Genomic DNA, 126,898 nt, shown 5'->3' on the forward strand with positions numbered 1-126,898 from the left:
TCTGTAGTAGGAATCATTGAAAACTGTGGTTTTGCTGCAGCTCTATTTCCTGTTTGTTGTGTAACCTAGGACAAGCAGACTCACCCTTCCTGGATTCTGAAGCGTCCTCTGTAAAATGAGAGATTTGGACTCAAGCAAGTTCTTCTCAAACTTTCATGTGCATGTGAATTTCCTGGGGATGTTGTGAAAACAGTTTCTGATTCACTAGGTCTGGGGTGGGGCCCGAGACTCTGCATTTCTTTTTTTTTTTTTAATTTATGGCTGTGTTGGGTCTTCGTTTCTGTGCGAGGGCTTTCTCTAGTTGCGGCGAGCGGGGGCCACTCTTCATCGCGGTGCGCGGGCCTCTCATTATCGCGGCCTCTCTTGTTGCGGAGCACAGGCTCCAGACGCGCAGGCTCAGTAGTTGTGGCTCACGGGCCCAGTTGCTCCGCGGCATGTGGGATCTTCCCAGACCAGGGCTCGAACCCGTGTCCCCTGCATTGGCAGGCAGATTCTCAACCACTGCGCCACCGGGGAAGCCCCTAAAAAAAATTTTTTTTTAAATTTTTTGGCCGCTGCACAGCATTTGGGATCTTAGTTCCTCGACCAGGGATTGAGCCCGCGCCCCCTGCAGTGGAAGCGTGGAGTCTTAACCACTGGACCTCCAGGGAGGTCCCCTCCACATTTCTAACAAGCTCCCATCCTCATGGTCCATGACGACACTTTAAGTAGATCAACCTCCAAGGTGCCACTAGGCTATAAGCTTGCCAAATAAAGAAAAGCATTATGTCAACAATTGAGAACAATAAAGATATATTTTTTAAAAAAATGTTTCACATTTCTGTTTATAAAGGTAATCCATCTGATCAAAAATTTTAAAAAATTACCCGACATATAAAGTACAAGGGCTGAAAATCATCCAGAGTGAAACACCACTTGAAGTGGTGTGCTTTCTTTTTACTTGGTTACAAAGAATGCGAGGGCTAAGTCTCAGTAATCTTTTGTATGACCTTGTCTTTTAAAATCAGATAGTGAAGCTGGAACCTTTTTCCATTTGTCGCCCATCAGTCGGGCATTAATTGATTTGAATTCAGTTCCTCCTGTTGGGGTAGATTTCCTCCTGCATTATGTGATTTCCAGTTGCTCAGTGCCTGGATGCAAGAGGAGGGAATGAATGACTTTCCAGGGTCATCTCTGCCAGGCTGAATGAACCTGGAGTGGTCTAGAAGAAAAAGGAGCTGAGTGAACACTGAGAACAATTTGTAAGAGGTTTAAAGAAAAATTCTGAGTTAAGATGTGTTGAGAGCTGATCAACGGACATTAATGTTTGGGGAATGACTTATTGTAATCATTATTGATCAAGGAGGAATCTTGCCTAATTCCTCTGTGTTTTCCCCAATGACAGGTAATGTTAGAGCTATTTGAAAGTACTTAGAATGATTGCAGTAATAACAATATAGCCATAAGAGATTATTGGTCATTAAAAACATATATGTGACACATTTGTAAGGCTCTATTAGAAATGATTGAAATATACAACTATTAAATATAAGATTAAACACTCCAAATATCAAATTGAATTTATTATTTACACTTTTTCTTTGTCACCTCAAAGCAGTAACAATTCCTAATTTAGCATACAGTGAGGTTATTATAATTACAAGTCTGTGATATGTTTATATTTTATAACTTGAGGAAAATTTCAAACTGTGTATATAGATTTATATCGATGTATCTATATTCATGTTCATAAAATAAGCCAAATGAAAAGAAAGCAAAACTATTGTCATTGTGTAGCTAACAATGTGTTAAGAGAAAAGGTTGTTGGAAATAATGTCCTTAATAACTCAACCATCTAGCATGACAGCGAAATACATAGTATGTAAGTTAACATTTTAGATAAATGATACTCATCATTCTAAGTACCAGAATTTAGGTTAAAAGAAACTTTTTTGAAACACATAGAATTTTACCTTTAATAGAGGGTTCTGAAAATATTTCAGTCTTTGGGATTGAACATGTTATAATCTCTATCGATTATTCTTTGCTTCTGTCCTAAATCACCTAAGACTTTAGAAACCTTGAGTCTTTTGTTTTTAAATCATGGTCATTTTCTTTTATACAAGTTACAAATAGTCATTGTAGAAAAAATATCAAAATGCAATAAAATATAAAAAAGCAAACAAAAATCATCCCCAATGTCACTGTTGAGAAAAAACCATTAGCAGACCTAGCCCCAGCCAGGGCTCAATCCCTGGGGGGCGCTGAGGAGCAGCAGGAGGGGGGAGGGAAGGGAGTCAAGGGATGGACATCTTGTCATTTTTTTCTTTTTTTTTTCTTTGAATAAATGTCACTTTTTTTTTTTTTTTTTTAAATTCCAGGAGGAAATACCGATAGTTCAACATTAGTGTGTTTTTTTTTTTTATAGCTACTTTATTTATTTCTTTCTTTTTTAAATTTTTTTTTTTTTTTTTTGGCTGTGTTGGGTCTTCGGTTCGTGCGAGGGCTTTCTCTAGTTACGGCAAGTGGGGGCCACTCTTCATCGCGGTGCAGGGACCGCTCTTCATCGCGGTGCGCGGGCCTTTCACCATCGCGGCCCCTCCCGTTGCGGGGCACAGGCTCCAGACGCGCAGGCTCAGTAGTTGTGGCTCACGGGCCCAGCTGGTCCGTGGCATGTGGGATCTTCCCAGACCAGGGCTCGAACCCGTGTCCCCTGCATTAGCAGGCAGACTCTCAACCACTGCGCCACCAGGGAAGCCCTAAATGTCACTTTTTGAGGCAAAAGAAGGAACCGTGAACATTTCAGACACCCTTTTCTTTGGGGTAGGCGCCGTCTCTTCTCCCAAAAACACTAATCCATTTCCCTAACCTAGTCAACCTCCAAACCCCAGAGGCTCTCCCCACCCCACCTGAATTCCTCTGAAAATGATTCAGTGGGGGCTACAATGTCACTCCACCTCATTTGCTGGACCAAATCTGGAGGGAGAACCCCCAAGTTAGGTGGCCCAGGGGGTTGTCCCCAGGTGGGGGGAGTAGGGGAGAGAAAATGGTAGCCATTTTTACATTATTTTGTATAGTATTTATTGATTCAGGAAACAAAGACAAAATTCTGAATAAAATGACTTGGAAACTGAAAAAAAAAAAAAACCACTAGCAGTTTAGTGACCTTTTTGCACACTGTGTGAGTTTCCTAGGACACAAGTCATTGGACTTTGGGCCCATCCTAGTCCAACACAAACACGTTGTAACTAGTCATATCTGCAAAGACGCTGTTTCCAAATAAGGTCACATTCTGAGGTTCTGCGTGGAGGTGAATTTGAGGGGGACACCATTCAACCTACTACACACCTAATATAATATATATAACTATAACAAAAGGTTCATGTTTTATAGATAACTTAGTTCCCTTTTCATTTAATATATCGTCAAGTTTCCCTATGTCTTTCAAATTCAGCATTTTAATTTTTATAGAGTGTCCTGTCATTTGAATATCACATCGTCTACCTAACTTGTTACTTCAGACATTTAGACGGTTTCCAGCCTTCACTATTATGAACAGCTCTGATGAATCTATAGATGCCCGAGTCTTTGAGGTTATCTCTGCTTATTTCTTTGGTATAATTTCTTGTGAGGTGAATTATTGGATAAAGAGTATGAACATTTGAAAAGCTTGTGATATACCTTGTTTAATTAAATTCCAGAAAGAAGGCACCAATTCACTGTCACCAGGGAGAGGAGCCAGCCCATCGTACAGCATCCGCTTCATAGTGTACATTATAGTTTTCTGCATGTTTGACAAGCAGACAGGCAAGGAAAGGACATCTCTTCCTTTCTACTTTTATTTTCTGTGAGGTTGCATCCTTTTTGTTGTTGTTATTTAATGGCTATTTGCGTATCCTTTTTATGAGTTACCAGTTTACGCCTCTTAGCTCCAACTATCAGCATCTATTTCTTGCTGTCTCACTGGTGAATATGCTGATCATTCTCATCCCTTTTATAGTTTGCTGTGAATTAAGAAACTATGTAGAGGGGCTTCCCTGGTGGCACAGTGGTTAAGAATCCGCCTGCCAATGCAGGGGACACGGGTTCGAGCCCTGGTCTGGGAAGATCCCACATGCTGCAGAGTAACTAAGCCCTTGAGCCACAACTACTGAGCCTGAGCTCTAGAGCCTGCGAGCCACAACTACTGAGCCCATGCGCCACAACTACTGAAGCCCGTGCGCCTAGAGCCTGTGCTCTACAACAAGAGAAGCCACCGCAATGAGAAGCCCACACACCGCAAGGAAGAGTAGCCCCTGCTCGCTGCAAGTAGAGAAAGCCCGCGCACAGCAACGAAGACCCAATGCAGACAAAAATAAATAAATAAATAAATTAATTAATTAAATTTATTTAAAAAAAAGGAAAGAAAGAAACTATGTAGACATACACCCCTACTTCCCTTTTCCCATTCTTTGGATCATCTCTGAACCTTGTACAGACTTCAATTACTGCCTTCATATCTTAATTGCTTACAGGCCTCTTTCTTTCCTAAGACTCTGAGGCCCTTGGGGCAAGGTCCATGTCTTACTTGTGTTTTTGTATCTTCAGCAATCAGCACAGATACTCAATACCTATTTGTTGAACTGAATTGTTAGATTTTGATCTGGAAATTTTCTCAGTTCCTTGTTTAGATAGAAATAACTAAATCAGGATATCTAAAATAAGGAGAGATTCTAAATGGGACTGAGTAAAGTGCATAGGGTTTAATTCTCGAAGGTTGTATTTCCACTTTAAATTTTTAGAAGTAGTGTTTTTTCCTCCCATATTTCTCAGCTATATTTCTAAGGTAATTGAGACTGTGAGTAACATCATCTAAATAGGCAAAGTGTTACTGTAGCAAAAATAAGCATAATAATAACAATAATCTTAAAAGGGAACCCTCTTGCACTGTTGGTGGGAATGTAAATTGATACAGCCATTATGAAGAACAGTATGGAGGTTCCTTAAAAAACTAAAAATAGAATTATCATATGACCCAGCAATCCCACTCCTGGGCATATACCCAGAGAAAACCATAATTCAAAAAGACACACACACCCCAATGTTCATTGCAGCACTATTTACAATAGCCAGGTCATGGAAGCAACCTAAATGCCCACTGACAGACGAATGGATAAAGAAGCTGTGGTACACATATACAATGGAATATTACTCAGCCATAAAAAGGAACGAAATTGGGTCATTTGTAGAGACGTGGATGGACCTAGAGACTGTCATACAGAGTGAGGTAAGTCAGAAAGAGAAAAACAAATACATATATTAACACATATATGTGGAATCTAGAAAAATGGTACAGATGAACTGCTTTGCAAGGCAGAAATAGAGACACAGATGTAGAGAACAAACATATGGACACCAAGGGGGGAAAGCCAGGTGGGGAGTGGGGTGGAGGTGGGATGAATTGGGAGATTGGGATTGACATGTATACACTGATGTGTATAAAATGGATAACTAATAAGAACCTGCTGTATAAAAAAATAAATAAAATAAAATTCAAAAATTCAAAAAAAAAGAACCTGATGTATAAAAAAATTAAATTAAATTAAATTTAAAAAATAATAATGATAATTTTAATGGAATAGACATATAATAGTATTATGATCAGAATAAGACTTGCAATTGTCAAAAATTTTTATTTCATATTGTTTCTGTTGAAATCAGTGGCTCTACTTATAGTAAGTGTAGCACAAATTTATGCAATTTGTAGATTTTGAAATTAATCCCCATTCAAAATTCAAATATGAAAAAGCATCAGTCTAACTCTACTTTAGAAGTGCTTTGAAAAACTGGAAACAAATGAATTTTAAAACATAATTTGAAAAGTTATGAGAACTCTTAAAAATTGCATTGGCTGCAAGAACTTCTTACAAACATCTTTTATAAACATGTTTACATGGTCAAATTTATTTTCCCATGAATATTAAAATAAACCATTGCCACAAATGGGTTTTCTGTTCTGGTCCTTTTTTATGCCTTAGATGTCTTTTAACTCCATTCATGCTTTTCCCTCTCTCCATCACAGACTATCAAAACGCCGCACACCCTATAGGACCCAGTCCAAACCATGTTTGCTGAATTCAGAATGCCTTTTTTTCGTTCATCATAACCAAAAAGAGCTCTTTCCATCCTCTCTATTTTCTCATGGCACGCTGTTTTTAGCACTTTTGTAGCTCTTAGTAATTCTGCAATACGGTCTAGTTATTTGTGAACATTTTATTTTTTTCCCTGTGGATTGTAAACATCTAAAGAACGGCGGTGAACACAGGAATCATATGTTAGTACTCAAATATTATTTGTGGCAATGGCTCTAATAAAGAACATTTGAAGGGCATACATCTTAACTGTTTGGAGGTTGAAAGTGGTTTTTAGAAATGTTGGAGACCTGGCATTTCTGGAGGTTCAACAGCCCGCCCTCTTTTAAAATTATGAGGACTCTATTTTATTATAAAGATCTGCCCAGACCCTCTCTAACACTGCGCGTGAATGCCACGTGCATGTGCTTGCGTGCGTGCGCGCGCGCGCGCACGGGGAATCAACCCTGGTAGCTGCTTTGCTGGGAGAAAATCCATCGACCTCCAAGCCTCTGTTTCCCAGTTCTTAACATCTCAGATCGCTGGAATTTTCAGTAGTATTTTGTCGAAGGTGCTTTGGGGCTCTTCCGAGTGGAATGCAATCTCCTTTCCGCACCGCCTACCAGTGAGAGGTGAGGGGGGATTGCAGAGTGCGGGTATTTTACCAAACAAAATATGAGCCAGTTTAGGGCAATTTCCAGGTCTCAGCACAGAAGGGGCTGGATCTGTCCGAGCTGAGGTTGGAGGAGCCATGTCGGCATAGGGATGCAACAGGATTCGGGAGGCGCGGCCGAAAAAGAAAGGCCACCTAGCGGGCTTTGTTTCCGATTCTGGCAGGTTCTCCGGCCAGAGATTTCAAACGTGAAGCCAGCCGAAGCACTTCCTTACACTAATTGGAAGGGGAGGGGGAGGGACTCATGTTACACCAGCTCGTATCTCCCTCCCCATAACTGCTAAATTGTAGCTTTAAAAGGAAGTGACATGGGGTGGGGAGAGACGTCAGCTGAGGACCACTTTTTTTTTTTTTTTTTCCGAAGAGTCCACCCCATGGGTGGAGTCTCGCTTTTTCTTTCCAGTGTTGGCTGACTTACAGCTCCTATAAACTAGTGGCAATTTCTGCACCCCAGCCTGCTCCCTTTCAGTTTCTGATTTCTAAGTCCATGTGTCCAGGGCTGCCAGAAAGGAGGTATGTGCCGTTCGTGCTATTTCCAGGCGACTTCACCTCTGGGCGTGGCGGATGTTTGCGCCCCTCTCTCTATCACCCTTATTCTCTCCTGGGCTGGATTTCATTAAAACCTCTGCAAGGGGTAGGTAAGAAAGAGGAGGCGAGGAAGGCGGAGAAGGAAGTGAGGCGACAGTGGGAACGTGGAGGGGCAGCCCTGGAAGGCAGCGGGGGCTTTGCTGCCGCACAGGGACCGTTTCTTTGTGCTCAGCTGGGGGAACGTGCCTGTCCGCGCTGTGATTTCGAGCTGCCGCGCTGGGGTTCATTTCCCCCTGCCCAGTCCCACCCCCCCCCCGACCCCCCGCCTCGGGTGAAAGAATTTTCTCTGCAACAGACGAAGCCGGGGAGAAGGTTCCTGTTACCGATCGGTCTCTTTTGTGTCATGCAACATGTTCTTCCGTCTCTGCCGTTTCTATGGCAACCACAAAAATACTACCCCAAGTGCAGCCCCGATATCCATTGCTTTATTTGTGATTGCTGCGCGTCGGCTGCTTTCCGCGCTGGTTCTCGCCCAGGCTGTTCAGAGGCAACCTGGCTTCGCGGCTACCCCTCCTCACCCCCGCTTTGGTTTTTCCCTATCACCGGAGGGCTGGGGGAGGGGAGTTGTCAAGGAAACGGGCATTTGTAATTACCTCTTTATTTACTGAATTTTCAGCCTATGACTTTCCTCATCATCTCTGGGAATTAGAAAAAGGAATGATTTGATGTTAATGTAAGTCTTCAGTTTCTGGTCTTTTTTGAAAACCTAAACTGTTCTCAAGACGTGATATTAATCCTGTGATCAAACTAAGTGGCGGGGAGGGGCGGGGAAGAGCACTTCTTTAGAGGAGGTGAGATCCTTGGAAAAAGTTGTAGAGGGTGTTTGAGAATTCACACTGACGTTATTGTCTGCCCAGGTCTGCCTAAAAGTCTGAATGTTTCAAAGAGGGGTCTTTGCTGTAGTCTGAACTTACTTAGCACACAATCCAAGTTCAACAAGTGTAAATGAGTAACAAATGGTAACTACCAGCAGGACTCTCGGTTTTTCGGGCATCTTCCTAATACGGATCAGCTGTCCACTCTCCTTAAGGTGAGGGTCCATAGACCTTCTCTTTTTTAAAACTGGGAAGAGATTAACCCAGCTGTGATTGTTAGTCAAGCATCCTCAGTTGGGGAAAAAAAAAAAAAAAGATATCATGAGATAAGGAAGAAAGTGTGTATCTGCAGTGTGTATGTGTATCTGATGTGTGTGTATGTGTGTGTGATGTGTGGTGTGTGTGTGTGTAGTTGGGCAGGGAAACTACTGAATCTTCTAAGTACCCTCTATGGAGAGAAAAAGAGTTGATTTTCAGGAAAAATATAAAACATGAGAGAAAAAAAGTATCATCTACATAGTATTATTAAGCAAAGTTAAATGTAATTAAAATCAAGTGACACATCTGTTGAACAGACATAGTCCAAATGGGCTTATTAGCAGGTAGGAGTCAAATTGATGCTTTTATTCAGTGCATCTGAGGAGATGTGTGACAACAGACACCATTCTTCTAATGGGCATCCTGAATTACCAAATTAGGCTTTATAGGACGGATCGATAGTAATCTCACCCTTGATTCTTAAAATTTTCTGTAGTTTTGGATAAAGATTTGTGAAGGTGGCTTAGCCTTCACAATGCCTTTCCACTATGAAGCCAAAAGCATCACTTAGAAACCTCAGAGTAACCCCTCCACAGGGAAGCAGGAAGAAGGGGTGGTTTAATGAGGTTCTGCTTGCCAAGATCCTTATCTCAACATGCTGTTGTCTATGACTTATAAAACTTTTTATAGTGCAAGAGGTCTTAAGTATTTCAGATACAAAAGTTATCTAAAAAGGGGGCTAAATAGCATGGCACAAAACTAATGGGAGGTAAGTAAAGACAAGAGAACTAGTTAAAAAGTTATAAAACACAGAAAAGTGTCATTAAAAAATATGACTATTGTTTTGGAAAGCACATGTTAGTACATATAAACAGTTGTAGGTTTATAGGTTTGCGATGTTTGCAAAGTGTGGAGACTAGTCAGACTAAGTTACTGTTTTTCCAGCCTGAGATGGTCCTCAAGGATGTAGACTTGACTACATGACCCATCTGCGGAGCAGATGGGAAGTGTGTAAGTCAAGTGTGTGGTGCGAGTACTCTTGAGTTTCCACATCTAGGAGTTTCACAGCAAAAAGCCTTGTAAGATGGAGTTCAAAGGAAAAGTAGCAAGAATTGTTTGGAATTTCAGCCAAAAAAAGGGAAATCACTGTCCTATGATCGGACCCTTAGTAGAAGTTAAAAACATAATTAACAGTCTTGATCCGGGGAGGGTCAGTGGAGCTATAGATGCAAAGCAAATTCTGGGTCCAGTGAAAGAGGCTGGATGGAGGTGATGCTGAGGAAATAACTGGTGAAGCTGGAGTCAGTCACCATCGTGTTGGGATTTCATGGCTCTGAACTGTGTGCTGTCAAGTTTGTGAAGAAAACAGAAGTGGTGGTCTGTGTTTGCAAGTTTAAAATCCTCCAAACAGGGGTGACAAAGTGTGTAGATGGGCACAGAGCTGGAGAGAAGGAGGCAAGGCAAGAGGGAAATGAGAAGCGAGATGCTGTGAGTCTGGGAAGAAGTAGAGGATGGTGACATTGAAGGTTTGAAGGGGAGGGGACAGACGATTCAAGGGGAAGAGGCAAAGGTGTCTCAGGTAACAGGGACAGATGGTGAGAGATGGGTCCTGGTTCATGGTTCTTGTCCAAAGCAGGAAGAAGTCCATCTTTAGTATGGAAATAGCCCAGGAGCAGTCTGTGCTGGTGGAAAGAACTAGTAGGGATTCAGGGACAGAATTTTGTTTAACCCAGAACGAGACTGGTAGAAAAGAAGGACTATGTAAGTAGGAGGCAGAATCCTTCGTAATTCAGTTGTTCCTGAGTTGAAGCTCTAAAAACTGCAATCAGACTTAAATCAGACTTTAAACAAGTCAGAAATTTGGAAGCGGGAACTCCGCATGCACCCACAACGTCATTCTAATAATACCGACCATTGCTGTTGCTTTAAATTGTGGGGTGCTCAGATGAGCATTTGGCAGACTTACTATATTTTGTGCAATCTGCTGTATTCTGAAAAGGAGGTCTAGTGGGTATGGGAAGACACTGTGTTCACAGTTCTGAAAGGTTTTTGATGCCTAAACGTTCATATGTAATCACTCCGGGCTTAAAAACTATCTCACATCACCCAGAACCTGGGCAACTCTAATTCAATAATCTTTGTCCCAGGACAGAATCCATTTGGAAAGTTTTGGAACTCGGAAATTTGGCTTCATGTATGGACCAGGGAGAATCACTGCTAAGGTTCTGGGAAAGAGGAAGCTTAAATCATGAACTTGTTCTTTTAACAGTATTTCTTGTGCGTTTATTATGTGCCGAGTGCCGTGGACACACTGTGAGCAAAACCGCATACAGTGTAAATAGCTAGTTTTCAAATATCCGAAGGGTTTTTAAGGGAGATACTGTGACTGGCTGATCTCCATTCTCTTCTAATGACTGAATAAGAGGAAATATTTTAAAACAAGAGCAATTTTTGGTGAACGTTATCATGGAACAATCTATCTAACCTGTCTTTCTTTATTTTTCAAGACTTGTTCTGCAAAGATTTTCTACTTGTGTTTGTTTTTGTTCCTCCAGTCTGGTTTGCTTTACTTCTTCCTTTCATCTTTAGTCCTACCTTTCAGTCACCATTCATTCATTCATTCATATATCATCCATCCACCCATTTACTCATTCACTCAACAAATGATATCAGTATCATGTGTCAGTTACTATATATTATGGATATAGCAATAAATGGGAAACTATTTCTTCCCTAAAAAAGCTCAGGAACTATTAGAGAGACAGATGTAGAAACAGCCCCTTAAACCAGGGCATATTGTTCTTTTTTCTTTTTTTAAATTAAACTATAGTTGATTTACAATATTGTGTTAGTTTCAGGTGTACAGCTTCAGATTCTTTTCCATTATAGGTTATACAAGGTATTGAACATAGTTCCATGTACTATGCAGGAAATCCTTGTTTATCTGTTTTATATATAGTTGTGTGTATCTATTAATCCCGTGTTTAAAATTTTTTCCTCCCCCTCCCCTTTCCCTTTTGGTAACCATAAATTTGTTTTCTATGTCTGTGAATCTGTTTCTGTTTTGTAAATAAGTTAATTTTTATTATTTTTTTAGATTCCACAAATCAGTGATGTCATATAATGCTTGTCTTTCTCTGCCTGACTTACTTCACTTAGTATGATAATCTCTAGGTCCGTCTGTTTTGCTGCAGATGGCAATATTTCACTCTTTTGAATGGCTGAGTAATATTCCACTGTGTAATATACAGGGGTAATTGTCTTTGATTGAAGCATCTGTTGGCTAACGGCACCAGATGCTTCTTTCATTGAACCATTTTATACATAGATTGTTCTGGGCAGAGAGGGAGAGAGTGCTTAGCAGTTGACTGTTCATCTTATAACTTTCTTGTCTCGTCCTTCATTGGTTGAGCTTATGTTTGATGTCAGTAAACATTTGTTGATTAACGATATGGAAGAAGTGAGGTTTTGACCCTGGGCACACAGAGGCACAGAGGGCAGAAGGTTTGTAAATTCTCTTCCTGGAAAATACAAACTGAGTGAGATAATCTCTCAAAGTTCCCTCAGAGTGAGTTACCTGTAGACTCCGTGGGACTATAGGTCCCTCCAGATGGACTCAAAATATAACATTTTAAAAAGGCAGACTCCCAACTGCATCCAAATTATATGCCCATTGGTTTACTAGATAATCCTCTTGCCATTAGATTTCCCATAAGATGTTGCAAGTCTATGTCTTGTTCGACAAAAGCAAGTGGGTTTCAACACTTTAAATCTAAATACCCCAAATAAATAATGTTAAAACCTTGTTGCAACACTTCCTGTTTGTATTTCCTGCTGTCATGCAGCTCCTCTCAGCAGGACTGTCTGACCACACGTGATTTCTACCTTCAGCAGGAAATTATATGGGCAACCTAACCAAGTTCATCCGGAATGCCCCGCCTCCGGTGCCCCCCTGACCTTCAGAGAAAAAACGTTTAGCAAATTCCCCCTCTTCTTTGTTTTTTTTTTTTTTTTTAAACATCTTTATTGAAGTATAATTGCTTTACAATGGTGTGTTAGTTTCTGCTTTATAACAAAGTGAATCAGTTATACATATACATATGTTCCCATATCTCTTCCCTCTTGCATCTCCCTCCCTCCCACCCTCCCTATCCCACCCCTCTAGGTGGTCACAAAGCACTGAGCTGATCTCCCTGTGCTATGCGGCTGCTTCCCACTAGCTATCTATTTTACGTTTGGTAGTGTATATATGTCCATGACACTCTCTTACCCTGTCACATCTCACCCCTCCCCCTCCCCATAGCCTCAAGTCCATTCTCTAGTAGGTCTGTGTCTTTATTCCCGTCTTGCCACTAGGTTCTTCATGACCTTTTTTTTTTTTCCCCTTAGATTCTATATATATGTGTTAGCATACGGTATTTGTTTTTCTCTTTCTGACTTACTTCACTCTGTATGACAGACTCTAGGTCCATCCACCTCACTACAAATAACTCAGTTTCTTTTCTTTTTATGGCTGAGTAATATTCCATTGTATATGTGTGCCACATCTTCTTTATCCATTCATCCGATGATGGACACTTAGGTTGCTTCCATGTCCTGGCTATTGTAAATAGAGCTGCAATGAACATTTTGGTACATGACTCTTTTTGAATTATGGTTTTCTCAGGGTATATGCCCAGTAGTGGGATTGCTGGGTCGTATGGTAGTGTTATTTTGATTGTGGATGAGATCAGCTTCTCCCTTCAGCAGGAAGTTGTTTCAATCTCTCCCCTCTGACCTTGGGTCACACATGATGGCTATTTCATGGTCATTTCTATGTAGGATCCAACAAGAGAAGAGGCACATTGTGTACTTCATGGTAGTTTGAAACCGGACACTGAAATTCCTGCAGGAGATTATTCCTCAGCCTGGGGAATGACAGGTAACTTGTAGAAGCCATCAGGGACGCTGAGGTGACTGGCCAACCTGTAGGATATGTATGAGAATGATAGCAGCCCACCTGTGCTGAGGGCACCCTATGGGCAAGTCTATTACACAGACCTCACATTTATTCATTCCCTTTATCCTCATAACAAACGAGCAGGTTAAAACTGTTATCAATTTGCATTTTAGATAGAGAAAGTAAAGTTGAGAGAGAGTAAGTTACTCCCCTAATACCATAATAAGTAACAGAGCTGAGATTGGACCCAAGACCATGGTACCCCACCGCTGACCCCCTATTTCCGTGGTATCGTATTTATGCATCTATGCCCTGGCCAGCCCAGTGCCTGGGACATAGACACACAGTATTTCTACAGTTGTGAGCAGCTCTCTACCGTATGGACCTTCCCTTGCATGCCTTCCATCCTACATTTTAGGAGCTTCAGAAATTTTGGAAGAGAGAGTAGTATTTTAGAACTTGGGCGGTGGGGCGGGGGTGGGGGGAACTAATAGCCATACTTCTAAGACAAACTACTGTAATAGTTTTCAGGGGGCTTTATTATTTTGTTGTGGTTTAGCCAGAAAGGTGATACGGTGGGGGAAGGGAACAGGTCCTGTGATTCAAACATCTGAGTGACAGTGCAATTCATACATCAAATTAAATATGAACTTTTAGCAAAACCAATTTATAACCAAGGATTGAACTTTGCCGAGAAGTTGCTCTTAAGGATATCTGCTATCGCTGCTCTCAGTGGTTCCCAAGGCCATGGGTAGATGGAGTCAGCGTTTCTTGTCTGTTGTTGATTGTTAACAGATCAATTAGCAAGTTTAAAGGCAGAGTGTTATCTGAAAAGATACCACCAGTGCTTATCTTAGACAGACTTTGAAATGAGAATGGGAGAAATGCATTGAGTGAAGTTTGGTCTTTTTCCCATCTCTGTCAGCTCCCTCCTGAGCTGTCACCTCTCTGCGGGCAGAGGTTAACCCAGGCTGATGAAATTTTAAAGAGTCTGTCCATACCTAGCACTTCTTCCCAGGATGCTGCAGCCGTCAACACACAATCAATGCCATCATCTGAAACCTCCCCTTTCCTCTCTCCTTTGCTGTGGGGAAGGGTAGGTTGAAAGGAGACGTGGTGGGTAGCTTCCTTCCCAAATGTGTGTCACCCTTTGGGCCTGTCTCCCGAACCTCTGGCCTCTGCTGTCTTGACATTCTTCCTCTATCTCGTTCATTCTTCCTAAAAGTCACTCTTTCCAGATGCTATTACATTATAGACAATTCTTTACAGTTGTAGCCTCATGACTGCACTGGGGGCTTCTCATGAAAGTTTCTAGCACAGAGCAGCACGCCTGGCACTGAATGGGTGCTGTAGCCTAGACAAAAAAAAAAGTGGGCACAAGAGATCCAGGGTCAGATATGCCTGATCTGATGCCTTCCAGCCAGGTCCTCCCAGGTTGACATTCCTTTAGGGCAAGTTTTTTTTTTTTTGAATTTTATTTTTTTATACAGCAGGTTCTTATTAGTCATCAGTTTTATACACATCAGTGTATACATGTCAATCCCAATCTCCCAATTCATCCCACCCCACCCCACCCCACCCCCTGGCCCCCCGTAGGGCAAGTTCTTAATCTCAACACTGTTGACATTTTGGGCCAGATAAGTCTTTGTTGTGGGGCCGTCCTGTGCGTTCCTGGCCTCCATCGTCTACATGCCACCACCAGCCCAATTGTGACAGCCAAAAATGCCCCAGACTCTGCCAGATGTCCCCTGGAAGGGTGAAGTCACCTGCACTTGAGAACCACTGCTTTAGGGAATTGCCACGTCTGAGCTCACATGGTCGGCTCTCCCATCCAAGCAAACGCGTCCCTCAGGATTAACCTGTACTCCCCAGGTTTACAGACATGAGTCCAAACCAAAGGTGCAATTCATTCACTGAAATTAATAAATAGACAGGAATTGGAAAATAATAATAAAATAACTGAAAGGCAGACCTGAAACTGGAATGTATTCAAAGTTTAGTGCCCTTTCTCTGGCAAACCTGCTGCAGTCACCTTGTAACCCGAGGCTGCAGGGAGGGAGCTGGGCGGGGCTGGGTGGGCGGACAGTATCTCAGAACTCTGTTTAGGGAGACCCTGCCCATGGGCCTGGCCGGGCACGATGGATTAACATATCTATAGAAAGATTGGGAGCTGCTCGGCATAACTGACGTCACCTTTGCTGGGATTTGCTGATTTACCCCATTTCCTGGGTCTACACAGGGAACCACGTGCCCCATGCCCAGGTCTCACTAGTAATGGCTTGTCTCGGAGCACAGACCTCCAGCTGTGGTGGGTGTTTCCAGCCTCTCCCTCCTTCTGGTCTCTGGTCTCCAGCGCTTCCCACTGGGTTGGAGGCCAGCTTCCCTGTTCGTCCTGGACCCCCCTGCTTCAGGTAAGGCCCGCTCCCCAGCCCCATGCCTGGGGCTCACGTGGTGTTTAGGCTCTGCCCTGTCCCTTCTTTTTGTCTGCCCTTCTCCCTCCTCCCTTCCAGGACCTGAAAGATGGGAGTGAGTGGGGTGAGTCTGTTATTCCCACGCCCCACACAATTCCAGAATCTTCTTACAGCGTTTCTGAATCCTTGTGCCCAGCCTGTTATTGGCTGGGCACTGAGGGTACACGGATGAGCCAGACAGGGTCACTGCCTGGAGGACAGGCCAGAAACCTAAGTGGATCATTTTAACACACTGGTGGGAGAGTGCAGAGTGCTGCGGGAGCATAGAAAGGGGAGCCCCTGATCCCCCATCCAGTCTGGGGCTTCAGAAACGCTTCCTAGAAGTGGGGTGCTAATGCTGGGGTGCTCTGTTTACAGAGGGGCAGGATGTGAGTCAGGAAGTGATCAGAGACGAGAGTGTGCCCGGTGGTGAAGGGGCCTGGACGGCAGGGACAGTGAGGTGGGGGACACCCCGTTCCTTGGACCCTGTGAACTGATCTGGCTGGCATCGTAGGCAGGGAGAGCCCCGTCAGGCTGGTGCCTTGGTCCAGGAGACCAAGGTGGAGGTCAGGCCTGGGAGGACGTTGCAGAAAGAGCCGGGCTGAGAACTCCGGGAGATGGAGCCCCAGGATTTTGTAACGGGTTGTACAGAGGGCCGCTTGGATGCTCTGGGATAGTAAATACAGAAAGAAACCTTTCCTGTAATAGTCTTCCCAAAGGGTCACCTCTATTATGCTTTGTAATGTAGTCATTTATGCACTTTAATAATATCAACCCCCCTTATTCAGCATTTACTACTGTGTTGTGTGCTCTGCCTGGCCGATCCCATTTTGTCCTTATCCAGCCTTGTGGGTTGTGAATTCTTTTCTCTAGTCTGACTTGAAACTGAGGCATAGAGTGGTTAGCTAGCTTTCCTGAGTCACAGAGCTAGCAATACCTGTGGGTGGAGCAAAGACTGTGACTTTTGATCAAAGAAAGAATTATAAAAGCATCTTATTTACTTGTATGATGTATTCTTTCCCACAATTTCCCTGGATCTTCTTTTAGGGGGAAAGGATTTCCATAGCTTCAAAATGTGCAGAAATTCGTCTTAACCTCCCAAATCATGCAGAAGTTTAAGAAGTTACTTAAGACCAAACAATATAATGAAAGTTTCATGGTGTCTCTAAAATCCTCATTTGACCTCCATTCCTAGAGGAATAATAGAGTTAACATTTAAGGGAAACAGAGAGAGAGGACCACAGAGATATTTTAGGTGTGCCTGATTATTTTAATTATTTATGTTGGTTCCAATTTTAGCCAGATTGGCACTTCCTCCTTTCTCCCACTGGTTCTGTCTTCTGAAACGGCTGAACTGTGATTTGTCTTTAAGACAGTCTGGTTTAAAAAGCTTCCCTCTGGCCTGACTCCCCAGAGAAGACGTACCTTCTGTGCTTTGCAAGGCTGGGAGCTCGCTGTGTCCTGTGGGTGCGGGGCGGGCCCTGAGCTGCAATTTCCTAATGAGCACGTGACATGACCTTGCCTGCTTCTCTGGGCAGGGAGAGGATTCTCCTGGCGGTCAAGGTGTCCTGCCCTTGTCAAAGGCCACAGGAACGTTTCATTAATGAGAGTCCGGAGACTCCCAGGCCCCCTTCTCTAGCCGCTCTCTGCTGGGCCTAGTAGACTGGCAGCCTTTAGGACCACAGCGAGCAGCGTGGCATGAGGGGGAGCAGGGTTGTGCCACGGAGCCTGGCTTCGGCCCCAGCTGTGGCCACCTGCTTACTCTCTGCGGGACCCTGGGCTCCTTGAAACCAGGGCCTGTCTTAGTCTGTGCTGCCCCCTGGCACTGGCAAGTGGCCTGGTACATCCTGGGTCCTCGTTTCCCGATCCCACTAAGGAGGAGTCCAGGGTGGATGGAAATTCTTCAGCCACCTCATCCTGGGGCCATCTGGGGCATGTGCCAGCTGCAGGGTAAACTGGGCCCAGCTCACTCAAGCATCAGTTTTGCCAGAAGATCCAAGGGAAGAGAATTTTTAAAAAGAAAACAAGCATGGACAGGCCATGACATAACGCAAAATTTACATGAACTTTTAAGACAATACAGCAGACTTTTCAGGCCGGGTTGTTTGGATGGCTTTAGGCCATAGCTCCAGACCCTTCACAGTTGGTTTCCTCTGCTGAAGGGAATATTTCTTTTTTTTTTTTTTTATTTTTGGCTGTGTTGGGTCTTCGTTTCTGTGCGAGGGCTTTCTCTAGTTGAGGCAAACGGGGGCCACTCTTCATCGCAGTGCGTGGGCCTCTCACTATCGCGGCCTCTCTTGTTGCAGAGCACAGGCTCCAGACGCGCAGGCTCAGTAGTTGTGGCTCACGGGCCTAGTTGCTCCGCAGCATGTGGGATCTTCCCAGACCAGGGCTCGAACCCGTGTCCCCTGCATTGGCAGGCAGATTCTCAACCACTGCGCCACCAGGGAACATCCCTGAAGGGAATATTTCTGTGGACATTTTTGAGAAGAAAACACTGAGCTGGATAATCTCTAGCTGACTGTGGGAAGGAACAGTCCTTTCCCTTCCCCTGCTTCCTACTCTCTCCAGTGGTGAGTCTTGGAGATGGGATGGGATGGGGCTGGGCCTGAGTAATCCCTGAGAATTCACCCACCTTGACTGTTTTCTTCTCTGTGTCTATCTGCTCCTGAAGGTCTAACTGATGGAAGGTTGCTTGGATCTTGCCCTTTTCGTCTCTGGTCACCCACCTTTTGTGCCCTCCCTCCCTTGATAATGGAGTAATAGCTTCTCTGGATGAGCCCACCCCTTGTTCTTTTCTTTCTGATCTCTTCCTCTCCCAATACCTTGACTATCTCTTGGACAAGGAGTCAACTCTTATTGCTGGCTGATATCTGTTATCTTATCGTCTTGGGGTGAGTTATCTCCCTGTTCTCATAAAACCTTCCTGCATGGGGTTATCTTTTGAAATCTGACCGAAATAGTCAGGCAGGTGAAATTTGCCAATTCAGATACTAGCAAGCTATCATAAAGGTACCCCTCACTCGAAGGGTCTCACATTCTCCAGAATAACCTCACCCAAACCTCCTGCGTGAAATGAAAAGCTTGGATAGAGCTCGTTGTAAGAGATGGAAAGAGAGCCCAATACCTAACTACCCCAATAAACCACTTTTTTTTTTTCCTTTACAGTAAGACGTTGGAGGAAAAAAAATCTGAGCTATGGACTTTGCCCAGGCACAAGCAAACCAAGTGTTTTTTTTAATGTATTAGAGAATAATAAGGAAGAAGGGTGGGCCTCTTTTGTGTGTGTGTGTGTGTGTGTGTACATGCTCTTTTTAAAATCATGTTATTAAGTGCATATATGAAGTGTCACTTGACCCAACATTTCATAATAATCTTTTTTTTTACTTTTTGGCCACGCCCCTCGGCATGTGGGATCTTAGTTCCCCAGCCAGGGATTGAATCCGTGCTCCCTGCATTGGAAGTGTGGAGTCTTAACCACTGGACTGCCAGGGAAGTCCCCATAGTAATCATTTGAAAATGGAAATAGTGCTGTCAGATTATCAAGGTGCTATGGGGTCTGTGCATTAGAAGTACTACCATCTATTCCAGGGAAATTCACATTAGAATATTTGTGTGACACAGGTGATGGGATTGGCATTCTGGGGGGAAAGTGGAGAATAGGTACTCTCTGACCACAGGGAGTTTATCTAATTCAGATTAAACCAAAAGTCTGCTGAAACATATCCCATTTAAGAGATGGTAACATATCCAGCCATGTGGAACGCAGCCCCAGATCTGAAGTATAAAGTGAGAAACATTATTGTCAAAAGCCTGTGTACTTCATTAGGCTTAATCTGATTTTTCCGGAAACCTACTTAGCACGCAAAACACTGAAATGACTGGCTTAACAAGCTTGGTTCTCTGTTTTCCTGGGTAAATGGTAGAAAAGCAGCAATTGATGGCAGGGCAGGAAAAGAAACAATGGGGAACTAAAAAGATGACTACTGGTTGAGACTCACTGATGAACAGCAGAGCCATGGTCCTGAGCTGCCCGTGTTGTCCCCAGTGGACTTCATTTCCTAAGGCAGGAGAGTCCAGGTGACACTGGAAAGATTGTCACCAAAACAAAAGTTCTGTCAGTTTTACCTTTTGGCAACTTTAGTTACACAGCTTAGCTTTCCAGAAAGTTCCTTCATTCAGAACATGTCTCTGGCTGACCCAGGTGAGGGAGGAGATTGCTGTAGTGGGGGTCACGGTGGCCTGAAGCCTGCTCCCGGCTTGGCCCTCGTTTCAGAAGCTGCGCTCTGAGCTGGCCTTCCAAGCACGAAGTGGAGTCTTTGGCATTAAAACAGAAGCAGGAGGGGATTTAATCAAAGACAGGAGGAGTGAGCCGACGTGGAGCTGCTGATGGAGGCCTTGGTGACCTGTGCAAACACTTGGTCTTTAATGCAGAGTCAGGGGACCAGCCACGGCTCCTGTGAAGGGAGGAAGCGGCTGCTGGGGCGAAGGGGCCGCGTCTCACTCCCTGAGTCCAGGGCTCGGTGGCAGCGTCTCGGCTGCGGGCTCAGCCTGCCTCTTCGTTAGAGTCACCTGCCTTGGACCGGCTGGTCGAGTCACTGGTTCCTCGTTTTTGCTTTTAAGTTTTCTAGGTGTTTCCAATGGGCTGGGAGAACTTGGACCACTGATGGAAGGAGGGTGACTAGTAGGAAAGTGATGGGACAAAAGGAAAGCCAGAGCCATGACAAAGGCGGTGGTGATGGTGATGATGACGGTGATGGTGACGATGATGGTGACGGTGATGGTGATGATGATGGTGATGGTGACGATGATGGTGATGATGGTGGTGGTGACAATGATGGTGATGACGGTGATGACGATGATGGTGACGGTGATGGTGACAGTGATGGTGATGATGACAGTGATGACGATGATGGTGACGATGATGGTGGTGATGATGGTGACGGTGATGGTGATGATGACGGTGATGATAACGGTGATGGTGATGATGATGGTGATGATGGTGATGACGGTGATGGTGATGATGGTGATGGTGACGATGATGGTGACGGTGACGATGATGGTGATGGTGACGATGATGGTGATGTTGACAGTGATGGTGATGATGATGATGGTGACGATGATGGTGACGGTGATGATGATGGTGATGGTGACGATGATGGTGATGTTGACAGTGATGGTGATGATGGTGATGGTGACGATGATGGTGATGGTGACGATGATGATGATGGTGACAATGACGGTGATGATGGTGATGGGGATGGTGAAGATGATGCCACATTTAAGATTACCATGTACCAGGCAGGGCTCTAGAAACAACTATCCTCACCACAACCCCATGAAGTAGGAACTATTACTGTCTCCAGTTTACAAGTGAAGGAACTGAGGTTAAGTAATTTGCCCAGGGTCAAGTAGCTGATAAAGGCAAACCAGCTCTTGGCTCCTGAGCCCCTGCTCAGGCGTGAAGGTTGCTACCTTTACACTATGGAGCCCTTCAGATACTCAGCATTCAAGGTCCCCTATTATAAGAAGGCAGCAAGAAGCCACAGGCCTCCTTCATAACTAAAGACAAAGACATAAAGAGGATAAAACCAGTGGCAGGGAAACCCCTTCTCTGATTTTGTTTTATTTTTCCCGACATTCTTGGATTTTACTTTAATGAAGTGGTGGAGTGTTAGGGTAGAAAGAGTCTGGAAGTTTCTGTCATCTCTGACCAACATATATTTCTAGAAAAGAGGTAGCGTTAATTAAATTACTGAGTTTTCCCACATCAAATACAGCTTGGAACATTACATTATTAGCTGGATTTAGGGAGAGTAAAATATCCCACCTGCCTGTTTGCTTTGTTTATGATGATGCCCTGATCTGGGCACAGGACAGCAGCCACGTTCCACAGACATGGTCGTCAAGTCACTAATACACCACAAGCGGGGCATTTCTCCGCAACATGTGCTGGACGTGACTGACTGTTCAAGTCGTTCATATTATGAATATTTATTAACTGCCTGTCGTGGCCAGGTCCCTGCTGGACTCTGGATACCAAATGAGAAACACTCTAGTGCCTAAGGAGTTCAGGCTTGTGGGAAGGCAGACGTACACAGGAAGGGAAGCATCATTTACGGATGTTATGTGGCCTTGGTACTGTGCTGAGCCTTTCACATCATTAGCCCAGGCAGTAAGTAGTCACTACTGCACGTGGTTAAGTTCTGTAATGGTGAACGTAGCAGTGAGGATAGAAGGGGCTGTGACAAGGCTGGGAAGGGTGCATCTAACTGCTCCGGAGGAGGCCGCAGGATGGTACAGGCGAGGGCAGCTTTGTTGGTTGGTTGGTTTTGGGCCGCGCCGCGTGCCATGTGGGATCTTAGCTCCCCGACCAGGGATCGAACCCACACCCCCTGCATTGGAAGCGCAAAGTCTTAACCACTGGACCGCCAGGGAAGCCCAGCTAGGGCAGGTTTTGAAGGATGAGCACACATTGGGCAAGTCAGCGATGGGAGGGAGGGGGAGGGGGAGAGGAGGGCATCAGGCAGATGGGACAGAAGACATAGGGGCTCAGAAGCATGAACGTGAACTCTGTTCAGAAGATTCCAAGAGCTGGGGGTGGTGCCCTCCTGCCCGAAGCCTGTCCTGACCTCACCAGGTACCTTCACCTCGCTTTTTATTCTGAAGGCATGCTGTGTCTTCCAGGAGAGTAGCTCCTAGCCTTCGGCCTTACAATTTAAATTTTCTTATATCATCTGTCCCACAGCATAGAAATCTCCTGAGGCCATTCGGTGTCTCCACTCCCCAGGATGGTGGCTCAGTAAAAATTTGTTCAAGGGGTGAAAGGCCTCCTCTGAGAAGGGGGCTAAGAGAAGTAGACGCCTAGGTGGGAGTGGCTGCCGTCCGCAAGGCTTAGTGCTTTGAGGTACGTCCCTGTGCTTCTTGTTTCTTTTCTTTCTTTCTTTCTATTTATTTATTTATTTGTGGCTGCATTGGGTCTTCGTTGCTGCGCACGGGCTTTCTCTAGTTGCGGCGAGCGGGGGCTACTCTTGGTTGCGGTGCGCGGGCTTCTCATTGCGGTGGCTTCTCTTGTTGCGGAGCACGGGCTCTAGGCGCATGAGCTTCGGTAGTTGCAGCACGTGGGCTCAGTAGCTGTGGCGTGCGGGCTTCAGTAGTTGGGGCTCACGGGCTCTAGAGCGCAGGCTCAGTAGTTGTGGTGCACGGGCTTAGTTGCTCCGCGGCATGCGGGATATTCCTGGACCAGGGCTCGAACCCATGTCCCCAGCGTTGGCAGGCGGATTCTTAACCCCTGTGCTTCCAGGGAAGTCCCTGTCACCGTGTTTCATGGGTTGGTAGTGTGTTCCATTGTTTTGCTGAGCTGTGATCCATTGTATGGATAAACCACGTCTTATTTACTTGCTTAACTGGTAATGGACATTTGGATGGTTTTCAGCTTCCATGTGAATTTAAATTTACTACTTTTATTCCTGATCCAAAGCACAGATTAGAAATAAGTCCCATTTGCCTTGTCACTTTATCCCTATCCCAGCATCCCATTTGGGGGACACGAATTTCCATCGCAAGAGTTTAGAGGAAAACTGGGGCAGCTGCCCCGACCCCTCCCTGGCCACAGGGGCTCAGTGACACTAGTGCAGCGAATGTTCTGAATTTGATGCAGGAGGTTGATCAAATTCACCACTCTGACTTTGGGAAAAGAGAAAGTCTTCTGGAGCTAAAATTGGAGGCCAGGGACATAAATTATTGATTTCTGTCTTCTTGCTTCGTTTGCCTTCCACCATCCAGAAAATGTGAAGACTTCGATGTTGACAGACTGATGGATCCATTTCTTTTCCTTCAATTACTTATCTCCCCACTGATTTCATTAACCCACTTTTGGCAATTCTCCAGACTTCATTCACGAACTCTTTCCGTAATGTCTGCTGTGGTGGTCGGGGGGGGGGGGGGGCGTGCTAGCTCCTGGGGGGACCGTGTGAGCCCCCAGACACCACACCTGCCTCATGGAGCTCTGCTCCAGGGAAGCTTTGTCAGCGTCTGCTCTGCTTGGCATTAAAGGGCAGCTGATCTTATAGCTCTAAGTAGCATTTCTTCCACATATTTGAGCCTTGAAATTTCATCCGAATTTAATCATGGTGAGCCTGCTATAGCAAATACGGTCTACTTCCAACTTGAGTGGGTTTGACCAGAAGCAGAGTATTCAGTCTCAGGTATTCAGAGCAGCCTTGCACGAAGGGGAAAACACCTTTGATCCACTGAAGCTTTCCTCTGGATCTTAAGCCAAAGCCTAGATTGTGGCAATAGCTGCTGTTGGCATGAGTGTCTGGGGGTGAGTTCCCTCTCCTCTTTGAGGCTGCCTGGAAAACTCAGAGGTGGTGAAAATCCTTCCAGCCTTTCCCACAGGCTATACTCAGGATCAGAGGTGAGGTCCCCTCCTACCTTATTTGTGGCCCAGCCTCACAGAAGTCATGCCAGTGTCAGAAGACCCGCTCTACACCCCGACAGCGCTCAGGCTGGCACCAACGTTGCATCAGCAGACCTGGGCCCCGACATCTTGCTCTGTTCCCTGGGTGAGGGGAGAGCCCCTTTTTCCTGCAGGCTGGAACTCCCCTCGGCCTCATTCACTCCTTCATTCAAACAGTGCCAGGACATGTGCGGTTCTATCACATGTGGACTGAGAGGTGACTCTGCTTAGGTTTTGTCTTCTGTAGGGCCAGGAGTTTGCTTTGTGTTTTTAAACAACTATGAGACACAATTCACATGCCATAAAGTTCACCCATTTTAAGTGTACAATCAGTGGCTTGTAATATATTGTAATATACGCAGCGTTGTGCAACCATCACCACCACTATCTACTTTTGGAACATTTTCATCACCTCAGAAAGAAACCCCTTACCCATGGGCATTTCCCATCCCCCCTGCCCTCTGGCCCTGGGCAATCACTAGGCTACTTTTTGTCTCTAGATTTGCCTATTTTGGTCATTTTGTATAAACAGAATCATACAATGTGTGGTCTTCTTTAACTGGTTGCTTTCACTTAGTGTAATGTTTTTGAAGTTCATCCATGTTGTAGCATGTATCAGTAATTCATTCTTTTTTGTGGCTGAATAATATTCCACTGTGGGGCTATCCATGGGTCAGTTTTTTGTTTATCCATGTGTCAGTTGATAGACTTTGGGGCTGTTTCCATCTTTTAGCTATTATGAATAATACTGCTGTAAACGTTCATGTATAGGGTTTTGTGAGGACTTATTGTTTTTATTTCTTTTGGGTAGACACCTACGAGTGTTCATTTCCGGGTCATACATATGACAGATCTGTTTAATATCTGAGGAACTAGAGCTAGGTGTTTTTCATTCACTTCTTTCTCCAAGTCTCCTTTGAGGCTAAGGAAGCATAATACTTTGCATAAATGTCTCAGATTTTCAAATCCAATACCTTTTGGTATTCAGACCGATATCAAAATGTCGTTATAGAATTAATGCAGGAGAAGTTGATCTGTGAGATACCACAGGAAAGGAATGAAGAAGTGACTGTCAGAAGGGTTGTTGGTTCAACTCATATAGCGGCGATTTTATTGGGTTTTATCAGGGAACCAAGGCTATGTCCCTTTCAACCTAGAGTATTCTTGGACTGGAAATGCTGTGCTGGTTAGCTGGCTCTGTACCGCCCGTGGAACAGTACAAATGGTTTGCTGCGTGTGTGCAGCAGTTTGTGCTTTTTCTTAACAGTTTCGGGCACTAGCTTTTTTGAGTCCAGGCGTTGTATTTCCAGAGCTCTCCACTCTGCCAGGATTTGCTTTCTTAGAAACCAGGAAGGAAGTCGTGTGAAGAGCGTTATCTGAAACCAAAAAGCACTTGCTTTTAGTACTGAATCCATTTTTTTTTGTTCTGTCATTTGAGTCTGTATTTACTCATCTCTAAGAATTAAATTACCGTTAGAATGAAGCTTAGATCAAGGACTAAGGAGTAAATCTCCCGGCGGTAAACCATTGGCTAACAAATACTTCTTTCCTTGGGAAGGAACAGTTGAAATGGTACCCGAGGTTTTGTAAGAACGTACTTTTTCCCATATTCCTCAATACTTAGTTATTTCTCACTGTGTACAGAGCAGGGACAGAGATGTAAAGAACATAATCGCGAAAAAAGATAACCAGTGGATTATATATTTATAAGTCACTTTAAAATTTTTTGGTATTTCAAGTCAGTTGTCTTATTTTTCACCCTCAGTAGTTTTGTGAGGTAGGCTGATGGAAATAATAAAGAGGAAACTGAGACTCAGAGAAGGTACGGGACCAGTTTAGTGACCAAACTAAACAAGTCATAGAACTTCCCTAAGCCTCCATTTCCTTATCTGTAACATGGGTACACTAATAAATCAGAGAGCACTATCAAGCAATATATGTTAACATACACAAGTAATCTGAAAAATATAGTGTAAAAATTTGAGCTTTTTTTTTTTTAACTTAAACATATTACCAGAGTGGTAAATACTCTTGGTTGAATAATTAGAATATACAGGGAAGCATAAAGAAGAAAAGTATTATTGCCCATTATCTCTCTAACCCAGGGGTCCCCAACCCCCCCTGGGCCACGGACCAGTATTGGTCATGGCCTGTTAGGAACCGGGCCGCACAGCAGGAGGCAAGTGGCGGGCAAACGAAGCTTCATCTGTATTTACAGCCGCTGCCCATCGCTCACATTACCACCTGAGCTCCATCTCCTGTCACCACTATAGTGAGTTGTATAATTATTTCATCATATATTACAATACAGTAAATACAATATTTCTGTTATACAATATAATAGTAGAAATTACAATAAATGTAATGTGCTTGAATCATCCCGAAACCATCCCCCCCCCCCCCAAGTCCATGGAAAAATCGTCTTCCACGAAACCAGTGTCTGGCGCCAAAAGAGCTGGGGACCCGCTCGCTGCTCCAACCCCAGATGCCTTCCGAGCGTGTGAAAGTTTGAAAAGAGATTTGTTACTACCTAGTGAAGCTGGAGGATGTCACGTCAGAATGATGCAGCAATTCCAGTCCTCATTAGTGCACTATCTGTAATAGAGGAAAAAAGTGGAAGTACTCTAAATGTCCATCAGTGTGGTAATAGATTAATTTCTGGTGTGGTGTGGCCATACAAAAGAATACTCTTCCAAAATTAAAACGACTAGACTAGATGCATAAAATTTCAAAAATTTAGTGTTGAGTGTAGAAAGGAAATCCCAAAAGGATTCGAATATTATTTACACACATCTTTACAACATAAAAAGCATATGTTGTTTGTGAATACATATACAGTAAAAGAAAAAAAACATTGAAGGAAACACACCCATTTCAAGCTCAAATAGCAAAAGTGGCTTCAATATCTACATATTTTATTTCCTAATAAAATGAAGTAAATGTGACTAGATATCAATGTGGTAAAATGTTTTGTGTGTTTTAAATATTTTTGATATTAAAAAAAAAGTTTGACTTACCAACCAACTACTTCCTAAGCATAGAGATGCACTGGGTTTTTTTTTTTTTTTTTTTTTTTTGGCTTTAAGATTTGGCTCATCTGGTGCATGTTTTTGTTGACTTTGTATATTGTAAACCTCTTTTTGTCACTAAATATATTTCCTCATTGTTCTTCCTGGCTCTCCCAAGACTTTCTGTTCCAATTTAATTATTTTCTCAGAGAAATTTTTAGAAAAAGTAAATGCTGGGACTTCCTGTTAATATCTTATAATTATTTTTTACTTATTCATTTGTAATTGTTCATAATTATTTCTAGTTTGTTTATGATATATTTGTTCTCTGACACTGGAGGAGCTCATAACCTAAAAGCAGAGGCAAAATTAAAGTCTGGTTTAGTCAACACACAAAGAATCCATTAGGAGTTAGGAACTCCTCAAAGTTTGGGAATTCACATTGTAGCTTTTATATACTATTACGAAAAATACCAATTAAACAAGTGTCTGGCTTGGAAAGGATTCTCTCGTCCCTGTTTCCAGACCTCAGGCATTGGTTGCTGTTCACAACTCCCTTCATTTTCCCCGTGCCCTGGGCCTCCATTCATTTTCCCCGTGCCCTGGGCCTCCCTTCATTTTCCCCGTGCCCTGGGCCTCCGTTCATTTTCCCCGTGCCCTGGGCCTCCCTTCATTTTCCCTGTGTCCTAGGCCTCCCTTCAGTGTGTCTGTGTCTCAGGCCTCCCCTCAGTGTCCCTGTGTTCTAGGCTGTTGGTCCCTCAGCAGAAAGTGGTCCAGGGGCCTCGTGAGGCTTTGGCATCCTCTCTGTTCCTGCAGAATTCTTGTTCTGGGTTCTTGAGATGCACTGTTGAAGAAGACAGCCTAAAATTCCCTGCCTTGCTATGGCTTCCATTCCCTAATCACACATTGGTAAGGAATCCCTTTTAAAAACATGAGGTACTTTTCCTGTCTGCTTTTCTTTTTTCTCCTGCAGAAACCCTCCCATAGGTAGATTGGTACAACATCAGAGAATCCTTCTGGTCTTTGAATGGGAAAAATAAGGCCCAGCAAGTGGCTTCTGCGTCCACCTTGGTTTCCCTCATTCCCATCTGAGATTATGTTGGCTCGAATGTAGTTCTAAGGTACAGCTTCCTGATTTCCTGCGGATCTTTAACCAGTGATTGGGGAAGGCTGTAATGCACAGTAATATTTTACTCCCTCTAAGAGAGTAAATGTCAGGTGGGCGGGAACACAAGGGACAAGGGGAAGAAAGAATGCTCAGAGCTTTGTCCCTCCCGTCGGAGGGATCAAGCTGGTCGCTGACTCTGTAGGTACCAGTTTTTCATCTGTTAAATGAGTGGTTAGTGTATTGATCTCTACAGTTCATTTCTTCTCTGTTTATTGGTATTTAATGTATGATTATAGTATGAATTAATGGAGGGGGGAAAGATCTTCCAATAAACGCCTTGGATACAGCTCGTTAAATATTTGGAAATAAACCCATTTAGATTCTCGTGGAGCACCATAGCCAAAAAATAAATGTCAGATCTAAGAGTTAAAAATATATAAAATTGGCTTCTCTGGTGGCACAGTGGTTGAGAATCTGCCTGCCAATGCAGGGGACACGGGTTCGAGCCCTGGTTTGGGAGGATCCCACATGCCGCGGAGCAACTAGGCCCGTGAGCCACAACTACTGAGCCTGCGCGTCTGGAGCCTGTGCTCCCAACAAGAGAGGCTGCGATAGTGAGAGGCCCACGCACCGCAATGAAGAGTGGCCCCCGCTTGCCGCAACTAGAGAAAGCCCTCGCACAGAAACGAAGACTCAACACAGCCAAAAATAAATAAATAAATAAATTAATTAAAAAATATATATATACAAAATTAATCATGGAAAAAGGAGATGAAATAAGTGAATGTGTACCAGTTTTCTGCAGGACAAGAATTAAGGGTAGAAGGAAGGCCTTTCTAAGCCTAAACTTTCTGAAAGAAATCGCAGCTTTTACTCCATAATAATTTAAGGCTTTAATGAGCTAAAAATACTGAAAAAATTGGTCACTCTAAATGGAATAGTTAAGATGTTATTCTATTTAATATATGAAGAGCTCGTGCAAATCAATATACAAGAGATAAGCGAGCAGTAGATAAAATAGACAAGTTGTGACAGAAAGCAGTTTAATAAATGTTAAAAAAAATCCACGGCACTTATAACCCCCAAAATGCAGGTTAAAACAGAGGCACAACTTTTACTGTATGAAATGTTAATCGGATTTTTGTTGCTTTTAGATGAGAATTCTTATCGCCGACAAACGTGGTAGAATGTGTGTTTTTGTAAATTGCTGGTAAGAACATAAATAGCTATAAACTTTTTGGAAATCAATTTGGCAAAAGTCACTAGATGCCTTAAAATGTTTGTTCCTTGAACCCAGAAATCCTGCATGTGGGAATTTATTCTAAAGAAATTACCCAAAATTAAGGGGGAAAAAAGGGCTTTATACCCTGAATTGTTAATTGTTGCATTACTTATTATTATTTTTTAAAAATAAATTTATTTATTTATTTATTTATTTATTTATGGCTGTGTTGGGTTTTTGTTGCTGCGCACGGGCTTTCTCTAGTTGTGGTGAGCAGGGGCCACTCTATGTTGCAGTGTGCGGGCTTCTCATTGCGGTGGCTTCTCTTGTGGCATAGCACGGGCTCTAGGCTTGTGGGCTCAGTAGTTGTGGCGTGCGGGCTCAGTAGTTGTGGCTTGCGGGCTCTAGAGCGCAGGCTCAGTAGTTGTGGTGCATGCGCTTAGTTGCTCTGCGACATACGGGATCTTCCCAGACCTGGGATCGAACCCATGTACCCTGCATTGGTAGGTGGATTCTTAACTACTGAGCCACCAGGGAAGTTCCTTGCGTTACTTGTTATTAAAAAGACAAAAGAAGCCTAAATAATACAACGATGAGGCAATAAGATAACAATTATGATATGTCCAGTGTAACTACTAGAGTATTTATATTGGGATAAGGACATTGAAAATGATCTCACTAAAGGTTAAGAAAAGGTCATGTAAAATTGATTTAACAGAAGATCGCAACTATATTTGAAAACGAAAAGCCTCTGCAATGGTTATTTTATTTATTTATTTATTTATTTATTTATTTATTGGCTGTGTTGGGTCTTCGTTGCTGCACGTGGGCTTTCTCTAGTTGCAGCGAGCGGGGGCTACTCTTCATTGCGGTGCCCGGGCTTCTCATTGCGGTGGCTTCTCTTGTTGAAGAGCATGGGCGCTAGGCACACGGTAGTCGTGGCTCACAGGCTTAGTTGCTCCGCGGCATGTGGGATCTTCCCGGACCAGGGCTCGAACCCGTGTCCCCTGCATTGGCAGGCGGATTCTTAACCACTGCGCCACCAGGGAAGTCCCTGCAATGGTTTTATCTAGCAAAGAAAAAAAAAAAAGCCAGTGCCTTCACTGAAAACTAGAAGAAAATAAACCAAAGTGTCAGTGGCCGTATAGGTGGTAAAATTTCTACATTTTAGACTACAAAATTTTTATAATGAATGTGAATTACTGTTATAATGGGGGAAGTTACCTTTAAAAAAATTCATGACTTTGGTTCACTAAATGACTTACTCTATGAGAGTAATTTCCTTTACTTTTACCAGATTTTATTTGAATAGAAGATTCTTTGTTTAAAGAAAAGTCAACTCTGTTCCCCAACCAACATCTGAACTCCCCTACGGGGGTTTAAGTAGGTAATTTGCTTTCATTTTAGTTATTTTCATGTCAGTTTGATATATTGCCTCATGCAATTTCATGAGGTAGAAGAGGATTCTCTGCTTGGTTACAGGATATAACGGTTTAGAAAGAAATCGTGTGGGTTTATCTGCATGGCTTCTGTAGGGAGAGTAAGTTGTTGGATCATCTGCTCTGTCCTTATTATAATGGGAAAGAAACCTAGGACTTTCTCAGTTCATGTTATCCCTTTGTACATTGGTTTTGACAATTCAGGGTTATTGGTATGGAGACTAAATTAGGTCATCTAGAAATTTGGATTCAATCAACATGTACTGAGCATCTATTTATTCTGTAAGAAGTGGAAGGGGTTGGGGGTTCATCCCGGGCCTGGAAATAATCACTCAGTAAATGCTTTAGTTTATTGGGCATGATACTCACCCACAAAAAACACAGAGAGGGGCTCTGTAAGAATCCCCTGTGCTTACTTTCAGAAGTCTAAAGCAATGGTATAAATAGAGCTGTAACAATAAATATGAATCAGTGAATTTTTGACTTCATGGATGAATGGGTAGCTTTGTGGACAGACGACCTAATGAATGAATAAAGTTGTCAGTGGATTAATGAATGTTTGCATGAATCCCAGAATACCTGTTCCAGATTCTACTTAACAGAAATTGGAAGGAACATCACTGCTTTCACCAAGCATCCTCTATTCCTGAGCTTTGTGACTCAGGAAAGTAGAAAAAGAAAAGGAGAGAGAGAGAAGGCCCTGTTTTGTGTTTTATCACTGCTGTTCTTAATGAAACTTTTCGAGGAATAACCAGTCCATAATGACCCCAAAAGCATCGTTCATAGCTGAGTACTTCAATATTCTGTGATCGTATTTCAGATCTATCTAGAAACAAGGATACTGTAAGTCAACTTATTTTGGGCGCTCACAGCCAGCAATTCTGTCTTCAATAAATGATTCATGTCAGGAAAGCATTTAAGTGCATTTGTTTTCTAATAAGTCTCTCTTTGGGTCCATTATGCATGAATCAAGTCGGGGCATTGGCATCCCTTTATGAAAATCAAGGAAATGAAAGATTTGAAATCTAGTCTTATCGATCTTCCGCTGTCCCCTACCCTCCTTACCAGAACATGAGGTTGGGCAACAGCAGGGTCTCCAAGAACTCAAGGGTCAAAGGCACTTAACGAGCAGTGAGGACAATGGAGAGGGACCCACCGGAGAGAAAAGAGCCTGGTTACTGGTGTCTGTGATGCAGAAGAAAAAGAAAGATCACTTGCTGGAGCTTCCCTGGTGGCGCAGTGGTTGAGAATCTGCCTGCTAATGCAGGGGACATGGGTTCGAGCCCTGGTCTGGGAAGATCCCACATGCCGCGGAGCATTTTTTTTTTTTTTTAAGGTAGAAAACTTTATTTATGTTTCCAGTAGAGAGCAAAACAACAAATAAAACCATAACTCTGTAAACAAAAGAGTGGTTGCTGATAAATCAAGAGCTACAGCAGCATCTCCTTTTAATAAATTAAATGGTTGAGAACAGTGCTTTAAAAAAAAGTTGCACAAGTTTCCCTTAAATCTATCCTCCTTAATATTTCACTTCTATTTAACACAAGCTGGGACATAAAAATTCTGTTGGAGATACTAGAGAAATGTGAGAAAATAATGCTGAATTCAGATTATACATGATGAAAAGAAAAATAAACCAGACAAAAAAGAAGCACATAAAATGCTTACAGTGTAATTGCTACTTTAATACCCACAAAAATGGATTTTTAACATGTTTAGGAAGAAAGAGGATTGGTGGGATCTCTGGGGACACAAGCCTGCGCACCACAACTACTGAGCCTGCGCTCTAGAGCCCGCGAGCCACAACTACTGAGCTTGTGCTCTAGAGCCTGCGAGCCACAACTACTGAAGCCCGCACACCTAGAGCCCATGCTCCACAACAAGAGAAGCCACCGCAATGAGAAGCCCGGACACCGCAGTGAAGAGTAGCCCCTGCTCGCCACAACTACAGAAAGCCCGTGCACAGCAACAAAGACCCAACGCAGCCAAAAATAAATTTAAAAAAAAAAAAAAAAAGATCACTTGCTGTCCCCGCCCAAATTAGCTCCTCTGAGCAGACCCTCAGGGAACCACCCCACCTACAGTGAACTCTTGATCATGACAGAGCCAGCAGGGTGCTTCCTCCAAACCCTACTCCCTGGTAAGTACCCCAGGGTACTAAGGCCATGTTAGTTTCCATGAATCAGAAGCATTCTAGTTGAGGACATCTGGACAAGTGGCCCCGTTTTCCATTTTCTGAGCCATAGAATTGAGAGTGGTTACAGGTGCCTAAGCGTCCGCCCAGCAGAGCCTTTGTACATTCTTTTCTTACCTCACTGACCTCTCCCACCACCCTTGTGGGGTCGGTGTATCTGGCAGAGCCTCCCACTGACAGATGAGGAAGCTGAGATTTCTAGAGGCCACGTAACCAGGGTGATACGGACACACAGATAGATGATCAATAGTCAAACCCAGCCCCCAACTCAATACTGGGGCCTCCGCTTCTGCATCTATTTCTTCAACCACTAGTAGAGTCACGATTTCTGGGTTCCCAAGGAGGGCCGTAGTCCAGTTGACAGGTCCCAGTGCAAAATCAGTTCCCAGTCCTAATGCCTCCTGACTTGTATTTGCACCAGGTAGCTGCTATGTAGAGCTTCCCACATCCACGTGGATTTGTGACATGCTCTTCAAGCTTCGGTTACTGTCACTTCACATCTGCTTTCTGAGATGGCCTGTCTCTGATGCTTGGAGACCCCCCAAGAGCTGGCAGTTTGGCCATTCGTCCAAGGCTGGTGACCTCTGCTGGTTACGTGCCCTGCTCACGTGGCCACGGGCAGTGTGTCGTCCTCCGCACAATGGTGAGAGTCATCACTCCGGATGGAGCTGGCGACCCAGACAGACTAGGTGGGCTAGGCCGGAAGGAGTGGAGAGATTTGGGCGATCTTCTCAACTTTACTGGAAAACGATGCCGGAGGATGTGCTTGGCTGATTCTGTTCGGTGGTATCCCCACGGTGTCCTGGCTTGGCCATTCACAGACCACGTGCAGTTGTTTGTCCCTAGAGGAGCCTGCTTAAAGGTTACAGCTCCTCAATACTGAAGTGGTTAGGGTTGTACCCCTTCCCCCAATGGGTACTGAAAATGAAAATATTGAATTATAAAATAAGGAAATTTCCAACAATGTTTTGAATTTTGCCATAAGTCTTAATTTGAAAGGCTTTTTATTATTATTGGTTTTCGGTTTATTTTGAAATATTAAAGAGCAGCTTTTATGAAAAAAAATTAGGTGCTGTGATTTGCTGGGGACCCAAGCACATGTCTGTCTGCACTGGTAACCGGCCCCGGCTTCACACTACTCAGAAGTCTGCCCACCCCATTCTGCTCCCTTGGTGATGCAGACACACCTTTTATCTGCTCATCCTTTACATATAACATCTGGAGAGAATTGTGTCCTCAGCCCCTTATTGTAAGGCTCTGTGAGGTCAGGGAAATACTGGTATATTCACAGGGCACCAAAGTGGTGAGGGTCTGGGTCTTGTCAATACCAGTTTTTATTTCTCCTCCATGAAGTCAGAACAAGGTTCATATTTATTGTATTATGTTCAGCTCTTTTCTTTTTTTAAAATTTATTTTGTTGAAGTATAGTTGATCTACAATGAAGTGTTAATTTCTGCTGTACGGCAGCAAAGTGATCCAGTTATACATATACATACATTCTTTTTCATATTCTTTTCCATTATGGTTTATCACAGGATATTGAATAGAGTTCCCTGTGCTATACAGTAGGACCTTGTTGTTTATCCATTCTATATATAATAGTTGTCATCTGCTAACCCCGAACTCCCAATCCATCCCTCCCCTACCTACCACCCTCCTTGGCAACCGCAAGTCTGTTCTCTACGTCTGTGAGTCTGTTTCTGTTTCATAGATAAGTTCATTTGTGTCATATTTTAGATTCCATATGTAAATGATATCATTTGGTATTTGTCTTTCTCTTTCTGACTGACTGCGCTTAGTATGATCATCTCTAGGTCCATCCATGTTGCTGCAAATGGCATGATTTCATTCCTTTTTATGGCTGAATAGTATTCCATTGTATATATGTACCACATCTTCTTTGTTCATTCATCTGTCGATGGACATTTAGGTAGTTTCCATGTCTTGGCTATCGTAAATAGCGCTGCTGTGAACATAGGGGTGCATGTATATTTTCAAATTATAGTTTTCTCCGAATATACGCCCAGGAGTGGGATTGCAGGATCATATGGCAACTCTATTTTTAGTGTTTTGAGGCACCTCCATACTGTTTTCTTCCACTCATTTCTTTAATATAATTTATATGGGAACTAACAGGTATTACCCGTCATTATAAAGAGGGCCTCAGAACAGATGACTGTGAACTGTCTTGCTTTAGGTTGGGAATGGAGACATAATCCCTTCATTAAAGCTTGTGACTGGACTTCGGGGCGGTCTTACAAGTCACTTTTGGCTCAGAGGCATTCTGGATTGTGCGGATGTCCGAAAAAACATGTTCCAATGAGGAAAATCTTATGAAAACAAACAAAAGAAATGGACCATGAGAGCCACAGGCGGAAAGTTTAGTAAAAAAAAGATGGTAGCTGGTTTGGGGGCGGGGCACGTGGGAGAAGCAGCTGCAGGAGGGGCATGCCACAGGCAGTCTGGGAGCCCCGGTGGACACTGGTACCCAGGACTGCCCTCCTGAGGCCCGAGCTGGCTGCTGCATCTAATCAGCACAACACCCCTGGGGACCGGCGTATTACCTCCATTAAACAGACGCAGAAACTGAGGCTCAGAGAAGACAAGTTCCTTGCCCAGGGTCACACAGTAGGTAGATGGGCTTGACACCAGTGGCCACCTGCCGAGGTTCCCCTTAGGTGGCGTGCCTTGGCCACGCGGCTTTGTCACGGCCCACGTGGGAAGGAGAGAGGTGGGCAGTGTGAAGAGACCGCTGTCCTGACCATGTTGCCTTGGTGACGGTAGGACTGGAGTAGGAGGTGGTTTCTATACTGAATAAAGCTCTCTTTTTTGTTGCGAGTGCCAGCTGGTGAGGCACGTGCCTCACGCCTGCTCCTGGAGGCCCTGAGCTGGTCGCAGGCCATCTCCCTGCTTGGATGGGAGGGGAGGGGAGGGGAGGGGAGGCGAGAGCAGCCCCTTCCTCTTCCTCAGCCTCCATATATTTTCAGCCTTCACAGGTGTGTGACTGAGTTGATGGCCATGCCACGTGGCAGCAATAATGGTGTGAGGATCATAACAATCTCCATGCAACCTCCATCAGTCTTCCATTTTTGAAAAGGTTTCAAGATTAATTGGAATAGACTCATTTAAAGCAGAAATGTGTCTGCTTCCCCACTTGGAAGATTAATTTTCCTTATTTCATTTCAGTTTTGGGTTTCATGATTTCATGATATTCGAGTTTTATCAGGACTTCATAAATTTTTTTGGAAACTTCCAGAGATCGAGCATAATTTAAAAATATATTTTCCACTGAGTATCTTATAAAATAGTTCACACACTCTTGGTTGTTGGAAATGCAGCTAGGCACCAGCTCGCTCCGACTGCACCAACTCTGTGAGGTCAGAGCCCTCCGATCCCAGGGACCGTGGGAGAGCCGGATTGGGGTTTGGGGATGGCAGACCTTCTACCTGGAAGGAGGGCATGACTGGGTCTCTGCAGGACTGACTGGTGGGGCAGTGGCTCAAAAACTCACGATCACCCCAACAGTCAGACAGAGAACCATGAGGTGAAATATGGAACCAAGTTCATGAAATAAGGCCATGTTCCTGTGGAGTCTAGCTGCCTTGGGCTTCCTGTCTTAAAAGCAGCCTAACCTGAGCTTAGTTTACTCTCTATTTGACTTTTGCATGTTCCCTGGTCTCACTAAACCTCAGTTTCCTCATCTGTAAAATGGGGATAACAATACCTTCCATAGTAGGTTTTTGTGACAGTTAATGAGACAGTGTGCATGTAAAACATTCAGTGGACTTATTCTGCTGCACTGGGTACCATTCAGAAGACCTGATGTTTAACTCTAGATATTTTAATCTTGTAGCTGTCAGAGCTACAAAAGGCCTTAGAGAATACCTCATTTAATTTCCTTTATCTTTGTTTTTTCTTATGACAGAAAAAGTTACCTGGGTTATCCATCTGGGTTTACCTGATCCTGGTTTCCTTGGATTAGATTTAAAACTCTTTAGAATTTCTTTTTCTTTATAAGCTGCTCAGAAGCAACTGTTAAACATAAACTTAGAAACCTCAGTTTTCTATAGACTTATATTTTTATTATCCTAAAATTAGATTTTGGAGAGAGACTGAGTGAGGGTTATTTATTATCGGATGTAATGAAATAGTTGAGTATGATTTATGACTTCTTTGGAGTTTTCGGTTTAATGGACTTCATGTATGGTACAGGGGTATTAGACAAAGGACTGTTCCATCAAATTTTAAAATAAGCTAACTTTATAGAGGCTTCTGCCAACCCATTAGACAATAATGATTTTTTAATTGAGGAATATTTTAGTAAGAGATGGTCCCAGAGACAGTTAAATTCAGTCTAGAACACTTTCTCTCATGTTTTGTTTTGGGCCTTGGGCCAGTGTAACTCCCGGGAATCCAAAACTAAATTTATCCATGTTGCTCAGGAGGAAGTGCTAAGTGGCTGCCTCGGGCTGCCACAAGTTTGTCGCTGCCCTCTTGGAGATTTTTGCTAAATTTATTTAACCTAAAGTAGAATTCGAGATCTGAAAGTTGGGCCACCGGAACACCCCGCCACTCATTTCACCTGGGACGGCATCCGCACCCCTTTCCTTCAAGGCACCTTTGTGCCTGGGCATTCTCTGCCTTACAGACCAAAAGCATTGGTCCAGAAACAAAGTCCACCAGCCAGCCCTACTTGAGTTGTGCGCCCACGCACATAAAGATAACTACTGGTAGTGTTTTTTAGAGTTGTGATTATTCCCTCTATATATAATTCGGTGACCTTTATCTCCCAATATCATAACGAAAATGTTTCCATCTTACTACAAACCTATTATAGCGATACTTTCTTCATTTGATTTTGTGGGTTTCGCATAATTCACTTGATGGTTTCCTCATGTCAGAAAGGTAAGTGGTTTCTAATTTTGGGTGCTTATAAATAATACTGGTTGAATATCTTGGTGCAGAGAGAATTTTCTAAAAGCTAGTTTTATCCTTGAGAGAGATGGTCAGAGGTTGGCCTACAAAATCAAGTGGTGTGAAGATGTTGAGGTCTTCCTGTGTATGCCACGTTGCTTTCTAAAAAGATTGTGTGGTTGCTCTCACTGTGAGAATGGGTCCGTTTTACCCCAGCTCTTTAAAAATGGCGTATTATCAGTTTTAGTTTGCAATATAAAAAGTAGTATTGTTTCAGTTAGCATTTGTTAGATATCTTTTCTGTTTTGTGAACACTATTCTGGTGTTTGGGATTCAAAGAGCCTAAATAATGGGTTGTATAGATTTCAGTGATGGTTCTAAATTGATCATGGGCATTATCTTAGCAATTCCACTTGGAGTGATTTCTTTGGAAGGAAGCTTTGGCTTCTTCTAAAACCTTGACCTGGAAAAAAACAAACCAAAAAAACCCCCACCAAAATCTTTAAAAACAAGCTAGTGAAAGAGTTCATCCCATTTCAGGTTTAGTCTCTTCCTGAGTGTGTCTGAAGTTCATGCTTATTTAATAGTTGCAGAATATTGACTAGGGCAGAAGACCGAAGTCTTAACTCAGGTCCTCCCGTTTGTTCTCTAATTTGATGCTTTACGTTGAAGCTGCATCTTTAGAGAACGATGCACCTTGAATTCTCTCGTGGGGGGATTCTGAGCTGCTTTTATTTGTTTATGTTTCCGCTGACGGCGGCCGGGTGGCGTATGATGCCATCTGCGTTCCCACCCCTCACCCTGCAAGAGTCCCAGGGAGCAAAGCTCCACCGGTGTGTGCACGCCAGCTTCTCTGCATCTGCCCAGTTTCAGGGTAGAAATCTGCATGGGAAACACAAGGCTAATGAAAGCATCCTGCTGGCTGGCACTTTCCCTTATTCCGAAGTCCACTTTGTCATCTCCATGCTTTGCCAAGGCTATTACCTAGTTAAAAGGGTACCATCCATGTGAATTTTGGTGAACACATCACTTCCCATTTCAGAGTCACTAGCAATAAAGGACAGATTAGAATGGAAACAAATGGGGGAGGAAATGTTTTAACACACTTCAAGGTAAATTAAAGAAAACATCAGGATCTATCAATAGATAGGGAGTGAGAAGGAAAACTGATTTATATCTCACTGGCTTTCCCAGGGATGCCAAAGTAATACATCTTAGCTGCTCCTTCTTTGCTTCTTTCTTTTCTTGAAATGAGAGAAAAATTCTCCCATTATTGTGTGCTCCCTGTGTTCCAGGCATTATGTTAAGTGTTTCAGATGCTTTATTATATGTGAGCCTTGCAGCAACCTTGTGTTGGCAGTCTTGTTCTGGTTTTGCAGAGGAGGAAGCTGGGGGCTGTGGAAGTTCAGTACCGGATGGAGCTAGGCAGTGGCCGAGCCTGGATTTCTAGCCAGAACTGCCTGATTCGAATGTTCCTGCAATGACCCTTACCCTCTAGCATCTGGCCTGTATCACCCTCACCATCAGCTGTGCTTGGATTCAAGGTGGTCTCAGGTTGCCTTCACGTTCCAGAATTTCTCTTGTCTGTTGCTGATGGGCTGGATTTCCACCTTTCCGCTCACCTGACAGGGCAAGCCCACCCCGTGGTCCTTCCTCATCAAGCTTGCAAGCAGCCTGCGGGGACCACCTTCATCATCCCGTGTGCTCCATCCTCTGACCACATCTAGCCAATGGCAGGGATGCTGGGAAACCCATCCATCCAGCTCTGTGCCCAGAAAGGGAGAGGATCTCATTCTCATTATAGAAAAGAACAATAAAACACGGGGAAGAAAAAAGAAACCACCTGTAATCCTTCCACCAAAAATTAGAGGAAAAGGCAAGAATTTTAAAATGTTTTCTCTCTACCTGTTTTTATCACTGGTCAGATCTTTACACCATCTTTCCTCAGTATGGTACCAAATTGGCAGATCACCACATTAGAGAGAAAGCTTGCCTTTAGTCAAGAAGGGTAGGATGGTCCCCCCAAACTTCTATCTGGAATAAACTTAAGACATGCAACACATATTCACCCACTAGACACCCCCCTAAAAAATTTAGCCTTGTCTCTCTTTTAATAATCAGTTAAATTGTTTAATAAACTCACAGCACTTCTTACCCTATTCTTCATCATGCATTTCCTTTGCTATTCTTGTGGGTTTTGCTCTTGAATATAAATTTGAGAATCAACTAAAGTTTTGCAAAAAACAATAGCCTCCTTGGAATTTTGATTGCAATCTATTAGCCCTTTTGTAGATAAAGAATCTGAGATTCAGAAAAGTTAATTTACGTGAGGATACACGACCAGTAAGAGGTATAAGAGAGCTTCAAACCCGGACAGTTGAACTCCAAGCCCACACCAGTTTAGGAAGGGGATCTGGGGCAGAACCCAGCCAGCCGAGGCCCGCCTGTCTGTGACCCGCCTTGTGACTCCTAAACGTCACCAGTGTTGTGTTAGACCCCTGGTTCATGCAGTACTAGCGAGGGTTTTACTAAAGGGCATGCTGGTCCCTGGACTTATACAAGGAAAAAAAGAAAATCTTACTTTTTCTTCATCATGCCCTACTTCTGACAGGAAACCGAGGAAGGCAGCATTCAATCCCCTGCGTTTCCAGTATCAGCTGACTTCCATTTCTTAGTGTTAAATCAGCAAAGCAAAGGATTTGTCAAATACTTTCCAAACACTAGGTCCCAGAAACCTAGTGAAGAATCACACTTCTCCTGGCCCAGATTGTCTGGAAGCTTTTAGAGGCTAATCCAAGGACAAATGAATACAACACGTGAATATTCCACCTCAAACTATAGCTGCTGCTGAATCGTCACCGACGTACGTCACTTCTATTCATGTAGCTCCTGAAAGTCAAGTGCGTGGAGGTGAGCTGCCAGCTTAATGTCTGTGCCTTCGAGAGAGACTGGGTGTGTTGAAACTAAGTGAAGAGTCTGACAACTTGGAGGTGTCCCAGGGCAGTGCTTTCTGAAAAAGATTGAAGAAGGGCTGCTTCAGCCCCTGCAGCGTCCTGGCTTTGTGCCAGAGAGTTCGGACGTCAGACTGAATCTTTTTAAGCACTTTTTAAATAAATAATTAATTAATTATGGCTGCGTTGGGTCTTCGTTGCTGCGCGCGGGCTTTCTCTAGTTGTGGCGAGCGGGGGCTACTCTTCGTTGCGGTACACGGGCTTCTCATTGCCGTGGCTTCTGTTGTTGCGGAGCATGGGCTGTAGGCGAGTGGCCTTCAGTAGTTGTGGCACGCGGGCTTTAGTAGTTGTGGCGCACGGGCTTAGTTGCTCCGTGGCATGTGGGATCTTCCCGGACCAGGGCTCGAACCTGTGTCCCCTGCATTGGCAGGCAGATTCTTAACCACTGCGCCACCGGGGAAGCCCCGTCAGACTGAATTTTAAGGTCAGTTACTGACGGTGGCAGCCTCAGGCAAATCGCCCAACCTATGGGGCATCTCAGTTTCTTACTCCGAAAAATGGGATAATAATAATACTCATGGGATTCACCTGAGGCTTAAAATGAGATCATATATGTGATACTGTCGTACAGATTTTTTTGGGGGGAGTGTTATCCATAAAGGTTGTAATGACGTCTAGGATCTCTTCACTATTACTGTTAGAAAGTTCGTCCTGCCGTTTGAGCTGTCCCTGAGGTCATTTGCAATGACGTTCTGCTTCTGGAAGAAGCTAGGCTGCTATACATCATGCTGTCAGCCTTATTTTTTCTCCAGCAGAGTATTTGAACCTCCTGCCTTCAGGCTGTTCCTCAAAGGCTTAATTTGCCAAACTGGACAGTTATTTCATTATTCCATTCTGGGGTTGGAGACTGATGACAGGGCCATGAGTTTGGCTGCTGTGCATGTTTTGAGTTTCTGTTCAATTTTAGAACTCTTAAGCGTGCGCGCGCGTGTGTGTGTGTGTGTGTGTCTGTGTGTGTCAGGACTGTGGTGGGGTGTTCCTCTTGCCTTCATAGTTGGTTATTTGTGTTTACTGATATCTCAAAGTTCATCCCTTGTTTCCCTTCATTAAATCATTCCACAAACATATATATATTTTTAATTAAGTTCCAACTCTGTGCCAGTGACTGCTTCAAGGCTTGGGGAGACAGGGATGATCTTCAGGACAGTCGTGTGCCCCGGAGAAGTGACAGTCCAGTGTGGGAAGGCGAACAGGCGAACCAGTAACACAGTAACGGCAGAGAGTGCCGCCTGGGCGCCCCCCTCCAAACACCACCCCAGGGGTGGCCCCCAGCCTCCCCCGGGCAGGCATGCATTCGGGGAGGTCTTGCCAGAAGAAGTGCCGTTTGGGCCAAGATCTGGAGATGATGAGTGGAGGGAGGTGTGGAGGGGTCGCTGGGGGCAGTAGGCCGGCAGGAGGGAAGGTCCAGAGATGCGGACTCTGGCCACCAGCCTCTCCTCAGCGGTGAGGCCTGTGGAACCCTGACCAAGGTGCTTAACCTCTGTGGGCCTCATTCCCGCCTCTGTAATAACAGTGCCCGCCTCGCAGGCATTAGGGCAGTTAAAGGAACTATTCTTTTTTTTTTTTTTTAATTTTTATTTATTTATTTAATTTTGGCTGCGTTGGGTCTTAGTTGCAGCACGCGGGATCTTTCGTTGTGGCGTGTGGGCTTCTTGCTAATTGTGGTAGCAGGTTTTCTTTCTCTAGTTGTGGCGCACAGGCTCCAGGGTGCCTGGGCCCTGTAGTTGTGGCGTGCAGGTTCCAGAGCACTTGGGCTCTGTAGTTGCATCACGCAGGCTCTCTAGTTGAGGCGCGTAAGCTTAGTAGTTGTGGCATGCAGGCTTAGTTGCCCCACGGCATGTGGGATCTTAGTTCCCTGATCAGGGATCAAACCCGCGACCCCTGGATTGTAAGGTGGATTCTTTACCACTGGACTACCAGGGAAGTCCCAGGAACTATTCTTTTCAAAGGACTGAGACTGTGCTGGACCTTAAGGAAGCGCTATATAAATGCTTGCTGGAGTTCCCTGGCGGTCCAGTGGTTAGGACTCTGCGCTGAGGGCCTGGCTTCAGTCCCTGCTCGCGGAGCTAAGATCCCACAAGCTGTGTGGCTTGACCAAAAAAAAAAAAAAAAAGTTTTTGAAATAAAAATAAATCAACGAATGTACAACGTGTTTAAATTTTTTAATTTTTGGCCACTTGGCTTGTGGGGACCTTAGTTTCCTGACCAGGGATCAAACTCGTGCCCCTTGCAGTGAAAGCTTGGAGTCCTAACCACTGGACCACCAGGGAATTCCTTGCAGAATGTGTTTAATCTCGAGAGTATATTTTTCTCCTAAGAGTGTTTTTCCCCGGCCTATAAGAGCAGATAATATTTTTTCTCACATTTGACATGGGTGTGTCTTTCAGGCGTATTCCTGAGTGCCGGCCTTCCTCCCCTCTGGACATAGTCTGCGGCGGGTGTTTGTTGTTTGGTGGAGGAGCTCCCACCCAGCATGGACCTCATCGCGCTGCTGAAGTCTCAGTTCCTGTGCCATCTCATCTTCTGTTACGTATTTATCGCCTCGGGGCTCATCATCAACACCATTCAGCTCTTCACTCTCCTCCTCTGGCCAATTAACAAGCAACTCTTCCGGAAGATCAACTGCCGGCTCTCCTACTGCATCTCCAGCCGTAAGCGACTTTCTCCTGTTTCTCTATTTGCTTCTTCACTGCCAGTGTGTGTGTGTGTCACAATTAGGACTTCTTACATGGGTTCACTAAGGCTTTTAGTGTATGCTAAGATTCTTTGGTTTGTTTCTGTTTGTTGTAGGTTTGAAATGTCTATTTTGTCCTCACTCTTAAAGAATTATTTTTTGAATGAGTAGTGCCAATAGCACAAAATTCAACAGGCACAGAGGGGTATCCTGTGAAAAGCAAATAAGCATTCTGTTTCTGTTTCTTTAGTTTTCCTCCTCGGAAACAACCAGCATTAGTGATTTCTTAGGTATCCTTATAGAAGTAGCATATATATACACACATATATAGAAAGACATATACACACATACAAAGACATATGTATGTATGGCTCTTATGTTTGTACATGTATGTAGGTAAGTCTGTATATGTATAGATACATAAGACATATACATATTTTTAAAAACTAAATGGTGATATAATATATTGTTGTCTTCCTTGCTTCTTTTCTTTAAATTTTTGAGATAATTGATGCACATGCAATTGTAAGAAATAATACAGAGAGATCCCATATACCCTTCAGCCAGTTTTCCCCAGCAGTGACCTCTTGCATGACTACAGTGTTATACCCCAATAAGAAAACTGACATTGACACAATCCACCAACCTTTTTCAGATTTCTCCAGTTTTATATACATTCATTTGTGTGTGTGTGTCTGTGTGTGTGTGTGATTATACTAGACTATTTTAAACATGACTAATTCAACTGGCCTGAATTTCGAAAATGAAAAGGATACAAGATGAATCTGAGTATTGGGATGTCTAGAGATGAGTTTGGTATTGATTGACCAGAAATCTGTACCTATTCTCAACAGCACAGAATGCAGTGTACGTCATTACCAATTACATATAGGAGTGTGAATATATTTTTTAAAATGAGCTCTTTCAAATTAAGCAATTTAAAAATCTCAGCTACCTTAGATTATGCCAAGAGTCCAAAATTATGGATATCTTTTTGAAACCCTTAAAATGAAGCGATCAGATTTAAATTTGAATTAAAATAATACAAGCTGCATACAGTTATCCAAATGGATTACTACTGATTCAGTGAGTTGTTTTTGAAACTTCAAAGTACGATCTTGTGAGGAACAAATGATAAAAACATGCTTATTCGTAATTTCTATCACCAGCTCAGAACTGGCAGATATGTCTGATACTATTTCTGATGTGGTTTGTGTGCTAGACCTGCTATGTCTTGGATTGTAGTGTTTTACATAAATGTCTTGAGAATGTTCATAAGATCATAAAGTCACAGTTACATAAAATGTATCTTTAATCCATGTATCTATGGCCTATTGGGTGCAGCCACTCGTTCAACGCAATCGTGGGTAATGCAAATTTCCTTGTCATACATTTTACCATAACATTGTTTCTAGTATTTAGACATCTTCCATGGTATAGAAAAGGAAACAATCTTTCAGCGCAGGGCAGAAGCAGTAGGAGATGGCCAGAACCTAGATTGTAGCTGTTCGAGGAGAAAAGAGTTTGCATAATCAAGAGAAGGAGATAATAGCCTGAGATTTACTTTATAATTTTAAGTGTCTTTTTACACTTAAGTGTCTATTTAAAGAAAACTTTAATTTAACAAAGCAATGCTGATTGCACTTTTCATCAAAACCTGCACTTGTATGATTTGTACACACCTATGGAGATTCCCAAATCTGTCAGTTTGCAATCTGAAAGCATGTGTATTTGCCCTGTCGTAACCCCTATTTAAATCTCAGACAGGTGGTTAAGCACTGACTTTCTCATTTGGAGTCCAGAAATAAGAGACAGGATTTGGGACGAGAGTTCCTAAGAGTACTCTCTTTCGCTTTTGGTAGATGGTGACGACATACCAAGGTTACAGCAAGGCCAAGTCAATATTCTTCTAAGGGCACCGTAGCCTATGTGCCTCTGGTGGAAATTAAGATGGGGAACAGATTCAGAGAGCAAGGTGGATTTTTCAACATGACAAATTAATTAAATTATTTAGAATGATTCCAAGTGAAACATAACCATCCAAGCCACTGGCATTTCCCCACCCAGGGTGAAATGGAGGGCAGGCAGTCAAATTTCACAAAAGATTCAGAAGCACATCTATCCAGGCACATTCTATCTCGGGACGTCCCACAGTGCCGTGTGCTACTGCCCCAGACGAAAGCTTTCAGGGGCTTGGGCTGAGCAGAAGCAGAAGCGACCTGAAGAGGGAAGGGAGGGCTTCTCTCTGGAGGAGAAGGGGAAGGCAGTGCGTCCTGGGTTTGGCTGTGGCGCTCACTGTGTTGAGGAAAGCTCCCCCATGCCTTCCCCGGCTTCTCCGTTTCTGGTATCCCAGCATGTGTTAGATACAAAGCTGTTCTCCTCTCTCTCTCTTTGAACTTGTCCTCTGTAGTTAATAGATTTCCTTATACCCTGAGTGTTTCACAGCAACAACCAAAGACATGTAAGAGACAATGATCAACTAACTGAGCTGTTGATCATCAGAGGCTGCAGTGCGTGGGCTACTGAACAGCTTGGAATAAGAGATGGTCAGACCCCTTCTGTTTGGTTTCACTCTCTTCCTCTTCCCTCTGAGTTAAGATAAAAACTCCTCATGGGGTTTAATGAATCACTCTAAAGCTTAGAAAATCAGTAGCATTCACCATTTGCAGCTGATTTTTAAGAAAAAAATTGTTTCCTAGGGACTTGGATCCCCTCCATCACCTGCTTACTTTTTACTAATAGAGCTGTGTCGTCACCCTTTTTAAAAAAATGTTAAGAGCTTGCTGTTGCACCAGGTGAGTCCAAAGTAGTCACCAGCCCTGGTGTGTAAAAGGCCACTTGGATGTAAATGACAAATAGAGACGGTTTCCAGCATGACACACACAGCAGAGAATCTTAGTCTGGCGGCCAGGACCGCCATCAGGAATAACAATTTGAAAGTTTATTCGATCTAGGTGGCTGACTTTGGGAGGGTTGTTTTATTTCCTTTTCGCCTAGCTTTGTAGGCCCAGGAGGCTAAGACAGGCTGGCTTAGCATGCTGAATGAGGAAGGGGGGATGGAGCGAGCTTTTGCAAGGTGAGGAGAAGGAAGAAAGTTACGAGAAGCTGAGTAGAATTGTATTACCCTTCCCTCGCGCAGGATGTGTCCTTTAATCTCTTGGGAAAGGTGGCCAAGACCAGCTGCCTTGTTTTCCTTCCCCTCTGACACTGTGGGTTTTAAAAAGCAGAGAAGAATTCGGAGAATCTATTAATGGCAGAGTTTTTTTAAAAGGAGAGGGGGTGGGGAGGACTACACTGACCTTAATGTTCTGTGGAGGACGGGTGACACAGAACCGCAGGGAGACACCACTCCCAATCCACCCACCAGCCCTGGTGCCTTGCTTCCAAATTCCGTGCTATTGCTAACCAGCTCCATGCATTAAGCCTGCCACTTACTTTTTCTGAACCGTGATGCTCATGGATTCTATGGCCGTCCAATCCACAGGTCCACTAGGTGCCTCTAATGGGCAAGGCCGTGTGGTGGCGAGGAGGGGTCAGATTCTGGAGTGCTGAGACGCAACATAGGACATCCTGCCCTCCTGTTTACAGGCTGTCCCCTTGGACAAGCCGCGCAAACCCTCTGAGTTCGGCATAGAGTAGCGGGACGGGTCACCACGACCGGTTGAAAAAGCAGGATGAGATGCTGTGTAGAGAAGCGCCTTGTGAAGAGCTGTTGAAAGCACGTCAGATTTAGGATGAAAACGGGAATTTGTGTCTGTGGAGGGAAGGAGCATTGCGGGGGGTTGGGGGAAGGGATGGGAGGTGGGGGACAGGCAAGGGTATCTTCTCATTATGGCAGTTCACCTGGTTAGGTAACTTTAAAAATGAACTACATTTGAATAAAGGAGAGGGAGTGGAATTGACCAAGATTCCAATATTTTTCTAATAAAGACTTTAGTTCTTTTTGGTTCTGCCCTTGGGAGATATTTACTTCTCTTTTCAGCACCTCTCTTCCGTGTCCCCCCACCCTGACTTGAAGGTTATTGGCTACTTTATTTGTAGTAGGTAGTGGTGGAGCACGAACGGAGAAGCAAGCTCTAGTTCACCACCTATAATACCGCCCACGGGTCCTCCCTTGAAACAGATGTCAATTTTCCTGCTGTGACAATAACGGACCCCAGGATGTAGAAGTCCCTTCCGAGTTGTGCCAAGGGCGCGCTCAGTAGCGTGACTGACAGACGCCCTCCCCGGAGCCCCAGTGGGAACCGGACTTCACTGAAGATGCTTCCTCGTCCCTTTTGTCCTTGGGGCACCGCCCTGCTCCCCGCAACTGCGAGCACACCATCGATCTGATTCTCCTGGGCTACAGGCTGGTCCCTGGGGCCGTTTGGCCAGGTATGCTTTAATACAAGGCCATCTCCCATGGTGTGAATTTGGCTGTTCTTGGGCATTTCTTCCTTTTGTCTCACTCGAAATTGAAGAACGCTTCTCCTACCGTAGCCCCTCCTGAAGCAGGATGAGAATTGTTTTTTAAAGGTCCTGATATGAGTTCCCGATTCTCGGCACGTATTAGTTTCCTTTCTTTGAGATTAGCTGGTGCGGGTGTGGCAGGGGAGACTGCAGCTGTTGCGAGGCAGTAGGACAGGGGCCAGGAGCCCTGGATGGGAGACAGAGAGCGGGAGGGGCGAGGTGGGCATCAGGTGTCCTCAGTGCCTCCCCGCCCAGAGTTGGTCCCCGGTCAGTCCCCCTGAAGAGAAGGACAGCACTGGAGCAGCTGAAGTGGAAGTGGAGATGGAAGGCGGCCCCTCCCCGGGGAGGGTGGAGGGAACTCCAGATGAGCGAACACCCCCCAGGAGCCCCCCAGGATCTGTTCCTGGACTTCCTCCGTGGGCTGCTTTCCAGACGGAAGTTGTTATTGATCCATCTGGCGGGGGATTTCTCAGAGGCACATGGCTCCCCCGGGAGCAGGCCCTGGGGAAGCAATCCTCCCCTTTTACCCAGAGGATCCACATAGCTATGGGTCCTGGCCGGGGTTGGGGGGACAGGGGGAGGGGGGTGTCTAAGAGAAGGGAGGAAGGATTGGTGTTCCTGAGGTTTCTGTTTCTGAGCAGGACCAGGAGAAGCGGGGAATAGACACACATCACTGTGTGTGTCATGAGGCGAGGGCCACAGCTGCGTGTGCCCCATGCCAGGAAAATACAAGGCCAGTCTAGGGCGTCTTTGGTAAGAAAGCGATCCATCAAGGAGGGGGTCGCTGTGGCATTTTCCGGCGTGACCTTGGGAGAAATAATACAAGCTGTTCGCTTGGCGGCTGGCTGATCCGTGTCTCTTCCCAGCTTGATTAATGGCACGGCTGCTTTTTCTTATTTTAGTCCAAGCTGACTTTTCACTCTTTTCTGTTACGAGCAGGTTTGACTCCTTCACTCGTCACAACAGTTATCACCCCCAAGATGTCAGAAAAGGTCGTTGTTAGATTGTCCCCAGGCCCCTGGCCCTGACCCTTCCCAGTGCTGTCTTTGATCCCGCTGAAGTGTGGACCTCCTGGTACCTTTGCTGGGGAATCGCGACCCAGGACCTGGGTATTCTCTCTGAAGGTCTGCAGATTCACCCTTATCAGTACCAGGTGGGGATCACCTCCCAGAGGGAGTGCAGGTAACTGGCTGTCAGTTGACCAAAGCAGAAACCCCGGGACTTCCCTGGTGGCGCAGTGGTTAAGAATCCGCCTGCCGATGCAGGGGACACGGGTTCAAGCCCTGGTCCAGGAAGATCCCACATGCCACGGAGCAACTAAGCCTATGTGCGACAACTACTGAGCCTGCGCTCTAGAGCTCGCGAGCCACAGCTGCTGACCCTGTGAGCCACAACTACTGAGCCCATGAGCCACAACTACTGAGCCCGTGTGCCACAACTACTGAGCCCGTGCGCCACAACTACTGAGCTCGTGCGCCACAACTATTGAAGCCCACGTGCCTAGAGCCCGTGATCCCCAACAAGAGAAGCCACTGCAATGAGAAGCCTGCGCACCGCAACGAAGAGTAGCCCCCACTCACCGCAACTAGAGAAAAACCCGTGCGCAGCAACGAAGACCCAACACAGCCCAAAATAAATAAATAAATAATATATATATATATATATATATATATATATATATATATATATATATAAAAATAAGCAGAAACCCCTAACGTTGGCACCGTCACCTTCACTGTATTATGTAAACAGAAGGCAGCTTTGCTGAGTAGGGTCAGATTGAAAGGGATTGAAAAGACTGTTTTGTTTTGTTTTTTTTAATTTCTATTTATTTATTTTGGCTGTGTTGGGTCTTCGTTTCTGTGTGAGGGCTTTCTCCAGTTGCGGCAAGCGGAGGCCACTCTTCATCGCGGTGCGCGGGCCTCTCACTATCGCGGCCTCTCTTGTTGCGGAGCACAGGCTCCAGACGCGCAGGCTCAGTAGTTGTGGTACACAGGCCTAGTTGCTCTGCGGCATGTGGGATCTTCCCAGACCAGGGCCCGAACCCGTGTCCCCTGCACTGGCAGGCAGATTCTCAACCACTGCGCCACCAGGGAAGCCCTGAAGAGACTCTTGATAAGTCCCTCGGTGCTGCCCCAGGGCTCCTTTTTCCTGTGGGTTAATATTCTGACCCAAAGGCAATGCCTTACCCCCTGGACAGAGCATGGGGCACCCAAATTTCTCTACTGGGACAACCTTTTCCTCTTCTCACTCTGTCCCCTGCTGGTACCCTTTCCTTCTCCTGACGTGTGTTGGTCCCCACACCCTCACAGCTCTTAATGAGCAAGCTCCGCTTCACCTGGAGCTACAACTCTGATGGCGTGACCTGGGAGGTTCTGCAGCTTCCACAGGTGATGTTCAGTTGATGCTCTCAGGGGCTGGTGAAGAGTGCAGGCGTGTACCTCCCTGTAGACCCCAGGTGACCACAGCGGACTCCGTAACTGGCTCCATGAGATGAGAAGGCCACATTGCATCAAGCAACAGAGATCGTGCTCTGAGTAGTGTTTTGGTGATCTATTCAACAAGTATCGAGCACCTGCTGTGTGCCGGGCACTGTGTTTGGTTCTGGGGACGTAGTGGTGAGAAAGGCAGCTACGGCCCTGCCCCCAGGGAGCTTGCAGTCTTGTTGCCTGAAGGTCTCATAACAATCTGCAAGAGCATCTTGAATGAGTCATTGTGAACAGACCCAAACCATCCCGTTTGTCCCACGTTTGGGCAAAATGGACCTTGTTTCATTTTGTCCTCACTTAGTGAGGCCTTTTGGGTAGCACAAAAAGCAGCCAACCACCCAAACGAAGAAAAAGCCATACCTGCTTAGCAACTCAGCATTCCAAAAGGAAGTAGCAGAAGCAATGCAGAAACTGACTTAGGATAGATCTTATTTACAGTTTGTTACAGAGTCAAAAAACTTGAATGTCTGAATTTAGATGTACCGAAATGAGAGGAGAAAAAGAAGAGATTCATAGCATGTACAAGCTGAGTGGAGTCAGGCTTCTCAAATCTGTCTCCCCTCACCCATTTCTTCTCCTGATAAATACGCTTTCTTTCTTTTTTTAAAATTTGTTTTATTGAATTATAGTTGATTTATAGTGTGTTAGTTTCTGCTGTACAGCAAAGTGATTCAGTTATACATATGCATTCTTTTTCATATTCTTTTCCATTATGGTTTATTACAGGACATTGTATATAGTTCCCGGTGCTAGGCAGTGGGACCTTGTTGTTTATCCATTCTATATATAATAGTTTGCATCTGAATTCTGCCCCTTTTATCCTGTAGACTTTTAGCCAGCCAATACTTAGTGAGCATTTACCCTTCCGGGAACTGTTTTGAGTACTAGACACAGAGAGGTTAAGTGACTTGCCCAGGGTCACACAAGAAGCAGAGGAGCCAAGACTGGGGCCATCTGAGTGCAGAGCTTCTCTCTGCAGCACTGCCCAGCAGTGGTTGAGGCACCAGGCTCCTGAGCTGAGGCCACATGTCCACTGGCAGTTGTAGTAGGTGACATTCCACAGGGCTACAGGGAAAGGAAAGGAGACTGTATATTCACAATACGCAGCTATTTTCATTTCTGATCATTGTAATCACTGTAGTGTGTGGTGTTCACTGCCATCATGCTAAACCTTTTGTGTCCTCACCTTGTTTAAACAGGCAGTCCCCCGTTTTGTGGATCAGTTATCTGAGGCTCAGAGAGGTTGGATGACTTGTCTAAGGTCACACAGTAAGAAGGAGAGCTGAGATCCCTAAATCCATTTTTCTACCACACTTTGAAACGAACAAAATAGAATGCGATTAAGAGTTTTTATTTTAACACCTATGGCTGATGTGGAGCAGACATCTGCTAGGATCAACCCTGAGCCTGTTCCTTCACTGTCTCAGCCCCAGGTGACCATGCAGGATGACTGTCACTGCTCAGCGCTTCTTTAACAAGCGCGCATTTGAGTTCACCCGGGGGCTGGACACTGGGCCGGCACCTGGAGCTCAGAGGTGAAGGGGACGCGGCAGCTGTCCTCGGAGAGGTCCAGTCTAGTGGGGAAGGCATGTGACACAAACCACTGTAGAGCAGCCAGACAAAAGCCAGGCTAGAGGTACGCAGGGAATGTGGAGAGAGACGGTCCATCCTGGGGAGGGGTGGAGCCTTGTTCCGCTGAAGCAAGAAGGGGGAAAGGTGGTCTGGTCTGAGGGAAAAGCATGTTCTAGCATCACCCAGAGGCTACACTGGTTTATTCAGGCAGCCAGGCATCAAAAGGAGAGGGACCTACCACATGTTGTCATGATCTTGCTGAGTCAGGAGGCTGAAGTTCAGATGTCCTCCACACCGGGCCTGGAGGATGGGGAGGAGAGTGGCCCCAGCCCGGCTCACAGCCACGGGCACTGTCCATGGATGGACCCCGTGTATTCATCCTCGGGAATTCCAAACACCGTAGCCATCAGTTTACTTCAAGATTTATTTTTGTCTTGCCCTGAGCAGCTCTTTTTGAAATGTGCCTTTAGAAACCGTTAATTTGTTTTTTGAAAAGATCTGTTCACACATGATCTTTTATAGGAAGATACCCAGCTGGGTCATTATTTCCTTGAAACATGTTATACCCTAAGTATAATATTAAGTAAAAATAGCATGATGCAAAACTGTACAATATAATACCAATTTTATAAATATAGACTGGAAATGGATTTATCAGAGTGCTATTTTTAGGAATTATAATTAGAGATGATGATGATGATGATTTTTTTTGCCGCGAGGCTTGCAGAATCTTAGTTCCCCCACCAGGGATTGATCCCGGGCCCCCAGCGGTGAAAGCGCAGAATCCTAACCACTGGACCACCAGGGAATTCCCTAGAGATGATTTTTTTAATTGCCTTTATATTTTCTGAGTGTCTTATATGTCATACGATAAGCATATATTCCACAAACTGAAAATAAAAACCCAAGACAAAATAAAAACCCAAACACCACAAAGAAGGGAAGGGATTAGAAAAGGGAGTATAAAGTGGGCCCTTTGCACATTTTGTGTGTGTGTGTGAAAGTCTCCTCCAGGCTGGGTGGGGTGGCCATTCCGGGACCAGGGGCGATAGGATGCTCAGGCCTTGCCTTGCAGGGCCTGTGTAGGGCGTATTCAACTCTCATCACCGGTGCCTCAGTGACCGAGGACAAAGGCGGTGAGAGGAAGTTGCCCCAGAGCTGCATCCTCGGGGTTCTGGGTTGAATCGTGTCCCCGTCCCCAGAAGATGTTGAAGCCCTCACCCCGTGCCTGTCACCAGGGCTTTATTTAGAAACAGAGTCTTTGCTGATCATCAAATTAAGATGAGGTCATGTGGGTGGCCCCGATCCATGGTGACTGTGTCTTTGTAAGAGGGGGGAACGTGGACACAGAGGCAGCAGACACAGAGGAAGACGATGTGAAGACACTGAGACCAGAAACCAGGGGGGAGGCCAGAGCGGATTCTCCTGCAGCCTCAGAGGCAAGCAGCCCTGCCCACACCGTGATCTCGGGTTCTGGCCTCCAGAACCCTGAGACGTAGTTCCCTTCATAAGCCCCCAGTTTGGGGTACTTTGTTACAGCAGCTCCAGAAAACCAATGCACTCTGCGTTCTAAGTCTTTTTTCTCCCACCATGCCTGTGAAGTGCAGAGCGAAGGCCGCTGTGTGGCACTGACACGAGTGATGCTCTGTTTATTTCTCCCTTCTCCCTCCTCCCCCCTCGCCTGGCTTCTGCTCCCCTTCCCCCCATTGTTTTACTGGCAATACAGGGAATGAGAGATTATACAGACTGAAGACCTTTCTTTTTATTTATGGACCAAGCCACAGAATCCCTCTTTCCTGCTTCTTAAAGTCAGGGATCTCCAATGAGTGAAGTGGGGCTGGTGACACTGGACGTGGAGGAAGGTGGCCAAGTGTAGAAGCCTCACCTGGAGGCAGCAGTCCCACTGGTCCAGCCAGTGACCAGCACGTGTGTGTCCAGGCTGGCCCGTGGGGCGGATCTTCTGATGAATGGAGACGAAGGCTTGTAGGTTTCTTTCATCCTGGTTTCCTTGTATCTTCAACTGGCCTTTATTTTTCTCTCTCTGAGTACTCTCTCTCTAAGTCCAGAACTGCTTTGGCTAATCACCAAAGCAGTCTGCCTAGGAAAACTGGAATGAAACTGTCCTTCGAACCTGAAAGAAGTTCTCCGAGGTGAATGAATGGGGTAAGGGAATTGCCTGCCTATAATGCAATGCTCAGGTCTGTCTTAGTAACAACCTCTCCTGGCCATAAAAGGGGCACAAATCTTTTCTTCCTCTCCTTGCTTTGCGTAAAGAAGTAACAGGAATGAAGTCATCTGGCCCAGGCAGTCTGCTCCGTTGGCCCGCGCACACCTGGATCTTTCATTCTGAAGGATCCCGGAAGCCGTCTCCCCAGCTCCCTTCAGATCCCAAGTCTTTTCTTCCGGATCAGTGTTACACTCTGGCTCAGTTCTTAATGGACCGATTTTGTTTAGAATTGGGTGTTTACTTTGCTGACCTTTTCCACGCAAAGCTTGTTACAAAATTAGCCTTTTGTGTCAACACCCTTTTGTTTATATAGGGGAAAAAAATATTGGCATTGAGAGCTGATGATTACATCAGTGTGTTATTAGCTCAATTCATCAATAAATATCACAGCTATGTAGTTGATATGCCTGGCGATTGGAAGCATGGTAAATATACAAATGGCCTCATTTTATGCAACTGATTCTGTGAAAGGAGAGTGATAGGTGAGGATACTGGATTTCTTTAGTTTTAAAAACGAGTAATATGACTATGCTATAGCATGCCTTGTTTATTTTGAGTAACAATCCATTTCTGCTTACAGAAATGGATCTTAAATATATGTGTGTGTGTATACATGTAAATATATATGTTTTACTCATGGTACAGGATATATATGTGATTCTTCCTAAGAAAAAGTGATCTTGTATTTTAAATAGAGAGCTTAATCACTCAATTTCAAATAGATGTATTAAGACGTATTAAAGAAACAGCAGATTTAGGAATACAAATGTGATACTGAGTTGTGTGAGCAGATGCTTACCTTAGAGCAAGGTGTCTTCGCTGTTGATGTGGTTTATAAATAAATTAATTCTCAGCCAAGGTGCCCATTTGTTTTTGCAGGCATTAAATTGCACTTGTGACTTAGGTTACAGCTTTCAAATTAGGTTATAAGTTTGACTTTGGTGTCTTGTAACTTCATGAGACAGCTGGGTGAGATCTTCAAAGTGGGCTGGGTATTCCCTAGGAGGAAAACAAGATGAGCCATTAGGATATAAAAAGAAAACCTTAGAGCTTCCAATTTATGTTTCTTTATCATATATATAGATAAGATTTTAAAATTGTATATATTTTATAAATTATATAAAACAAAAATTTATTGTGTATAAAATTTGCATATGCTAATTGTGCATATTTTTAAAAAATTTAAACAGTCAAAATCATTTGAAGACCACTGCCTTAGCCTATGGGTTTGGGTGTCAGCATACTGGAGATAGAATTTAAATAGCACAGTTAGAAGCAAGGGGGAAACAGCCTTCATGGAAATAAGCTCCAAAGCAAAGGGAATACTAATAGCCAAAAGAATTTCCATATTTTCCTCTATTTCAGTGTATCTTGGGTCCAGATGGGATTGGAGGCTTTTCAAACATTTTCGAGCATCCCTTCTCTGGTCCTATCCCAGTTCTCCAGAAAGGAGGGCAGATATTAGATTAAAAGTCTTGCCCACTTCCACATTTTGTTTTGAAGAAAAAAATCCTAGAAATGCATTGGTGTTCTATCACAATATTTTAAAATATATCCTGTCCCACTCTCCCATCTCAGAATACCTGGCTACCTCCTGTGGAAAGCACTGTGCAGAGTAGGTCTTCTCGGACATTCTTAGGCTCCCTGGTGGTTCCCATGTAGCTTTTCTGGAGGTTTGATATGAGCATCCTGTGTCTAGGGCCATGGAGGCATAACCCGCTCAGGCGTCCCCTAACAGAAATGCACTGGCCTAGCCACTTTGGTGACTGGGGCTTCATTTTTTCATTTGTAAAAGGAGGGAAATAAATTTTAATGTGCTATAAAAATCTAAGGTGAAGGTATTCCTGCCCTAATCCCCACTTAGTCAGCCAGGAGTGGGACGGCTGGGATTGAGCGTGCTTTCGACGGAGCTCTGATACCCGGAATGCGTCAGGAGGATGCGCTTGGGATGCGGGACGATCGTGGGAGGAGACACTGGGGGCTGCGGGGAGACGGGCCTGAGAGGCCGCGTGGCTGTCGGTGCTTGAAGAGGGCCCAGGTGTATCTCATAACCTGTGAAGGTAGGGGTTGAGCATCTGGGGAAGGTGACCAGAAACATGTGCAAAGACCGCTAATGACAGGAACCATCCAGGAACAGAGCAGGGGTATCGGGAAGCTGGGAGTCCCTCCTGCGAACTCGGTGGAGACTGGGACTGACGTTCAGTGGGGGGAAGGCGCTCAGACCGCTGACCTGCAGGGGGAGCTGCTCAGAGGACCTCTAGGATCCCTTCCAGCCTTAGGACTCGGGTTGGGAACAGTCACATGGTAGGTAGGGTGCAGGGGGCCTGCCACAGTCTGGGTGCCGATGGGAGTGTGGCCACGGCTTCCTGATGAGGCCACCCTCAGAGTTTCAAAAAGAATATGAGGATTTGTCTCAGAAAAAATGAGCATAGAGTAGGTAAAGCGCTGACCGAGGTGCAGGTGTGCTTAGGCAGGGCTGGAAGGGGAGGCTGGCGTGGCATCACTCAGACGTGGGGGACAGCATAACACACTGTGTTTAAAACGACAGAATTAAAAACTTTCAGCAATAAGAATGTTCTGAACTGGCCAGAAGGTTAGGAACATGAGTTAGAAACGAGGCCTGCTTTGGCGACCACTTTACCTGATACGTGTCCGTAGAGCAGGGGCTGGGCACAGGGGTGTGGGAGGCGAGGGCACAGCACGTTGGTGAAGCTCTTCCCCATCTGCCTCTTCCTCCTGTGTGGCCCCCGTTGGCCCCAGCTGGTCTGGAGGGTGACCGGCCTTCCCGGTTTGCCTCCCGCTGACAAAATTGGGACGCCCCAGGCAGACTGACAGGTCGGTCACCTTACTGGTCCAAGTGCAGGTGCCCAGACCTAGACCGTCCCCAGAACTAGTCACCCAGCTCATGTTCATTTCCTGCTCCTTGTGGGGGATCTTATGCCATGGGCAACACGTATTATGGCGCTGTACACTCCCAGGCATTAGTTTTATACTTAACCTGCCTTTTATCCTAAGAATTCACCACTTTGTGTTTTAGAGGGAGCTTTTTTGGCAGACACTCTAATGGGACGTTTAGGTGGAATGTTCTCTGGGCAAACACTGCAGCCATTCATCCTGTGTTGTGTAAATACAATGTGTGTGTGTGTGTGTGTGTGTGTGTGTGTGTGTGTGTGTGTTTAGCTCGTAGTCTTTCTCAGGGAAGAAAGGAGCTGCATCAATTCAGCAATAATGAAAAAAAGTGAGGTTCGTTTGGAGGGCTCACCTGTCTGCTGACATTGCGTTTGGGGTCATGTTCACGCTGTTCACGCTCATTTTGGCTACTGCCTGACTGGACAGGACATGTGAAAGGAGAGACTCTCTTTCTTGTCATTTACATCAAAGTAATGCGTGTATGATGCTTATGATTATTTTCTTGGCGTTAAAGGAGGGGTGACCACATTCAGGGAGTAAAGTGACACCCTCTACAGAAGGCCCCTGGCAGGTGTACTTTACTAAAGGACGTGAGGTCTGACTTGATGAAGCCCCATCCAGTCCGGTCACAAAACTGCCTTCGCTGCTTGTAGAGCCCGTGCCTGCTCCTTCCCCTCCAAGCCTGGGAAGGTGGGTCCCCCTCTCCCCATGCTTCCTGGCTCTTCCCTCCCTGCTGACAGGAGTGAGGTAGGGTTGGGGGTCAGCCCGTGAGCCAGCCGCCCGCACTGTCCCCGCACAGAGCAAGAGCCCCATCGAATGCCCGAGCGAGGTGACCGCTCGGGGCCTGAACTGAGCCGTCGTGCCACACCAACTGTCCAACTTGACCCTGGCGAGAAGTTTATGGAACCTGCAGGACGTGGTTGATTGGAAGACCCAGATGGACGTATTGCATTTTTCTGTTTCTAAGTCATAATTAAGTAGAGTCCAAACCTGTTTATTGAGTACTAACCTAGATTCAGCCATGAAACCGAATTAACACACTTAGGGGAGACACAAGACTGTAGCTCATTCCTAAGTAATATGGTAGAGACCCAAGGACTGCAGGCTATCAGAGGGGAAAGAAGAGTTTACAGGGGCTGGACCAGCCAGGGAGGCTTCAAAAAGGGGGTGTCATCAGCTAGACCTCAGAGCACAGAAGTCCTTGCGTGAAGGGTGAGAGTGGGCGCAGGGGGGACATCCGCCAGAGCTCTCGGTGCTGTGGTGCTGGGCACGTATCAGGGCCTCATTAGCTCGCGGTGCCAGCCACAGGGAGGGTGATGAGCGCCGGGGTCTCCGCTGGACGCAGGAGCTGGCGCGCCGTGACGCCCCCTCCCCCGCTTAGCGTCTCTATGCTGGTGGCCTGGTTCTTCACTCCCGCTGGTGGGTGTTCTGCACAAAGCACAGCTGCCTGCAGCTTTGAGCTCTCCTTCCCGTCACTTCTGCCACCAAGGAGGATGGGGGCTTCCCCCCCCCCCCCCCGCCGGCTCCAGCACCTGGCCCAGTCTGAGTCATGATGCTATTGCTACAGCTGGTAGTGTCACCAGAGCCAGCTTCTAGAATGTCAGGACTTCTCCAAGTCAGTTATTAAACACCATGAGAAACTCACAATAAACTATCTTATGAAACAAAGGCAATAGGTGCTCAACACTGGCTTTTCTCTCTCCCTAGTTGGTTTACCACATTTGACTCTTACTCTGGAGGTTACGTCGATTGTGTGTGTGCAGTAGAAATGCTGCACAGCTCCGCAGTCAGTGATCACGAATTGGCAGCCTGACATCAACCTGGTGAGAGTATTTACACCATGGAAATTGGCAAAGCTGTGAATCAGGGCTAGGATTTTCCAGCACACCACTTGGTTCTTCAGCATGAGTGTGTCTCTCACACAGTATGGGTAAAAAATTACATTCTAAACCCATAATAAACGTTTGAACCTCAAACGTTCTAGTCTTTATATCTGGGAGCCAAGCACACACATGATTCCTGAGACACTTGCCAGAGCTAAGAGGCCCACTCACTGGAACCATCAGTAAAATGACTAACCACCCCCCCCCCCAAAAAAATGTTCCCAAGGTTCCCACTGGTGGCTCGAGCTCTGAAAGTCCCAATATACAGTCACCAATCCACTAGAACGTCTCCTTTTTAGGTATATGTGCCCACTCCTTTGTTATTAATACAGCATTACCACTCAATGTGCACCTCAAATTGGATGGAGCAGAAAAAAGTGAGTTAATCTATGTCTACAGGTAAAACTTTTCTACATGCATCCTTCTGAGAAGGGCCGCCAACCTTTCTCTGCCCCTAGAGACGGATGGCTGTTCTGTGTTCTGGTTCAGACCCACTTTCTCCTCTCTTGCTCCATGGCCTGTTGACGGGGATTACAGAAAACTAACGAGAAATGACATTCAGCCAAAGCCACATTCGTGAGGCTGCCGAGAGCTCGCTTCCTCCAGATCTGACAAGGCTCCTTCAGAGTCTGACAGAGGTGACCGGGAGGCATTTGGACCCAAAGACACGTTGGTGCTGCCTCTGTTTGAGAAAGAGTCCTGACCCCACGTTGGGGGTGTGGGCTGAGGTGGGAATAAATTAACAGTTGCCGGGAGCCGGGCCACGCTGTCAGGGCTCTGGGGGGAAAGCTGTGAGGAGGAGGAGGGGCACCCAGTGCCCAGTCTCTCCTGCCCTGGGGCAGACAGCTCTCCAGCTGCCTTCCTGCAGCCTTGGGCTCGGTTTCATCCGTGCAGTGCAGTGGCTTTCACCCCACCCTTCCCTCCCTGTGCTGCACGGGGGAAAGCTCCAAAAATGCTCAGGCAGCGTCTGGTCCCCCAGCTCTCTTTGAGGAAAGCATTCCTCCGTGATTCCATCCTGAGTTCACCTCCCCCCTGACCTTCTAGAGCGGGCTGGTTTGGATCTTCTCCTCCACCTGCTGAAAGCGCTGTTCTCACGTTGTGCTTTCCTCGCCTTCAGGCTTTCCTGTCATAAGTTCCTTGTCACGGTTTCATCTTGGGCATCTCGTAGCTGTGGCCCGACTCATAGCATTTCCACCATGAAAGATGGGAAGAGTATAAATCAGGAAAAAGAGGAAGGAAAGAAAGAAAGAAGGAAGGAAGGAAGGAAGGGGGAGGGAGGGAAGAAAGAGAGAGAGAGAAAGAAAGAAAAGGAAAAAAAGGAAGGAAGGAAAGACGGAAAGGAAGGAAGGAAGGGAGACGGAGGGAAGAAAGAGAAAAGGAAGGAAAGAAGGAGAGAAAGGAAGGAAGGAAAGAAAGATGGGAAGGAAGGAAGGAAGAGACGGAGGGAAGAAAGAGAAAGGAAGAGAAAAGGAAGGAAAGAAAGAAAGGAAGGAAGGAAAGAAAGACGGGAAGGAAGGAAAGAAGGAAGGCAGAGGGATGAGCAGAGAGAACAGGGAGGCACAGGGGTGGTGACATGAAAGCACAGGCAGTAAGTCCCCAAGGAGCACGCGGTCCTTCCACCTGGAGCTGAGGGTGGGAAGTGCAGCTGAGGAGAGATATTGGCGGGGGGTGGAGGGGAGGGCGGTGCTCAGTGCCTGAGGTCAGAAGCTGGGGCTCCTCGTCTTGCTCTTAAAAATGTATCGGGTGTCAGATGGAGGGTGCACTGGGGGAGGGCTGAGGGGGAGACCTGTTAAAAGCTTACTGCAACCTTCCAAACCACATCCAAGCCCAAGATGGAAGCCTTTCCCTGCATCTGTTGCTACGTGAGCATCCAGCCAGGCAGATGCCAAGCCAGCACGAAGGGGCTGGACTTCTTCCCTACGTTTTGTCCCACTCATCCTGCCCCTAGTGGGAGAAATGGGAATGTCATCTGTTCCTTTCTGCTTGAAGAAGTTGGCTGCTGGGATAAACATTGTACACGAATAATCACATATTTAGGAGTATCCTAATTATCCTGGTGGGAGTGATTGGGAGGGGCAGCTACCCAATTCGGCACATGAGGGTCTCTAGCGAGAAATGACTCAGCCCTGGAAGAGGATGAAGGAGCCCAGCCAGAAAGCTCCCTTCCAGCCCATGCAGGCTGTTCCCTGGCCAGGGGCTGCACCAGCCCACCTCGAGCGGTCCCCACAGCCAGGTCACAGTCAGCGCTGCCCGCTCCCCGCGTGACCCCTTCCTGTCACTCACACAGTCTCTCTCCCACTAAGTTGCGGTTGGGTTTTAGGACACGACTCGGATAATAATGAGTATTACAGTTGTTACTCAGGTCTGTAGACATGAGAAGACTCTAGAATTCCCTTTGGGGGATTTAGATCAGTATTTAAAATATTATATAAAGGGCATAGTTACAGCTTCACCAAAGAAGCACTTGTTGGCATCAAGCTGGATGTGAACTCTTTTACAAAACTGCAGTGGCCGGTCCTGTTGCCTTTATCATAGTCCTTTCTAAGGAAAGCCAGCAGAATAGGTTTGGGAGGCAACAAGGGCATACTTTTGAAAGACTACAACGAGAAACACAATACAGTAGAGTTTGAAATGTTGTCCTTTTCGCAGGCACTATCCCAGGAGGGATTCTGACGGCTGAGTGCAGGCACAAGGCACGTCACTGCTGGCCTGAGAATTAAATGAGCCCTTGGCAGCTCCTCTGAGGCCAGACATGATGCTGATGGACTTCTTCCAATGCATAAATAGGGAAACATAGAGTGGACCAAAGAAGTGACTTTCCCCGTATTCAGCTCAGCTCAGGCAATTGCAAGGCTGGGATTGGTTTCTGCCTTCACAGGATTGCTCCGACGCCCCAGGGCTGTTACCTGGGACTCTGGTCTCATCTTCCCTCAGCGACAGTCTCGGTGCCCTCCTGCCCTGTCTAGTTCTGACTCTTGTTCTCGGTCTCTGCTGGCTCGTGCCTTCAGATTCCCCCTGTTCTGCTGGTTCCAGCTCCTCATCGTTTGTAAGGTTGGGTGCAGGCTGTCAAGATGAGTAACGAAGGGGACAGCAAAAATCCCCTCCTCTTTCTGCCTTTGTCACCACCACAAACATTTTATAGTTAAATTTGCAAAAACTTTTTCTAGTGGCTCGGCAACACTTTCCTCATAAATGAGTGGTCATTAAACCCTTTTTTCCAGCCCCGTGACACATACTGTATCGCAAGCTGTCGGAGAAATTGTTGTGAGCTCGCGGATTAATTCCAGCAGTAGAAGAAGAAGCAGCCGATCCCCTTTGAGCCAGGCTCTGGGATTTCTGGTCTGTCCTCTGGAGGGAGGGGACTCATTTCACACAACAGGTTTCCACTTTGATGAGGAATCTCCCTCATTCCGGCCCCATTCTGATCTCTTATCACCAGCTTTCAAGCTGATTTATGTGCACCCCAGCTTTGCCCGTTTGGTTTGCATTTCTGTTTCCTTGACAAAGCCAGCCTTCCCTGTTGGATGTGATGCGTTTTCCCAGGAATTGACACACAAGGTCATGGTGATGTTTGCAGGGATTTCTTCCAGTGCGTACTCACCCTTTTTATTTTTTTAATTTAATTTTATTTATTTATTATTATTTTTTTAACATCTTTATTCGAGTATAATTGCTTTACAGTGGTGTGTTAGTTTCTGCTTTATAACAAAGTGAATCAGTTATACATATACATATGTTCCCATATCTCTTCCCTCTTGTGTCTCCCTCCCTCCCACCTTCCCTATCCCACCTCTCTAGGTGGTCACAAAGCACCGCGCTGATCTCCCTGTGCTATGCGGCTGGTTCCCACTAGCTATCTATTTTACGTTTAGTAGTGTATATATGTCCATGCCACTCTCTCACTTTGTCACAGCCTACCCTTCCCCCTCCCCGTGTCCTCAAGTCCATTCTCTAGTGGGTCTGTGACTTTATTCCCGTCTTACCCCTAGGTTCTTCATGACTTTTTTTTTTTTTCCTTAGATTCCATATATATGTGTTAGCATACAGTATTTGTTTTTCTCTTTCTGACTTACTTCACTCTGTATGACAGACTCTACCCGCGGTGGTTCTGGTTATATTGCTTCATCTGATTATTAACAGTTTTTTCCTGTTGGGCAGCTATACATTTCATCCAGGCTTCTGTTTGAATTGTTACCAATTATGAATTGATGGAATTCAAGTTAAGTATTTTTGTGCCTTATGTAAATACTTGGGAAAGAATTCTTTATTTAAATCCATCAGCGTTCAATAGTTTTCTTTTGAGCATGTCTAATTATTTTCTGTTTCTTCTAATTTTTTTCCTGTAGCTATGAATCTTGAAAATCTGAGTGATGAATGATAGTCACTTTTTCAATCAAGTTGCCCATTGCAAGCATTTTTGTTATTGTTGTTTTGAGTGAACTCAAATCGGCCTCTAGAGATAGGAGTTGTTGCATGCCTTACTGGATTCTGTCTTAAATTTTGAGTGTTGTGTGTTGAGGGGAACCCTCAAATCTGCAGATGTTAATACCGTCTGGCATGTGTGTGTGTGTGTGTGTGTGTGTGTGTGTGTGTGCACGTGCGCATTTGTATAAGGGGTGTGTATATGTGTGTTGTGTTGAGCTATTAAGAACAAAGGACTTTAAATGAAATAATGCCATTTGCAGCAACATGAATGGACCTAGAGATGATCATCCTAAGTGAAGTAAGTCAGACAGAGAAAGACAAATATCATTTTGTATCACTTACATGTGGAACCTAAAATATGATACAAATGAACTTATTTACAAAACAGAAACAGACTCACAGACATAGGAAACGAATTTATGGTTACCAAAGGGGAAAGGGGAATGGGGGGAGGGATCAATTAGGAGTTTGGAATTAACAGATACACAGTACTATTATATGAAACAGACAAACAACAAGGTCCTACTGTATGGCATAGGGAACTGTGTTCAGTATCTTGTAATAACCTCTAATGGAAAAGAATATGAAAAAGAATATATACGTACATACTTAACTGAATCACTTTGCCGTACAACAGAAGCTAACACAACATTGTCAATCAACTATACTTCGATAAAAAAAATTTTTTTAAAGAACAAAGGGCTTTAATGTGGGAATAAAAAAGAAGGGTTGCCAACACTGCAGAGATGACAGACATACAAGCACCTGTTGGGAGGGTAATTCCATGTAGAAACATCTTGAGAGACTTATCTGAATATCACGTAGCTTACTTTTTAGTACTACAGTGTTTTTCTTGGTAGCTAATTTCATATTAAAAAAAGACTGAAATATAAAATTGGTTTTCAGAAAAATCTGTTGTTTAAACTAACCGACAGTGTCTTTTGTCTTAGAATTTGAACTCAACCCAGCCTCGTTTTGAGCGATACTAACAGGGTCATGAGCTGTGGAAAGTAGTAAGTCCTCAGAAATGATCTCTCCTTCAGTTCTCATTATTCTACCTCTTCTAAGAACACAAAAGATAAAAATCCTCCGGGCATCCCTGGGATAATTCTAAATCTGTACGTCTTAGTGTTGAGCTCTCACTCAAGCCACGGGCCACGTTTCCCTCTCCTGGCGGGGGCACTGCTGACAGACACCACGTAGTGTGGCGCTCAGAATTCACCCCTGCCCCCTGAACCGCTGCTCACACTCGCCCTGCTCTGCCAGAGGGTCACGGCGTTTCACCCCCAGCCACCATCCGTCTCCCTTGCCTAGTAACCAACCTCCCATCCCCATTCTCCGTACACTATTCTGTCATTTCTTTTTTGTAGCAGGGGAATGTCACTTGCTAATATACTAATTCATTTTTTATATTGATTGTTTATCATCATCTCTCTGCACCCCTCCCTGCCCCCACTTCACTGGAATTTGAGCTTATTTCAGGGATCTCTGCCCCGAGGTCATAGCTGTATCTCAGCTGTGAAGAACAGTGCTTGGCACCCAGCAGCACTAATAAGTATTTGTTGAAAGAATGAATTTATTGCAATATACTTGTTTTATCAAATATGTTTACCCAGCTTTATAGCATCTCATAGAATAGCCTGGTGCCCTGAATAACAGTTGGTACCAAAACAACAACAAAAAAAACCCCTGGGTACTGATCACGTGACCTGGGAGGTTTGTTTTCCCTGAGAACTGACCTCAGTGCTGGGGGGAGGGGAGAGGTCCTGGTACTCACCAGAGAACAGGTGGGCACAAGCCAGTACACTAGGAGCAGGAGGGGCTCTTAGCTCTTCAGTGATTCCATTGCTACTTTTTTTTTTCCAATAACTTTATTAAGATATAATTCACATACCGTACAAATCAGCCGTTTAAAAGTGTGCATTTTAATGACTTTTAATACAGTCGCAGATGTGTGCATCCTTCCCCATAATATGTCAGTGCTACTGTCTCACTTCATCCCAACTTCCCCTTCCCCCTCCGTGTGTCCTCAAGTCCATTCTCTACGTCTGCGTCTTTATTCCTGCCCTGCCACTAGGTTCATCAGTACCGCTTTTTAAAATCCCTGTATATGCATTAGGATACGGTATTTGTTTTTCTCTTTCTGACTTAACTTCACTCTGTATGACAGATTCTAGGTTCATCCACCTCGCTACAAATAACTCAATTTCATTCCTTTTCATGGCTGAGTAATATTCCATTGTATCTATGTGCCACATCTTCTTTATCCATTCATCTGTTGATAGACATTTAGGTTGCTTCCATGTCCTGGCTAGTGTAAATAGTGCTCCATTGCTACTTTTAAAGCAGCAAAAGACGTTTTAGCAATTGTACTTCCAGAGGATTAGTAGAATCACTGAGTGAGTGCCCACTCTTTTTTGCAGGAGAGATCAACTCAGCCTACAAAGATTTGGGGAAATGTAAGACTCTTAAATTCACATCTGGAAATAGTGCCTAGATAATAGCTTTATACTTTCTAAGAATGCTGGAATTCCTTGGAATATTCCATTGAGTGACTAGAAGGACTATCTTAGTCTGTCTTTAGCCTCATTTCTCTCTGTTGTTCAGACTGGCTACCTTCTACTGTTCCATCTTCGAGTTCACCGATTCTTTCCTCTTTTGAGTCCATCCATTGTGTTTCTTATTTTGGTTGTTGCTTTTTCAGTTCCTAAATTGCCCTTTGGTTCTTCTTTGTATTTTCTGTTTATTTGCCAAGACTTTCAGCTCTTCATTTACTTCAAGCGTGTTCATAATTGCTGTTGAAGCATTTTTACGATGGCCCCTTTAAAATTCTTGTTACATAATTCCAGTGTCGGTTTTGTCTCAGTGTTGGTCTGTGTCAGTTGTCTTTTCTCGTTAAAGTTGAGACTTCTTTGGTTCTTGGTATGTACAGTGATTTTTAATTGTATCCTGGATGTTTGGGGCATTATGTTTTGAGACTCTGGATCTTATTTCAATCCTATTTTAGCAGGCTTCCTCAGACACTGTGTTAGAGGGGAAAAGGGGTATTGCCTTGCTACTGCCTGGCAGGGGTGGAAGTCTAGGTTCCCCACTATACCTCCATGGACACCCTGGATGGGTGAAGGGTGCCTCGTTACTGCTGGGCAAAGTGGGCGTCTGGACTCGACGCCAGGCCTCCACTGACACCACCCTGGTGGGGCGGGGCAGAGGGGGTGCCTTATTATGTCCGAGGCAGGGGGGCTTGTTCCCACTGGAGGATGGTGAAAGTTCCAGCTCCCCAGTCAGCCTTCTCTGACACCACCCAGCAGGTGGAGGAGTTGGAGGGATGCATCATTATAGCCTGAAAATGGTTCCCCACTTGGGTCTTTGCTGACGGGGGTCAGGGTGCGGCCACGGTTTTTTTCCATGATGTTTGGTAGGAGTAGGGCAGTTAACATCTAGAAGTTTTCTGTCTTGCTAGACTGCCTTTCCCCTGGTCTTTTAGGTAGAGAGAGCAGGCTTTTCCTGGTCTGCTCACTGCCCCCCCTCCCCCGTCTTTGGCATTTCCAGCATCTACAGCGCAGCCTGGCATATGTGAAGAAGTGTATGTGAATGCCAGGGACTCACCAACGTGTCTTCACTCAGATCCTGAGCTGATCCTCACCGTCTCTCCACCTGCAGAGTCTTCTTATGTTCCTTCTGTATATAATGCCCTCTAGTTAGCAGAACAGGAAGAAGTGTGTCTACTCCGTCTTGCCCAGGAACTGGACATGTAGAAGGACTATTTCAATGTCCTGTGTTAGAAGCAGCTACTTTGAAAAGGAGACCAAAAAAGAATAGAAGGTTTTCTGTTAGCATGTTTGCTGTTGTTATTGTAACTTCAACTCTTACAATGGCTTTTTTCCTCTACTATTTCTCAAAATTGTTTTACCTTAACTTGATGTTTTGTTTTTTGCCAATAGCGAATTTCATGTTGCCTTTTTCTCTTTTTCCTCCTTCCTTCCTCCCTTCCTCCCTCCCTTTCCTTCTTTCTTTCCTTCCTTCTTTCTTTCTCTCTCTCTCCCTTCCTTCCTTCCTTTCTTCTTTTTTTTCCCCCCTGAAACTGTTACTGCTTCTTGCTTTAAAACCAGGTATTTATCTAGTTAAACTTCCATGCAAGTTGGGGACATCTTGAGTAGAAATAACTGGATTCCTTTTTACTTGAGATGCACTTCAGGGCCTCTGCCCTCTCTGGCTGGGGAGTGTTACTCTTTCAGGCTTTTAACCTTAAAGTGTCCCTCTGGGTCATCCTTGATATTGCCTGAGTTATTGCCCAGAGTTGATGCAGGAAGAGAATGCTCGAGCCTCAGCGTCAGGAGATAGAGGTGAAAGGAACTCGGGGCTGGTTCTGGCCATTTGGCTCCACGGCCTCAGTTTCCCTGGTTGAGCCTGGAGAGCAGCTTGCACGGGACCCTGAGGTCAGGGGGGCGCGCATGCCCACTGTGTGTGTGGGGGCAGCCTGGAGGGAGGCGGGGTGGACAAAGGGTGGAAGGTATGCGTTTTGGGATCAGTCGTGCCAGTAAATCATTTATCTGTTTGGCCCTGGGCAAGTCAGCGTTTCTTCACAACCTAGAGTGTCCACAGAGGGACCGACAAGCTCTCCTGCTCAGTCGCTGGTGGTGAGGCTGAGGCCTGCTGCAGCTTTCGAGTCTCCCCAGTGCTTTTTAATCAGCAGTGTCATGTAGGCATTCACAGCAGGTGCATTTTTAAACTTGATCATCTTTCAGATTTGGGGGTGATTCTGCTTTCTTTTAAAAAACTACAACTGCAATTATCTGACTCTCATATTTCCAAGGTAGTACAATAGGGAGGAAAGGAATGAAAAAATCATTCAAAGCTTTTCTTCACTGCAAACACGCGTTTAATTCGGGGGATAGATTATTCCCGCCTCTTCTGTCAAGCACAGCACAGCATACATCTACTACTATGCTTGACACCAAAGCATATACATCTTTTGAATTTGAGAAAACACTTCTTTTTTTTTAAACAGCTGCTGATGACAAACAACTATAGATCAGTTTTGACTGACATTTTGTTTGCTTTTTTAGATTTAATTAGCATTTGTAAAATTTGGGAGAGTTAAACTTAATCATGAGATAATGCGATGATGCGAGCTGAGTGCAGTTTCTAGATAATTGTCTGTGCCTGCGGGGTAAATACAGACGGAAAGGGAGACTTGGTGGGGGATTAGTAGTAACTGGAGTATTTACCTTCAGGGCTGGAGCTGGTTATAAAATTGGTCATTTAACTATTAAATTGGAGGTATTTGTTGTTATTAAATCCAATAAAATAATTTAAAAAGGCACTGGAGCAAGTGAAAGACATTTTGAAAATGCAGTGGTTGAAACTTCCATACAGAGTAACTTAGAGACCATTTTCTCAAACTTCAGGCATGTTTACAATATATCCCCCCCTCAAAAAAAGAAAAAAAAAAATAAAATATATTCCACATTTATATAAAGATATACAAAGTGTTAACAAACACGCTATTAATCCCCTTTGTATGCATTTATTAATATGGAGAGTAAATGCATTCAACTCCTGAATGCAACTGAGAAAAATTTTTAATTTTTCAAACACAACTTCCGGCCTGTATATCTAAATATCTAAAATTAAGAAGGTAAAATCAACTCAAGAGTTTGAAATTCTTTTCCAAACATTTAACAACCTAGCATCAAAATTAAACATAAATATCTTTTTGGCTTTGTGGTCACAACCACGTTTGGAATCATGATTTGTTTATGTATGTTAATGATATGCATCTTTGCATGGAGCAGAGAAAGTCCCTGATTAAATGCTTTCAGGGTGAATTTCAAAGGTCACAAGAAAGGCAAGATGAAACTACAAAAAACAACTCTACAAGGGCTGGGAAGATGGGTATCTCAGCTGGACAGGCGCAGTTCTGTTCCAACCGTGGTTCTTCTGAATTCCCGCCAAAGAAAACTATCCTAGCAAAACTCCGCAAACTCTTATTCATTCATCATTCACTTAACAAACATTTGTTTGACACATATGACATGCCAGGCACTATTCTGAGTGCTGGCTTTATAAGAAGGAGTAAGACACAACCCTGTGCCCTAGAAGAGCTTGCAGTCTAACGATCTAAGGGGAGAGAGAGAATAAATAGACAGTTTTAAGGCAGTGTGTGTTCCAGTTACTGATTGCTGTGTAACAAATTACCCCAAAATTTAGTGGCTTGAAGCAACCATTTTATGCCTATGAATTCTGTGGGTCAGGAATCTGAACAGGGTCCAGTGGGAACGCCTAGACTCTGCTCCAGGACGTCTGGTTCTCAGTGGAAAGACCTCAGAGCTGGGAGCCGGAACCCTGAGGGCGTCATGATTCTCAGGTCTGGTGGGCTGTTGGCTGGGACCTCAGCTGAGGTTGTTACTTGAACACTCTCTCCATGGGGTCTGGGCTTCCTTACGGCGTGGCAGCCTCAAGGTAGCAGGTTTTCTTAGCTGATAGTTCAGGGCTCCCAGAGTGAGCGTGCTAACTTACGGGATGACGCGTGCTCTGGATTTTATGACCTGGCCTTGAAAGCCAGCCGTTTAACTTCCACCACATCCTGTTGCTTACAGCACGTTAGTGGCCCTCCCAGAATCAAGGGGAGGGGAACTCGATTCTGCCTCTTGCTGGGGCAGCGGCCTCCCTCTAGAGGAGCATGCGGGATACAGCTATCTTTGGGAAACACAGTCTGTCGTGGGACGGTAATTCTAAACGTATCTAACAATCCTTCCTGCAAAAAGCAGAGCCTAATTCCTCTAACTCTTGAAAGTGGGCAGGGCTTAGTGACTCTCTTCTAGTGACCTGAGCACGGAGAGAGTCTGTGACTTCCAGGGCGAGGCCATGAAAATTGCACCTGCCTGGCTGACCCTCTGTCACCGCCCAGCCTCCACCCCCGTGGCGGGGGCAGCTCACCACCACGCTTGAGGACATTCAAGCCACATTCAAGCCGCCCTGCAAGAGGAACGGAGGTCTCCGCCCACAGCGGCACCGGCAGACCAGCCCCGTGAGTGGCTGCCTTGGAGCCAGATCCTCTACCCCAGTCAAATTTCTTTTTGATATTTCTTTCTTTTTTAAAAAGTTGAAGCGTAATTAATATACAGTGTTGCGTTAGTTTCACGTGTGCAGCAAAGTGATTCATACATATGATTCATGCATACATATAGAGCTATATATTCTTTTTCAGATTCTTTTTCATTATAGGTTATTACAAGATATTGAGTCGAGTTCCCTGTGCTATACAATAGGTCCTTGTTGTTTACCTATTTTATTTATTTATTTATTTTTATTTTTGGCTGCGTTGGGTCTTCGTTGCTGCACGCGGGCTTTTCTCTAGTTGTGGCGAGCGGGGGCTGCTCTTCGTTGCGGTGTGCGGGCTTCTCATTGCAGTGGCTTCTCTTGTTGCAGAGCATGGGCTCTAGGCGCACAGGCTTCAGTAGCTGTGGCTCGCGGGCTCTAGAGCACAGGCTCAGTAGATGTGGCACACGGGCTTAGTTGCTCCGCGGCATGTGGGACCTTCTCGGACCAGGGATCAAACCCCTGTCCCCTGCATTGGCAGACGGATTCTTAACCACTGCGCCACCAGGGAAGTCTCCGTTTTATGTATAGTAGTGTGTATCTGTTAATCCCAACCTCCCAATTGATCTCTCCTCTCCACCCGCCCATTCCCTTTGGTAAGCATTAAGTTTGTCTTCTATATCTGTGAGTCTGTTTCTGTTTTGTAAACAAGTTCACCTGTATCATTTTTTTTAGATTCCACATATCAGTGATATTGTATATTTATCTTTGTCTGACTTACTTCACTTAGTATGATAATCTTTAGGTCCAACCATGTTGCTGCAAATGGCACTATTTCATTCTTTTTTATGGCTGAGTAATATTCCATTGTGTGTGTGTGTACGTATATATATGTATACATACACACACACACCCCACATCTTCTTAAACCAGTCGTCTGTTGATGGGCACACCTCCTGAGAGACTCTAAGCCAGAACCGCTCAGCCATGTCAGTCCTGAATTCCTGACCCCAGAAATTGTCAGAGATAATAAATGTTTATTGTTGTTCTGAGGCATTAAGTTGTGGGGTACTTGTTACAAAGTAATAGATAACCATGCATCCAGTACAGGATATAGGAGTGTGTATTGGGCGTATATAGGAAAGCCAGCTTATCCAGGTTTGCCAGGCCTGGAAGGCTTCCTGGAGGAGGAGACACATGTGATGAGCCTTCAAAGGCTCAGATAGGGAATGACAGGCTGAGGCATGTGCACTTAGATATGCCACTGAAGAACACTGGACAAGGCATGAATTATAGGTGAATAGTGACCAAAGTCTAATTGATTACCTGTAAAGTGGAGACATCCCCTTGGACTGTTCAGAGACTGAATACAGCTAATGTATTTACAGAATTAAAAGCAGGACTGGCGTAGTTGGGGCGCATTAATTCACTTACCCCTGTCCCCCAGGTCAGCCTCAGCATCACCCTGGAGTAGTTAAAAGGCAGATTCAAGCCCCTCAGAGCTAAGAGTCTGCACGGCTAGGTGCGGCCAATGCCTGCGGGAGTTTCAGAAGCTCTGCTTCAGAGTCCAGGCTGGGTGCCCGCTGTGGAATTCCTTGCACCTCTTAGGTAGACAGAGCTCGTGGTGGGGAATTCAGATGACAGCCTTGAAAACCAACCAGTGTGACTAATACAAGAAACAGAAGACCATCTTCCCTGGTTGTTACAAATGACTTTCTAACTGCTGTGTTCTATTTTTAACCCAAAGTACTCTTTGAATAAAAATGAGATGTAAAAAAAAAGTAAATTAATTCCTGTACTTTCCTTTTCTTTTGGTACTTTGACATCTCCCTTGGGACCATGACGCTCATTAATCTCATCCGGAGGAAAATGGTCCTTTTTCATTAATGACTTCTTAACCTTCGCCTTATCTGATTAGGTGGAGAATTAAGTCTCCCTTGAAAAGTCTCCAATCCCCACTTCCCTGCCAGCTCATTTTCTCCAGGAAGGACCTGGAAGATCAATACTGCAGAGGAAGCTGAGTTGATCAATGGGGCAAGATTTCCTTTGTAACACTGCTGGATGGGTGATGACTTCCTCCGCTCGGTGGTTATCTCTGCGGTGGGCTAGAGGGCAAGATGCCTCTGCAGGGGGCTGCAGTTCTGCTCCTGTTCTTGGGAAGGGGCGGCTGGCTGGCTCAGCCTTGCCCGTGTCAGCTTCCCGGCTGGAATGTGTTGTTTCAGCCCAAGCAGTAGGATCTCTCTGTTTGCGAGTTTGGGTAGATCAGAAAGTGGGGACACATAAAGAATACGCTTCTTAGAGGCTAGAGCCACGGGATGGCGACACTCCGAAGGGCCCAGGGACAGATGGGTCTTCGTTTGAATTCAAAGTTGCAACTTGCTTGTCCCTGATTCCTTACAGAGGGTGAAGGAGGGACCCCTGGTGTACCCAATCAGCATAATGGATGTGATTATTGAAGAGGGCAAGTGGCACAGATAATTCCCTGCAAAGTATTCCTGAGCAAACAGAAAATGAGATTATGCTGCACTGTGACATATGCTCAAGGACACACACTTTTTTTTTCTCCTTGTCCAGCCCAGTTGAGGTTAGACTCTGGGCAGAGATGGACAGAGAGAAAGAGAATGCAGCTTTTCCCACAGATCATGAGCGTTTTACTTCAGTTATTAGGGGATGAAACGGAGTATTATTTAAGATAAAGCTCTCTGAATTCAGACAGCCCACACCATTTATTCACTGGCCTGTAAATCCTTTATGATAGTATTTGGCACATAGACCTAAATTTAAAATATTAATAACACTTATTGAATGCCTTCTAGGTGAGTAGTAAATAGTCCAGTGTTAACTATCATTAGCATTATGCTACTGTGATTTTTTCCGTAGAAGTGATGCACAAGTTTGCATTTTTCACTGGGGTCTAATTGTAGGACTCGTGCAGAATTTAATTTTTTCCTTTTTCCTTCTTTCCTTATTTCTTCCTTCCACTTTATGCCCTGATTCATCCCAATTCAAAGTTGGGTTCCCTAGAAACACTCTTTAGTAGCTTTCCCTCTCCCCCTTTCTTTGTTTCCTCGTCACTCTGGTAGCGCTCAAAGGAATCTGTGGCGATTGTACTGGGCAAGCTGGTGTTCTTGGGAGCCAAGAGGCATCTCTTCTTTATGCAAGAATTCACATTGTGCAGTGGGGCACGACCCCAGGCGATGTCCCCAGAGGTGGTGGTGAATGTGGCCACTGTTCCCTTGCCCTTGACCGGTCACCATCATCAAGGGGCTGGCGGGCTAGCTGTATCCATCAGGTTCTCCGGAGGAACAATATACGGATATATATTGATACACGCGGCCACATCTACAAAGTACCTTCACGGCAACCCCTAGCTTAGTGTTTGATTAAATAAGTGGGTTGGTATCACCTAGCCGAGTTGACACATAAAACTAGCCATCACCCCAGCCATGGCCGGAACCAAGCCAAGGTGCCCACCTATGGTTGGAGCCCTTAACCTTGGCCTCCTTAGGCCCTGAGCTTTGAACAGTGAATGAGTTGTAGGAGAGGCGAGCATGACCCAAAGATGTGTGGAGGAGGTGGTATCCAGATGCCCGCCAAAGATGTCTGCAGTCCTGTAGAAAGGTTTTTATAGGTTTCTGCAAGTCTGATGCACAGTGTTGTAGCGTGCTGTTTATGCAGAAGAGCCTGAGGGGCCAATGAATGATTTTTGTAATTTCTCTATAATTACCAGGCTAGAATCCTTTAAAGCCTGCATTGATAGGCATGTCATATCCAGATGTTCTGTACCAGGCCAGTGAAAAATGTTTAGAACATAGATAGTCTATTCCAAAGGCTTACTGCATCGTGGATTTCAAAAACAAACCCTATGACTTTAGAGAATGAATCAGTGTTAGCAGTAATTCTGGTATAGATTGGTTTGAGGATTTTCTAGAGTTTAAAATATAGAATCTTGGATAATATAAACAAGGGATTTTCCCCTCAGCAGGCTATGTAACCTTGTATTCATTTGAAAACACCTACAAGTTCTAGGTCAGTTTCTCTGTTGGTGTTGACACTTAGACACAGCCAAAGTAAAGGGAAAAAGAGCAATAATGCATAAAATGTTCCCAGCACTATCCCAAGCCTTTTCCCATGTTAGCTTATTTAAACCTCAGAACGACCATTACAGGTGAGGAAAACCGGGTACAGTGAGGTCGAGTAACTGGGCCAAAGTCTCACAACTAGTAAGGGTTGAGCCAGGATTCAACGCAGACTGAGCAAGTCTGTATCTAAATCCAACCCTAAAACTATGCAAACCTGGTTTATCGTTCTCAGTGTTGGGGGCCATAAAGCAAGTTTCTCAACCTCAACACTATTGACATTTGGGGTTGGAAAGTTCTTTGTTATGGGGGCTGTTCTGTGCATTGTAGAATGTTTAGCTGCATCCCTGGCCCCGACCCTCTGATGCCAGTAGCAGCCCTCCCCCGAGTTGTAACCACTAAAAATGTCTCCAAACATGGAAAAAAGGTCCTGGGGGTGGGGGAGGAGACAAAGAACCACCCCCAGCCGAGAACCGTGGCCATGGAGGGAAAAATTATTTAAAGATTACAATTAGGTATAAAATAAGCAGTGTTAAGTTAGAGGCTTTTATTATATTTTGGAAAGAATATATAAATCATTTTACTTATCCACTTTAAAAATTAAGAAACATAAAACTTGGGACTTCCCTGGTGGTCCAGTGGTTAAGACTCCGCGCTTCCACTGCAGGGGGCACGGGTTCGATCCCTGGTCGGGGAACTAAGATCCTACATGCTGCGCGGCGCAGCCAAAAAAAATAAATAAAATTAAAAATTAATTAATTAATTAAAAAAAGAGAAAGAAACACAAAACTCTTCCATAAGCATATCAGTAAGTACAACAGAAGTATATTCCCATTCTTTATTATAGAAGAATTAAGGGAAAGATGTAAAAATATAAAAGGAGAGTGAGGGAAGAAAGAAATATGGGACATTGAGGAAGAGTGTGGGTAAAAACAGACATGATAGTTACATACACACCAAAAAGAGAAAATATTAAGCTAGAACTAACAAGTTGCTAGCCCTGAGGAGTTTGTGTAAATGCTGTGCATAGTTTATCAATTCTGTTGATGGTGAGGCCAAGACCATATTTCAGTCAATCAACAGTGAGTATTTATTGATTGGGACTTTAGTTTCCTCTAAAGCCCAGATAAGCACTTTTATTCCCAGAACTCGAATGCCCACAGGCACTTAACCCTCCTGGCCCGTGGCCTCTGCCATGACCTCACTGGGAGGAGGAGGGGCTGGTCAGCAGGTCTCCTTCAGAGACTCTTCTCCCCCCACCCCCCCCCCCCCACTCCTTCTAGGAGCTTCTACAAGATGGCGGCTCTGGTTAGGAGCAGCTCAGTCCCTGAGGCAGGAGGGGAGCCAGCCTGGTGCCGATTGCCCGGCTCAGCCCTTGGGAGCATTGGGCGTTGGAAAAGGGAGCCACCGTTGTGGAAGATTTTCCAGAAGAGGGACCGACTAGGCTTAGACTTTGAGAATGCTTACCAAGATTACATGGAAAAAAAGGTCAAGAATAAAGAGAAGCAGGTGCACTTATTTCATCGGGAGCCCCTGACTGTCTCCTGGAAGGCTAGATCCTTATTAACATCCGTGTGTGTAGGGGCAGGAGGTGTAGTGCTGGGACCCCTCTTGGAAAAGTCTCATCAACGCGCTAAACGTTCTGAGAAGTCCAGAGGTGAAGAGATTGGTTGGTGACATTTTTTTCCAGAGGACCAATCTCCCAAAACACTTGTTAACATCACCTAATAGTTTGTTACTGAATCGGCGCTCCGTGGAACAGAGTCTGGGAAAGTGGTTTGGGGGGGATATAGGTAAAGTCTGCGTATGTTTGACCAGCTCTGATAAACTTAAATCCTGCAGACAGGGCTTCCCAGCTCTGATGCTTTCCTCACGCCATTGAAAGAGTCACACAGACTCCTTTGCCATTTGCTGGTTCCCACAAAGTACACACCGCCGTCTGCTTGTCTGTCGTTGTCTCCTCCGTTCATCTACAAGTTCTTTGAGGACAGAGATTTGTTTCTCTGGTTCGCTGAGTTCCCAGCACCCGGAATGGTGCTGGCCACCCAGCGAGTGCCCCCTGAATGTTTGCTCAGGAATCTGTCCTGAGGTAACTCTCCCAGCCATCACGTTGCTGCTCATTCTTCCACATTTTCTTCTCCTTGTTTCCAGGATTAAACACATTAAATTGAACGATGACCCTTCAGTCTAGCCTTCACCCTAACTCTATGGCTTCAGACCTACTTGAGGTGCTAGGGTGCCCCCCACCCAGTCTAGCTCCTCGCTGAGTTAACCCAGTCACGTGCTACTGGATGGGATTTCTCTGTTGCATTTGGCACTGACTACCTGCTTCTTTCTTTCTGAAACATTCTCTTCTCCTAGTTCCAAGAACCTTTCTCCTGATTTTCTCCCACCTCCCAGACTCTCCAGTTCCTGAATTTTTCTTACTGTTGCTTTAAATGTTGGTAAAAGTTCAACATTCAGGATCCCACATGTAACTTAGCCATGTTCCCAACTGCTGCATTTCCTAGTCTCCTGGCAAGAGGGCGCTCTAAGGTGACAAACCCAATCGTTCAAGGAAGAGGTCAACATTATTTTTCTTTCTTGTGACTTGTGGTATCCATCAAGCAATGTTCATCCTAAACTTCTGACATCTTTAAGGGCTCTAGGATATCAAGACGTGCAGCAACGTATGAATATGAAACCTGTGAGACAGAGGGAGTTGCTCGGGTCACTGTGCAAGAGCTGTGGGGAGCTTTAACGAGATCAGAATGCTTTGGAAGGAAATAGGATTGGAGCGGACCTTGAGAACTTTCACATTCAAGACTTGCCTTAAACGCCTGAGCCAAGGGAGTTGGTCTGCCCACCAGCCACTGCAGCTGCCAAAGAGAGTTAGGATAATAGCATGTGTAGCACGAGCCCGGGGGAGTGTTAAGCTTCCTTGTGTAAAGTATCTATGCACGTAGTTTTGGATCCGAGATAAAGGATGGCTTTGCTAGAATTCTCTCCCGTTCAGAGTAGTTGAAGATGAGTGATGCCTAGCACAGCCTGATGCATTAGACATCTCAAGGTTTCTTCTCTCCCTCTGAGTCTTGACTACTTGATGAAGGTCTACTAAGTATGCTTTTACTGCATACACTATGGACATGCTGAGTGATCTATGACATTAAGTGCCCTCTAGGAAGCTACTTTAGGCTTTTAAAGATGACTGGCTACTGCATGAACTGCCGATTCTAAGGATCATGAAATCCCTTGTTGGCTTTAAGCTTCGAGTGACTGTATTCATTGCAGGACCCGCCACACAATAAATGTTCGCTTAAAAAGTGTCTATAATCCAGTTTGTTTTCCAGTTCCATTGTTATCCTACTGTGCTTGTCTCCTCTGAATAATTGCCTTTTTTCCCTTTATTTGGGAAGATTTGCCATTGGAAAGAGAAAGCTGGAAACTAACCCTGAAAATAGTAGCCAATTTCTTGTCTTGAGTTACTCTTCAACTTGATTTGGAGTTCAACGGGACATCTGCTTTAAATTGTGAATAATGTTTCTGAAGTGGTTAAATTAAATTGAATTTTTTTGAGAAAACAGTATATGGAATTTTGGATCTCCAAGAGGACCCCAAAGAATAGTACCCTTCTCGGTTATTTTTCTGAACAATTTGAGAAATTAAGCAAAGGCATGGAAGATGGTGACCAAAATATTTTCTTTACCGCTGATAGAGCCTGTTTCGGAAGTTATAGCTGTGTGTGAGAGCCAAATGCGCCTGCTGACTGAACCCCCAAATTGGGAGATTTACCCAAGCGGCCCAGACAGCCTCCTAAGGTCCAAGAGAGCACCTCCTGGGGAGAGGCAGGATGCACAGCTGGGGAGGAGGTGCAGGGCCAAGCCAAGAATGCCCATTTAACCTTCCCAAACTCACCAGTCATGTGAACTACTCTACCTCCGGGGCAGGTGAGTAAAGGCGTGCTGGGAGGACAGGCATTTCCCTAGAGAAAGGTCTCTACTCATGAAACCAGAAGTAAGGAGAGGTGCTCCCTGCTGACAGGTCAGTGTATCAGACCATATATGGAAAGTATTTTAGGGTAACTACTTAGAGGGTAGTAAGACTGTATAACCTCTAAACTAGAAAAATGATTTAAAATACTTATTCCAAAAGAAGGCAAGAAGAAGTGTGGGGCAAATAAAATGCACAAAATAAGACAGTGACTATAAATCTGGGAAGGAGAACAATTCATGTCCTCATACACTGTACAGTTCTGGTCATAAAGGGGGGGGTGTGAATTAAGAGTTGAAAGCACCATTTCTGTCTTCAAGATTGAAAGAAAAACAATTAAACAACTTGTCAAAGGTCATCACCTAGGAAAACTGGAGTCATTAATCAAACCCAGTCTGTCTTGACTTCAGAGTTTCAGCTTACTAAGGTGACAGTAACGTCCCTCCAGTTTAATTTTGTCCGCATTAACTGTATCTTGTGCAACCGCATCTTTACTGTCTGGACGGATATGGATGCCGTCTCTCAGCTCATATAATCTGTATCTGACAAAATCTTTGTTATTGATATTTTAAAGCTCAATCTACAAAAGTCAAACGGCTGCAATTTAACGTTGATTGTGTTCTTAATTACTCAATCAATGTCTCCAGGACCATGACAGGTGGGAAAAAAATACACACATCTTTATTCTTGTCTGGCTGTAGCTTCATCAGCCATTGGAACTGCTGGGAGTGGAACATCTCTCCACTTTTATGTAAGATGTTTGGTCCATTTTCTTTCTACTATTGGCATCCTTGTCTGCTGCATACGTTGTCACTATGCAGAGCCCATAATAAACACTTAGTAAATATGTCATTATATTTGGAATCTGATTGTTAGCCTTCTTAATATTCTTCCTTTTTTAAAAACAAATACATTTATTTATTATTTTGGCTGCGTTGGGTGTTCGTTGCTGTGCGTGGGCTTTCTCTAGTTGTGGTGAGCGGGGGCTACTCTTCGTTGCAGTGCGTGGGCTTCTCATTGCAGTGGCTTCTCTTGTTGTGGAGCACGGGCTCTAGGCGCGCGGGCTTCAGTAGTTGTGGCTCGTGGGCTCAGTAGTTGTGGCTCACGGGCTCTAGAGTGCAGGCTCAGTAGTTGTGGCACACGGGCTTATTTGCTCCGTGACATATGGGATCTTCCCAGACCAGGGCTCAAACCCGTGTCCCCTGCATTGGCAGGCGGATTCTTAACCACTGCGCCACCAAGGAAGTCCCTTAATATTGTATTCTTAAAGTATTCAGAAACCAGTGGAGAGATGCTTGGGAGATTTGAACACCGTGGGTGGCAGTGAGCCAAAGCCATTGACTTTTCTAATAATTTCCTTTCTGCTTGTCTTTAGAGCTGGGTATTTCAGGTTGTGTTTAAATCGTTCCTCTTCCCTTCAGCCCTCTTGGGACTAGGCACATTGCTGGTCTTCCTTTGTCATCCATGTGATTGGAGAGTGAGATTGGGGTGTTCGGAGGTTGAGGCCCAGCGGGAATCTTTCTACTCCCTTGAACACTATCTTAAGGCCTGAGGGTCTGATAGCACTTCATTTTACTCTCTTCTAGGTAAAACTCCTGTCACTTCTCTATTGATGGGTCATAGGTAACTGAAACTAGCTGAAAATCTGCCAAAGACAGAAACGTAAAACAAAACTTTATGTGTTTTCTGTAACATTTTTTTATGGAAGAAATATAAAAGGATCAACTCACCTTCTTGTGTTTTCTTAAAATTAATAAACTTTATTTTTTATGAGCAGTTTTAGGTTTCCAGAAAAATTGTACAGAACGTACAGATAGTTCCCATACACTGGCCACCCCTTGCCTCAACACACACACACACACACACACACACACACACACACACAGAGTTTCCCCTAGTTTAACTTCTTGCACTAGTGTGGTTCCTTTTTTACAACTGATGAACCATTGTTGATACACTGATATTCTTAAAGTCCATAGTTTACAACAGGGTTCCCTCTTTGTGTTGTACATTCTGTGAGTCTTGATCAATGCATAGTATCATGTATCCACCGTGACAGTGTCTTACGAAATAATTACCTGCCCTAAAAATCCCACGTGTTCCACCTATTCATCCTTCCTTTCCAACTCCCAACCCCTGGCCCTTTCCAAACACATGACCACATACAGGATACATCCCATCTAAGACCCAGCTTGATAAGGTCACCCTGTTTTTAAAATTTCTGTATTTCATAGAATCTAAGATGTCATTGATTGTAAGGTGCATCCTTATTTTATATATCTCTAAGAAAAAGAAATTAAACTAGGCACACTGTGGATAGTAAGATGCGCTCGACTTCAGGCATGTTAACGTGAGAACAGTATGCATTCAGAACTGGGAAAATGTTACCTAGAGCACAGGGCCTGCCCAAGTACAGCACTTTATTGAAACTAAAACAAATATTCAAAAGAACTGCACCACAGTTCCTGTTTGGCCTCTTCTGGGGTGGCAGTGAGGGGGCTGGGGGATGGTAGGTGAAGAAGGGGTGATGGAAAGAGTAAAGCGGAAGGAAGTTGAGCGACAGTGCAAGGCTGGGCCCTCCCACTGACCCCAGTGGCCTGGGTCCTGGGGGTGCACAAACCAGAGAGAAACCTTTACTCTCTTTGTGACCCTGGGCAAGTTACTAGAACTTTCTGAGCCTCAGTCTCTGCATCTGTATGGAGTACTACTAATCCTGCCACGTGACTCTGGGGTCAGATAAATGAGTTGTAGCAGGTGACAGGCTCACTGCCTGCCTACAGTATGTGCTCAGTAGATACTGGTTCTCCCTTCCTGCCTGGATCCTTGACTCCCCCTCTCCCTTACTTCCACCTCCATCTCACTTATGTCCTTCCACCGTCCCCCCAGCAGTCAGCCTGGGCTGGGTGACCCCGCCCTCGTTCTTGCTGCCTTGCAAGCACTCTGGGTGCTGGAGACCTTGCATCAGCCTGGGGCTCGGCCCGCATTAATTTGCCTTGGTAACGAGACGGGATGGGGATTACCTAGGACAGTTCACAGATGGCAGAGCCTCGTAATTCTTGGCCTTGGTGTTGCCAGGGCTGCCAAGCAATTAGGGTTTAGTAACTGGTTGTTGTGCCCACTCACTGGCTTCACGACTCGATTAGACGCAGCTCAGACAAACCCCAGTAAAATGATTTCCCAGGAACCTTTGAGAGTTAGACTGAGATATAATTGAAACACAGGTTTATTTGAAAATTGCTAAGATTCTCAGAAACACGCGTTCTGCATGTTCATGAGGCCGCAGGACGACAGAAACGTGCCATCGGCTTCCGGGAGTTCCAGGTCGCAGCCGCCAAGTGCAGTGGTCCTGCTCCCCCAAATCTGTGTGACCCTGGGAAAGCCACGTGGCTTCCATTTTGTCATTTGTCAAATGGGGAGTAAACGCCCATGTGACCAGACAGCCGTTCGGGGTGTACGAGGTGGTGCTGGTGAGAGCCCCGTGGGGCTAAGGATGGCTGTTCAACGCTGACCGTTGGTTTCCAGCTTGTTCCTAGAGCCCAGCAGTGCTTGTTGCCATGGTTACTGCTGGGTTGATAACGACTCCGACTGCCAGATTCAGCAAATAAAAATTCAGGACTCCCGGTTCAATTAGAATTTCAGATAAACAACGAATAATTTTCATTGAGTTATGTTCCAGACATTGCATGGCTCATACACTAGTATATCTTTCACCTAGTATTGCAGGAGACATACTTATGCTAAAAAACAATTTGAAGTTTATCTGATATTCAAATTTCACTGGGCACTTTGCATTCTATCTGGCAACCTTTAATAGGGACAGAATATTACCTTACTGAAAACAAGAGGTTTCTCAGGAAATAACTGATGTTAGGATAGATCCAGAACTCTCTGGTGACCTCATTTATTACAAGTCAAGGAAGAGTAAACAATCTGCACATTATCCTCAATAATGAAAAGTTACTCTGGCAAAGAAGTTGGTCCTGTACTGGAAAAGGCCAAAGGGGCAAAGTCTCCATGGCCTCCTAGGCTGAGAGAAGGAAGCAAAGTCTCACGTGGAGAAAAAGTTTTTTAAGAAACAATTCCAGCATAGTGTCTCTTTCACACTTCTGACCCTAAAATTTATTTTGTGAACTGTGTATATTTCAGCATCTCAATTCCTTTTTATCCTGTTAAAAAATCACAATATATGTATTTCTCTGAGTAATGAATGTGAATTATGAACATAAGTCTCACCATATTTCGATGAGGGGAAGGTGAGAGAGGACATTAAATGGATGAAAACTTAGAGTAGGTATTTATCTTCAGTAGATTTTAAACTCTGCTTAAAGTGTTCCTAAAGAGATTAGTCATTTCTTAATGTTGCTTTAAAAAAATTGTTTTTAAGTGTTTAAATGGGTCCGAGGACTCTACCGTCCTTAACTGATTCTTGACATGATTTGGATCTTTGTGAAGTTTCTCTTAGCTGCAAGTCATGCTATGGAATGACAAATATTCGTGGATATCTGTGCCAGTCCTATTCTGCATTCTGTGGGCAGCATGACAACAAATTGGAGGAGACAAAACCCTCCCCGAGGGACGATATGGTCTATGTAGAAGGAACACCAACCCAAAGCAAACAGCACTGAACGTGTGAGAAAGAACATAAGATCCAAGGAAGGAAGGTGATTGCCCATCGCCGCTGTTGGCTGTAGTTCTTATGCAGACATTGGTCAAACATTAGTCTCATTCAGTGTTCATAATAATTTTGTGGGTGATATTTTATTATTCCTTTTTTATAGATAAAATTGAAGGTCAGAGAGGTTAAGGAATATGCCCATGTCATGGAGCTAGTAAGTGATGGAATGGGAATTCAGATCAGGTCTGTGTGACTTCAGAGTGCCATCGGCACAGTGTCCCTAAGGGGGGATTTAGAAGAAAGACAAATTACTTCTAATGGAGGTTGGGGTGTGGTCAAGAGAAACTCCATGGGCAAGATCTCGTTTGAGCTGAAGCTTGGAAGACAGATAAGGTTTGGAAGTTCTATGGAAAAGAAGAGCCTTTCCGGCCAAGAGAAGGGCTTGGCAAGAGGCCAAGGGTAGGTACACAGAGTTCTAGCTAGCTAGTTCCGGGAGGAGCATGTAGCTCAACTTGACCTTAGCTCAAGGTACGTGGCAGAAAGAGGGTGCGCCAAGCAGTAGGGGCTGGGTAAGGAGTCTCACTTCCTGTGTAGATGGTGAGGACTCAGTGAGGGCGCGGACGGGGTTAAGCTGGCACTGGGCACAGACTGGACGAGAGGAGCAGGTGACACTGGAGGCAGAGAGACCAGATAGAAGGTCATCAAGGGATGACGGAGACAACTGTGAAAATGGAAAAGGGATGACGGCCCTAGACACGGAACCGTTGGCACTGATGGACTGACGGGCTGGCGTAGTGGGCAGTGGATGGCAGGGGACGCTAGTGGTGTGAGCAGATGACCTGTGAGTTTGCTATAAGTTAAAATTTTGGCAGCGTACACCATGGCTGTTTGTAGAGGAGCTCCAAGCCATAGCGGGGAGGTGGACGGAGTCCCCCAAAGCTGCTTGTACCCTTAAGAGTACCACATTCCAGAGTCTGAGCCCCAGATTTTTAGGCTAAGACATTTGCTCTACTATTATTTTAATCAGGTTCTGTTGAACTCATACTAAGCAATCTTATGAAACACTGAGGTATAAAAATGAGAATGCATGTAATAATCTACTTCTCAGTGGAGAGAATGAGATGGAGTGAATGCTCCTATTGGCTGATCAACACACTTTTGCCCCGAGGGCTGATCTGCATGTGAGTTCGGGTCACATCCAGGAGGTGGGTGAGTAACTTTGCGCTGGGTAGCTGTGCAGTGACCCCACCAGGGACTGGTGTGCAGTGTGAGAAGCATGTCGGGCCGTCATTGCTCCCGGCGGTGAGCACAGCCTTTCCTCCTGAAGTACCAGTGTGCCCTCCGGTTGCTTTTTTTCTTTCCACCACGTGCCCATTTCTAGAAATAAAGCTGGTGCCTGAGTCTTGGCCTGGAATCCATGTGTTCTCTTTAAGGTGCCTCTTGCATATCTCTGGTCCGTGCCTTGGTGTTTGTTTTTACAGTTTTACTTTGAGAAAACCATCTTACACATCATTTCCAGGTTCACTGCTGGAGTGTGCGTTCGCCCACATAGCTGTAGCGCACACCCTGGCTTCAGAAGGGTAACTTGCATTCCATGACGTAGGGAAGGGCCTTCCATCTTCAAGTGGAACATTCGGACCCGAGGCTTCACCAGGTTGTAACATCCTTGTGCACACGGGAAGGGAAACAGCACAGAATACGCCCACGGCCTTCATACTTCTTGGCTTCAAGAGGTCTTTCTTTCCTTAAAACAACTTAGCAAGTAATCCTGGGTGGACCACTCTGACTGGGGCCTTAGGGGGAGGGAGGTAGTAGAAGTCTAAGCTTCCAGAAGCTTCTGGGAATTGGAACGACCCCACATTTCAGTCACCGCTCAAGAGTGTGGACAAGTCCTGAGGCCTATACCCGCCCTCACTAAGTAGAGGGCACCAATGAGACCAGAAGGCAAGGACCCTGCAGAACTTGGGGTCTGGGGCCGCTTTCCAAAGGAGGGCCTTTGATGTGTGTCTTGAGGGGCCCTAGGATTTGGACCAGAGCAACAGGAGCGGTGTCGGTGTGTGAAGGGTTGGAGGGAGGAGAGGGGTAGGGGTCCCTTGAGTGTCTGCTCTCAGCCAGATCCTTCGCAATGTGTTGAAAAACTCCCCCTTAGAATGGATGTTGCTGTTGTCAAGTCCTGTAGGAGCCCGGCAGCTTACACGTGCTCCATCTCTCCCCTGGGATGCTGAGACCCGGCGGAGAACGCGCTAAGTACTGGCTCATCTGACTAGGGTCAGAGACATCACCCAAAGGCAGTAACTGTCAAAGAGCAGTCACCTGGCTTCCCTGCGCCCCCCGCCGGGCACTGACACAGCGCCTCAGCGCAGCCTACGCGTGGGCACTGGCTCCCCGTTAGCCGTCAGGATGCTGAGGCGGGGGAGGTGCGGTTCCTCGCAGTCGCTCTGAGAGGGGCTGAGCTCCGGGGTCCAAGCCCTGCGGCCTGAGTCCTCTGCGGCCTGGACTTTACCTGGTGACCCTGGGGACAATGGAACAGTGCCAGCTTTCGAGAATTTCTCACTACTCCGCATGGCGAGCAGAGGAGAGCAGAGAAGTGAATACCTTCACACTCTGGAGACTTTAGACCTTTTAACTGCTTAATAGAGTGGCATTGAAATGTAAGGCATTTTCGAGTTGTATTGTAGTCTTCATCTCAGAAATTTCAAAAATGGAAATCCCCGTGTGGCCTTGGTCTGCATTTTACACACGGGTATATTCTTAGGGTTTCCGTCTTTGTCTCTCCCATGGTTGCTCCTAGAGACGTGGCAGCCAGTGGTTGAGGCAGGACTGAGGTGTCTGGGGGCTGCCTTTGACCCTGGACGTACTCTTCTGAGTAAGAGGGAACTTGCCTCCTTTCACTTTCTTTTTACGAAGCATTTAAATACATGTAAGAGTAAAGAGAATAGCAGAGGGATTCCCCATATTCACAGCACTTGGATTTAAATATTGTACATACTTTGTTATACTGAATTCTTATTCATTGATCAATTGCTGAAAATTTATAAAGCGAATCCCAGATATTTTATGTCATGAATTACCACCCCAAATTATCATGAGGTGTGTTTTACAGAGAATAAGGACATCTTCAAAACAACCACATTGCTATCACAAATATCAAAGTTAGTAATTTTTTTTAGTGTCATGTAATACTGTCTATCTTCAGATTTCTCCAGTTGTTTCCAAACTTTTTTTTTTTTTTTTTAAACATTTGGAGTGTTAAGTTCAGATTTCAATAGGGTCCATACGTTGCATTTGGTTGTTTCGTCTTTTAAGTCTTTCTTAGCTTAGGGCACCCCTGACCTGTAGAGTGTCCCGCCTTCTGGGTATGTGTGAGCGCTCACTGGAGTGGCCTTTAACCTGGTCCTCCCCCCCTGGATGATAAACTAGGAGTTAGACATAAATGCTGGGTGGGTCCAGGTTCAGGTTGGTCCACAAGAACAGTCTATGCACTGCTGCTTCACCTCATGGTGGGTAGTGTGCCCTGGGCAGGCAAGATGGTGGGGAAGTGGATTTTATAGAACAAAATCTGGGCGGTGATGGTGCTTGCTACTCCCAAGCTTCGGGTGCCTCTAGGCATGGTGACGCCGGATTTCTTGTCTTGCCAAGGGCTGGACGGGGTGGGAGCCTGACCAGTAACTCTCACTGGTGACGAGTGAGTGGGAAGGTGTTGTGAGGAGAATGATTGGCCGGGTCTGGGCGAGAAATAGAAGTGGCCACAGAGAAGGGGAGTGGGGATAGGGTGGGGGGGAGTGGTGACAGGGAAGGAACGGTCAAAGGCTGGGGCAGAGCGAGGCCAGGGCAGGGCCGAACCGGTCCCCTTGCACCTCCTCTGAGCCAGGATGCTGGCCCCGCGCTAGGCTCACGTGTCCCAACCCAAGCCCAGTTCCTCTGCCGCCTGCCCCTCCTTCCTTCTGCTTCCCAACTCTCTCAACAGCAGGTCCATCCCCAGCTGTTCAGTGCAAGCATCTTAGAATCACCCCTCAACCTTCTCTTCTACCACATCCAGCCCAACAGCCAATCCTGTGCTCCCCGCTTTCAACATCACCCTGAACCTGACTCCTCTTCCACACGGCCACCACCACCAAGCCCAGGTCCCCTCTCTCCCGGCTGATTGCAGCAGCTCACCCCCCGTGGCCAGCCTCTCCACCCGAGCCCGCTGACGTCACCCTCTACACAGCAGCCGAAGCCACCCTCTCAGTGGGTCCCCAGCTCTCAGCCCTGGAAACACACCCGTGAACAAAACAAGTCCCGTATCTGGGAAAGGGTCCCTTCTAGCAGGTCACGTTTCAAGTAGATCACGGCAGCTTCATGCTACACTTCAGAGACTTCTGGGAGGCACCCTCTGGGCCATCTGTGAAAGATCAGCCCTCCCCGCAGACCCTGTCCCCCAGCCCTTCCCCTTCCCGTTGCCCTCACAGCACTTGTAGCCGTCCAGCCACCACGTTATACATCTGTGTGCTGTTTGCTTCTTTACTGCCTGTCTCGCCTGCTAGAGTGTGTCTGTTCACTGCCACGTCCAGGCCCCTGCACTGGTGCTGGGCATCTGGTGGACTCTGCCTTGATATATTTTTTTAAGTGTTTTTTTATTGTGGTAAAAGTCACATAATATAAAACACACTACTTTAACCGTATTTAACTGTACAGTTCAGTGGCACTAGGTACATTCACGTTGTTGTGCAGCTCTCACCATCATCCATCTCCCCAGTTTTTCACCTTCCTAAACTGAACTCTGTCCCCACTAAACACTAACTCCTCATTCTCCCTCCCCAACGGCCCCCTACCCTCCAGCCCCTGGCGTCTACCAACATTACTGCCTCGATACTTGATTACTGGATGAACAAGGACACTGATGCTTGGGGTTGGAAGATCAGATGGCACAGGTGTCAGGGCTCAGAGATTTCTGAGCTGCTTTCTTGGAAGGGAATTTTGAGAAGCCAGACTATCGGGGCACCAGAGTGGGGGGGTGGAGGTGGGGTTCTAGACCCTTCCTTTCCCTGTCCTCCCACCTCAGGGTTTTGATTGAGGGTGGGAAGCAAAGGGCTTCAACCTGGCTTTTATAAACATCACTCAGGACAGTCGTACTTCTTGATGTTTTGCCTGGTCCTGAAAGTGAGACCCAATAATTGGCAGCCGAGTGTCGGCTCCACTTGGTGGAAAGCTGCTTTTCTGTTCCTAATATTACTCAGTCCCTGTGCATAATGTAAATGCCAGTAGCATTTATACCGGCTGCTCTCGGTCCAATTGTATCTCAGCACCAGTTACCCGGTTCCTGTCTCCTTCACTGCAGGATGTAAGTCGGGATAGAAGCAGCACTTCATCCCTTTTCAGGCAAGTGTTCTCACGGCCCCTCATCACCCTGACCTGCCATCTCAAGGCTCAGAGAGAAAGGTTACAACGTGGCAGCATTAGGTCTTTAAGATTTGAGCTCCAAGAACATAGCCAGCAGGTCAGGTCCATTGCCTCCATGCCCTGCCAAGGGCAAAGCCTGCATAGAAACAGGCACTTCCCCTGGGCTGGCAGGACGTGATGGAGATGCTGCAGGGTCCACAGGAGTTGGCTTCTTGCGTTGCCAGCTTGTAGCAGATCCGTCTCTATCAGAGAGGTCCTGCAGGGCTTCCCAAACTTCCCTTCATTCTAAGGAACCTTTTCAGACATTGTTTTTCTAATCACCCTATGAAAAGTTAATAGCCCTATAGATATACTGTGCATCTGTTTGTAGGCTTCTTGCCTCAGCGTCAGTCAATGACCTGGGCACCTAAGTGGGAAAAGCAGATGCTTGGATGACTGGGATGTGGGTTGAAACGTTGCAAGTACAACTGGGTCCCTAGTTCGGTGTCATGGAAAGAAAGTGCTGAAATCTGGTTGTGGCCAAAAGGTATATGCTGGGGAATTAACTAGAAATAATTCAAAACAAAATACAAGTAAGTGCCCAACTGCGTGGAGCCCAGATAGAGGCAGGAAGTTAGGAAGACCTGTGTCTGGGTGGCCCGGGACCTGCGGTTTCGTGGAAATATGGGCATGTGTTGAGCCTAGAAGGATGGGTAAGGCGAGGCAGGGAAAACAGACATGAGGAAAAGAGAGGAAGGGATGAGCATGGTCCACGGGGCATAGCTAGGCAGGGAGGAACCGACTTCACCCGCGTTTGGAGCCGGTTATGGGGCTGTGAGTGGGGTGCTAAGGCTGGGCAGCTCCACCATAGACCTGGTAGGCAGACGGGGACCAGTCGGCAGCTGGTCTCGCATCAGAAGTCCCGGATTCTGTATCGAGCGCCATAATGTGAAAGCGCGTTTGTTTATTGAACTCCATCCTCTTTTCAGGGTCTCCGTGGGCTCCCTCGGGGCTGGCGAGGTCAGAGCTGGCCCCAAACCTCCCTGTTGACTCAGTTCCCACTAACCGCTCAAGTTCACGTTTTTATCCCCACTTTTGAACATGGCCCAGAGAGTGCAGAAACCAAGGCCAGGGCAGGGCGTGTTCCTCCCCGGGGGTGTAGGAGGGGGCGGTTTCACGGCAAACCCCAGAAACTTCTTCGATTTTGCATTTTGGAAGCTTTTGAGGTAGAGAGGTTTCATGTTTAACCTAAATTAGTATCAGCTAAATTATAAAAAAAACTAGGGGCTTCCCTGGTGGCGCAGTGGTTGAGAATCTGCCTGCTAATGCAGGGGACACGGGTTCGAGCCCTGGTCTGGGAAGATCCCACATGCTGCGGAGCTACTAGGCCCGTGAGCCACAACTACTGAGCCTGCGCGTCTGGAGCCTGTGCCCCACAACGGGAGGGGCCGCGATAGTGAGAGGCCCGCGCACCGCGATGAAGAGTGGTCCCTGCACCGCGATGAAGAGTGGCCCCCACTTGCCGTAACCAGAGAAAGCCCTCGCACGAACCGAAGACCCAGCACAGCCAAAAAAAATAAAGAAATAAATAAATAAAGTAGCTATAAAATTAAAAAAAAAAAAAAACTATTATGAGTACATAATTATATATACTTAGTTTATAGATTACATATAATTACGCATGTGATTATGTAATTATTAAAGTAGGAAAAAATTGATTATAAAAATACCATTTTCCTTGGTCACATGTCCCCCGCATGTGCAACGCGGGCGATTCTGGCTGTTTGAACAGTGAACTCTGATAAACAGTCTGGATTTCGCGGCCTTTTCTGCAGGAACTTTGCCTCCTTGCGTTATTAGAATTCTCGGCACTTCTTCCAGAGAGGGCTGGAGGGAGGAGAAATGTCATTCGTGGCAGGTGCGAGCAGGAAGCTGGGGGAGAGGTTTGGTGGAGAAGGACGGAGCCCTCACCCCTCCACCCACGTGGGCTGCAGAAGGATTCGGCTGTGGGTCTGGAGGATCGTTGGGTGTCCAGGGCGCATGTCGACCCCTGGGATCCAGTGCAGAAGGAGCCGGGTCTCACAGCTGCTCAGCATCTGGACTGCAATGAAAGGAGAGACATCAGAGCTGAGGCCAGGGAGGTCTGGGGGTGACAGCAGGGCCGCCCAGAAGTCGGCACTCGCCCGTGTGCTGCTCATTCTTTCCTGGCTGTTCTCTCTGTCCCTTCATTATTTCTTTTATCGTTATTGCTGTATTACTCTTGGTGGTCACAGTATTCAGGAGAAGAAAAGCACTGGTTCTAGGGCGGACAAGCGTTAAATGCTTTAATCACTTTAGCACGTTTAACCTTCACAGCAGCCTTTGATTTGGGCGTCTCCCTCTCACAGAGAAGGGCTGCCCGAGGTCAAAGTTGTGATCCTTGTACTCTGAGTACATCCTCTGATCTCTTCCCTCCGTAAATGCTCTTTCTCTCCCCTCCGCCATATAATCATGGCTTTCGGTGTCCTCGTGGACCCTCTAAATCCCCCTGTCTGGGTTTAGGGCCCAGCACTCCCACCTCCTAGCGGTGGGAGCTGGAACGGCTCCCCGGCCTCAGTGTTTCCATGCCATCAGCTGTGAAATGGGGACAATGATGTGTGAGCTGACTCAGCGAATGTTAGTTGTTACCATTTCCTCCTTCTTTACAAATATGAACCAGGTGCCTCTCCCATCTCCTCCCCTTTCCCTTTTGTCCATCTACCTCTTTTTTCCTGTCTGTAATCGAGCTGCGCAGCACAATAGCAAATAGAACAAAAACAAATCTGTCCTTCAGACCGTGTGCCCTTACAGCCCCCTGGGTTTGGTCCTTCCATCAGCCCCTGAAGGCAGCAGATTGGGACTTTACAGTGACTTCCTGTGCTCCACACCCCTCCCTGGCCATTACCTCGCTGGCCCTGCCTGTCTCCAAGGGGAGTTCGCCAAACCCGAGGCAGTAACTGGCCAGAGCCAGGCGTGGCCCCAGATCGCAGGGTCCAGAGGTAGCTGAGCTGCGGGAGTAGCAAAAATAAAGACTGCAAAATCTAACAAACTGAACATCTTTAAATGGGACAAGAGGCTTCAAGATTGCTGCGTTATATGGAAGAAACCTTGGCCGCCGATCTCATCTGTAACGAGGGTTTGACAGCCATTGGAGCCCTGCTGGCTCAGCCCACACCTCTGGCGAGAATGGGGTGACCAGGGTGTTTCCTCCCTCCTACGAGGCTAGGAATTAACGGACAGGTTGAGATCGCGGTGGGCGGGAGGACCGTGATGATATGAGGTGTTGGCTCCTATCAGGGCCTCTAGGGGCCTTGGGAGGGGAGGGGAGGGGAGGGGAGGGGAGGGAGGCTGGAGGAGCTGCTTTCAGTGATGAGGCAATGCGACCCTGGGGCCCAGAGGTCCTCCCTCTTGAACTAGGATTTCATGTCTGTGTGCGGCAGCCCCTCCCTTTCCCTCCTGTATCCCTGCCTCTGCTCAAGCTTCTGCTTTGAACAAATACTGATATTTCCATTTAGAGCTTTTTGGAAGACAATTTAGAAATATATGTAAAATTTTAAAGTATGCATACTCTTCAATCCATAATTCTACTTTTTGGTATACCTATAGTGGAGAAATACTTTCACAATTTTTTTTTAAACATGCATTTTCAAGGATGTTTACCACAGCATTTGTAACAATAAAAAACAAGGGGAAAAAATGCTAATCGATGGCAGAATGGATGAATAAATCATAGTATAACCGTAGCAGGAACTGCCACGCTGCTAGTTACCCCTCATGAAAGTGCCATTCTGGCTATTTTTGACCTAGAAAATGGCAATTTCGTAGAATGAGAGATATCCCTGTGCCTCTATTTCTTCATCTTTAAAATGGGGACAATCATCGTGCCTCTCACAGGGTTAATGTGAGGATTTAATGCAATACCGTGTGGCCTTGGAACAGTGTCCAGCCCATGGCCAGAGCCCGGTAAATATTTGCTGATACTTCTGTGTATCTGTATGAACATGGAAAGAGCCCAAAATACACCATTTGGAGAAAATAGCTATATGTATATGCTTTCAAATATCGATGAAGTATGAACTCACTCATGGGGGGAAAACACGTGTGTGTGCGTGTGTGTGCATGTGTGTGTGTGTGTGTGTGTGTAAACTCCTAACAGGACTAGAAGGCCACTGTCCACGCTGTTCCTAATGGTTAACTCTGGAGAAGGGAGCTGGGATTGGGGGAGGGTGGGGGGTGGGCAGAGGAGGTGCCCCTCAGAGCTCACCCAGAGGCGCAGAACTGCTGGCAGAGGCACACACCCTATAAAGGGAGCGGTCCGTAGCCCTGCAGGGCTCTTGTCTCTGCAGCTCCTGCTGGAGCTTGAAGTCCCAGGGAGAGTCGTCAGGAAGGGGTGATGGATATAAATGGATGGATGATCAAGAGGTCAGGACCCCCAAGCAATATCTGCAGCCCTGTGAGGACAGACGGAAACCTCTGTGGGTTCTTACTGCACCTGGCGTGGATGATGTGGGTGACATGGGTGACCTGGGGTCCTGCAGCAGCCGAACCCTCCCAGGAGCAGACACAGCCAGGCCCAGGAGTCAGAGGGGCTGGAGGGGCTGGAGTTGGAGGGGCGGTTGCAGGTCTCGCTTCTGCTTCACACCAAGGAGGTGAATCAGCACGTCAGCCGCGATGCGTGTGACCTGCAAAACCCGTCAAACCTCCCAAGAGTGTCCCTTGTGGTCCCTTAACTGGAAACAAACAAGAAAGAGGATTCTGATGGGCACGCTGCAGGGCCGTCAAGGGGAATTACACGTTTTCCTCTAAATACTTCTGGATTAATTGAACTGTTTTACATTGTGACTATAAATGTAAATACTTCTTGTGAATTAAAAAAAAAAAAAGAAACCCTTGGTGAAAAAAAAAAAGGGGGGAGGAAAGGAAAGAAAACTCTTTTACCCAGTGAGATTCAGTGTTCAGTTGTGTAGCTAACAGCCTGTTGAGGGAGGAATCAGGCCTCTCCGCACTGTCACCACCCAGTCCCGCCGCCGTCACCTGTCACTGGGCTGCTGCAGTCACCCCCTGACGGGCCTCCCTGCCTCTGATCTGTTCCCACTTCAGCCGGAGTGATCATTTCAAAATGCAAATCAGGTGCTGCTGTGGCCTCTTTAAAAATGCTCCAGTGACTTCTCATTGCCTTTACTGTGAAATCATAAATCATAACTGCTTACTCTGGCGCTGAAGTTGCTGTAACACTGTCTCTCTCTCTCTCTCTCTCTCTCTCTCTCTCTCTCTCTCTCTCTCTCTCTCTCTCTCCCCCCTCCCCTGGTCACAGAGCCAGGCCTGCTACAGAATTACCGTGTGTATAATAGTAGTAAGAAGCTTACTGATCCCCTACTATGTGCAACATCATGCTAGGTGCCTTGACTACGTGATCTGATACCCACAGCATCTCTAGAAGCTTTTCCTATCTTTATTCACAGACAAGGATGCTGAGATTTAGGGGACATTGAGAAACAGACCAGGAGTCTTAGAACCATTGCGTGGCATCCGCAGGACTGGAGCCTGACTGGGTCTGGCCCCAAATCCATGAGCATGGTGTTCGGCAGCCATCCATCCTGTGAAGAGCCTCTGCTCTCCTGGTCACACCACCTCTTGAGGACGCGACTGTCTTCCCTCTGGGCTGCAGGCTCCGGGAGGGTAGGAGCCCGGGAGCAGCTGTGGGTCTGCTACTACACCGCCAGCCCCTCGCATCCTGCTTGCACACATCAGGTCACCAAACAGTGTTTGTGGGAAGCGTAGATGCGCCGGCACGGTGCTGGCTTCTGGAGTGATGGCTGGGGTCAGGGTGAACCAAGCAAGGTGGTCTGTGCCTGGCGGGGCGGTCTGTAGGGGCCGGGGTGTCATATGTCACTGTGTCACAAGCTGTGATAAGTGCCACGAAGGGCGCTGGGGAAGGTGGAAGGGGGTCCCGGCCTGCCCTGGGCGGGGAGCAGCGGGGCACAGAGAGGCATTCAGGAGGTGTTTGCACGATGAGTCACAGGAAACAACAGTTCAGCTTGATCTCGCTGCTTCCACGCGGCTCTGCTTAGGGCTTCTCCGGGCTCCGTGACCAGTAATGGGATAGGTGGGTCCTGCCCACCCATCTCTCGGAACAAATCAGTGCAGCAGTAGAAGCGTCTTTCTACGCGGCGGGAACTGTCCCGCCGGCCAGGCTGCCCTCCCTGACGACCACCTCTAGGTCCCACCAGTGTCGCTGCCCGTGGGACAGCTGCCTGGGGGCTCAGCGTTTTCTCAACTCCTAAGAATAGGCGGACTCTTCAGTGTCAAGTAAGGGGTGTGTTTTGGTTTGGTTCTGATGACACTGGTAGATGCTGAAGCCCGGGTTTGTTGGGAGCTTGGCATGTACCTTGCACAGAGTGCCTGTTACGTGTCATGCCCGTTGCTTCTCACAAAAGCCAGTGAGGCCGTCCCTCCAAAGCTTAGGAGGCTGCGGTGCCACGCGGTTCATCTGTCCAAAGCCCCACAGTGCTCGTGCTTAGAAACTAGACTGTAGTGCCTTCTAGAGAGTTCCGGCTCCTGTACCTAAGCACCAGTCTCCAGCCTCAAGGAGAGAGGTTTCCAAGGGCTCAAGCCTTTCACACATGAGACTTGGCTGGAGTCGAGACCACACCTGCTGGGCTGTGTGCGTGTGTGTAGGGGCGGGTGACGAGTGAGTCCTCTGCCTAACGTGCACCCCTCTAAGTGGTGATAAAAAGGGGTGCGTCCTTCGCAGAGGGCTCACGCACCTGCCCACCCATCTGCTGAACAGGCTTAGCTCTAAAATTCCATTTCAAAGCTGTAGTTCTAATCACCAAGGTTCGGCTGTTTTTCTGGACAATTTCTACCATAAAGGCTTGTCCTGAGGCCACTGGGTTGGGTATTGGTGACCTAGATTAGAGGTATCACTGAAGAATAAAGGCAAGTTGGTCACTGTTGCCCAAAAAAGGACTTTCCTATTTCACAAGCTCCTACAAGAGTGTTTTAATAGTTGCGTTGAGGCCCGCAAGGTAATGGACCTAATTTATCCTTGCCCTTCAGCTGCTGGTGTTTCACCGCCGTGCTCCATTATTCCTGGTGCACTCCAGTGTCGTAAATGGGAGAGAAAAATTGGGTATTTAGTGTTCTTTGATGGCGTTTATAAGTATCCCAATTAGTCACTTCCCAGGACGTTAAGAATTCTGTATATCACCTCACGCTGCCTTTCAGGGCTCTGAAAACACAAGGGTGTGGATTTTTGATGGATTCAGGCTTTCTGATTTATTTTTCCCCAAGGTACTTAATCAAGGAATGGAAGTAATTTGCCTTCTCGAAGCTTCCTCTCCTCCCCTGGAGACTGGTGGAGTTTTCTCGATCTTTTTTTCCTTCTGCTTTGAAACCCTTTCAAGAACTGGGGTCTGGGCTGAAACGATCCAGAACCTGACCCCTCAAAGTTGCTTTCCGTTCCAGCCAGGGCGGCAGAGCCTTGCTGCCACCTGGCCCAGCAGACCAGACCCCTGGTCACAGAGGGTGCGTGAAATAAAGGTCCGTCTGTTGTGGTGGTTTGTTCCAGAGCTGGTGATGTTGCTGGAATGGTGGTCAGGCACGGAGTGCGTCATCCACACGGACCCCCAGGCCTACCCCAAGTACGGGAAGGAAAACGCCATCGTTGTTCTGAACCACAAGTTTGAGATCGACTTTCTCTGCGGTTGGAGCCTGGCCGAGCGCTTCGGGGTCTTAGGGGTAAGTCGGACGTGCGTTTCCCATCTCACACATCTCTCTCTTTCAACCCTGTAACTTGTCTTTTCGCTCTCGGTCGTTCAGAATTTGCAGCAGCATTAACAGGACTTGTTGAAATGTTCTTAACCAACTGCTTTTCCTTCTTGCTCAGAATCAAGATGAACATCTGCTTATGGGTAAGGATCATGTTTATTCAGCAGTTATGATGCACTGGGCATTTGGCATACGATTAATGTATTTAATCCTTACAGAAACATTTGGGAGTCCTGCCCTTTTTTAAAAGCTGCGGTTAAATACCCTGCTCCAGGTCACACAGCTGTTACGCAGATTTGCATTTGAACTTGTCCAGCTTGTATTCTTTTTTTTTTTTTTTTTTTCCACACACACACACTGTATTTTATTTTTACAAGAGATAAATAGACTGACACCAAGCATTGTACATGGATGACCACAACAAAAGCAACAATGATTGCAATTACCAAACATGAAACACACTTATACTATGCCAGCTTGTATTCTTAATCTCTATGCTCTGCTCCCTCCCTGGCTGACGGCAGAATTCACCTCTGAATGTTCATCCTCATGGACGTGAGAAAGCTGAATGCCTAGGCGAGGGCGTTTGACCTGCAGAATTCAGAATAAATACAAAATCCTGTTTTTCTCCAACTAGTTTGACTTCTTGCATACCTGGAGGGCGTGAGGCCAGGGGAGCTGCCTGACCCCTTCCTAAAGCGGCCCATCCATTCCTACTACCCTTGAAAGGAACCAAGCAGCATCTTGTTGTATGAATTGTTTAGCAGTACTTTTGTCTTAATTGACCTTCAAAAAAACTCACCTGATTCATTTCTTTTATTTATTTATTTATTTATTTATTTATTTATTTGTGGCTGTGTTGAGTCTTCATTACTGCGCGCGGGCTTACTCTAGTTGCGGCGAGCGGGGGCTACTCTTGCGGTGTGCGGGCTTCTCATTGCAGTGGCTTCTCTTGTTGCAGAGCACGGGCTCTAGGCGTGTGGGCTTCAGTAGTTGTGGCACGTGGGATCAGTAGTTGTTGCTCACGGGCTCTGAAGCACAGGCTCAACAGTTGTGGCACACGGGCTTAGTTGCTCCGCGGCATGTGGGATCTTCCCGGACCAGGGCTCGAACCCGTGTCCCCTGCATCGGCAGGCGGATTCTCAACCACTGCGCCACCAGGGAAGCCCCCATCTCTTTTTTTTAAGTAACACATGACGTTGAGATCCTTCTGGAGTCTGAGGAGTTTGCTTTTTAGAGAAGAAGAGTTATAAAGAAGGTTCCTGACGGGGCATTTTTCATCTTAACATGTAACAACCCAAGAGGAAATGAGTTGAAATTGAAGCAAGTGAAATTTGCAGAAATCCTTGAGAGGAGGGTTATTAAATGTGAAATTGGATTTGCGGAGAAAGTGATGGGATTCTTTTAAAAAGAAAAAAGGGGGAGGGCTTTTAGTCTTTTATAAGCTTTTACCCTGTGTGGTCATTCTGGTGGCCTGTCCCCCAGGCTCTGGTTCCCTTGGAGCTGGCCTTGCCTGGCATGGGCCAGGCACCAAAGGCTCTGGTTATGGTCTTTAAGGGATTCACTGACTCATTCCTCCTTGGGGCGAGTGTGACCAGTGGACAGGCCAAGGCATGCAATGCAAAGGGTCACGGCTTCCGAAGCTTCGAGTCTGTTTACTTTTCTCTCTGCCCCAGTAAAATGCGCATGTCCTCCGTCACAGTGGCCACGAAAGGTTACCTAAGATCACGTTTGTTGGGTCTTTGAGCAGTGTCAGGGCCCGGTAAGCACTCCGTAACAGCAGCTGTTCTTGTCCATTTTTATCTGCTGGGTACGTGTGTCTTGGCAGTTACCCTGGAGGCCAACTGGGATGTTCTCTTTGGGTCTTTAAAGAAGCCCTATGTGTTAGTTATCTACGGCAGGTGACAAGCCCCAAATGTAGTGGCTCTGTTTGTGTGGTCTGAGATCAAAGCTCAGCTCCGCGGGGGTCCTGGCAGGGGTCCCTCCGAGGCTGGATGGTGGTCTCATCTGAAGGCTCGCCGTGCAGTGCTCTGCCTCCAGGCTCACCCCTGTTTGTTGCCAGCCTGATTCTCGCGCCTGGGCCTCTGCTCGGGTGTCAGCTGATCCCCACGGGGAGCAATGCAAGAGTGAGTGGGAGAAAGCACCTGAAGCAGAAGCCACAGCCTCACTGTACCTGAAACTTCTGCTGTATTCCATTTGCTGGAGATGAGTTGAGGGGCCCACCCCATACTGCAGGAGGCAGGGAGGTACCAGGAGGAGAGGATCGCTGGGGCCATTGCGGAGGCTGCCTGCCACCCCGCAGCGTGACGTTCAGCCTCAGACCTCACGTTTCCATTTAGTTAACGTTATTTAGGGGATCCGTCACAGCTCTGCCTGAAAATAGATTGAATTCCTGTCGCATGTCTGCGTACATCGAGGTGCAGAAGGAGGAGAATAGAATTCTGATTCCTAAGCAGCGGGCACTCACAAAGCTCCCTTGTGCCTTCTAGACACGAGGCCTCAGCTGATGACGAGGGCAGCTGATGCATCTTCATAATATTTATCCAGCAAGCGTGTTGGGTGTATTTTCTGTAGAAGACACTGCTCTGGGTGCTGTGGAGATACAAGGACGGGCTGAAAGGTCCAGTCGTTGCTCTCAGTGACTTTATAACATAGAGAGAGAGGCAACGAAGGGGCATATAAGCCAGTCACACAACACAGGGCTTGAACAATAATGGGAGGTGGGGAACGTGTCCACTGGGGGCACCCTGTGTGTGTCCACAGACCACTCAGCCATACAGCAGCTTCCTGGGGGTCCTTTGTTTGCTGGGGAGGGCCCAGAGGTCCCGGGTAGGAGCTGGGGCCACCGTGGTAAAGGTAGAATATGGGGGGTGAGTTTTGGTGTTTGGGGCGGCTCTGTTTACCAACCTGTGGGGAAGGACTTTGGTATTTCAACAACTGGAAAATAATGTTTTGGTGCTATTAGCATACTGACTGCTGCACCCAGCGATGGAGAAATTTCCCAGAAGGTGTTGACACAGGACTGAGGCCTTGAAGAACGGGGGTGGTTTTAGGAGGGGATGAGAGGTGTAGTAGGTAAAGGGAGAATTATGAGGCAAGGGATGGGGGTGCCTGGAGGGAGATCATGAGTGATGTCGCCATCCAGCAAGGATGGGGCCAGCTGCCGTGGTCCTGGGCTCTGCTGACCAGTTCTTCTCCATTTGCCAAGCGTGCATTTCAGCCCTCCCACTGCCTCATTCGCTGGCTGCCAGCTCGAGGTCACTGTGGGGTGATTTTGGACTTATTGACCCAAATCAGAAAGAAGATGTCATAAAACGCAAGAAAATCAAGAACTGAACCCAAACCTGTCAATGTTCCAGTTTAATTTTGTCAGGATGCTTCTGGTTATGAACAGGAAATGTGGTTCTTTCTGTGCAAGATCACACATATCTAAAAACCAACATTTCTTAAAGTTTGATTATAAAAGGACCGGTTTTCTAACTACAGATTTCTGAAAGGGATGTCGAGGTAGATTTGTCTACAAAGGCTGCACGAATGTTATTTCCTATAAACCTCCCGTCGATGATCACATTCTCCCAAGTTGTAGGTTTCCTGTGTTTTATTTTCAAACGTGTAAAACTAAGCAATAAAGTAGATGCCCTGAAAGATGAATGTGTGCTCAGGTCTCCAGAACAGATATTTCTGTTTCCCTCTGAGGGTGGCAGGGGAGGGACAGATGTGGAGGCAAAACTCCCCAGTGGTTTTGAGACCCACACATGTGACTTGTACCCTGGCTCCTGCATTTACCAGCTCTGGGACCTTGGGGAGGTTATCTGACTCTTCTGAACCTCAGTTAACCTTTCCCATTTCGTGCTGTTTAAGGGTTTCATGAATATAAGTAAAATACCTCATCAATTGCCTAGCGCAAAGTAGGCGTGCCGTAATTATTAGCTCCTTCGACCCTAATTCGTTTCCCTTCATTCAGTGTTTTCTCATGAAAAGTAGGATAAAGTGTGGAGGATGGAAGAGAGATGGAATGTTCTCAAAATGCGATTTGGCCAGCTGTTCTGGCACTGGATCCCGTGCGGCTGAAATCCCCCATCACTTTTATGAACTGCAAGGTATCGTGGCATTTGTTTGCCTTCATCCCGGCTTCTTCATAGGTGCTTGTCAGGCTCTCTCTTTGGCTACAGAGAGACTAGAAGCTTCTAGTTGTGGAGAAGTGTTGTTTTCCCTACCAGTGGCTACACCTGCAGCCATGGCTTTGTCAGCCCCGTTAAGCTGGATTCCGGCATCCTCAGGTGGGTCTGTAGGAGACTTCTCCACCTCCCACTCCCACCTGGTCAGTCGGTTAACGGTTAATCCGCAGCCCTGTCGGCATTGCTTCCAGGCACCACCAGCTCGGGGAGGAAGCAGGGGGGCCACCGTTTGCCTCTGTGTTTTCACCACTTGGGCCAGGCAGGCTCTGGCTCGACACAGGTAAGAACCCCGAGAGAATGGAGATGAAGTGAAAGCCCTTACAGCCCCGGGAGCTGGGAGAAGCGTTGGCCACGGAAAGGAGTCTCTGGAAGTACAGATGCATCTTGAGTTCATAACCAAGGGTATTCCTGGAAGTGGAAGCGTGCACTTTATTTTTAAGAGTGTAGCCCCAAGTTAGACACGCCAAGTCTTCTTTTTTATTGTACAAGATCCTCTGGCTTGTCTTTTTTTTTTTTTTTAATTATTTTTATTTTATGGCTGTGTTGGGTTCTTCGTTTCTGTGCGAGGGCTTTCTCTAGTTGCGGCAAGCGGGGGCCGCTCTTCATCGCGGTGCGCGGGCCTCTCATTATTGCGGCCTCTCTTGTTGCAGAGCACAGGCTCCAGACGCGCAGGCTCAGTAGCTGTGGCGCACGGGCCTAGTTGCTCCGCGGCATGTGGGATCTTCCCAGACCAGGGCTCGAACCCGTGTCCCCTGCATTGGCAGGCAGATTCTATACCGCTGCGCCACCAGGGAAGCCCTGGCTTGTCTTTAACACGCTGAAGTCGGATCACACTGACCGGTGGTAAATCCAGGCTAGCGTACGGCAGTGACGCTGCTGGTGTCCTCCCTCCTCTTCCTGCCACTTGGCAGAGGCCTGTGACGTTTGCTCTGGGAGCCGACTCTGCACCCATCGCCCCGTCCGCTGCTGCCTCTGTTGCACCCGTCTGCCAGCTGCCCAGGGCCCCCCGTGCCCCCGTGTTCCTGAGCTTCCGTTGACTGTTCCTCAAACACCCACTGGCTCTAGGTACTGAGCACAAGGAAGCAACTCCATGATCTTCTGCCCCCTCCCTGGAAGACTCTGTCTCACTGTCTGCCCCGGCCCAGGCCCACCCAGGACGGATCGGGCTGGCCACTCGGATCAGAGGCCAGGCAGCACCCGTGCGAGACCCGTGCCCAGGGAGCAGGGCAGAGCATCCTGCCGGGAATTCCTCTGGAGCCCTGATCCCACAGACTACAGTCAGCTGTGACTTACTCTGAACCTAAGAACTGCCTAGTTTGCCCCCAGATGCCCTTTTTTTTCACTCCACGTCTGCACTCTGGTCAAACCAAGGGCAGTTTGGGGCTTGGAGGCCTGTAAGCTGGGGTCAGGGGGAGACGTTATCGAGATCCAAAGAGCTGCAAGCATTTTGCTGGACTTTGACATGTTTATTTATTTCCAGACTTTGACATGTTTGTTTATTTATTTCCAGCAGATGAATTCTCAGACTGCTTTTGCTCCATGTTTGTTTTATGCCTTTCCCCTGTGGCTGTGACTAATTGTGGGACAGTGTTCATTTTGCTTTGGGACTCTCTTGAGATTTTTCTGGTAGTGTAAGGTCCCCAGCATTTTCCTCCTTAGCCTCAGAGAAGGGAGAAAGCAAGAGAAAGAAATGCAGTGTAAGTGAGTTAGGTCACATGTGGTACCCTAGTTGGCACAGATTGAGTCTCTCACCTTTTCTCTCTCTCTCTCTCACACACACACACACACACACACACAAACACACACACCCCCCTCCGGTTTATTATTTTGAGCTCCAGTCTTTTCCTCTGTGTTTTACTATGCCCAGGGACTTATATCTCAGAGACATATTCTAATCTCATCTTTTCCTGCACCCGTTTCTTTTGCTGGGGAGCATGTCTGTCCAACAACTTATTTGCAGAATTTAGTGGCAGAAATAACACTGAAATTGCTAGATTTCTTTTTCTTTTTCTAAATTAATTAATTAATTTATTTATTTATTTTTGGCTGCGTTGGGTCTTCGTTGCTGCGTGTGGGCTTCTCCCTAGTTGCAGCGAGCGGGGGCTACTCTTCGTTGCGGTGTGCAGGCTTCTCATTGCAGTGGCCTCTCTTGTTGGGGAGCACGGGCTCTAGGTGCATGGGCTTCAGTAGTTGTGGCACGTGGGCTCAGTAGTTGTGGCTCGTGGGCTCTAGAGTGCAGGCTCAGTAGTTGTGGTGCACGGGCTTAGTTGCTCCGCAGCATGTGGGATCTTCCCAGACCAGGGATCGAACCCATGACCCCTGCATTGGCAGGCGGATTCTTAACCACTGCGCCACCAGGAAAGTCCAATTGCTAGATTTCTGTTTCTCTCTTCACACTATACTTTGAACACCTGAAGGCCATGAACAATCCTAGCCATCTTTGTGTTCCCAGCACCAAGGAGGTTTTTGGCAAATAACCTGCTGCATGACCAGAGTGGCTTTGAGGTTCAAGTTCACATATCTCACCTCATGATAGCGGCTGAGCTGTTGGTTGACTTGCTGGTCCTCTATGGTGACGGGCCTACACAGCTTGGCTGGTCTCCACTAATCTTAAACATTTGCGACTGTGTTTTTAGCTCACAGTCAAGAAAAAGTTCAGAGTGTTAAAGTGTGGATGCCCTAGCCTGTTTGTTATTGAAGTCTTACCTGTTTTCAAAGTTCCACTTAAGATACCCCATTCAGGTATTTTATATATTTAGTGGAAATAAGTGACCTTGGGTGAACCCAACTGGTAACCATGATGGTGGACCTTCAGGAGGGAAGCCAGGAAGAGATATTTATGCAAACAACCCCTTGACCAGGTGCCGTCTTGCTGGCTAGTCTCAGTCCCTACTCGTGTTCTCTGCTGGTCCCTGCAGAGTGGTTGGAGGAGGAGGGGACATTACGGAAAGGTGACTGCAGAGGATGCCCTACTGTTCCCAGCTGTCCTACAAACCCAGCATCAACACTTAACATTTTCATCTTATCAATTGGCATGTGGCTGTAGTTGGCGAAAAACCTTAACTAGGAAGTTCTGACTCTGCTCATTTTTTAACCACAGAGGCTGTAGAGCTGAGAGAAGTGAGGCGAGAGCCACATAATCTCAGGTTGGAATGCACCAGATCTTACTGCATCCTTAGAACAGGTTTTTGTAGCACCTTGTGGTCTCGCCCAGGGGTCGACCAGTTGGCTGGAGGTGCTGAATTTGGGACTCACGGGGGGGGTGGCTGCTTCCCTGAGCAACTGGGTGGTCCTGAAAATGGTTATGGGCTGCTTAACTAGATTCATTGGGCAGCTGTGGTAAGACAGTTCTCATCTCTCTCTCTCTCACACACACACACAGGCTAGAAAGTTTCATAAACTTTTCACCATAGGATGTGATATGATGACGGTGACTCCCTACAGCATCTAGAAAGTGGCCAGGGGTACATTTCAGCCTCTGTAGTTGTGGATTGCTCTGTGCTGCCTGGGAACATTTTTTGTTTTTTAGATATGCTTGTGCCTAGATGGCTCTATTGATAAATCTAACTCATCAGTAAATCCTCTCAGATCTACCTTCAAAATTAATCTAGAATCAATGAAACTGGTATATTTTCTTGTACGTTCTCTCTTAAAGGCACTACCATCCACACACAGAGACCTTTGCTTGACCTGGGGGAGACATGGCATTGTTGGCATATTAAGTTTCCTGGAGGACTGTATGCATATTTGAATAGTACGTTTCTAGTTTTTGGTCATAAATGAGTTAACTCCTGTAAATCTCCTAGCCCAGTGCCTATCAGGGAGTGCTTTACTATGCGTAACTGTTGTTATTACTACATTGTAAAGCTGGCTTAGGAAATGGGTTGAATTAAAAGGGACATTCAGCTGCTATGGCTACTTTGTGGTAATACTAATAGCTACACATTATTGAACACCTGTGTGTCCTGTTCTCAGCTAGGAGCTTTGGTATATGTTTCCATGTGTTCCTAGATCTTTACAGCAACACTTTCAGCTAAGTATTACTTTGCTGATAATAATACAGACAGGAAAGTTGAGGCTCACCATGTAAACATAATCAACATCAAGGCCTAGGCCTAATCATAACATCCAGAATTTTAAGGTTGAAAGATGGAATAATTCAACATAAAAACAGAAATGGCTCCTCTGTTCCTTTTCCTCATTAAAAACAAATAGGCTGTTTTTGACTCAGAGCCTCATGTTCCAGAAGCAAATGGTTGAAAATGTGCTGATGTCAACCACTTCTTAAAAAGGGCATTGTTAGAGGGACACTAGCAAAATAGTTTTCTGAAAAGTTCAGAGTTAAAGTGTGGGTGCCCTAGCCTGTTTGTTATTGAAGTCTTACCTGTTCTCAAAGTTCCACTTACGATACCCCATTCAGGTAAAAAAAAAAACCAGGAAAATCTAACAAAATTAAAAAATCACTTCTAATCTCACCATCCAGCTATAGCTACTGTTATTTTTCTCTGTTTTACCAGTTTTCATATAATCATAGTCATACTATAAACTCAGCTTTGACTACAGATTAAAAAAACAAATTTAGCCTTAATATAAAGCATTTCCCCAGCCATTAAATATTCATAGAAAACAAATTTTAGTGGCTATAAATCAAGGGGTTGACAAAGTTTGTGTGTAATTGTCCAAATAGTGAATATTTTAGGCTTACATGGACCATATAGCCTCTGTCACGACTTTTCAACTCGACTGTTGGAGCACGGACACCGCCATGCTACTAGCAGTAGGCAGCGTGTATGTAAAAGAGAGCGGCTGTGTCCCAGTAAAACTTTATTTATAAAAACAGGTGGCAGAGCAGATTTGGCCCACTGGCTATATTTGTATGATATCGTATATGACATAATTCATAGAACTCTTTTTTTAATTTAATTTTTAAAAATTGAAGTATAGTTAATTTACAATGTTGTGGTAATTCATAGAGCTCTTCCACTGTGGGACATTTAGATGGTTTTCAGTGCTGTAACACAGCATGACGGGGATGACATACAGACTCTTGCAGTCACGTCTTTTGGTTTACATGTACATCCCACATCAGCGTCAGAGTCGCCATTTCCTTTTAGCAGCAGGTCATCAGGGGCCAACCACTAAGACCCACTTGGGTCTTGTGGGATGCATCCATTAATAGGAAATACCCCTGAGAGTACTTTTCCCCAGCAGACAGCTGTGATTGACTGCATTGGACCGTTCACCTTCCAGACCCAACAGCTGCTACTTTGGAGTATATGATCCTTCTCTTGGCTATACAATAGATCACCATTCATAGCTCCTTCAAATTGCCACAAATTATTTTTGGAAAGAGTTCAGGAGTAGGTAATTTTTTAAATAATCCTAACCTGCCGAAAAAGTAAGTTTAGTTCTTTGGTGAAGATTTTTTGTTTTGTTTTCATCCTCAAGGCTGTGATCAGGGAGGTGACTGAAGGGCAGGGAGCAGGGACCATGAAAACATCCCTGCTGACAGGAGGGGACGGCTGAGGAGAGGGCCAGGAGGCCTCCCACAGCCTGAAACCCACCCGTGGACTCAGCGGGTGGCCTTTAGATGGCTCCTGCGGGGGAGTGGTGATGTGTAGAAAGTGTAGCCTGTGCCTGGCACACGTGGGCCCTCACCCCTCACTTGGCGAGTACTCTGATCTTTGGGGACTTGCCTCTGGGCCCTCTGGGGCAGGTCCTCAGATTTTATGGCTTTGGTTCTTTTCTTTCTTTTCTTTTTTGTTTTGTTTTTTGTTTGGGGTTTTTTGTTTGTTTGTTGGGTTTTTTTGGCCACGCTGCACGGCATGTGGGATCTTGGTTCCCTGACCAGGGATCGAACCCGTGTCCCCTGCAGTGGAAGCTCGGTGTCCTAACTAATGGACCAGCAGGGAATTCCCCAGGCTTGGTTCTTTTTGAGGGAATTTGCATGTTGGAAATTTGTGTGTGGGAAAAACAAAACCAAAACCCGCCAAAACGTGGAGAGGCTACTCCTGAAATGTATCTGTGCTTTTCCTTCTCCCAGTGGGGAAGATGCTTGTGGTTTTTTTAAGGTCAAGGGGACAAGTGGCTGTTTACACCTTTCTCTGGCCTGCGTTGGGGGGGTTGGGGGATATGGCCTGTTGCCCCTCTGCTGAGCTTTGTAGTTTTGTGGGAGTGACAGGGAAAAGAGACAGGGCAATGCTGAAGTATGGCTCTTGCTTCCGGGCCTCGTGGGTTCAGGGGCGTGGCCAGACAGTTGTCACCAGGAGCACAGCTGAGACCGCCACTCGTCTACATCACTGCCTCCATCATCTGTGCCACTGATGGATGATGGCTATTTCTAGGAGCATCTTGGCCAATTCCAAAATTAGGGGCGAAACATACAGAACCCAATCCACTAGATCAGAAGCTGTTCTTGTGTCCCCCCTGCTCCCTCCACCCCACTGGACCCCTGCTTGTCCCCCGCCCGTCAGGGGCCTGCAGCTGCTGCTTGGGGCTGCGCCGGCCAGCAGACGGGTGGAGTTCCCCCAGCGCCTCTGCTGATTCCGGTTCACCCCTCGGCTCCACCGTTTCCTAGCTGTCGAACCCAGAGAACCCGCTGGGCCACGTTTCCTGGTCTGTAAGGAGGGTAGGGTCCGCCCACCCGCAGAGCCAGCAGGGTTGCTGCGGACCCGGTGAGGTCTGCGTGGTGGGCTTCGCGAGCACTCCGGGGTGGGCACCTACCTGTGTGAGCTGGCGGAGGACGATGCAGCACCCCATGGCCCCCAGAGGTTCCCGACTGCTCCCGCTGCCTGACCTCCCCTCGGAGAGCCAGGCCCCCTTGCTGCCTGCCCTGTGGGGCAGGGTTCGCACGACCTTGACCTGCAACTGACCGGTGTCGGAGGCTCCCTGCCTCCGCATGCTCGGGAACCGTCCCCGTGCCTGGAGTGCGCGCTCACTCCTCCTAGAGAGACCTCCAGCGGCCGTCGGGGAGGACCCCACGCCCCTTTCACGGACGCCCCGGGCCCCCTCTGTTTCAGGGCTCCAAGGTCCTGGCCAAGAAGGAGCTGGCCTACGTCCCCATAATCGGCTGGATGTGGTACTTCACGGAGATGGTCTTCTGCACGCGCAAGTGGGAGCAGGACCGCAAGACCGTCTCTGAGAGCCTGCTGCACCTGCGGGACTACCCCGAGAAGTACTTCGTACGTGCGCCCGGCCCGCGGGGCGCCCCGCCACACTCACACTCGGGGGGCCCCGGCGCATATGAACTCGGGGTTCCCTGGTCACACACTCGTAGTGCCCCGGTCACACACACACACTCGGGGTGCCCCGGTCACACACTCAGGGTGCCCGGTCACACACACACACTCGAGGTGCCCTTGTCACATTCAGGGTGCCCTGGTCACACTCGTGGTGCCGCGGTCACACTCAGACGCTCGCTCACCCCTCTGCTTCCTGAGCCTCCTCAAATGTAGACCCTCTCTCTGAAGCTCACAGACCCTGAACACAGTAGACGAGGGGCTGGAGGTCCTGCCTGCGGGGAGGGCAGGCACAGCGGCCAGGCCATCCCTGCTCGGGCCACTTCCTGAGGCTCCCGTGGGACCGTGTGCGGCGTTTGACGGGGGATGGTGCGCGGGACCCCGGGACCTCGTGTGACCCCTGGGCTTATGAGTGACCTCGGAGCTGTGTGTGTGACCTCGGGGCTGTGTGTGTGACCTCGGAGCTGTCTGAGTGACCTCGGGGCTGTGTGTGTGACCTCGGAGCTGTCTGAGTGACCTCAGGACTGTGTGTGTGACCTCGGGGCTGTGTGTGTGACCTCAGAGCTGTCTGAGTGACCAAGGGGCGTGTAAGAGGCCTCGGGGACGTGTGTGACGGCCACCTTGTCCCTTCCAGTTCCTGATTCACTGCGAGGGCACGCGGTTCACGGAGAAGAAGCACCAGATAAGCATGCAGGTGGCCCAGGCCAAGGGGCTGCCCGGCCTCAAGCACCACCTGCTGCCTCGCACCAAGGGCTTCGCCATCACCGTGAGGAGTTTGAGAAATGTAGGTAAGGACGACCCTGCGGGGCCCCGTGCAGTGAGGGAAGGGGACCCTGGCACCCATAGGAGTAGCTTCCTCCCCGTGCCTCCCCCCACCCCCCCCCCGACGGAGGGGACCCAGGGACGGAGGCTGGCACGTCACCCCTGCTTAGCCTGGGTCCCGGCACCCAGCGGTGGAGGAGCGGCCACTGCCTGCACAAGTGCGCACACGCACCACGCCCACACGTGTACGCACACGCACGCTAGGCCAACACTGCCCTCTGCTGCTCGGCGCCGGTACTGCAGGCGGCGGACGGTGCTGCGTGCCTGGGGCCCACGCCCGGTCAGCCCAGGTTTTTGTTGCGGTTTTGCTTTATTTGGCATTTCTTGCCCGTCTTTGGCACCAGCTGCCTCCAGACGATGATCTCTGTGACCTTGCCGTCTGTCCGGCTGGCCTTGAGTCCGGAGCCCTAAATTACTGTAGGTAAGGACAAGAAGCAAGTAGCAACAAGACCAGCTTGCTCCAGTCTCTGTCGCCTGTTGAATTCTTGTCCCTTTAGTTTGGAAACACGTGCTTTACCCTTTCCTGCCCTGCGGGTGCTGGAAGCCCCACTGCCCTGTCCCTCGTCTCCCAGGAGGCGGGAGGGCGGAGCTGGGGGACCTCCCCACGTCCCCGGCGCCGGCTCTGCGCCCGCCGAGGCCAGGCATTCTGCGGGGAGAGCCGGCGGGGGCCCAACGCGGTCTCCGCGCCCCCGGCCCCCGGTCCTCTCTGCCCCGTGAGGCCGAGGCCCCCAGCTCCTCCCCGGCCTGCACCGGGGATTGGGGTCGGTGGACGTGGGTGTGGACCCTGTGGCGTTTCCGGTGCCGTCCGCACGCCTGGGGGTGGCGGCTCCACCAGGAGCTTTGTGATCGCGCAGACCGGCCACCCGGCTTCTGTAGATGGAGCGAAGGCAGCACTGAGTCTGACTTTAACACGTGGGGACCCTGAAGGTCCCTAACTGCTCCAGGCGGTTCTGGGTCCCTCCCGCAGATTCTTCCCCCTGCCTGAGCTTTGCCTACAGGCCGAAGGGGCAAAGGCTGCCCAGCTCTGCAGGCTGCCCCACCCCCGCAAATAGTGACGATGATGATGATGATTGATGATGATGATGATGATGATGATGATGATGATGATGATTGATGATGATGATGATGATGATGATGATGATGATGATTGATGATGATGATGATGATGATGATGATGATGATGAAGAATGATGATGATTGATGATGATGATGATGGCCGGGCAATTCTAACACGCCAGGCAGCACAAGCACCTCACACATAGCGCGGCCGCAGCACGTGCCCGCCAGATGCAGTGAAGGAAACAGTGTTTTTACTTCCAATTTACAGATTGAGGAAGTTGGGCCTGAAGGGTGAGGAACTTATCCCAAGTGACTACTATTACACAGCAGGCTGGGGTCACACCCAGGGTACCTGGCTGGCGGGTCTGGCAGGGGCGTACCCGTCCTTCTGCTGGGCTTTGCAGGCAGATGGATCTAGTGCCACGCCCAGTTCTATCACTTCAAGACCTTGGGGCTTCTTCTCTGGAAAAGGAGGGAACTGTGCAAATTCAGGCTGTTCTCTGGGGAAGCCCCATCCTTGATTAATCGAAGTAACACACCTCTGCTGGAAGCATCCGGCTCCTGTGTAAGGGCAGGCTGAAGAAAGGAGATGTGAAACCCATTGACGGACATGAGCTCTCACACCCTGGGGCTCTACAGCCAGACCCCATGCAGCCTGAGGCCTTTCACTCTACGTAATTCTATGCTTAAAATGGCTGGACAATGTACTAAACTATTCTCCACCAGCCTTACTCTTCCTAGGGAGGGGGACACCTCTCTCCACCTGGGAGGACCAGGGGAGTGGTCTCAGTCGCTTGGGAGGAGGGGTGGGAAGCTACCTGCTGGCACTCCTGCAGGTCAGCGGGAGGGACCCTCTCCCTTTGGCTGAGACGTGCTCTAGCTGCCAGAGCACCCCCTGTGGACCCCACGTGGTGGGCAGGCGGCAGGTAGAAGCAAATGGACACTGGTTTTGAACCTTGGTTCTTCACGTTCCCAGCCAGACAAGTGACTTTCTACCCGCCCATCACCCCACTCACTCGATTGGTAGTAATTGCAGGTATGCAGAGCTCTCGGTGAAGTCTGCTGAGCACAAACGATGCGATGCGCTGGGGCCTTTGGGAAGGGCTGACACTCAGCATCCTGAGTCCCATTCCCCAGGAGAACGAGGCTCAGGGAGGCTGAGTGGTCTGTTCAAGAGAAGATCCCGCCTCTGGGAAAAGGTGGCCCTGGGGTTCGCACCCAGACTGACCGCAAAACTCCTGTTCGTTCCACTGGCCAGTCCTGCCTGACTGACTCTGCAGGAAGGGCCATCTGTTTCCACTGTGTATTTCTCCCCTGTTCTTCCCTCACTGTTCCTTCACACATCCTGTCCTCCTGCCATCCTCCCATCCTGCCATCCTGCCATCCAAGAAGCATTCACGGAGCCTGGGCCAGGCCCTGGGGCTGCAGCAGCGAATGTTGACATAACTTTCAATATGCTGACAGGTTAACTCACCAGCTGGTAGACCAGTTAAAAACCACACATTCTTGTTTGTTTCTCAGCTACGTGTCAACTGACTAAACCATGTTTCAGTCCCTTAGGAAGTTTCCAGTATCTTGTTCTAGTTTTATAGCTATCTTATTTTTCTAGAGGAAAAATGCACATAGAATGGTTATGCTGCCATAACTCAGAAACCTCCTTAGATAGTGTTCTTTGGATTGATGTACCTTGCTATTGATATTTGTTTAAATATTGATATCTGTTGTAGTACATCATCTAGATGGGCCATTGCAGTATTGCTTTACATTGACCTGACCTCAGTAGTAACTGTTTTCTGTTACTAAACTGTGTGCTTTTCTGATGACAGAATGTGGTATGTACTCAACGGAGAACATTTGGACAATATAGAAAAGCATGAAGAAGAAATTAGTAGTCCCTTCATTCCAAGATAATCAGCTAGCAACTCAATTATTGTTTTTCCAATATGTATATCTACAAAATGAAATTGGGTTCACACGCTATATACTGCTTTGTATTTGTTTTATTTTTTTATAGTTTCAGCTGTATATGACTGTACACTCAATTTCAGAAATAATGAAAATCCAACACTGCTGGGAGTCCTAAATGGAAAGAAATACCACGCAGATTTATACGTTAGGTAAGCTGGCTTCGTTTCCTTTCCAGAAAATAGGGCGCCCATCCCAAAATAGATAAATCACAAATGACCTGCAGACCTTCTTCCAGGGGAATGTATGAATGTATTAATAATGTCTTGTCTGCAGTCTGTACTAAATGGAATGTGTTCACAGTCTTGTTTATATTAATAGAGACTCGTGCACTGATGTAAATAATTAGGTGAAGCCTCTTGTCTTCCCAGACACTTCGTGACTCTCTCTCACCAACTCATTCTCATCAAAGAGCTCAGGTCCGACAAATGAAAGACAGTGTTTTACAGCCATTTTTGAGACCGAGTGTGAGAGTTTATTTTACTGACCCCCTTTCTTGGAGGATGTGTCCACCCCACAGAAACAGACACAGATAAGAGCATCTGTAATTTACAAAGAGGCCTCGAAGCAAATGGAGAATATTTCAGCAGCATCTCACGTATGTGTTATATTCCAAGCTAGGGAGCACAGAGAGGCAGGTGTCCTCCTTGACAGGTCTCTGTCTGAGTCACTGAATCAGGCTCTGAGCCATTCCCTCGTGGGCCGTGACTGCATTTGGGCCTGTATTTCCCCCCATATGGATGTGGATTTCCCCTCTTTTCAATCAACTGAATTACCCTCTCACTTCCACATTATCTAGGCTACTACCTAAATAGAAGCCGAAGGATGGCAAGCATTGTTAGTTTGAACCTGTGTTCGGGGCGCCCGGCATGGGCCTCCTCCTTGCTAGCTGCTCTCTGCTTGGCAGGCGGATCCCTTTAGGAGAAGTCCCAGAAGATGAGGACAGGTGCGCGGCCTGGCTGCACAAGCTCTACCAGGAGAAGGTCGGTGCTGCGGGGTGGGCTCGGCACCATCTAAGGGTCCTTTTCAAGCGGCAGCTGTGGTGCTTTGGGACCTCCGGGAGTTGATGGTGGAGCGTGAGCCTTTGCCACTGGGCGAGACCTCACGCCCTGGAATGTTAATGACCCCAGAGCCGACACGCTACTTGGCGACAGGGGGTAAAAAAGTCACAAAATGTTTTTAAAGGGGCCTTCACAGAAAGAATGGAAGACTATTTCATGGGTGTAGTGGACAAAAGAGGAAGTTATGGCCCCAAGAGCCCTTTGTCCATTTTCCCGCCGCTGGTCTGAAGGCAAAATATTCTTGCGGGGTGTGGGTGCTCTCTTTGGCAATGATGGCTCTGGTTCCACAGTGCGGTTGCCTGTCTGGTCTCTAAAACATCACCAGCGTCAGCAGGACGGAGGCCCACAGGGGTGCACCTGGGCCGCGTTTGACTCCTTCAGGAATCGGAATTAGGTTTTCAAGCTGGTGGTGGGATTTCCGCTTACACCGAGGGAAAAGTGTAACACTTACACTCCTTGGAAGAGTGGTGGGCTTGGACCCAAGGCACGGTCCTCTTCAAACAACACACTCCCAGGCCTGAGCCCTGGCTGATGCCTGGGAGGGCTGTTCCCAGAAGGCTCCTCCTGCCTGGATTTGTTGACACAAAGAGGCGCCAGCCCTTTCTCTCTGTCCCCCCCCCCTTTTTTTTTTTTTTTAAATCTTATTATTTATTTATTTATATTTTGGCTGCATTGGGTCTTCGTTGCTGTGCGCGGGCTTTCTCTAGTTGCGGCGAGTGGGGGGCTACTCTTCGTTGCGGTGCGCGGGCTTCTCATTGCGGTGGCTTCTCTTGTTGCAGAGCACCGGCTCTAGGCGCACAGGCTCAGTAGTTGTGGCTCACAGGCTCAGTAGTTGTGGCTCGCGGGCTCTAGAGGGCAGACTCAGTAGTTGTGGTGCACGGGCGTAGTTGCTCCGTGGCATGTGGGATCTTCCCGGACCAGGGCTCGAACCCGTGTCCCCTGCATTGGCAGGTGGCTTCTTAACCACTGCGCCACCAGGGAAGTCCCTGTCCCCCCTTTCTTTTTCCTCTCCTTTTCTTCCCTTTCTACCTAGGGTCATAAGAGAAATTTTATTGTGCTGAGCTGAACACTGGGAAAGCCCGGTCGATCCAGCTGCACGTGGGTCGCCTGGCCTCCGTGCCCTCCTGCCCAGTGCATTGGTGGCAGCTGCACACAGTGTGGACTCAGGGCGCTTGTCCTCTGTCAACAGGTTCTCCTCCTGTAGACTTTTGGGGTGATGTTTCTTTCTAGGAAATACAGTTCCCAGTTCCAGTGTATAACATGCCACAGGATGATAACACGTGGAGACCAAAAAATGGAGGCATCATTAACAAAGTCCCCTCCCTGCCAGGCGGACTTTATTACAAAAGAAATAACACAGCCCAGAGAGGCCATACACATTCTGCTGCTGGAGCTGACGTCTGGCCCTGAGCCAGGCGCCTGTGTCCCACCCGGCAAAGTCACAAAGTCACAGGGACAGAGCCACGCGAGGCTGGCAAGAGTCACAGTGGCCACCACGTCACTGGGGAGCAGTGTGGGTCTTGGGTGAGGTTTAGTTTTCTAATCAAACCAGAGAAAAAGAAAACTCTGGAGTGAATACAAAGTTCAGAATCCTGCTGACTCCTAGAAAAGGGAGTACTTTTTCCTCTTGTTAGAGGTTACAGATAAAAAATCTTGGCTTAGCAAATCTCTCACTGGAAACGAGACAGAAAAAGCATCCTCAGTTCCCCATTGTAACATTACAATAGAAAAGCACTATCAAGGCTATTTATTAAGGAAAAGAATTCAAGAAAACTTGCCCATTTTTTTAAATGGGTGAATTTTATGGTATGTAAATGACACCCCAATGAAGCTGGTGTTTTTTTTTTAAGGCACAAAAGTATCGCCTCCTGTTTTAGTCCAATCAGGCTTCTGTAACAAAGTGCCACCCACAGGCATAGTGGCTTATAAACCACAGAAACTTACTTCTGACATTTCTGGAGGTTGGATGATCAGGAATCAGAGACGAAGGTGCCTGCATGGTCAGTCAGATTCTGGTCCCAGCCTGCCATGTTGCTCTGTCCTCATGGTGGGAGGGCTGAGAGAGCTCTCTGGGGTCCCTTTTATAAGGGCACTAATCCCATTCATGGGGGCTCCACCCTCATGACCTAATTACCCCCCCAAAGGCACCTCCTCCTAATACCACCATCTTTGGGGGTTAAGATTTCAGTGTAGGAATTCAGGGAGGCAGGTGCAAATATCCAGTCCACCGCACCCCAGTTACCTAGTTATCAGGCTCCTGGTGGCCCCACTGGGATGAGAAAAATCACCCAAGTTCTGGCCAGGAGGCTGAATGGGACGCCTTGGCAGGTTAGGTGCCATCTCTCTGGGCATCCACACGTCCCTGTCACTTCCTGGGAAGTCCTCCGTTTGGCCGACTGGCTGTGTCTCCCTCACCTCTTGAGGCTGGGAGCTCCCCGCACATGGTACCTTGTCCTACAATTGCTTGATGGTGTGATTTCCCTGAGACCCGCCAGGCTAGAGGGGCAGCCGGGAAGGGGCCGCAGGGCAGAGCCCCTGAAGTGCCCAGGAAGGGTCAGGGGCTCTCCTTCCAAAGCGGCCGTTTGAGGACTCATTTTAAACATGACCTTGAGCGGTCAGAAAATCGTATCATTTAGTACATCCTGCTTGGGAAAGAAGACAAGTAAGACAAGTACTTTAGACATCTCTAGCTCAAGTTGTTAAAGGGAAAATTAAGCACTTAAGGTATAAGGTTTGGGTGTATGGACGCTTGTTTTCTGGAAAACTCAGCTCCTTGGAGAACTGGGCCACGACGGGGTGAGCCAGCCAAGCAGGGCCGCAGATGCTCTTTGCTCGGCGAGCGCGCTGTCGGCCCCGGGAGGATGTTAGGGTATTTGAGTCGAGCTGGGAGACCACCCCCCCCTTGGCCGTTTACCGGGTTCAGGAGGTTCCGGCCCAGCGGGCCGCCCGGCCTCATCGCGGGGAGGGCCGAGGCGCCGGGGAAGGGGTGGGGGGCCCGGGGGCGGGAGGTCAGGCGGCCCTCTGCCCGCAGGACGCCCTCCAGGAGGAGTACTCCCGCACGGGCACCTTCCCCGGGACGCCCATGGTGCCCCCGCGGCGGCCCTGGACGCTCATCAACTGGCTGTTCTGGGCCTCGCTGCTGCTCTACCCGTTCTTCCGCTTCCTCGTCAACATGGTCAGCAGCGGCTCCTCCCTGACGCTGGCCAGCTTCGTCCTCGTCTTCTTCGTGGGTGAGTCCGGGGCCAGCGGGGCCTGGGCCGGTGGGGAGCATCTGCAGGAGGGGCAGGGAGGAGGGGGGCACCACGCTGCCTGTGGGGACAAGGCCCGGCTGCAGATCCCGCAGGTCGACAGGCAGAAGCTCGAGCCGGGCCCAGAAACCCCAGCCTGGAGGGCTTCCGCCCGGGCGCCCCCTCCCCATGCGCATGCGCCCCTTGCGCCTGCAAGCCCCGCCGGGGGCCAGGGACCAGGGACCAGGGACGAGCTCCGTCCTCCCCTCCCCGGGCTCTGCTCATCAGCAAGAAAACTATTTCCTGGGTCCTAGCAGGAACCGACAAAGGCTCTTGGCTATTCAAAGTGGGTCCAGGCCTTTTTGGGGAAGTAAGTGTGGGTGCGTCTCCTCGGTTGCCACCTGCACTGAGTGGAGATGTTGGGTAGCTCAGTCTTTTCACTCATCCCTAGGGGCTTTATTTGACCCGTACGTGGTTTCAAACGACTGACGTTTCTCCATAGCCCCAAGCTTCCCTGGGCACTGCCACTTGTTTTTGAAGTGGGGCAGCCAGTTACCACTGTACACGGCCAGTGTGCAGCATGGCTGGCCGGGTGTCCAGGGGAGCTGTGGTTGCCAGGCCCCCAGTGGGATGGGCATGGAGGGTTGGACCCAGCCTTTCTGCCTGCAGTAGCAGGAAGGCGAAGACGCAGACCACGCCCTCTGCAGGAAGCTGGGGCTCCTTGCAGATGACGGCTGGGGAGGGCTGCCCGGGTGTGGGGTGAGCAGAGGCCCAGCACTCTCCCTGGGAGACACGGGGCGTCTCCAGCTTTGGAGGAACTGACTGCTGTCTCCCCAAGACCTCATCACCCGTGAGCCCGAGCCTTGCTACGCTTTGCCCGGAATTACTGTGTGTCTTGGTCCTCTCACAAAGCCTTTCTGCACTGGAGTCCGAGGTTCACTCTCCACAATGTCATCAACTCCGCTGCACAGAAGTTCTAATGCTGGGGCAGGGGCTCATGTCCCAGCCTGTTTGGAGTTGGCCCCAGGCTGGAGGCAGCCCACTGTAGCTGACCCATGGGCTCCATGAGCCTCATTACGCAGGGCGGACTCTCCATCCCAGTCAGCTCCCTGGTCTTGACAGTTCACAGACATGATACTAACAACGCTCTGTAAACATGAGCATCACGACTTGAAGGTTTCAGCCACTCCCCATCTATCCACTTTTACATGCATACTGTAAACAGACTGTTGCCAGGCCCCGTGTTCGGTGCTGGGCACACCAAGGTGATTGAGATAGATGTGGTCCCTGCGCCCAAGGAGCTCACCGTGTCTGTCGTCTCCAGAGGGAGTGCTTAAACTGCAGCTTCTGCGCTCTAGACCATGTTTTCCAGCCTCCTAGTGGTTAAACCGGACTCTGGTGTGCGTCCTACACTTTCTCTGTTTGGGCCAAATCCCGCTGTCGGAGAAAAGGCAGGCAGGGACTTTGCTTGTCTGCTGCTCTGAAACTTGCACCAAAAGCAATGTTGGGACGTGCTGGGCGCTAAATGGGAATTTGAGCTGCTGCATTGTCCAGGGCCTGGTATGTCCTTCATTAAGCCTTGCTGAAGGGTGCTTGTAAGTTACCGCACTGCGTTCACCAAAGAATCCTCTTTGCCTTAGGGATGGGCACAGGGAGAAGAGGAATTGTGCAAGCCCCTGGGTGCAGCGGGGTACGGCTCACCACGCTGTGTTCACCTCCAGGGCCGAAGGATTAAAACTTGCCACCAGAACAGCCTTGCTCTGTTTTAATGTCTCCTAGTCCAGTTAGACCCCGGCACCCATGCTCAAGGGTAACTGAGGCAGGGATTGTGAAGTGCACACAAGTCAGCCAGCTCTCAGCTGATGCTTGAGGTTTACAAAGCTCCCTTCTTTGGTTCCCGTCGGGCAAGTCACACCGGCGTCCCTGAGGGCGTCTCCTAACCTGCCCTTCCTGTTTCTGCAGCCTCCGTGGGGGTCCGATGGATGATTGGCGTCACAGAAATTGACAAGGGCTCCGCCTACGGCAACATGGACAGCAAACTGAAACACAGCAGCTGAGCCAGGACGCACCGCCATCCAGAGGGGGCCTTGCAGGACTGGGGGACGCCGCCATTGTCCTCGGAGGGACCCAGTGGTGCAGCTGGGTGAGCCCCTGCTGGGGAGGCAGGGGCATGGCCTCAGCGCCAGATGGGGAGGAAGATGTGCTTAAATCCTTTCCCCCCGTGCTTTAGTGGGCTTCGGTTCTCCTTCTTTCTGTGTGAGTCTGTGTGAGCGTGTGTACGTGCGATGAGAAAGACCACGTGTGAGTGAGAATGAGGTGCGGGTGAGTGTGATCATTCAGAGGGTACTTGAGGTGCAGGGGGAGGGCAGAAGTGGGGAACACTGGGGGAGTTCCCTTCCATCCTTTGGTGCTGAGTTTTCTGTAACCCTGGATTGCCACAGAGTGAGAGTCACTTTAGGTAAGATGACTAAATTAAAGTGTTTGGCTCCTCTGTGGTGTGTTCACACAGCCCGCGCCCTCCTTCCGTTCAGCCCCTGCCTCGCGTTTTGGAGTCTGGACCACGGTGCTCTGGAGGGTGCTCACAAGGAGCGGTCTGGGGGGAAGAGGGCCCGCGGGCCGGGGTGGCTAGAGGAGGTGGGTTTGCAAACGCAGGAGCCTGCGAGTGTCTGCGTGGAGACGGCAGGCCAGGAGGCTAGCTGAGCCGTGTCCGCGGGACACGGTGACGGGGCCCCTGGGAGGCGGCTCTGGTTCCCCAGTCGCCCTGCAGCGGAGTCTCTCTCTGGCCTAAGTCTTGAAGATGCGCCCAATTTCCCGAAGACCCGCATCTCGACGCTGAACATTAAAATAAAGCCTGGGCGTTCTGCAGCGATTTGAGAGATGACTTTACAACCTCTGCTCATCTCGGCAGCAAGCAGAAATTGGTCCCCAAACAAATGCAGGCTCACTTTAACAGAGGGCCACGCCGGAGCCCAGGAGCTCCTCTGAGCAGGGTCAGGCTGAGCAGACATTGTGGTACGTGGTCCCCCTGGGCTTTTGCTTTCCTTCTGGAAGCCCAGACTGCCACGACGCGGAAGAGCTCTCTGCTCCTTGGCACCTAGGACCGTCTTTGGAGTAATGGTCCACGTGCAGGATTTCGGCAAACTGCTGCCAGTCAACAGACGCCAGATGCAAAACCAGAACAAAGAAAAGCAGTAATATTTCCGGAGGAGAACAATTAGATACCAGACACCATGGGATCTCAGGCCAAGACGCCGCAGCACTGGGTGGGCCTGGTGGGTACGTGCGCTGAGCTGGAGAAGCCTTTCTCCCTGGACTGCCCCATGCCACCCGGTACTTACCTCCTATTTTGCTGCGATTATGTAAGAAGGGATGAACGGTCCCATATCAAAGTTGGCCAAATACTATTTAAAGGCTTATTCTATTCCGAATCATGTCCCACATTTGCTTTTAGTCACTGAGTGCTTACTAAGCACAAGTGCAGTTACGAGAGGGTTTAAGAGAAGCTCTCTGCTTACGGGACCAATGATACAAATCAGCAGAAGTGAAAAGGGGAACATCCTGGCGTAGTTGTGGGAAGAGAGTGTTGGTGAGGCTGGGGTGAGTGGACTCTTACTGGAGTCCCCGAGGGCAGGGTGGGGCCTTTCCGGCCCTGCCTAAGGCCACGTGCATAAGGCCACGTGCCAGTTCCAAACGCGTTCCAAACGCCGCCTCCCCTCAAGAGCAGAGCTCTGCGGGCAGCAGCCCAGGGATAAGCGCCTCAGGTGTGCACCCGTGTTCCCGCGTGTCGGCTCACACCTGGGCCGTTCTACCCTGGTGTCTGCTAGCTCTGTGGGAGAAGACAGAGTAGAGCAGTCAGAAGCACTGGCCGTGCTCCGAGCTACAAGGTTCACCCTTAATGGAACCCTGCAGCTAAGTCCCTGTAAGACCTTGTGCGAGCCATTTTACCTCTGTTTTCCCAACTGTAAAATGGGGGTGATGATAACACCTATCTCTTGAGTTGTCTCCAGGGTGAAATGAAGCAGTATATGTGATCACATTTTAAGACTCCTAAAGCATTAAATAAATAAGGGGGAAAGCTTAGAAAGTTGCCTCCACGCTGCTACTTCTCAAAAATGCTCAGAAATTACCTTGGAGTGTCCAAAAATGTGTCCTTTTTCTCAGTGTCGTCTTCCCATTCAACAGCAGTAATCTAAGTTCTAATAACACATACCACTCCTTCTGCCTGGAACATAAAAGGGACCCATAGACATTTAACCGGAATTGGCTCTGGGACCAAACACAAAACATAACAAGCAAACAAACAAAGCTGCTCACCAGTGCAGACCTAAGGGTCCAGGTTGGAGGAAGGCGGGCAAAACATTCTCCTTAGGAAACCAGAGAGCGTGGGCTGCCGGGGAGAGATCCTAACGGCGTTTCAGTTGTTCGGCTCCTCCATGAAAAAACATTTTGTTTGGCGGTACAGGGACACGGTGTTCCTCTTGCCCGTTACCGTAACGGCAGAGACAAGCACCCCTCCCCGAATCCCTTCACCCTGTCCAGGTCTTGCCGATGCCACAATCTCTTCAGCAGAGAACGGTGCCGGTTCCCAGGGCATTTACTTTTCTAAGAATTAAAAACCTGTGGATGTGAAGCCAGCTCTCCGTCCCCGAGCAGTGCGGGATGAAGTACGAGCGTCACATCCTGTCTTGTCTGACATCTCCATCCCATGGCGGCTTAGGTCAGCCCTGCTCAGAGGCTGCTCTGAAACCCAATGTGGAAGAGAAAAATGCAAAGTTTCCTGCAGACTGGAGATCAGTGCAGGGTCCTCCCAGGTGTTAAGGGCCATGTCCGAGACCTGCAGCTTTGAGGCAGGGAGTTGTTTAATGCACTTCTTCTAGGAACCAAGCCCATAAAGGGACTTTCTTTATTTAAAAAACACCAACCATCTGAGATGAGTTTAAGGAAGGTGGCCTGATTCTGTGACTGACATGCAGGAAAAGCGGATGCACGTTCTGAGCTAGTCAGCCACCTTGTTTACGTTTTGTAGAGAGACCACAGTTTGCCTTTTTCCTAGGTTCACACAGTCGTACTGGAATATCTCCTGACTGCTGTATTCTCTAAAGAAACCCTTGTTAAAAAAAAAAAAAGTAGCTACTGATGAACGTGTTTTTCTAACATATGCTAAGTGGGTCTGAAAGACAGCGATTTAGATGTACTATCCAGTAACTGTGCAGCCAAAACGTAGAAATAGCTGATGTGACAGACACAGACCGACCCCACTGGTTTCCACTTTCTCTCCTGGGGAAGTGGAACAGTGCCCTGGCTGGTCCCCAAGCCCAACAGATTAGGCTTTCAGAGGCTTTAAGAACTTACTCGTAAACATGGACAGAAGCGAGAAGGCATCCGTGGAGGGACCTGTTCAAAACAAGAGGTTTCATCCAGCACTGTCTAAAGCGCTAGCTAGTCAGGCTTTGCTCAGGGTTGCCGGGTTAGAGCGGGAAGAACAAACCCTCTGGCGACTGCCCGTCTGCTGGGCGACACAGAAGGGCTGCCAATGCCGCTCTTTCCTGCCACGGAAGCAGCACGGGCCACGATTGCGCCTGCCTGTGCCTGCAGCTGGCCGTGTACCGCCCCTGCTGCCCCAGAGCTGCTCGGGAGGGCACCCACCAGCGTGACCCTCCTGTCTACTCTGGGACACGTCACTCAGGTTGTCCTGTTCAGTGTCACCTCCTTCAGCAACTGTGTTTCCAACGCCTTAACCGTGCAATTCCAGCGTGCTGTTTACAGAGCACAAAATAAGCTGGAACGCATGTGTTCACTGACGCGCTGGCCCTGCCTTCCTTCTACGGTGGGTGGGACGGGGCTGAGCTGCCAGGAGCTGCAGATCGGGCAGCCGGTCTTTCTCCAAACAAACAAGCAAGCAGTCTTCCCAGGGCCAGTCCCTCTGCCCTCCGAAACGACCCCGACCCCCTACAGAAGGCTGAGGGGCTCGGCTCTCACCGGGTCACCCGAGCCACAGCGCCGGACCCGGCAACTACGAACGAGCCGGTGCCCCGAGCTCTCGGAGGCTGCATCTCACGCTCCTGCATCCCTGGCCTGGGTTTTGAGTATTTCCAGAGCTTCCAATAAACTTAAATGAAAACCAAGCACTTCGGATGCCCCGAGGCTTCCTGCCCTGCTACACTGGCATCCAAAGCACCAGGCAGACACCTGACAGGAGGCGACTAAGCACGTACTCCTGGTTCTCTTGATCTGTGACATCTGAGACCATTCACAGCATTTGCCACCAACTGTATCTGTTTATCACATTCAGCTGTTGGAAATTACCATTATTTTGGTCAGAAAGAGCAGAATATCAGAACTTCACCTCAATAGCTAGTGTATGTCTCCTCAGAGTGTGACCTCCGCGGGCGCAGGGTGGGCTCCTGGGCCCCTCACACAGGGTCACAGGGAGCAGTCATGAAGGGACACTGATTTAGAGCCTTTAATAACTGAATTTCAATTGTCTTCTTTTGACTCCCTTTCCTAAAGTAAAAATAAAAATCTTTCTCAAGCACAATTAGGCCAAAGTAAAGTTGGTCAACACTCTGAACTTCAGTTATCAGTAAAAAAAGCAAAGCGTTTCTCCAGTGAAGGATAAGCATTTCCAAAGCAGGCATTCCTCAGCCCCTGCAGCCTTGTCCTATTTGAATATTAAGGTTATGAATTGATTAAAAAAACAACAGTAAGCCCTTACTTAGATCTTCTCAGTATCTAGAAAGTATCTCCTGGGGCTATATTGGTGAAGCTTTTCACTGAGCGAGACTCATACAATTTTTACCTTTAATATTTTTTTTATACAGTCTTGTTTCACATGTTGGAGTGACTAAAGAGTTTTGAAATTTCTGGCATCTATGTTCTTTTGAATTTTAAGGAGGTAAAGCAGTACGAACAAAAAGTTAGGGTTGCTGAATAATAATAATTTCCTTTGGAAGGTGGGTAGGAAACCACTAAAGCTGCACATGTGTTAGGAAGAAGTCACTCTCAAACAGGAATGATTTAAATGGATAAGAAAACAATCACCTAATATATGAAAAGAGCCGTGCCTCTAGAATTTATAATAGTTGACTCAAGAAGAAAAAAAGTGATGTGATGAAATGGCAGGCTGCTGGAGCATGTGACTAGAGGACCCATCCCAGAGTAGAAGATTGGTGACCCTTTTGATGTTAAATCAGGATGAGGCTGGGAATTTAAGAGGCTGTTGGGCTACAGGGAGGGTGAAACATTCCAAATAGCACAGAAGTTTCTATCACGCCATTAAATGAGTGATTTGCAAGGCAGTGACTTTAGACATTGCAACTAATAAGCTTCAACACGCTGGGAGGAACAAGCTCACTGATTTTGGAAAAATATGCGATCCTCCACTTACTAGGGGAAAAAAGGCATGCTTCAAGGGACAGAGCTGCCCTTGTGTAAGCAGACATGCACTGTTGAGCAGCCAGCTCAGACTCCTCTTGGAGCTGCCTTCAGCACCTTTGTATAAGCCCACAGGAGCCAGCCTTGTTAGCTCACAGCCACCCGACCTCAGTTTTGACCTGATGAGTGAATAATTCACCTTTTCATGGCAGTATATATAGACATATGAATAAGGTAGCATTACACATGGCCTTTGAAAGCTAATACTCTTTAGTATAAGTTCTACTGGCCTAGGAAAATGATGTTTCTTAATTTTGCTTAGTGATCTAGAGCAGCATGAAGCAAACTAAGACCCACTTGCTGCTTGTTTTGTAAATAAAGTTTTATTGGAACACAGCCACATCTAGTCATGTACGTGTTGCTATGGCTGCTTTTATGCTACATCAGCAGGGTTGAGTAGTTGCAACCAAGATCCTATAGCCTGCAAAGCCAAGAATATTCAGTCTCTGGCCCTTTACAGAAAAGGTTTGCTGACCTCACTCTAGAGAATATAATGTCAGTAGTTGAGGCTGCTATTTTAGAAGAAAAAAGAAAATCTACCCCCTGCTTTTACATTACATTTTTTTAACTTACTGAGAAACTATCCTTAAAATATGTTCAAGATATATGCTCTATTTGTAAACTATATATATAAAAGGAAACGGTCTTGTGGATTATTTTTACAATAATTTTTACCTTCACCATCTTCTATCTTAAGAAACAAAACAAAACGAAACAAAAGGCAAATTAAACCCAAAGCATGCAGAAAGAAGGAAATAATAAAGATTATTGTGAGGGAAAAAAATGAAATGGAACCCAGAAAAACAATAAAGAATATTAATGAAACAAGAATTGATTCTTTGAAAAGATATGAGTAAAAAAACAAATACTAAAATCAGGAATAAAAAAGTAGACATCACTACCAACCTTACAGAACTTAAAAGTATTACTGAATTATTAATTAATTCCCACAAAGAGAAACCCAGGCACAGTTGGTTTCACTAGTGAATTCTACCAAACATTTAAAGAGGTATGGTAAATAATACCAGTTCTTCACAATCTCTAAGAGGAGGAAAACTTCCCGACTCATTGTATGAGGCCAGCATTATCCTGACACCAAAGCCAGACAATCACAAGAAACGAAAACTACACAGCAATATCCCTCATGTAATAAGAGGCAAAAGTCCTCAACAAAACATTACAAATTGCAATAGCAATACACAGACGGGATTATAAAGAATGATCAACTAGGATGTATCCCAGGAATGCAAGGTTGGTTTAATATCCAAAAATCAACTGATGTAGTATACCATATTAATAAAGCACAAAAATCATCTGATCATCTCAATAGATGCAGAAAGAACATTTGACAAAATCAAACATCTAGTCATGATAAAAACTCTCAGTAAACCAGGAAAAGAAGGAAACATCTTCAACCTGATAAAGGGCATTTACCAAAACCCCACAAATAACACCATAAATTAAAAGAATGAATGTTGCCACCTAAGGTCAAAATCATGACAAGAATGTTATTCTCACCAGCGCTGTTCAACATTGCACTGGACGGAGGATCTAGCCAGTGCAATTAGTCAAGAAAAAATATATAAGGCATCCAGATTGTAAAGGAAGAAGAAACACTGTCTTTATTCTTGGATGACATGATTTTATATGTAGAGAATTCTATGGAGTCTACAAAACAACTACTAGAGTAATTAAGCAAGTTCAGCAAGGCCATGGGATAAAAGACCAATATACAAAAATCAACTGTACTGATATACTAGCAATGAACAATCTGAAAAGAAATTCAGAAAATACTTTCATTCACAATAGCATGAAAAGAGTAAAATACTTAGAAACAGACTTAAAAAGTTCAAGAATTGTACACTGAATTACAAAGCGCTGCTGAGAGAAATTAAAGATCCAAATAAATGGAGAGCTATCCTGTTCATGAATTGGGAAACGTAATATTGTTAAGATAACAATACTCCCCACATTGTTCTATATTTTCAGTGCAATCTATCAAAATCCCAGCTGATTTTTTTTTTTTGGTGGGGGTTAGGGGGGAGAACAGAAATTGACAAGCTGATCCTAAAGTACATAGGGAAATACAAATGACCCAGAATAGCCAAAACAATCTTGAAAAAGCAGAACCAAGTTGAAGAACTCACACTTCCCAACTTCAAAACTTCCTATAAAGCTACGTTAGTCAAGGCAGTGTGGTTCTACATAAGACAGCCATATAGATCAATGGAACAGAAGTGAGAGTCCAGAAATAAACCCCTAGATTTACAGTCAACTGATTTCAACAAGGATGCCAAAACAATTCAATGGAGAAATAACAGTCTTTTCAACAAATGAATGCTGGGTTTAATAAATATCGACATGCAAAAGTATGAACCTGGACCTTTATCTGATGTGATACACAAACATTAACTAAAAATAGATGATAGATCTAAATATGAGAGCTAAAACTATAAAACTCTTAGAAGAAGATATAGGTGTAAATCTTCATGATCTTGAGTCAAGTCATGATTTCTTAGATAGGATATCAAGAGCACATGCAATAGAGAACAAGTTGATAAACCAGACTTCAAAATTTAAAACTTCTGTACTTCAGAAGAAACCATTAAAAATGTGAAAAGACAAGCCACAGACTGGGGGGAAAAAAAACATTTGCAAATCAAATATCTGGTAAAGGACTTGTATCCAGAATATATAAAAATCTCTCACAACTCAATAAGAAGACAAATAACCCAATATAAAAATGGGCAAAAGATTCATATAGACACTTCACCAAAGAAGATAATATGAATGGTTAACAAGCACAAGAAATGCTCACCATGGTCAGAGAAATGCAGATCAAAACCACAATGAGATAACACTTGACATCTACTAGAATGGCTATTACAAAAAGAAAGACAATATCAAGTGTTGGCAAAGGTATGGAGAAGCTAGAACTCTCTTGCGTTGCTGGTTGGGAATTAAGACAACGCAGCCACTTTGGAAGCAGTTTGACAGTTTGTTAAAAAATTGAACATGGTTTTACCATATGAGCCAGCAGTTCCACTCTCAAGGAAAATATAGGTCCACACAAAGACTTGTATGCAAGTGTTCAGAGCAGCATCATTCATAATAACCAAAAAGTGGAAGTAGTAAATGAATAACTAAATCATGTGGCATATCCATACAGTGGAATAATATTCAGCAATAAAAAGGAATGAAGAATTAACACAATGCTGTAACATGCATAAACCTTAGAATTATCATACTAAGTGAAAGAAGCC

General features: G+C 46.8%; 1 protein-coding gene across 5 annotated transcripts; it reads left to right on the forward strand.

The window, feature by feature from the left end:
• The first annotated feature begins 6,573 nt into the window (after positions 1 to 6,573).
• On the forward strand, positions 6,574 to 120,312 carry AGPAT4 (1-acylglycerol-3-phosphate O-acyltransferase 4). Of its 5 annotated transcripts, XM_057527618.1 has the most exons (10): positions 7,139 to 7,275; positions 7,967 to 8,023; positions 43,557 to 43,820; positions 96,452 to 96,621; positions 107,849 to 108,010; positions 108,702 to 108,855; positions 111,963 to 112,065; positions 112,821 to 112,896; positions 116,006 to 116,204; positions 118,164 to 120,312. In XM_057527618.1, the coding sequence occupies exons 3-10, from the start codon at positions 43,643 to 43,645 to the stop codon at positions 118,256 to 118,258; spliced, it is 1,137 nt and encodes a 378-aa protein (XP_057383601.1). In that variant the 5' UTR covers positions 7,139 to 7,275; positions 7,967 to 8,023; positions 43,557 to 43,642; the 3' UTR covers positions 118,259 to 120,312. The 5 variants fall into 5 exon arrangements, with proteins under 5 accessions (XP_057383603.1, XP_057383601.1, XP_057383602.1 ...); XM_057527620.1 differs by lacking the exons at positions 7,139 to 7,275; positions 7,967 to 8,023 and adding an exon at positions 6,574 to 6,721; XM_057527619.1 differs by lacking the exon at positions 7,967 to 8,023 and having other exon boundaries at positions 7,148 to 7,275.
• The last annotated feature ends 6,586 nt before the right edge of the window (positions 120,313 to 126,898 follow it).

The sequence above is a fragment of the Balaenoptera acutorostrata genome, chromosome 14 (assembly GCF_949987535.1).
Source record: "Balaenoptera acutorostrata chromosome 14, mBalAcu1.1, whole genome shotgun sequence".
Lineage (NCBI taxonomy): Eukaryota > Metazoa > Chordata > Mammalia > Artiodactyla > Balaenopteridae > Balaenoptera > Balaenoptera acutorostrata.

What these genes read in the sequence shown, in the direction of transcription:
- AGPAT4 (XM_057527620.1), top strand. Translation starts at nt 43,643, where the DNA reads ATGGACCTCATCGCGCTGCTGAAGTCTCAGTTCCTGTGCCATCTCATC. An exon ending in AGCGCTTCGGGGTCTTAGGG is followed by an intron (nt 96,622 to 107,848) that starts GTAAGTCGGACG and finishes CCTCTGTTTCAG; the next exon opens with GGCTCCAAGGTCCTGGCCAA. An exon ending in CACGCAGATTTATACGTTAG is followed by an intron (nt 112,066 to 112,820) that starts GTAAGCTGGCTT and finishes TCTGCTTGGCAG; the next exon opens with GCGGATCCCTTTAGGAGAAG.